The 144,179-nt window shown below is 32.0% G+C and overlaps 1 protein-coding gene across 4 annotated transcripts; it reads left to right on the forward strand.

Moving 5' to 3' along the window:
* The first annotated feature begins 17,214 nt into the window (after positions 1-17,214).
* Positions 17,215-119,180, forward strand: LOC118191000 (dipeptidyl peptidase 9). Of its 4 annotated transcripts, XM_085821035.1 has the most exons (23): positions 17,215-17,417; positions 32,403-32,555; positions 34,251-34,348; positions 35,787-35,947; positions 56,103-56,587; positions 66,468-66,639; positions 68,411-68,524; positions 69,676-69,792; positions 76,555-76,616; positions 77,720-77,820; positions 82,172-82,340; positions 83,182-83,341; positions 83,430-83,500; positions 85,133-85,203; positions 91,082-91,163; positions 91,296-91,431; positions 93,120-93,300; positions 97,857-97,968; positions 108,971-109,073; positions 115,777-115,826; positions 115,950-116,092; positions 116,666-116,777; positions 118,560-119,180. In XM_085821035.1, the coding sequence occupies exons 5-23, from the start codon at positions 56,105-56,107 to the stop codon at positions 118,650-118,652; spliced, it is 2,532 nt and encodes an 843-aa protein (XP_085677161.1). In that variant the 5' UTR covers positions 17,215-17,417; positions 32,403-32,555; positions 34,251-34,348; positions 35,787-35,947; positions 56,103-56,104; the 3' UTR covers positions 118,653-119,180. The 4 variants fall into 4 exon arrangements, with proteins under 4 accessions (XP_085677161.1, XP_085677153.1, XP_085677169.1 ...); XM_085821027.1 differs by lacking the exon at positions 32,403-32,555; XM_085821043.1 differs by lacking the exons at positions 32,403-32,555; positions 34,251-34,348.
* The last annotated feature ends 24,999 nt before the right edge of the window (positions 119,181-144,179 follow it).

A 144,179-nucleotide genomic window follows, 5' to 3' on the forward strand; every position in this document is an offset into this window, starting at 1 on the left:
ACCAACATTTCAATCTTCAGAAGAGTCAAATTTTTCACCATTACTGTATTTAACTTGAAGGAAGAGGGGTTTTCTTGACCTTCGGATTTCCGCACCCTCCCGTCAGCAGAAATCCGTTTTAGTTTAAATTATTTTTCATTTCCGTGCTTTCCTTCTTTTTCCACTGGCCTTGAGACTTTTTTCCTGGATTGCTATTGAACTGTCGACGTTCGCCGGCTGTTTTTGAATGCTCGGGTTTCCTTGCCCACTGATTCGCTTTGCTTCCGTAGCCGTGTGCTTGACTTTGGTCTTGGCGCACCAAATTGGTTTCGTTGTTGATATTGGCGTCTTCTTTCAATGTCCGCCGTTCTTCTACTTTCAAACTGGATTGCTAGCTCAAATAACTTTTCCAGTGTAGTCGGATTTCTTAATTCAATAAAGTCTTGCACTTGGGGCAGTAACCTCGGCAAAATGACTTGAATTATCTCAGGTTCCGGATGGTTTCCATACAAGAGCTTGAAAACGGGAATTTTTCTTAAAATAAAGCTCGAGAGGTTTTCCATTCTTTGTTGATATATACTGAAAAGTTCTGTTTCTAATTTCGCACGATCCCTTACAACAGGGAAGGCTTTTAGTAGGGCAGTCTTGAAATTTTCGTAAGTATAGGTGGGACTTCTTGCTTGACCCAAGAGACTTCTGCCGATACATTTGAACCAGTTAAGCGCTTGGCCCCTCAAAGCGCTGGTAGCTAAGGTAACTTTTTGAAACTCGTGCACGGGGTAGAGCATGAAGTGGTCATCCAATTTTTCCAAAAAACTGGTTACCTGTGAGTTTCAATTAAATGTTGCTTCTGGTTTCATCGAAGCGCGCATGGTCTGGACGATGTAACCAAATCCTTCCAGGGCGGCAGCTGGCATTTCTGGATTATGAGCCGCTTCTGCAGGCAGCACAGGTTCTTCTTGAAACTCGGCCATGGTTATTCTTCTTCGTTGGGCGCCACTATCAGGTTCAATGTTCCGTCTTACTTTCTTCGGGAACATGCAAGGACCTGACTCGGAACAGAGAGCTTACTAAAGCTATGTTCAATAACTGTGGGAAGTAGACAGGATACACAAGAAGGGTATACAAAACCCTTTATTTTTCTCTATTTACAATAACTTCCGTACTTCGGAATACAAAGACCCACTACTTGTGGTCTAAACGTAAAAATATAAAAATAAAACTAAACTCTAATTTAACTTTAAAATAGTAAACGTGGAAAATTGACCTTATATTAACAGGAAGCCGTATGTAGTACAGAGAACTGTGAACACTACAATACGTTTAAAAATTATCAAGAGGATTAAACCTCTGGTCTGGAAGGCAACCAGCAACTGAGTAAAACTTCTAAGGTAAGCGGCCTGCTTCGACTAACTGCTTCCTCTCTCTCGCTTGGCAAAAAGCCACAACTTAAATACTTGGCGCTCGCCAGACAAACTTTGCATAAATACGTTAACGCTTATAATTCTGGCCGGAAGTAGAAAATAAGAAGTGATAGTAAAGATTTAAAATAAAATAAACGTTAGTAAAACTTAAGATCCTTACAGTATAAATCGTAAATGATCTTTATTCCTTTCTGAACTAACCCACATAAATCGCCAGTCGTCCAAACAGTTCTCTAAAATCACACTATTCGCTCTTTTCTTTGAGCCAGGAATTTCTATATATTCGGAACTATTAGAAAGAGCTGCTTCCTTTGCCAACACGTCCGCCCTCTCGTTTCCTGCGTGCCCGACATGTACCTTAACCCAATGCAGTTTAATATCAATTTGATCAGAAATTTCACCATATAATTGCTTTATATTATAAACAGTAAAATTGGTAGATACAGGACAACACAATATTTGTAACAAAGATTGACAATCACTGTATACATTAACAATGGAAGGACGTGGGATTTTAAAACTAATGTACTGCAAGTCCTTCTCTAGAGCGCAACTTTCCGCTTGGAAAACCGAATTATAGGAGTTTAATCTGTATTGTTCATAAAGAATTTCAATGCCATAAAAGTACACTACAAAAGCAGCACCAATCCTTCCATCGAGGCCAGATCCATCAGTATAAATATCATACATGCTAATATTGGGAATATCTCTGTCAAAGCTACAAGCAATATTATATGCAGGGTGAATTAACAACCTATTAAATTTTTCATAAGCATATCTTGTTATCAAATTGTCTCCATATAGTTTAAAATCTAATTTACCAGCTCTTAACAAACATTTGTCATAATATGTTTTGTATAGTAAGGAGAGCGGCGGAGTGCCGGCCAGAACACATAGAACTTCTGTGGAGACCGTCCTAAAACAACGAGTCATTGCCAAACACCAGCTCCTCTGTATTGTATCTAGTTTCATGCGTATACGACAAAGTTCCCCTGCCCTGGGACCCCAACAGCCTATGCCATACATGATGATAGGAATAGCAACATTTTTGTAAATCTCACAGATTATTTTGCTCTTAAAACTTAGGGTGTGGGCTGTAAAGGAACGCTTGTAAAATAAAAGAATATCGTTGGTTCTCCTATTGATCTCCTTAAAGTGTTCAGCAAAAGTCAACTTGTTATCAATCGTAACTCCTAAATATTTCATTGAGTCTACAAACTTTATCCTTGTTCCATTGAACCTGAGTTGCGAGCTTCTACATTTTCTTCCACCCCTAGGAAAGAACATAGCATTCGTTTTTTCTAAACAATATTGAAGACCCTCTTCGGTTTGCCATTTTTCAAAATATGGAGTAATTTCCTGAAACAACATTTCCAATTTTCCCAAAGAGTCCTCTTTCATTAATACGATAATATCATCAGTGTTTTCGATTGCTGCCCAGCCCTGCACTATCTCCAGATCTGTCATCCACTGAAAACATCTGGTCATGGGTTTCTGACAGTCTGGCTCGCCACTCCGCTCCAGCTAATACGGTTGATGAAGTGTGGCATAGACTTGAAGCAGCATGGAATAAGTTGCCCGTTTCCTGTCATCCAAGCCTAACCGGGTAAGGGCCATTTTAGCTGCCAGGACTGGCATCTGTTTCTACTAATTTCGGCCCCATCTTTAAACATCAAACTGCTTACAAATTTAATGATTTTGTCTTCATGCTATACTGTTTAAGTACACTAAATATCTTTTTTGTATTTGATTTCTTTCATGGTGTTGCACTTTTAATGGCCAGCCAGTGTATTTAAACTCGTTATTGCTGTCTTCCTACTCACACAGTATGATTAGCAGTGGCGTAGCTAGGGTGGGGCAAGGGGGGACATCTGTCCCCGGGCGCAGCATACAAGGGGCGCCAAATTAATGCTACGAAATTTTCTAATGAAATGTTTTCCGTTCTTGGCACACAGAAAGGGGCGCAAATTCCTCAATTGTCCCCGGGCGCTGGAAACCCTAGCTACCCCCCTGATGATTAGCTGCTTAAATTTGCTCCTAGTATTTTTTTGCCACTATCGGAACTATTTATCTGAGTGAAAAAAACATTCACCAAACTGAAATGTGTAAAAAATATTTATAGATGCAACTTAACTGATAAACATTTGAAGTCCTGCTGATATTTTTCACAGTAAACTTGATCCACAACTACAAACAATTGTCATCAGAAAGTTATAACTACATAAATCTCATTGCAAGCTTTCAAGATAAATCTACAATTAAAATGCTAAATTTCAATATATATGTGAGTTACTGTGTTCCTTATGTGGCCATTAAACAGAACGTATAATATAATGTAATCAAAATAAAGTGTGACGAGCCGGATACTGGGCATGTCTGGGTCGGGCCGTAGTTTGGAGACCATTGACCTAAACTATTGCGGTCTTGTAATTATTTTGAATAAAATTACCTCCCCAGTGTATGATTCATATGGTTACGGATTTTGCATTTAGTACGCCGAAAAAGTAAAAATACAGAAGCACGTATTTTAGGATTTAATAAATAGGTATCTTGTAATTTATATTTAAACTGAATAAATGCAATTGATAGCTGTGACCATAATTCTACTCTTTTGCTTTCCAGAAATCTCGAGAAGACGGAAATTACCAGAACGTTCTCGTGCACGATTAAAAAGCTTTAAAATGCCGGAGAGAAACATCTCTGTTCAATTGTTTACTAAATTGTTTTTTACTGTAGCTGCTGTAATTTTGAGATCGGATTAGCTTTCTCTGCGCTTTGGATTGCGCTCGATTTAACGTTTTTAGTAGTTTAAAATATAACTACTGTGTGATATTGTACGAATATCTTTGAGGAAAAATCTAGGGTTTTATTACATTTCTTGTGATAAGAATAAATTTTATTAACTTTTTATCAGACTTGTGCATTCAATCTATTACGAATCCGTACCGTACGCAAGAATATTTTACCTTCTCATTATAGCCACTTTGACGGTATAGTAGTTAGGGAAGCCGACTGCGATACCGAAGGGCCCCAGTTCAAATTCCGGAGAAGGCATGGATGTAAATTGTCTGTTCCGTCATAGGTCCCCTGAGTTAGGTGCTTTTCAGCCTGTTGGATCCCGTCGATGGAATTAAAAAATAAATGCAAAAGTAAATATAAAGAGCTTATTATTGTATCCTCCTGCCATTGACCACGCTAAACGAGAAACATTGAAATAAGGACCATAATATGGAAAGAAGTTGCATGGTGGGGACTACTGAGACCAAGGGGAACACTTATTATGGTTACATGTTAGGCAGACAGTTATACAGTTATGGTACATGTTAGGCATACACTATTACGGTACATGTTAGGCATACAGTTATATTGAGGATATGCTATATAGTCAGGTACAGATGTAAAGAGGAACAAATACATTACAAATTGTGGAATACGTTAAAGGAGTTCTGGATTAATCATAAAATTAAATATAATTAAAAATAAATCAAGGCAAAACAAAAGGAAAAAACAAGACATTAAGTAAATTAATATATCTACAGAGCGGGCTGCTGATAACATGGTGTCCAAGGAAAGAAGTCACTCCAGGCTGTCAGCAATGCTTTTAGCAATGGTAATGCAGTCTCTAATGCGGCTGAGCGCATATTTATTCTTAATTGTATTCTTGAACCATGCCGGCATATTGATTGCAGTTGGTCTTTTTAAATGTGAATTCGCTGTGTGCGGGCAAACAAACAGATAGTGATCTGGATCACCAGTACTGCCACAAATACATTAGTCACTGTCTCTTAAGCGAAATCTGTGAAGATAGGACATATATGGGCCATGCCCTATCAGATACTGTGTGAGGTGCGAAGAGCTGCTATTTAAATTCTGGTTAACTTTTGGTTGGAAATTATATAGTATTCTTCTTGTAGTGCTTGTCTCCCAGTAGTTTTGCCATTGCTTCATTAGTTCACCTTTTAGAGTGGTTTTCAAATATGAGTGCGGAAGGGGCACACAAATGCTACTCATGTGGAGTTCATTGGCTGCGCCTTTTGCAATCACATCTGCTGCTTCATTTCCTTTAATCCCCGTACGGGATGGAACCCATTGAAGCTTGGACCTTAGACTTGCAGGAATCGAAATTAATAGTTTTTGTATGTCTCTGACAATAGAATGTCAGCTGCGGCCGCTCTGGATGGCCTGCAAACTTGACATTCAATGTGTAAATAACTTTATACCTACCATTGGTAGCAGTAAACTCCAAAGGTGCATTTAGGGCTGTAACTTTTGCCCGAAACATCGAGTTACTGGGATGAAACTTCTTAGCCCAGGAATGGATTATGTGGTCACCCTCCATTGCTCACCAGGCACTGCCAGCCCCGAGCTCTCCTCTGGAGCCATCAGTATAGACGGTTGAGGATTCACTTGGAATTGTAATTCACTTGGAGGATCACAGCTTGTTTCTGTGTCGAAGTCTGTAGGGTGGCAAGGAGAGTGGGCAATGTGATTCTCGTAGTCCGAAGATACATAAGTCTTAATACAAATAGTAGCGTCTTATTTTAGTCTGATCACTCTCGCCACAACACTCTCGCTCTGTACTATCAAGTGCAGGGGTGGAAGACCTGCCAATACATTTAATGCAGATGTTGGAGCGGTACGGAATCCTCTGCAGATTCCCAGAAGAAAAATGTCTTTGCGCGGAGTTCAATGCATGTTGCATGGGGATATACTATAATCACGCTTCGCAGGAATAGAATCTCTTTATGTTTACTTGGGGCTTCTCTAAGAGTTGCGGAATTTAACTGTGTTAAGCAGCCTTATACTAACCAGGTCTGGGTGCTGTTCCTTCTAGTGCACTGTCCCCTAGTAGAAGGCACATGCGGCCGCCTGTTTTGTGCCCCCATAATAAAATAACCACCATTTCTGGTCTTAGAAGTGGCGAAATCCTAAAAATGGCTCGTGCTCACCATTAAAGAAACCTTTTCATTACACTTATTTCAAATCTTGCATGTTGTATTATATACATCTAATGTACTGCATTATGTTCATTGAATTTCATGATCTGCATTTGTACTTTGTCTAATTTGAATTGTAGCTTAGAATTACTTGTATTCTCTACATGAAATTCCTCATTCTAACCAGGTGCGCCGTGATTTCATGTTATTTATAGGGTCTTCCTGATCCAATCTCTCTTTTCTTTGCTTTCCATTGGAACTGCGATGCCGGGTGGCAAAGACCACTCCCCTTTATATCTTTCCGTAGAATTTCTCAAGCGGGTAGCTTATGTTCAAGATTATTTGGTACTTATGTATTAACGCAACCATTTTGGCGGAATTTAGCTTTCTTTCACAAACAAAAAGGTAAAAAGTACTTATCGGGTGCAAGTTGGCATTTTCGTAACTTTTTTAAAAATATTATATAAAACACATTTTAAAATACAAATTTCATTATTAACTAAGGATCATATGATATATTAAAAAATGAAACACTATTTCTTTTTTTTTTTTTTTCAAAATCCTTCCCTAATTTTTTAATGTTATTCTTCTCCCCATGTACATACAACACCAGCGACGAACTCCTATTCTGGCATGATTGCGCCTCTCCCGATTTTACGTTCGACGCGCCAAAGACCATCCAAGCGGGAGCAGCCCCCGCGGACCTCACTGGGCTTTATACAAAGCCTTGGATAGAATAAAAAAGGAATAGAACTGAGCATACGAAGGCATCTTTGCTTCAGGATCACCACTTCGGTTGAAACGAATATATTCGATACACAAGGTGTTTCATCCGCTATGTCAGTTCCCTCATAAGGACCGAATGGAACTAACCCACAAGGATTGGTCAAAAGTATGACCATCTAGCTTTAGTTGAAGGAGCCAACAGAACAGTACCATAACGGTCCTCGTCGAGCCTGAACCCAATACCGAATAAAAGATGGTTCTAGTCCTTTGAAGACTGATTTTATACCACCGTGACCGAGACTGCCTAGGTACAGATCCGACCCAGTAGATTCCAAGGAATTCTCCTGAGTCGATTCCCGGGAAGATCGGCATGTACTAGTGCCTCCTAGATATATAATCTAGGAGGCACTGCATGTACACGGTGATCTGTTTTAGTTTAAATAGACGTCAAAGAATCGCACAAACTCTACACTGCGCATTCGCTATCTATCAAACTTCATTGTTCCTTTCAGCAATTTTTGTTGCAAAATAGCGTATTCCCGCAGGACTTTTATAGCAGTTTCTTCCACTACTGGCAAATTCCATAAGCAATATTTAAAACTGAGTTTAAAACAAAAATATTATTATTTGTTTATAAAAGCCTTTAGACCATGGAGTACAACAAAAAGAACGCATACGAAAACAGCGACGTTGCTTGACTGAAGGATTCTTCTGAGCAGTTGGCTGAAGAATGTTTATGCGCATGGTTGCCAGAGTTTGACATGTTCGGAAAATTTGTGACTTCTACTAAAATAATTGCGATAACACGTAGGTACCGATTTTTTTCCCCGCGGTCAGAAGCCCACAGTGGCGTTATTTTAGTTATCATAATGTAGCCTAATTCTACAGCCAAATGAACATTTCTATTAATGCATCATGTTTCCCTTCTTTGTGTATCTGAGATAACAGGAAAGAGCTAAAAGTAGCTGACGTCAGTATAATCACAAAGTATCCTTCTTTGCAAAATGTTCCTTTTGCTCCTAACGAAGGGGGATCTGTACTTGTCGCCTGAAATCGATAGAACGTTAATAATTTCAATTAAAATCTACGCAAAACACAAGACTGCTGTTTTGCTTAATGTTGAATTTTACTTTGGTGTGTTTCTGTTACTTCTTAGTAGTAAATAGTTCCGTTAAAATATCAGAACTCATCTAATTTGGAGACCCATCTAAAATTATGATTTCACTTAAAATTGAGAAGTACTGCAGTCGGGATCTAGCTAATTAAGCCCTTATTAGAAATCTTTTTGCTAAGTAAAATTCATATTTAAAAGCAATAATTTTAGACCCAGTAATCGAAAAAATCAGTCTCGCGTTAACAAAAATTTATAATAAGTATTCATATTGCTTATCTGAACTATCTATATGGAATAATAGTGGAGCATCACGGACGTACTCGGATTCGGAGATACAACCCTCATCAAAAAGTAATATATTAGGAGGCATATTTGATAAGTGCACATCTGTATCGCCATCCCTCCCGGGAGTGGCTTCTAAAATGGACCAATGGGCTTCCAATAATATTTCTGTTATTTCACATGATCTTTGCTGTGCCTTAAGCAAGGTCGTTGAAAATGTTTTGCCGCACAATTTCCTGTACAGAATAATTAAAGCATCTTGCATTTCGTGTGAAAACATTCCGCGCAAAGTTAGATCAGATATAAGCATAATTATATATGTAAGTAGTAGAAGTCTTAGCATTTTTTCTTGCAATTTAGGTATGAAAGAGACGTATTGTGTGAGAAAGATGTTCTATAATAATAACCAACGCACAGTTTTATTCAACGTGAACTTTCCTAATTTGCAAATCTACACATTAAGTGTGTTAAATTTCACACCAATAACTGTTCACTTTTAAATATATTATCTGCACAAAAAAATACGCTTTGAAGATAATCAGTTTATCTTATTATATTACAGAATATATTTAATCAATTCATATATAACGTTTAATATTAACTGCAGATATAATCAAATCATTTGCAATATATATTTCGAATCTTATACTTTAAAAATCAAAGGAATGCAAGTATTGTGATAAGAAAATATTAGATTCATTGTAATGCTTCCAGTTATTCTCAGCTCAATAAAAAGAATTATACACTTAAGCTCTCTTAATCCACAGGTGCTAGTAAATGCATAATATTCGAGGCTAATTGTAGCTCCAGTCATTTTATCGCTATAAAAAGCGATAACATGCCACGGACATTAATCTGAATATCCAATGCGTGATAAATTTAGCGAAAGTGAAATGTTAACGATTAAATAAATTTATCAAATGAAAGCACTATGAGATTTCGCTAATTAGATGCAAGCGCTCAAAATGCACAGTTTCAACGATTAAGCATCACAAGAGCAATAGAAGCTCATTGGTACATCTTTTAAATCCCTCCCTCAGTGGCGACTCTGGTATGCACTTAGGAATTATGCATCCGTGGGTGTCAGTAATAAGTGATGCTAAAAACATATTAAGATACATATTTTACGAAGATGTTATAATCACAAAGCAGCGCATTTCAGATCCTCCGTAACATAAATAGGCAACGTAAAAGGTTAGTATGAAACTTCAAGGGCACATTAATAAGTTACGTTACAAAATGCAATCGAAGAACAAAAGATACCAAGCAAAGAAACGTACACCAAAATACAAAATAAAAAAAGAAGCTAAATCGAAAATTATATTAAAAATTCAAAATAAATGTCACATCCACGATGCAAATGCAGAAATAGGAATTAATTTCTGGGTAGGCATGAATTTGTGCTAAAAATTTCTTCGAAGGTGGAGAACAATACGAATATCTTCTCAATGGGTGTCGGAGCTTCCTTAATCTCTGACATTCTACAGCTATTGTGCGAATGATACTTAGAATTAAAAAATCAGCGAACATATCATTTACGTCTTTGACTATTTTAAAGAAATCAGAGAAAATACCTGAGATACTTCTCGAAATTTTCTGTTGACCATGAGCGTGTTTTCCAGGCCTGTTCTTGGTTACTGAGGATGTTACAAAATTTATTTTAGGTTTTTCTGTATTTTTATTAATCAGGAATTTTTTTTTTTTTTTACTGGCTTATCTTTTTTTACTGGCTTTCAGAATTTTGTGCAGTATTTTCCTTAAAAAATGGAAGATATTGGATCAATTTCCTTATCCACCCTTACCACTTGGTGTAATTCAGATTTTGGAGAAGTCCTATTTTGCAGATTCATAGGGTATTGAGGGGAATTGCTTAAAACTGGTTGCATGCTCCAATTTACAATTATAACATTTAAGAATTTTTATTCACTTACTCTCACATTGTAAAGATTTATGGCTGCCAGCACATATCACACTCACAGCAAGAATTTGCACCCAGCCGAGGAGCGGAAGAAATGCTGGCAGTAATTACATTGGGAGACATTGGCCTGTAAACTAGTAACTTTGTACAGAGACATAAAATGAAACAGATTTTGAACGTTATAGATTTTGTTCCAGGTTCATTAACTAGCTCAATTTGGAATAGTGACATGTAATTTCTCTGTGACCTTTAGCGACAGTTCGAAAAATTTGAGGAAATTCACCTCTGATTCTGGCTGTAAAAATAACATTAAGTTCATTTTTAATTTTCTTAACAAATTGTTAAATTGTAGCAGTGGTATCCAACAGTTTCTACATCATTGTTTACAATATTCTTATCAGTAACATTTTCAGGATTGTTTACATTATCATTATCTAAAAAAGAAAATTTGTTTCCAGTCTTAATATAGTTATTATTTTTAAGATTTTGGCACGGAGTGCAGTTTTCCATAGTGAGACAAAGCTTTCACCCGTAAATTTCTTATCCGAATCACGTTATTTTGCCAGGGCACAGATTGCGCTTAGTATTATCTGAATTTTTAGGCAAACCTTTTTCGCAGTACTTTTAGATTTTTGAGTACAGCTAGATCCGACTTTTTACGAGAACTAGCAGCAGTTTTAATTATCAACATCAGAATTTTTACTATAGCATTCAGCACTTGAAATGTCAACAATATTAACATCAGAATTTTTCGTAGAACTAACATTAAAATTTTTACCACAGACTTACTTTACTTTACCATAGACTTTTACCACAGATTTTACTTAAGAATATTAACACATGAATTTACAATGGACTTATTAGTATATGCTCGAAAATATTCACACTACATTGCAATATTATAATCTTGTCTTCCGTGACAGTAACTTGAAAATCCAATATCATATCCTGTTGAGGGTTTTCTTTAGAAAGTCATCACACACATTCCGAATATAACCGATATAGTCATGCAGATTCCTTTGAAAGTTTAGGGCATTTATAAAACGCATTTGATCATAATGTCCCTTTTTCAATAAATCGGTTTGCTCCATTTCAGCGAGAATATAATCAGTATCACTGTCTGAGATATCAATATCGCATTTAAATTAACGTCCGACATCATGTCCGAAAATACACAGTCCTTTATCAGTCCTTTACCAGATTTTATTATATTTTTTGGCCATCTGAATAGCTTTTGCTGGATGGTATATATTATCAATAACACTGACTGTTTTTTAATAAATTCTTTTCCTTTAACAATGAATTCTTTCGAGTCTCCTGAAAAATATTTTCGAAAGAAATTAAAAGCTTACATAAGAATTGGTTAGGACAATACACAATAGAATATTCATATGGGATATTCAGAATTAAAATCATCCTTGAAAATGAAAACATACTGCGTACACTTTTGCATACCCTTTGCATCACATATTTCCTTTATACTCCTTTACTATTTGGATTGCCTCTACACTTCGTAGGTCTATATAGGAAAAGTTTGATTAGAATCTGTGAGAATATGGATCATGATAACAATTTAACTAGAGGAAATGTTTACTACCAATACTATTTTTTACGACAACAGCATATCTCCAAAGTTAATGCTACTATTAATATCTTCTTAAAAATCCCTGGTCCTTTGAAGTTTACATTCCTCGCCACACCCCTAAGTTGGTTTCCGATCATATCAGTTCCTTAAAACCAAAAAAGCTCCCGATATTCATTGTATATTGTTACGAAATGTCCAGGCGCGGTAAGATAGCTTCCCCGCAAAGCAGGTTTGGGGTTGCAAAAGAAGGCAAGTTTGCCACATTTGTCGAAAAATCGTCCATTTGGCAATATTTGGCGATAAAATTGGCGATATGCCATGGACGGATGTCTTCTGAAACGAATTCTTACCGGTTTAACCCATAATGTTCTCGAACACAAGCCGAAAGCTATATAAACCCTGCTGGTCCGCAGTTAGTGTGTCTCGAGTTAGTATCGAGTCAGTTAGTTAGTCCGGAGTCCATCGAGTTGACAGTCGGTCAGCAAGTGCCGAGCGGGTCATCGAGTGCATCGAAAGAGTCTCTCAGTGTATCGCTGTTAGTGCATCGTCGAGAGAGTGTGCTGAGCTCCGGGAACTACCGAACCGAAGAATCGGGAGCTGTGCTCTGTGTGTCGTCGAGTGCATCGCGAGTTGTAGCGTCGAGAGTCTCGAGAGTACATGGAGTTCCGAGAGAGACCAAGCAGAGTCGGGAGCTGTACTGTGGTGCTATGCAGTGAAGCTGTCTCCACCGTTATAGTCTGATAACCTAAAGGTCGTGTTGCTGATTGTTCCAGCGAGTTTATAGTAGGTCTTCGACGACTTTAAACGTAATATTCGAGATGTCTTGAATAATACTGGCCAATAAAGTGGGTTTCGATACTTCATCGCAAGTGTCATTATTCACTCCAAATCTGTACGAACGTGAAGTGAAGGAAGAAAATAATGCAACAATATCTACCAAAGCGCTGAAACATTTTTCTATCAATGCTATCACATGTCTTACCAAGCTAATCAACTCTATCATTAAGTTTTCATACTTTCCTAAAATATGGAAACATGCCATGATCGTCGTCCTCGGAAAACCGCATCAAAATTCCACGTTTCCACAGAACTACCATCCAATTAGCCTTCTCAGTCAACATCTAAATCAAATTATTCCACAGAGGTCCTACGTTCCAGAAGAACAGTCTGGCTTTCAACATTTTCATAGTACTAATCACCAGTTGCTTTGTGCCGTCAACCATATTACTAATGGTTTAAATTGTAAATTTCCCACCGAAGCCATATTCCTTGGCATCGCGAAAGCTTTTGATAGGATATGGCATCGGAGACTTATCTACAAACTTATCAAGTTTGTAGATAAGTCTCCGATGGTAATTCAAACTTATTAAGTTTGTAGATGATTGCATCAAGATCATTGCATAAGACTTATTGAACCTTATCTTAATAATAGAACATTCGCAGTGAAAATTGAAAACACTGTTTCTCCAACGCGACATATTTCTGCTGGAGTGACTCAGGACTCAGTCCTTTCGCCGTATCTATGCAACATTTGCATTTAAGATATTCCGAAAGACCCACAGATGACCGTAGCCCTCTTCGCAAATGAAAAAGTAATTATGACCCAAGCCTCAACAGTTACAGTTGTCCGGCTCCTTCTTCAACATTACCTCAACCTTTTGAATAATTGGCTCTCTCTTTGAAGGATTGTAATTAATACTGAAAAATTAAAATCAGTAATTTTTCTTAAGGGACACACAAATTGCACACCACCAAGACCTCGTCTGTTTGAAGAAGAAATTGATTGGCTTGACAAGTTAAATATTTAGGAGTCATTCTAGATAAAAAATTGACTTTTCAGAAACATCTCAGAGAAACTGTGCGTCCACTTCTTGGAAGAAGTGATATGACTACTTCAAATAAACTCATCTTATATCAATCTATACTTCGACCAGCATTACTCTATGCTAGTTCTGTCTGCGACTACGCCCCCAAAACTCACCTTCAACATATACAAGTTCTTCAAAACAAAGCATTCAGAGACAACGTGCCTTGATTCATTCCAAATTCTTATATCTACCGTGATCTTCACACAATTCAAAATTATATTTAAAAACTTCCTAGAAATTTCTTCTATTCAATTTTCACTCACTCTAGCAACTACAACAATTCTCTTAAATGTTCTCAATTTCCAAGAAATAAATACAAATATCCAGCTGATATTCTCGATCTGTAACATCTTTTACTCATTCTAGACTCTTCTATTCGTTGATTTGGACTTTCAACCAGAAACTCACCTTCTTCGTCAACTGATGGCGGCCACTTGATTTTATACTTTCGTCATATTTTGTCAACACTGCTCATTTTTTTTACCGATGGTCTTCATCTGATGGCTTCTTCGAGTGTTGCAAACACCACAGAACCTGGGGGTCTAGTCTGAACACCGGTCGAGATCGATATGTCTGGCCCCTTCAAATTTCGTCGGCGGAAAGTGAAGTGGAAGTTCCGTGCGGAAGTGACGTTTATTGCATAGCAACCAGTCTATCTCACCTCTACATTGCTCCAGGCTCAGGGAAAGGGGGTAGTTTGTTGTCGAAGGGGCTGTTTCGCATGTGCTTATTACTGAGGATGGCAGTATAAAAAAAATCGAGTTCGAGTAAATGCTGAAATTTTTCGAAAAAATACTCTGCTGGATTTAGTAGAGAGTATGGAAAAAAGAAATGGGGAACGTTAATGGATATTTTAGACGCAGAAAGAAATGGCCTTTTCAAAACTTCAGGTATGTGAAGAAACGTAAACATAATTTTACGTTTGACCTTTTGCAAAATGCAAATTTTCTAAAAGGTTACATGTTTGTAAACTATTTGTTAAAAGGAATTTTATGATTAAAATACATTATTTTGTCTGAAAAGGTTATGCAACAGCGTCATGAGTCAAATCATTGAAATATAGCTCCGCCTACGCGTATTTAATATTCCTAATGAATTTGAATCAAAAAAATAATTTTTAGCAACCCATGGTTATATCAATAATTTTATTTATTCAGGAATTATACCTATCACGTAGCTACAAATATACTATGTATCGTAGATACCAATAAGCAGTGAGTAAAATTATAACAAACTTTTAACAAAAGTAATAGGAAGAAAATTAAATAACTGTAGGTTAAATCATAAAACATATTATCTTGCGCGCACACACACACACACACACACACACACACACATATATATATATATATATATATATATATATATATTAACATATGCAGTGAAAGGAAATTGCAATACATATTCCTACTTATACCCTTTTTAAATCGATCCCACCAGTGACCGTATGGTAAAATCGCTGAACACTGGTAGTTCGGTCCGAGGTCCAAATACTGCGAACGGGTTTGTTTCATTACCAACATATCTCTGATAGCCAATATATCTGTCATTACCAACATATTTCTCGTAATTTCCAAAAGCATAAAAAATTAAGGCATACAAAACCTGTTTTAAATAAATAACTATATGTATATATAAATGTATTATAAATATATTAATATATGCAGTGAAAGGAAATTGCAGTACATATTCCTATTTATGCCCTTTTTAAATCGATCCCACTAGTGGCCGAGCGGTAAAATCTCCGAACACTGGTAGTGCGGTCCGAGGTTCGAATCCTGCGAACGGGCTGGACGCATGGGCGTCATTACCAATATATCTGTCATTACCAATGTTTGGTAATGACAGATATATCATTGGTAACTTCCGGAAGCATAGAAGTTTAAGGCACAGAAAATCTGTTTTAAATAGATATTTATACAGTTATATATATATTAACTGTAAAAATATATTAACAGATGCAGTATATATATATATATATTTATAGCCTTTTTAAATCGATCCCACCAGCGGTCGGTAAAATCGCTGAACACTAGAAGTTCGGTCCAAGGTTGGAATTTCGCGAACGGGCTGGTTGCATGGACGTTTACATGGTTTTCCCCCTGTGTTACGTGTATACGAGCTAGTTTTCCTTAGAATGTCCTCCACGAAGGCAAGCCTCACTTTAGGCAGATAGCCCTCGAGGCTTTGCCGTAATTACATAAAACCAAAACTAAGCCCTTTTTTGATCTGAATAAATATACACAAAACTGATGTAATATCTAAAAGTAGACCACATTAAAAAATCTGATAACTAATTATAAATCTTGCATTATAATATGAACAAGAATTTAACCGAAAATTATACAGGAATTTAACTTGTTTTATACAGGAGTTCAAAAAATTTTAAATTAAAAGTATGCACCCCTTCTTTATATGTGAAATAGGAAAACACCAAATATATTATTTTCACTAAAATTTAATTAAGGCTTTGGTAATGTAGAATAAATAAATAATGTAGAATCGTCAGCATCAAATGCGTCATTTCTATCGAAATTATTTCTTTCGAAATACTCGAGTTTTTCACAAATCTGAAGAAATTAAAATATCTATTACGTACACTTTCAAAAACAATCCGTGACCTCCGCCGTCCTCAGTTTAGCTCTAAAACGACAGTCAGAAACTTTTAAACGGCAGCTGTTCAGCTGACGGAAAAATTTCCGACGCGTCGATCTCTGTAATGATCGAGACGATGACACCAGACTCGCTCTCTGTCGAGTAGATCGCAAAAAAGCGACCCGTTCTTCTATCTCGACGGTGTCCAGACTAGGGCCCCTGGTCTGTAGAGACCTACCTGTATTGAGTAAATAATTGCTTTCGAATTTAGTACGAAGTAGCAGAAGTGCTTCTAAATGCTGAAGAATGACAAACGTTCTAAGCGTAAAAATACGGCCACATAGCAATTCTCTTACGAATGAAACATGTAAAGCTAGCCGTCGTGGTGGTGTTCACCTGGAAATGGTGGCGCAGAGTAAAGGGAAGCACTACTTTCTGAAACTTTCACTCTATGTTCTCACTCGACAGCAATTTCATTGTTCAATACATTTAACCTGGACCGAAGAAAGTCTATGTATATTCTTTGCCTGGACTAAAGTGTACTATCTTCTAGTACACTATACCTGGACATTGTTCGGCAAACAGCCATGACGCTAAATGAGGAAGAAACGGCTTATTATTACATTACACTTAACCTGAATAAAATTATTGCAATAATCATTCATCTTATTAACTTTTTCACATATAAAATAAATAAATTTCAGAATTGATTTTTTTTTTTTTTTTTTTTTTTTTTTTCATTTCTGCTTGGAGTGGTTTTATAATCAAACAAATCATGGATTGGCAACTAGGAGAGAAGTCGCAGCTAAGTTCGGCTGTGCCGCGGTCTGAGTTTGTTGTGGGTCGGAACTGAGATTAAATGAAGTGATTAAAATGATGATTATTTTTATTTTACGTAAAAAAGAAATAAAGCTTTATCTTATTATATCATTGTATATTTATGCAATTTTTAGACAGCTATGACGTGCTTTGATCGCATAATTATTGAGGTACATTGACCAGTTTTATGTTGTTTACAAATTGTTTTAAGCATTTATAATACGTAGAACTAGCTAAACCTCTGAATATTTGAAATGACAAGTTAAATATGACGCACGATATGATGAATTAATCATATATTGGGAAAGAAATAGGCTGTAAGAAATGCTAGGTTAGAATGACTCGTCGTCATTCAACTTGAAAGTAGTTTTTCTGCCTTATGCTGTAACAAATAACCAGCGTTTCTTACAATTTAAATAAGTAAATCTTATCTTCTATAGAATTACGATATTAGCAGTGTTTTATTAAAATGTCAGTATATTATAATAGAGGAAGTATTTTCATCCATCGATTTTTATAAAATTACCCAATTGCACTTTTGTGTATGCATGTTTCTTTTTATTAAGCAAAGGAATTGTAAAGGAAATTTTTCCTGAAATAAATTTGGTTTCCTCCTCAACTTCAACTATGTATAATGCATACAGATTTTTTTCCAAAAAATCAAAAAGAACTTTAATATAATAATTATAATTACATAAATAACTAATAATAATTTATTATCATATAATTGTTATAACTAATAATTAAGAATTTTTCAGTGTATGTCAATGTACATATAATTTAGTTCAGAGATTAAAAAAAGGTATATAATTATTATATTATTATTTATTATGAAATGAAATTATTATATTAGAATTCATTGTAATTAAAATTATACAATAAAATATATTATTTAAATGCTTATAATAACACTTGTTATACAATATTTATTATATATGTAAATAAACATATAAATGCACAAAATTAAACAGTTAATTACAAATGATAATCAGTATATTATCTTCATTTATTTTTTCATTACTTTACTAGTTTTTCTGATTTTTGAATTAATCTGTGCTCTTTGAATGTAGTGAAAATAAACAGGGAAATATAAGATTGGAGAAAATTCCTACTAAATGATTCGTGTTTTATCCACCCTATTTCGTCAATAAATTGGTGCAAGTAATGCATGCATGTTTGTGCTTATGGTCGCCGTAGTTATACTTTATTGCACATTTTTTGTGTCCTTTTAATCTGATAAAATTAGTGAAGCAGCAGCCTTGTGTTTGGCATAGATTTTAATCAAGACTATCAATTTCTGGGAGATTTCTTTATTCCTGATGAAGAGGGACCTGTACCTGTTTGCCTTCAAAATCAATAGTCTTGACTAAAATCTGTGCTAAACACAAGGCTGTTGCTTTACTAAGTTTATGTTTTGCTTTGGTGTGTTTCTGCTCTGTCTTGATCTGAAAGGACTTTTGTTTTCGGAAATAGCATTATGTGTATATTGTAATTATTAGACAAATTAGAAAGGAAATAATTCTTGAAATTATATTTTGCTATTTCGTGTTGATTATTAATGATGTTACGTATAAAATGATATTTGGTAAGTAAAAGCATTAATTTTATTGAACATTTTTTATGTACTTTGAAATAACAGAGATCTGAAATATAAAAGTTTATGTCTGAAATAATTTCATAATATTAATTTATAAATTTCTGGTAAATGCAGTTTTATAATTTATTCTATATCTTTTCATGTCAGTTTTAGTGTTGATGATTCTTGACTTGACTAAGAATCAGTTTTTCTGATTTTTGTTTTTCATTGCAGTTTTACTTTCTTTATTAACTAAGAGACTTAAAGATCTCTGAACTAGATCAAGACCTTAATGTATAGGACTAGAAATCTCTAAAAGATTTGACTTTTATGATACATGATGCAGAAATACATACTCTTATAAAAAATTCCAAACTTATTCTGCTGAAAGTTGCAAACCAATCTGTGTCATCTATCTCCAGATAGTTGAGATCTGCATTACATTCAGTTCTAAGCTCTCAGCATTTATATCATTTTTAAATGTCTTCTTAAAATGTTAATTTTTTAACTAAAGGGCAACTTAACATATGGGCATTGCTTGGGAGCAGTGTGCATTGGGGATTAGATTATGGCAAATTTATTGGTATTCTAGAGAGAAGTGGTATAGGCCAATGATCTCAGAACAATACAAAACTTCTCTGTGCATCTATAAAGATGTGCATATTTCCTTGTTATGCAGAAAAATCACTGTTAAATTAAATATGTCGAGGCTTGTTGTATACCAAAATATCTTGAAATGTGAAATTCCGTGGAATAAAAACTAATTTATCGTTTAGAAGAAATAACTGTTTACAATCAAAAATGAAATAACTGTTTACAATCAAAAAAACAATCATCTGCATAAATTAACGAACTGCACCCAGGCAGAAGCAGTGTAAACTCAAAGGTGATCTTGGGCTAATCTTTGGAATATGGTAACAGGTAGTTTGGCGACATTTTGGTAAGGCGATAAAGGTTACCAGCTAGGACTTTAGCAGTGCACATGAATAAAGTCAAAAGTGTGCGCAATGCCATTTTTGTGCAATTCTGGGATGTTTTTTCAAGTGAAAATAGGTCGACGTGTACATGGATGATACCGTGTATGTGCAATTCTTAAAAATGCGGCAAGCAGTGTGCGATTATGCACTTTGTCCCAATTTTGCATCTAATCTTTGTCATGATTAAGTATTTTTGTTACATAAAAGTTCTACCATAAAGCGTGATTCGGCTAGCAGATTGTTGGAAAAAAATGTTGAGTAAAAAAAAAAAAAAACATGCCTTTACTTCGTGAAAACAAAAGGGCGTCCAAACAAAAACTAGCAGGTTGCTGTAGCAGGGTTGGTCGCCAAAAAATCGCCAAGTTACCATAAACCAAAGATTAACCTGATCTTGTTTGTTGACCACTGGAGACACTGTTGAAACTTACGAGAATTTGATAAATAATGAGTGCAAGTTATTTCATTGGTATGTTAAACATGGACGAGGCGATGATTCTAAGACTCTTGAGCCATTGGAGACTAGTAATATTTTTTATGATAATGCTGCAATCTGTATGTTCAGTGAAGTACAGCAGCCTTTTATTAGAAATAACTTGGTTGTTGTTTCTATCCTGCTCCACATTCTCTTGACTGTATTTCTCATTTTCCTAGGTAGAAAATGTAAGAGCAAATATTTATGACAGGTGAAATGATAAAGGAAAATATTGTTTAATGTTAGGAATGTAAAATTGATGTTTAATGTTATGTTAGGAAATGTGTATTTTTGGTTATTTATTCCTTTCTGTTTGTATATTTTTGGTTATTTGTTTGTCTTTGTGTGTTAAGACAGTGGCGAATTTTTTCTGGTGATAGTTAAAACATGATAGTTTTATGATAGTTAACAAATAATTATGATGAAACATGATAGTTTTAACTTTGTTTTAGCTTCCTGATTTTGTTTAAGTGAAAACAAATTGATGTACATGGACAAAGTCAGTGCGCAATGCCTAATTTGTGCAAGCCTCTGATTTTTTTAAAGTGAAAATAGGTCGAAGTGTATGGGGGCACCGAGTTTTTGTAAGTCTTTGACTTATTGTTTTGGTTTTGTGTAGTGGGTGGAAGTATCGGCACCATCTTGAAATTGGTGCTGATCCTTCCTGGCTCTGATCATGGCATCAAAAAAGAAATCATTTGCTAAGGGGTGCCACAGAGTAAATTTTAACCCTTAATGTACAAGTTCAATCACTGGGTGCTGCATGAGCTGACTCAAGCAGATAAGGATAAACATGTTCGGGCCTGTCATGGTCTGCTCAAATATCAACACAAGGACAAAATTCTGGACCAGGATGTCACTTGTGATGAAAAGTGGATTTACTTCAACAACTCAGGCTAAAAAGGATGTTAGTTTACGCCTGGTGAGCCCTTCGGCAGTGTTGTGAAGTGCAGCTTGACTAACAAGGTCATACTTCGTATCTGGTGGGATTACTGTAGTATTATCCCCAAAGAATATCTGTTAAAAGGTAAAATCCTAAACAGTAAGGTTATACAGTGAGGTACTAGTGCTTGTTGATGCTACTATCAAGGAAAAGCACCAAACTGAGTTCTGGCGCAAAAAGGTAATGTTCCGTCATGGTAATACAAAAACCACATGGGAATTTTCATGTAAATAAAAAAAAAACCAAGGAATTTTCAACATTTTTTTAATGTATTTTTTATACAGTCAAAAGTCGTTAATTCGAACACCCATAATCCGGACCTGAAAGCTACAAACTTTCTGCGCATGCGCGTAAGACCTTTACGGCTGCGAATATGCGTGTGCACGTGTGAAAAATACATTTACGAGTGTGCGTTTAATGTATAACGGACGGTATAAGCTAAGCTAAAATTATCCAATTATCTATTTCAGTTACTGTTGCAGATTGCGTTGTTCTTTAATCTTCGAATTGGATCCGGCTTATTATTTTTTGCAGACTGTTAGAGCAATTTTATAAAAGTAAGCTTGAACTTTCAATTATGTCAACTAGAATTTCTGATATATATTTACTAATACGTAAAGGATCTACAAAGTGAAAGTATGTTTCGAAGTCCATTAAACAAAAAGTGGAATTGCTGCAAAAAATGGATAAAGGCTTATCCTTTGTTTATCTAAACTTTGTTTATCTTTAACGCCGCGGCGCCGCGCAATGAATTGGAAGTTGATCTGTCAACACTATCCTTATCTTCAGGGCAGATGTTTTTATTTTATTTGGCTTATAATTCCTTATTAAATCTAGTATTTCATCTCGATGTACTCCATCTTTGATATGATTTAAATCAAATTCCTCGTCATTATAATTCGCTTCCGATAGCGAAGAAAGTGACAGAGGTTATTGAAGACGAAAAAATTTCAATTGACGAATTAGTCGGTATTCTCGACACAGCAATTATAGGACTTGAACAGCGGAACTTTGTAACTGAACAAGAAATTATGTCTGTTTAAAGAATTAAAGAGAATGTATTATCACATAAAAAATGAAGCAACTTAAACAACTTACATTGAAAGAAATGTTTAATAAAGTAAACAAATAAATATTAAGCTTTTTTTTTTTTTTTTTTTTTTGTAAATTTTGATACCCTTTAGATCGTAATTGTTCTTTATTTCACAAATTACGGTTTCATATTTTTAATTTTATAATTTCTGCATGCCATCTTACCAGATTTAAACTGATGATCTATAATCCGGAAAAATCGATAATCCGGATTCGCCGAAGTATTAACGAGTCCGGATTAAGAAATTAAGATTAAAATAGTAACTAGTAAAAAACTAAATAGAAATTAAGATTAATTAAGAGTAAGCATATCTATCTATGTAATAATTTAGAAGGTGGTAATACAGCAGGAGAATTGGATTCCAGAGGGACAGAGTTTGGCATGTAGAGATGGAGCAATCATTGCTAGTCTAATATCTCTTTATTCTAATTGGTATAATAAGTGCACTTGTTCCTGAAGTACTGCATTGGTACCTTGTAGATTTTTGAAACATATTTGATAAAAGAAAGAGCAGTACACATGGGCAAGTTGGCAGTAGAAAAGCAAGAAAGAGAGTGCAAGGTGTCCAAGATGAAAATCTGAATCAGAAAGATTTAGCTTTGGTTAGCATTATTTTGATTGGTTAATTTTAAATTTCTGTTCTCAAATTTGAAATTGGCTAAAGCATTATATAAGTAAAACCCATCTGTCTGGCATTTATCTAACTGAAAAGCATATGCAAGTAACTGAATATTTTAGAATTTTTAAACCTATCCCAAAAGTAAACAAATGAAAGACTTGTGTTATTGTGTAGCATGTTTAGGATACGTTGTGACTTCTCAGCAAGAGATATATGTCACTTCACAGTATAATCACAAGATCTTGACCTTGAATTCATTAGACTTTTATGAGGAGGAGCTGCCGCATCACAATTTTTCAGCTACTGTTTGTTCCTTGCTTCGTGGAAGTTTTTGAATCAGACATGCCTTACTGTGACTTTTTTTATTGATCGTATCTCTTACTTAAAGGTATTACTTAGTAAATTAATAATTAAAGAACTGAACAGTTATATAATGTTAATTTAGAACAAAAGTTGATTTTAATTTTTTTATTAATTACAAGCCTTGAATTTTTGCAAAAACTTAATTTGCACTCTCAAAGAGGCTAGGACATCAAACTCTAGGTACCCTTCTTTTATTTCTAAATCCAATAATTTAACTGACATGAACTGCATTAGACATAGCATTTGTAACAGACAAATAAAAAATTGTGTAAAATTTCAATCTTGATGTTTAGATAAGAATGAAATCAAAGTAGTGTACTTCAGATAACTCGTATTTTGTTTAATTGTTAATTCTCTTCTGCTTGTTACAAGGCTGGTGATCCTAAACTAGCATTAAAAAAAGTTAAAAACATTCTGCCCTTCTGTAGTAATCTCCCTCACACACCATAACAATATATGCTACTTTTAGCGTATAAGCTTAAAACTGGTGGCATGCACTGCCTACTCTAATAGAGGCTTTATGTTTTATATAATTCCATTTTATTCTTAATAGGCTGGTTTAGTTTTTGTAAAGAAGGATGTAAGTTAATGGCTATTTAATCTCTTTACCCTCTACATTTTGAAAGTTTTGAAACAGTTTTTATATGTACCCAAAGATTGTACCAAATCGTAAAACATTAAGGGTGAACAGGCACAGCTAATTGTGAAAAATATAATTATTACTGAAAACAGGGCTGGGACAAGGGTGAGGTAAGTGAAGCACTTGCCTCAGGTGAACAAATAGAAGGGGTGCCAAATTAACTATTCGATCAAAAATTCAGAAATTTATGTTTAAAGATTATCATTTTTAACTTTTACTTTCGGAATACAAGAGTGAATATTAAAAGAATTTTGTGTTATAAACAATCCAGCTTAATAAAGAAAAAGAAAAACTAATAGCATTAATTTATTCTCAAAAGACATGAGCTTTCACAGTTGTGTATATAATATTTTTTAACATTAAAATTTGTTATTGAAAGTAGCTTTAAGTTTGACTTAAGATGTTTACTTAGTCACAACAAATTTGACAAAGTCCACTAACTGAATATAGACGACGACATAATTGCTGAATTTTGCAATTTCATAAAGGCCTTCTGGAATAGCATTCGATGAATAAACAAGGGTGATCGAAAATGAAATATACCATATCATTAGTTATTGCATTTTCTTTCTTTCCTATTTAACCCAAAGGGGCTTTATCCCTGAGGGACTATATAGTTTTCATTTTGTGTCAAATCACTCTGAATATCCGTTTCACTTTTCAAACTGTTGCCACCAAATATTATCGCCCTATATTATATTTGAAGAAATTAAATAATGAAGAATCTGCATGAATGTATGTATGTTTCTCGCATTGTGATAAAACAACGGTACCTAGAGCCATCAAATTTTGAGTGATGTAATCCTACTGGGCATCTGGAAGTCCAAATTTGAAATTTGGAATTTGTTTTATTATCAATTTCATATTTTGTAAAACTTTAACGTATTTTGATTAACAAACTCAAGAATTTCAAAGCATGCAATGGCAACGTTGTACAGAAAAAACATTTAATCTGCAGCCTGTGAGACTGTGTATCGGAAACTCCAAAGATATGCTCAATTTAAAATTATTTTGCGATATTGCTCATGAACTAAATTTTGTGGTTTAGGTGCGAAGAACATGATATTTAATAAATAAAGGCAACACACACAATGTTAACAAAATGCCCCTTTGGACATAATTTAAAATTTGAAACCTTTCAGATTTTCTTTTTTGCTATTTTTTCCTTGTTTTCAACAAATTGAAATATGTTAATATGTTTTGGCACTGTACAGAGGATTTATAATATTTTTGTATCTTCAACGAGTAGATGGGATGCACTTATGTCCGTTTTGAAAACAACATTAAAAGGTCATACAGATACATGATGGTCATCAAGAGCAAATGCTGTTGAAGAATTAGATCTACAAGTAACAGAAGTACATAGATTATTGAAAGATATGACGTTAAATCACAAATGGGCTGAAAATAACAGCATTTTGAAATAAATCGATTTAAAATTTTTATGTTTGTTATCTGCATGGAATTTAATATTGCAAGAAATCAAAAAAGTAAATAAAGCTTTGCAGTCAAAAAGTATAACTGTCTATAAAGCCGCACACTTAATAGAGGGACTATGTCTCTCATTACAGAAAATGAGAGAAAATATTTCTCAACGCATTTTTGAAAAATGTAAAACTGCAGCTTTGGAGATATATCATCAGAATTTGAAGAGAAACGAAAACGAAAAGTTAATAAATCAAATTGTGAGGAATCAATTAGTATAAATTGTAGTTTATCAAAAAAATATATTTTTATTGAAATTGAAGAAGTGTTCGACGTTTTAATATATCCCAATTAAAGTGGTGATGCTAAAGGTTAAATGAAATCTCTTCCGATTTTTAGTTTCTAACTGGTAAACAATTTATGTCATTAGATTAAAGTAATTTAAAGGCAGCAGCTTATAACTCAGCACTTAAATATCCAAATTGTATGAAATACAACCATGCTATTTCAATAATTCTGGACACAAAAGCAGCTACAAGCTTAGAACTTTTAAAAATGATTATAATTTAGTTCAGTCTTATCCAAATTTGGAAGCAGCATTAAGAATTTTTTTAACATTGCCAATTACTGTAGCTAGTGGCGAAAGTAGCTTTAGCAAACTTAAAATAATAAAGAACTATATGAGATCTTCACTAGGCTAAGAAAAACTTTCAAACATGGCCATTCTCTTCATAGAACATGAGTTAAGTAATCAAATAGATTTTGAAACAATTATTGATGATTTTGCTTTTTTACAAGCAAGAAATATTAAATTATAAGTATGCTTGAAAAGTTTATGCCATAAATTTTTGAGCAGATATTTTATTTATACTTAATATTATTTTCCATTTTTCAAAAAGCATACTTTTAATGTTTTTCATTTCAGAATTGTTAATCATTATATATGTTTCACTTTATGGAATATACAAAGTTATAATTAAATATTACTCTAAACAATATTGTATTTTCACTAGAAATAGTTAATATAGCTAATTTGTTCCATATGTATTAAAGACATAAACTAAGAAATTTAGAACTAATGTTTCACAAAGACGAGAATTTTCTAAAGTCATAATTAATAAATTTCAAATAATCTAATAAATGCAACAAAGAATTTAATAAATGTAAAAACCAAAACTTTTAAACAATCAATATTGTATAATGTTATGTTTTCAAACATCATTTAGTATTATTCATGTATTCTCCCCCCACCCCACAAATAGGTAAATAAATAATCTTGCATTGTATACAGGGGCACACATTTACCACTTTGCCTCAAGTGAAAAATATGTAGGCACGGCTCTGGCTGAAAATGCTTAATTCATTTGTTGTAAAAAGTATTTACATACTTTATACATATATACAGTTATACGCCATTTTAGCTCAGTTTAGTCTTGCTATTCTGGGTTTTCCGTTGGAGGTTGAAGATTGAGTTGTCCTTTTCTGTTTGCGCCGCTGAACTTTGTTTTATGGAAAACTCACATTTCAAAACGTTGTTTAGGATGTTTTTCCCACGTCTTTAGAGTAATTCTGAAGTAGTGTACGAATTCTCTTTTGTATCTGCATGTCATGACAACCGAAAATGTTCTTCATTAAAATGAATGATGAAAGCAACATGTTATTTGTAATGCAGGGACTGCATTCATTATGTGGAACATTTTTTGATCCATGCATGCATTTCTTATGTGAAATGTTCATTGTGCAGGAGTTTTGTTTCAAATGCATATATAATATTTATTTAACTGCAGAGCTTCTATTGACTTGTCTGTAAATTTAATCATAGTTTGTGCATTTAATTCAATTTTTTTATTGAAGAGTATGTCTGATTATCATGTCATTTCTAAGAAGAGAAATATAATGTAAAAATATATGACATTTAATGCATGATGAAATTTTTTCTCATAATTTTTTTTTAAACTTTCATCTTAGAAAATCTATTTTTAATTGTATATTCGTGTGATAGAGAGAATATTTTCATTTTTCATTAGAGAACATTTAAGAAAGAATACTAATATTTTGACTTTTCTTTTCTTTTCTTTCTTTCTTTCTTTTTTTTTTTTCTTTTTTTTTTTTTTTTTTTTTGTTCTTAGCTTATTCAAGAAATTTTTTGAAATTAAGACTTTTCCATTCTTTGTTTTAAAAATAAATAAATAAATATACTCTTTATTTTTATGTTGCCTATTTTGGTACATGAAGCTTATTTTTTGGTACAGAAATTGCTGTGCTTTGGCAAGAAAAATGAAAGCATAACATTCTTTAAAATTATTTAAAAGAAATTTTTTGAAATTAAGACTTTTCCATTCTTTGTTTTAAAAATAAATAAATAAATTTACCAGGGGTGTTGCTGCTCCGGGGATTTTGAACCTTGATCCTCCGGGGATCGTCGTTCAAAAGGAAGTAGGAATAATAATGAATTATTTATTTTGATCTGGGTAATTTTGTTTGCTTTGAAAGCAGAAAACTCAAGGTCAGTGTGTGTGGTGAAAACTTTTCCTTTCTTTCACCTAAGGCAGTGATAATGCGTGAAAAGGGAGAAAAAACTTATTTTTTGTTCTTTCCTTATTGCGAGTTATGACTCATTCCCCCGGTTCTCGGACATTCTCTTCTGGATTATTTTCGGCAAGTAGGCGCGGCAGAAAAAAAAAAGGGAGAGACTTCGTTCGACCAGATGTGCGATCACGTGACTCTGGGTTCAAAGGTGTTATCTCTCCTGGCGTGGCGCCAATAAGTAGAGAAGGGGGATTTTTCGCCGTATTAGCTATTTGTCATTGATCGCTTCTCAACTTTTTTTCTCCGCTGTGTAAAATTTTCGTTTCATTTATTGATGCACGTGTAAATTTTTCGTTTCGTTTATTGAAATACTTTTTTATTTATGTACGCAAAAGGATTTCACTATGAAATTTCTCGATATAAATAGTGATATTATACAATTAGAAGAAGGTGTCCGGAATGCATTTAGGTGGAATTGGATTGAACGGAGAGATGGTAATGGGGATACCATCGGCACATGGTGCAAGAAAATAAATGTTGCTGGACAAGCATATTGTGTTTTTTGTAACTCACTGCTGAAGTATGGTGGGGAAGGATTCAAGGCTTTCACAAATCATTCTAAAATATTCAAAGTGCATTAGACATACAATGACTTTAAGTAATTATGCTAATTCAAAAAATACTGATGACTTACTGGAGACTGATGCTCGGCCATTGGATATAGTGACAAGAAAAGCACGCCAAGAGGTATTAATAACTTCGTTCATCGCCGAGAATTCTCTTTCTTTCAATGTAGATCCTAATTTAATTGAACTCTGCAAACAGTTGAGCCGCGATCAGACGGCACTAAACTCGTTGGAAATGTCCAGGACTACTGCATGTTATAAGATGAAATATGGGCTCGCAAAAACTATTAAGGAAAATATCATTAAAACTTTAAAGGAGACTCCATTTTCTCTAAATTTGGATGAAAGTACTAGCAATGCTCAAGAAAGTATACTGGCAATATTGGTGCAGTGTTATGACAACAATCAAAATGAAGTTGTAGTTCATCATTTTGAATCTCTAAAGATGGAATCTTGCAATTCAGAAGCTGTTTTTAAAGCAGTTGTTAATACTATTGAAGATAATATTCCATGGGCAAACTTAATTAGTGTATTAATGGACTCATGTAACACCATGCGTGGAAAAAAAAAGGGTGTTGAAACCAGACTACGATCAAACAAAGCACCCCACTTATTAGACATTGATGGTGACACATGTCACACAGCTAATAACTGTGCAAAAAAATTTGCTTCATGTTTTGATAGATACTTAGAAGATTTGTTTGATGACATCTATTTTGATATGAAAAGCTGCAGTAAAAGAAAAATTTTTTCAAAATCTGTGAATCCCTTGCCATTAAAAAACTTAAGCCCTTGAAGAGACCAGACCATAGGTGGGTGTACATTTTATGTGTTTTAGAAAGAATCAAAGATCTGTGGGATGCTCTTATTGTATTTTATTTTCACTACTTGGATAATACTGATAAAGGGAATTATTTTTCTTATGTTGAAACTGTATACAATAAAAGAAATATTTCTGCAGCTGAGAAAAAAATTGTTGAAGGGGTGTATTCTTGCTTGTATTCCCAACAACTCACAAAGGATGCTTTAGCTCGGAAAAAAAGAATACTAAATGGGTTATTTGTTATGCAAAAGAAAACTTTATTGCATATGGCATTATATTCAGCAGTATTACCAGAGTTCAACACATATATTAAATTATTTGAAACAAAAAAACCAATGCTTCATTTAATACATTCCAGTATTTATAAATTGATGGCAAAATTTTTCTCTTTTTTTATGAAGCCAGAAAATATAGAGTGCACATCTTATAATGATTTATTAAAGGTTGATGTCACAAATCCAGAATTCCATCTACCTAGGAAAGTAATATTTACTGGTGCAGAAGCTTCTACTCTCCTGAAGAAATTATCAAAAAATCATCCAAAAGCAAAAGAATTCCAAATTTCTCTGATGAAAGCTTTTACTAATACAGCACAGCATATGAAACAGAAATTACCCCTTAAAAATTCATATCTAATTAGTTTTACAGCATTAGATCCAGAGCTAAGAGGTAAAACCAGTACAATATTAGTTTTTGAAAAATTATCATCTTTTATGTCCCATATTTTTAGTGATAATGAAAAGTCAAAAGTAGAAGCTGAAATAAGGTTATACCAGAGTGATATTGATATCACCAAAGAAATGCTCTACACATCTGATGAAAGTGGAAATCAAGTCAAGTGTACAATTGATAAATATTGGTCTAAAGTTTTTAATTCAAAAGATGATTTCACAAATGATTATAAGTATCCTACATTGACTAAATTGGTCAAAACCTGCCTTATCTGCTTCCATGGCCCATTAGTGGAAAGTGCATTCAACTTAATGGATACACTTGTCACTGACTATAGAACCTCTCTTAAGATTGATTCCCTAGATGCAGTGCAGACTATTAAATATGATTTAATGGCTTCTAAAGAAACCTTATGTGAAAAATATGGTTCAAAAAATCCAATGACTGATCCAATTCACAAAGATCTATTACTGAATATGAACAGAAGTTGGAAAACATATCAAGAGGACTTGTATTTCAGATGTATTTCAGATGAGTTACCTATAAAAGTCTCTGAAAAACCTTCTACATTAGCAGAAAAGCAAACTGCTTCTACCTCTGCATGTGCAGTTCTCGAGGAAATTTCTTAATTTCTTCAACTGTAAATGAGGAAAATAAAAGTCAACCTTCCTGTAATTATGAAGTTCACCACAAAAGAAAGACAAGCCCACAAACATCAGAAAATAAAAAAAAAGGCAGCAGAAATTAGATAACTTTTTTTAAATAATTAATTCAGGTAATTTAAAATATTTACATAAAATGTAGTAGTTTATATGTTTGAAAATTTATGGTTATTAATTTTGCAAAAAAAATAAATTCATTGAACTTTTATAATTAGGTCATTCAATACTTTATAATTGTAATTTTTCATTTCTCTCCCCCCCCCCTTTTCGAAACTCCAAAATGTCGGTAGTAAGTCCGTAAAAGTTTCAGGGGATTTTTTGGGGTCCCACAAACACCCCTGCAGAAACTAGTGGAAACATTGGTTTATGCAGTGAAACAAATGTCTAATTGTTAGAAAAAATGCTTAAAGAGAAGGAAATTTATATAAATTAGCCAAAATGTCTGGGAAGGTTTGAAATTAAAAAAGTGCATAAATATTTTGTTGAGTGTTGTTGCTACAGAACATAAATGTTTTATAGCTTTTAATGTGTAATTATCCTAATATTGTTTAAGAATGAATGTCATAAATTATGTGTATTCTAATATGGCTTTTTTAACAAATATGTTTTAAAATAAATATAATTTAATAGTGGCTATGTAAATCTATAATAACTAAGGGTATCTAACTGCTTACTTTAATTTGTAACTAACTGCTCATTTTAAGAGTTATCTCTGCATATTAAAGGGAGTTATTGCCTTTCATTAATCCTTAACGTGGTCGGAAGAGACAGCACAAAAGTGTAAAAATTAATGTAAAACTTTGCATTTAGTGAGACTTAAAATAATACAAAGCAGCTTATCACATCTGGTGCTTTAGTGGCTTACTGGAACCTTAAAGTATATTAACTGGGTTAAAACCCCAGGAACTCTACACGAAGCTACATGAAGAACTAACTTTCCAAACTTGCCAACCATGCGTACATGAGGCTTTCAGCTTTGTTCTGATCAGCAGATCTCTCTCTAGGCAAGAAGCAGCAGTGGTATCAGAATTTTTTAAAGAATTAATTCAGGTAATTTAAAGTATTTACATAAAATGTAGTAGTTTATATGTTTGAAAATTTATGGTTATTAATTTTGCAAAAAAAGTAATTCATTGAACTTTTATAATTAGGTCATTCAATACTTCATAATTGTAATTTTTCATTTCTCTCCCCCCCCTTCTCGAAACTCCAAAATGCCGGTAGTAAGTCCGTAAAAGTTTCAGGGGATTTTTTTGGGGTCCCACAAACACTTCTGATATACTCTTTACTTTTATGTTGCCTATTTTGTTGCATAAAGCTTGTTTTTTTGGTACAGAAATTGCTGTCTATTTTAATTGAATAATTTTGCTTTGGCAAGAAAAATGAAAGCATAACGTTCTTTAAAATGCTTAAAACCTAGCTTTTTTTTTTAACTGAAATTAATGCTGAAAAATATAATTTTTTTGAAGCTACAATAAATTTGAAATTCTTTCTGTGTCTACTAATAACTAATCATAATAGCATTATTCAAATTTTGAACAACTCACTGATATATTTTAAATGTTCTTTATTTTTATGCTGAACAGTTGCTCTTTCTTCTTCCATTTTTTTAGAGATAAGTTCAATTTTAATAGAAATTTCAATGTATATTTAAATCAAACCACAAAATACTGCATTGGGCTTATTTTTTATTATATTCCCATGATCATGCTTAGCATAATATTATTTATCAAAGTCTTCCAGAAATATTTTAGCATATGTATTACCAAGGCATATCAGAGTCCAGCTCCCATATACTGAAACAAGTTGGTATTTGATGCAAAACCATTTACTTACTTTGGAACCTCTTCAGTGATCTAAAATTACCAAGGAAACTGACATTTTGCAGGTATAGAAATATGTAACATTTCTTAAAAAAAAAAAAAAAAAAAAAAAAAAAATGTATGGTGCTGCAGTTTTTCTTTCTTTCCTTTTTTAATTAAAAAAAAAAAAATTAAACTTATACAATTGTTATGTAAATTAGAAAAACAAATGATTATTAAATCAGACCTTAAATCAGTATCAAATAGTATTTGTTCACAGAATGTTTTTTTAAAATTATAATTAGTTATAATTTATATATAAAACTTACTGTGTTTTAGAGGAACAGTAAACAGTTTGTTTAAAATTACAAGTTAACAGTTTAGTTATAATTACAAGTTCTTGACCACTTAGAATGAAAAAAAATTTAAAAGAAACTTTACTGTGTTTTAGAGGAACAGTAAACAGTTTGTTTAAAATTATAAGTTCAACAGTTTGGTTACACAGTCAAAAGTCGTTAATCCGGACTCGTCGGGACTTCGGCGATTCCGGATTATCGATTTTTCCGGATTATAGATCATCAGTTTAAATCTGGTAAAATGGCATGCAGAAATTATAAAATTAAAAATATGAAACCGTAATTTACGAAATAAAGAACAATTATGATCTAAAGGGTATCAAAATTTACAAAAAAAAGCTTAATATTTATTTGTTTACTTTATTAAACATTTCTTTCAATGTAAGTTGTTTAAGTTGCTTCGTTTTTTATGTGATAATACATTCTCTTTAATTCTATAAACAGACATAATTTCTTGTTCAGTTACAAAGTTCCGCTGTTCAAGTCCTATAATTGCTGTGTTGAGAATACCGACTAATTTGTCAATCGAAATTTATTCATTTTCAATAACCTCTGTCACTTTCTTCGCTATCGGAAGCGAATTATAATGATTATAATGACGAGGCATTTGATTTAAATCATATCAAAGACGGAGTACATCGAGATGAAATACTACATTGAGTAAGCAATTATAAGCCAAATAAAATAAAAACATCTGCCCTTAAGATAAGGATAGTGCTGACAGATCAACTTCCAATTCATTGCACGCCGCTGCGGCGTTAAAGATAAACAAAGTTTAGATAAACAAATGTTAAAGTTTAGATAAACAAAGGATATGCCTTTATCAATTTTTTGCAGCAATTCCACTTTTTGTTTAATGGACTCTGAAAGATATTTTTGCACTGTATATCCTTTACATATTAGTAAATATATATCGGAAATTCTATTTGACATAATCGAAAGTTTAAGCTTACTTTTATAAAATTGCTCTAACAGTCTGCAAAAAATAATAATCCGGATCCAATTCGAAGATTAAGGAACAACGCAATCTGCGACATTAACTGAAATAGATAATTAGATAATTTTAGCTTAGCTTATCCCGTCCGTTATACATTAAATGCGCATTCGTAAACGTATTTTGCTCACACGCAAATTCGCAGCGGTAAAGGTCTTACGCGCATGCGTCAACGCGACGCATGCACAGAAAGTTTGTAGCTTTAAGGTCCGGATTATAGATCATTCCGGATAAATGGGTGTCGAATTAACGACTTTTGACTGTAATTACAAGTTCTTGACCACTTTATTTTATGTTGGTATTCTAATAGTATTAAACATGCAATAGAAGGCGGTGAACTTTAAGCGAAATATTGCAATTATCATGCTATATATTTTAACTATGAATTATTTATATACTACATATAATAATTTCATATTTAAATTTTTTAGGCATTGGAGGAAAAACCTTTTATCTTTCTCTTACTTGGAACTAAAAAATTCCTGATGAAACCATAATGTCATTTTATAATTTATCTGCCATTTCCAAGGTTTGTAATTATTTCATTAGGTATTGTAGAATTTGTCCTCATTGATTGAATATTTTTAACATAGTTTTATTTTACTAAGCAATGTAGAATGTTTATTGAAGAAGCTATTTATTAAAATTTATGCTATTGTTTGCATTTTTGTAGTCTTTAAATCAGACTATGTAACTGAAAAATTTCCATCATTGAACAGAAATCCATTTTTAGAAAAAGTTTGGGCCGGAAGGTGGTTAGTTTAAAAACAAAGTTGCCATTATTGTAATAAATCTGCTCAGAAGGATCCTGTAATTCTGTATTTTTCCTCCACATTTCCAACTTTGACTCTATCTTTAAATGTGAAATGACAATATTTTGTACAGTGGTTTCTTGTACCTTATAAGAAGTGTTTAATAATGAAAAATTTTGTGCCGTGATCAGTTTTCTTCATTATCCTTATTATGCATGCCTCACTAGTGGCTGAGTAGTGAAGTCACTGAACATTGGTAGTTTGTTCCAAGCTATAAATCCTGCAAGTGTCCTGGTTGAATGGGTATTTCCTGGTTTTTCCCATGTGTAACCTGTATAGGAGCCAGTTTTCCTTAGAAAGTTCCCCACGAAGGTATCTCTCCCTTACACAGATAGCCTTCGAGTTCTTTGCCATAATCAAATAAACTAAGATCAAGTGCCAAACTGCATTTGCTTTTTATAAAATTTCATGACCTGAAAATTTAATTGAGAATGTAAAATGTATCTGGGTAATGAACATTGTGAAATAGGAGAAATAAAAAATTAAATTTAACATTTTATATAAATTTTCATAATTTTAAGCTTATGTAAAGAAGTATTTATGCAGAACAACCATATTTATTTATTTAGGTCTTAAAACTGAAGATTTATTTTCAGTCAATTACATATAATTTACCTCTTATCAGTAAACTAATGAGTTAATCTGTCACTTGTATATTTAAATCAGCTTTAAAACTAGATAATTTAAGTCTTCAGTTTTTTACAATTCTTGATATGAGTGGCTTTATCCCGTCAGGAAATTTTTTGTCAGTTAGTGTATATTAGCTTATAATTTAAAATACTTTTTTTCTTTAATGATGTAAATATCATCTTAAGTAATGGAAGTTTATGAAAACAGAGACTAAACTAAGTAATTCTACAAATTTAGCTAATAAATGGTGCTTAAATAGAAGTCTTCATTAACGGATCCAAAAAGCCATGCCACTCAGAGGGTAAAAGAATATATGAAGAAGGCTAACGTTGTTGAACTGAAAAGTGTATGTTTCTAATATTCAGTAAATTCACTAATATAAACAAGGGGAGGTTCTAAGAAATTTAGTTTTCAAACTATGCATAAGCATGTACTTTAGAAAAACTGTGTTTTGAAAGTGTGAAATAATGTATTATTCAAAGTTTAATATCTGATGTATTTATTAATTTTCCCCTTTTTTCCTAGGAGACTATTGTGCAGATTTTCTCATAAAAAGACAAGCATCAAATATTTATTACTGTGATTTACTCAAGAAAAAGTTGTAATTGTGGCTTCCATTAATTCAGATTCTGAAATAAAGTTTAGAAGAAACTTTGTCCCAAGTGCAGACTCAAAGCGTTTGAAAGGTGAAGTATTTTGCTACATGAAATTATACAGTTCCAATTACTTTCATTCAGTACATTTTGAAATAACTAATCTGTATCAGCAGACTAAGCAAATAGTAGATGCATCCAATACTTAAATTTTTCTATATTTTAAGTTATCACTTTTGAATTAGTCTTTTATTTATTGTGTGATATCAACGTCTGTTTGGAGTTTTATGGACTGTAGGACAGAATTGTGTTGTCCCTTAAATTCTAGTAATTTTTAATTCACATAAATTGATTTTTTAATTTGCTATTTAAGCAATTAAGATTTCACAATGTTAACTTCGTGTTTCATTGCTTTGATCTTATAAGGCATTTCTCCCACTTCCCTACCATGCCTTCGTGGTGTAGTGGTTCTGCATGCTGGGCCAGTATTCCAGAGGTCCGTGGTTCGATTCCTGGTGAAGGCGGTTGTTAATTTTTCATCTTTCCTGCTTCCAATTATAACCTAATGACTCTATGGCGCCCAAACTAAAAGGGTTGTGGATGATGATTCTCCGCATCCAGGATTTGGCGACTAGGTCCCCTAAAACCCTAGTCGCCCTTTAAAAAGGGGAGTATATAAGGTATTTTTCCTACTTCCCTAGCATATTTTCGTGGTGTAGTGGTTCTGCACGCTGGGTAGGTATTCCAGAGGTCCGTGGTTCGATTCCCAGCGAAGGCGGTTGTTAATTTTTCATCTTTCCTGCTTCCAATTAACCTAATGACTCTACAATCTGACCTGATAGAAATCACTTTTATTAAGGAGTTTGGCATTTTTGCATGTAATCTGGTATTTTGATTTTATGAAAAGATAGCATTAGATAAGTAAATAAATTAAAATGTGCATCTGTTTATGTATGTTATCTGGTTTTAAAAAGTGCATCTGTTATTTATGTTTATGATTTTCATAAATTCTGTGTTCTGCTATACATATAACTTTCTTTTCCTTTATGAACTGGAGTTTCTCTTTTTTAATTTTAAAATGGTAATTTTTTTTTTTAAATGTACAGTAGATGCTCGTTGATTTAAACTCAAAGATTTTCAGAAAAGAGTTTGAATTATCTGATGATAAGAGAAAATATAGCTTTAAAAGTATATCACTGAAGAAGAAAATTCTCCTAGTATGTATAACTCCAGAAAATATGTTATAATATGCTATCTAAAATTAAACCTGTTAAAAAAGCAATAAAGACTTATCTTAATCATAAAGTGAAGAAGATGTGCAGTAGAAAATAAACTTTAATTAAACATATGAATTACACTTTTGGGAAAAGCTGTAAAATAAATGTTTAGTTTTGTTTATTATGCCTACATTTTTCATTCAGTTTCTCAATTTGAAATAAATATTTCATTGGAACATTCGGCCCATCAGCGGCCGAACGGTAAGTCGCTGAACACAGGTAGTTCAGTCCAAGGTTCGAATCCCGCGAACAGGCTGGCCGCATGGGTGTTTTCGGGGTTTTCCCCATGTGTAATGTGTATACGAGCCAGTTTCCCCTAGAAAGTCCTCCACGAAGGCATCCCTTCCTTAGACAGATAGCCCTAGTGTGCTTTGCCATAATTAAATACACACATTGGAACATTCAGTCTGAATAAATGCTTTCAGTTTTTCTAGAGTCCATTATGGCTGAATTATTAGGACACTTAACAGTCTCTGCATTCTTTTCTGAATTTGAAAAGGTCTTTTCTTTTTCTTCTTCTTGGATAGTTTTTATTATGTCATCATTGCTGAGTTTTAAACAAACTTCCAAGTCTTTATCTACCCTTACCTAATCAGAAAAAGTAATTTTATCACATTTAAATTTTTTGAATTCAGGAAAAAGCTGTATCAGTATCGTCACATTCTTCAATATGATTGTTCTCTTTGGCATGCATGGATTTAGCATGATGAAAGCAATTACTAATTACACTTTCTTTAACAGCATCCTATGTGGTATATAGATAATTTGTTGCTGTCAGCAGAGTAATGTCGTAGTTTTAGCCACAATCTTAAGAAAAAATTATTTGTTGTAAGTCTTGTACGATAATTTGTTTTAAGATTCTGGATGATTCCTTGATCCATTAATTGTAGCTTCACAGTTGTGTTTGGCAGCAAATATTCAACCTGTATGGAATTCAGTTCTGGAAGGCTAATATGACAGGTTCCGTTTTCCACAAATAACAAAATGTTTTGGTTTTCCCCCCAAAACTGCTTTATCTGTTCCTTTTAACCAGTCACTGAAAATATATTATCCATACTTTTGTATTAGATACATAATCAACTGGCAGTGTTGAATTCCTTTAAAACACAGTAGATTCTTGGACTTTCCAATCGCTAAGAGTTTAACATTTTTGTTCCCATTCATATTAGCACAGACTAAAGCTGTAATCTTCTGTTCACTGCTTTTACCTCCTACGCAAGCATCCTTTTTTAAATGTAATGTCTTGTTTGGCAAGAGTTGATAAGAAAATGCAATTTCATCTGCATTAAAAATATCTTTCAGCAGGTAAGTAGAGAAAAGTCATGGCAGTTTCCTACTGAAATAAGTGCATATGACTTCACTTACATCAGAGCTTTGGCCACATACAGTTTGATAAGAAACATTATACCTTAACTTAAAATCGAGAAAGGTATCCATCACTCCATTTAAAATATTCAATACCCGTTTGACTTTCCATTTCAGCCTTTGTCTGCAGTAGGTATCCATTTATCGGAAAAGTTTGAAATCTAGCTTCCTGGAACCATAGCATTAGAGGCTTTTTCTAGGTCTTCTTGGGACGCATTTCTCATGCGTTTCCTTCCTCTAGCAAATTTAGATTTTTCTCGTGAATCTAAAATTGATTCCTTGTTTCTCAAAGAAATTGATGAAGTATTTTTTTTTTTTAAATTCCAGAGTCAGCTACTAAGTTTGTTTTATATTCGCCATTCCCAGTTTTCTTTAGCCCTTAAATATAGTTGCCATTTGGCAACTTACTCATATTTAGTCATGCAAATCAAATCAAAACACAAATTTTAGCTTGCTGCATACTGTAACCAATTGGATGCATACTGTTTACGTATATAGTTTCGAAAGTATCAATGTAACACTAATGGGGTAACTGTCATTTATTGTGAGTTATGTGTAGGGTGTGGACATTATTTGTATTTACGAAATTTTGATTTTATGTTTGTTGTTATTTTGATGTATTCAAGGTTCTAAAATTGTTTGAACAAGTTTATAAGGTATGTATTATTACATAAAATTGTTATTACACATTTGCCTACCAATTTTTTTTTTTTTTTTTTTTTTTTTTTTTTTTTTTCATAATGTAACCATTTGGCAACAATCATGTTTTTTCAAAAATTGGAATAAAAACTCTGAGATCTTTGTTTTATCATTAATATTACAAAATACTTGCCAGATTTGAATTTGAAAACACAAGAAAAAGATATAACATCGTGAGATAAAAACAAACTAACACAAATGATTGCTGTAGAAGACAGTTAAAAACAAAGACCTAATACCTTTCCTAACTTCTGCTAACCTGCTAATTACAAAACAAATTAAACATAGCCTGTTTTGTGCAAAGCATATGCCTAGAAGCCTCAGCAGTTGAATAGTAAAAAAGGCTCTGCAGTATTAGATCCATCAAAGATGAACACTCCTAATTTTCTGCTTCCTTTTCAACCAATGTTGAGAAATTGCCAGCCCTTTTAAAGATGAAATTAATAGGAATTCAGTATGAGTAAATTCAGAAAGGAAACAGGAAATTATATGCAGAAATTCAGAGAAGTGATTATCCTTGAATTTAAAAAATACTTAACTGTGCGGAAATTTGCTTCATACATAATTTCGATGTTTGGTAATATGTACCAAACGTGGCTTTTTTCAGTTTTGTAATGGAACAAATCACCTACAAGATCCAGCTTAAGATAATCATCTGACCTCTGTTCTGAAATTTGTTAGTTTAAATGGCATATCTTCAGACATTTGAATTTGATTGCAGTAAAAGATGCCATCTGTTGAGACACTAGATATCCACGTTTCCTAATGTTCCTACTATTTTTTTTTAAACTACAGTTTTATTGAATACTCTTTGCGCTGCTTTTTAAATACACCATTAAGTTTGAAAATAGTCTTCCCATCCAGGTGGCCCTCTCTATTGTACACTGATAACTATTTGGCCTACACTGAGATAGGTACTGAGATTGACATGCCTGTTGTAGCAAGATACAAGTAATTTTTCATAAGTTTAACTCAAAAATTCATGAATGTTTGACTCTAAAAATGTGGTTTTTGAAGTGAAAAGGGGTGCTACAAAAAGTGTTTATTTTATTATTTTCTGGCAATCGCTAAATTTGCATTTAAAATTTTTTATGTATTTCTATGGCTAAAAAGTTCAATTCATTAAATTCTTTTTACTATTCAATGCAATGCCTATTATATCTTCATATCTTAAAACAGAATTAATTTAAACTTTTGAGCACTCATTTGTCCTTAATATAGTATTTCTGATTTCCTACAACATCTTCTAAAGTATTTTTGATTGCGCTTCCAGAGCTTTTTGGCAATTGTGTTATCTAACCATGCCATTTATCATTCAGATGACTTGGCAGATGTTGACTTTGCACAAGATGTAAAATTTTTCATTTATCACTCAGCATCCTTCCAAATTCATGGACATGTTCACAGTACAAAATGACTATCATTGGAGCACTTGCACATATTTTAGCTCTTTCCCACTGATTCCTTAATCTTAATTGTGGGTATAAACTTAGTGACTTTTGGAAAATATTATTTGGTATCAAGTAAAAAAAGCAGTAATCAATAGAATGTGGAAATTGCTTTAATAATAAATAAAGAAACTGATACTCATATTTGCTTAATAATAAATAAAGAAACTGATAATTTGCAAATGTTGTTAAAAGCTATCAAAATCATCTATGTTTGAATGTTAGAAGATTTGGGCTATTGGGAAATTTTAAGTGAGCAGAATTTTCAGTCTTCTATTATGTATACATATATATAAAGTCAAAAGTCTTTAATCCGGACTCACCGAGAGTTCGGCGATTCCGGATTATCAATTTTTCCGGATTATAGATCATCAAATTAAATCTGGTTAGATGGCATGCAGAAATTATAAAATTAGAATTTGAAACCGTAATTTATGAAGTAAAGAACAATTATGATCTAAAGAGTATCAAAATTTACAAAAAAAAAAAAAAAAAAGCTTAATATTTATTTGTTAATTTTGTTAAACATTTCTTTCAACACGCGCATGCGTAAAGCATACATTACGCATAGTCGAAATTAGAAAATTGAACCAGAAAACTATGTTATATGTATTCGGGATATTTATAATGACGAGGAAATTGATTTAAATCATATTGGAGTACATTGAGATGAAACACTACATTTAGTAAGGAATTATAAGTCGAATAAAGTAAAAACATCTGCTCTGAAGATGAGGATAGTGCTGACAGATCAATTTCCAGTTCATTGCGCGCCGCGAAGTCCCCCCTCCCCCCGCAGAGCAGCGTGAAATTGATAAACTGATTTCGGAATGGTTAGAGAAACAAATGATATGCCTTCATCTATTTTTGCAGCAATTAAACTTTTTGTTTGATGGACATCGAAACATGCTTTAGTCATATATATATTAATATATATTAATATATATATATATATATTTGGCAGCTCCAGAATCGGAAATTCTTTTTGACATAATCGAAAGTTCAAGCTTACTTTTGTAAAATTGCTCTAACAGTCTGCAAAAAATAATAAGCCGGATCCAATTCGAAGATTAAGGAACAACGCAATCTGCAACATTAACTGAAATAGATAATTAGATAATTTTAGCTTAGCTTATACCGTCCGTTATACATTAAACGTGCATGTGTAAATGCATATGCGCATGCGTAAATGTATATGCGCATGCGTAAATGTATATGCGCATGCATAAAGGTATGCGCAGAAAGTTTGTAGCTTTGAGGTCCGGATTAACGACTTTTGACTGTATATATATGTATATATATAATTTATTTCCTAAACAGTATTGATTAATTGATTATATTATCTCCTAAGTTTAATTAAAGTAGAATTATTTAGTGGAATGACATTTAGTGATTTCAATATGAGTTAAACTAGCAAGATATAAAAGTAAGGAGGTTGCTAACCTTCAATACAGTAAAGTTTTTGTATAAGAACTTTAAAACTTAAAAAGGTTGGAGATAATATATAAAGCGGGTACATTAGGTAAGAGATAAATAGCGCTAATAGCTGCTATTTAGCATATCAAATGTTGTATGAACTTAAATCCATTTAGTGCGAATACAAGTTATTATTACTTGCGCAATTGCTGCAAAGTTAGTTAATAATAATTTATTTCCTAAGTTTAATTAAAGTAGAATTATTTAGTGGAATGACATTTAGTGATTTCAATATGAGTTAAACTAGCAAGATATAAAAGTAAGGAGGTTGCTAACCTTCAATACAGTAAAGTTTTTGTATAAGAACTTTAAAACTTAAAAAGGTTGGAGATAATATATAAAGCGGGTACATTAGGTAAGAGATAAATAGCGCTAATAGCTGCTATTTAGCATATCAAATGTTGTATGAACTTAAATCCATTTAGTGCGAATACAAGTTATTATTACTTGCGCAATTGCTGCAAAGTTAGTTAATAATAATTTATTTCCTAAACAGTATTGATTAATTGATTATATTATCTCCTAAGTTTAATTAAAGTAGAATTATTTAGTGGAATGACATTTAGTGATTTCAATATGAGTTAAACTAGCAAGATATAAAAGTAAGGAGGTTGCTAACCTTCAATACAGTAAAGTTTTTGTATAAGAACTTTAAAACTTAAAAAGGTTGGAGATAATAAATATATAAAGCGGGTACATTAGGTAAGAGATAAATAGCGCTAATAGCTGCTATTTAGCATATCAAATGTTGTATGAACTTAAATCCATTTAGTGCGAATACAAGTTATTATTACTTGCGCAATTGCTGCAAAGTTAGTTAATAATAATTTATTTCCTAAACAGTATTGATTAATTGATTATATTATCTCCTAAGTTTAATTAAAGTAGAATTATTTAGTGGAATGACATTTAGTGATTTCAATATGAGTTAAACTAGCAAGATATAAAAGTAAGGAGGTTGCTAACCTTCAATACAGTAAAGTTTTTGTATAAGAACTTTAAAACTTAAAAAGGTTGGAGATAATAAATATATAAAGCGGGTACATTAGGTAAGAGATAAATAGCGCTAATAGCTGCTATTTAGCATATCAAATGTTGTATGAACTTAAATCCATTTAGTGCGAATACAAGTTATTATTACTTGCGCAATTGCTGCAAAGTTAGTTAATAATAATTTATTTCCTAAACAGTATTGATTAATTGATTATATTATCTCCTAAGTTTAATTAAAGTAGAATTATTTAGTGGAATGACATTTAGTGATTTCAATATGAGTTAAACTAGCAAGATATAAAAGTAAGGAGGTTGCTAACCTTCAATACAGTAAAGTTTTTGTATAAGAACTTTAAAACTTAAAAAGGTTGGAGATAATATATAAAGCGGGTACATTAGGTAAGAGATAAATAGCGCTAATAGCTGCTATTTAGCATATCAAATGTTGTATGAACTTAAATCCATTTAGTGCGAATACAAGTTATTATTACTTGCGCAATTGCTGCAAAGTTAGTTAATAATAATTTATTTCCTAAACAGTATTGATTAATTGATTATATTATCTCCTAAGTTTAATTAAAGTAGAATTATTTAGTGGAATGACATTTAGTGATTTCAATATGAGTTAAACTAGCAAGATATAAAAGTAAGGAGGTTGCTAACCTTCAATACAGTAAAGTTTTTGTATAAGAACTTTAAAACTTAAAAAGGTTGGAGATAATATATAAAGCGGGTACATTAGGTAAGAGATAAATAGCGCTAATAGCTGCTATTTAGCATATCAAATGTTGTATGAACTTAAATCCATTTAGTGTGAATACAAGTTATTATTACTTGCGCAATTGCTGCAAAGTTAGTTAATAATAATTTATTTCCTAAACAGTATTGATTAATTGATTATATTATCTCCTAAGTTTAATTAAAGTAGAATTATTTAGTGGAATGACATTTAGTGATTTCAATATGAGTTAAACTAGCAAGATATAAAAGTAAGGAGGTTGCTAACCTTCAATACAGTAAAGTTTTTGTATAAGAACTTTAAAACTTAAAAAGGTTGGAGATAATATATAAAGCGGGTACATTAGGTAAGAGATAAATAGCGCTAATAGCTGCTATTTAGCATATCAAATGTTGTATGAACTTAAATCCATTTAGTGCGAATACAAGTTATTATTACTTGCGCAATTGCTGCAAAGTTAGTTAATAATAATTTATTTCCTAAACAGTATTGATTAATTGATTATATTATCTCCTAAGTTTAATTAAAGTAGAATTATTTAGTGGAATGACATTTAGTGATTTCAATATGAGTTAAAATAGCAAGATATAAAAGTAAGGAGGTTGCTAACCTTCAATACAGTAAAGTTTTTGTATAAGAACTTTAAAACTTAAAAAGGTTGGAGATAATATATAAAGCGGGTACATTAGGTAAGAGATAAATAGCGCTAATAGCTGCTATTTAGCATATCAAATGTTGTATGAACTTAAATCCATTTAGTGTGAATACAAGTTATTATTACTTGCGCAATTGCTGCAAAGTTAGTTAATAATAATTTATTTCCTAAACAGTATTGATTAATTGATTATATTATCTCCTAAGTTTAATTAAAGTAGAATTATTTAGTGGAATGACATTTAGTGATTTCAATATGAGTTGAACTAGCAAGATATAAAAGTAAGGAGGTTGCTAACCTTCAATACAGTAAAGTTTTTGTATAAGAACTTTTAAACTTAGGAGATAATATAATCAATTAATCAATACTGTTTAGGAAATAAATTATTATTAACTAACTTTGCAGCAATTGCGCAAGTAATAATAACTTGTATTCGCACTAAATGGATTTAAGTTCATACAACATTTGATATGCTAAATAGCAGCTATTAGCGCTATTTATCTCTTACCTAATGTACCCGCTTTATATATTATCTCCAACCTTTTTAAGTTTTAAAGTTCTTATACAAAAACTTTACTGTATTGAAGGTTAGCAACCTCCTTACTTTTATATCTTGCTATTTTAACTCATATTGAAATCACTAAATGTCATTCCACTAAATAATTCTACTTTAATTAAACTTAGGAGATAATATAATCAATTAATCAATACTGTTTAGGAAATAAATTATTATTAACTAACTTTGCAGCAATTGCGCAAGTAATAATAACTTGTATTCGCACTAAATGGATTTAAGTTCATACAACATTTGATATGCTAAATAGCAGCTATTAGCGCTATTTATCTCTTACCTAATGTACCCGCTTTATATATTATCTCCAACCTTTTTAAGTTTTAAAGTTCTTATACAAAAACTTTACTGTATTGAAGGTTAGCAACCTCCTTACTTTTATATCTTGCTAGTTTAACTCATATTGAAATCACTAAATGTCATTCCACTAAATAATTCTACTTTAATTAAACTTAGGAAATAAATTATTATTAACTAACTTTGCAGCAATTGCGCAAGTAATAATAACTTGTATTCGCACTAAATGGATTTAAGTTCATACAACATTTGATATGTATATATATATATATATATATATATATATATATAATATATATATGTATGTATATGTATATAAATTAATTGAAGTAGAATGCAGAAATTTAAGGATATGTTTCCATTTTGAAACTCACAAAAAATTCGGCAAAATTTTGAAATGAAATTCTCTTTGTATAAGCTGAAAATTATTTTCAATGAATATTTTTCCTGTTGGCAATTGTGAGTTTGGAGTTTCTTCTGGGAATCAGTCATAAGGGAATCAAAATTTGATATGCTTGATTGCAAGATTATGGAACTCATATGCTCTTAATTTTCAATATATTAACCTTCATTATCTAATTGTTATGTTTTTATTATAATTTTCCCTTAATAATAAGTAAGAAGATTTCAGCTATCCATTCTTGACTAAAATAATGTTTGATAAGTAAGAATAAAAAGTATGATACATAATGTTTTATTTCCTGTCTGAAAAAATATCTCTTGGTTATAATACTAATTTTTTTTATTCTGTTATAACTTTTAAGTAATAAGAAAAATGTAATTATTAATCATTAAATTACTTTCTTGCTTTACATTGAAAATCATTGTTGACTCCCTAAGCAAGCTTTTAATAGATTAATCTGTAAAATGTTTTATTATTGAACGCTGTTTTACAATAAAATTAACACAATAAATATATTGTATAAAATAATTTAGGACATAATAGTGCATACTAGCATAATACAAAACAAACAGCATAATGTTTTACAGCTTATATTCTTATCTAGAGAAAAAATAACAGTGCGTAGTTTGAGGAGACTTATTATAAATTATGTTTTTGCTGTAAATCTGTACTTTTAATTAGCCATGATTTACAGGCTACATGATTTACAACTCAAACACACTTGATGCTATTTTCACTAGAAAATAACAGTCATGACCATCTACGTGCATATTTTGGAATGATGTAAGTGGGGTTAAAATAGTCTGTCAGAATGAATGTATATGTTCTCTGGTTACAAGTAATCCCTCTGATGCATGCTTTTCTTAATTTGTATTCATACCTGGATAGGTATAAAACTTCTTGACAAGGGTTGTAACTTTCCTTGATCAGATTGATCCGTCTCATCTTCCTGAAATTCCATGCACTCGTCTATTGTTAAAAAAATATTTTTTGTTTCCATTATCCGGTAAAACAGTGTGTTATACTGTGTATTACAGATATTATATTTTTCCACAATTATATCATCTTTTAAAGATTAGATAAGAATAATTTCTTTTATGCACATGAGGCAGGAAGAGAGAATTTGTATGCTTTTGCGTATTCATACCTGCCAACTTTTATGAATTTTTCGTAATTTTTACGAAAATGCGTTTGTCTTTACGATTTTTAGATCGTAATCCATTTATTACGATTTTTTTCCTTTTTCAAGTGTTTTTAGTGATTTTTGTCGAAATTTGGAATTTTTCGCCAATTGCATCGTGTTTTACTGCCAACTACCGACTACTTCAAATCCAGTAACTTGCGGTTTCTCCCAACTCGACGCTTAATTAGCCAATCCAATGCGCTGAACTTGTTTCTCCCACTCTTTTCTTTGTGGGTGCCAAATTATTTTTTTCGCGTTCGCTTCAGCAGCAAGGGAATTACTCAGCTCAGACTCAGCAAGCGTGGATTGTCGCATTCTGTTTTTTTTTTTTTTTTTTTTTTTTTTTTTTGTTTTTGTTTGTTTGTTTGCACGTGCGACGAATTTTCTTATTACGTCATTGTTACGAAATAAGTTAAAAAAAAACCATATTCTCAATATTTTCGGCCTGCCTACAAAGCCGAATTTCCAACAATTAAAGAATCCTTCAAAGGAAATAACTATGCATTTTGCAACGTGTGCGTGTGTGACTTCATAATAAGTCACAGTGGAAGAAGCGACATTGTGAAGCATGTTAAGTCTAAAAAGCATGAAGTTAATGCTTCGGCTTTGACAACGTCAAAGAAAGTGGATGATTTTTTTTTCAAATTCGGCTATGAATTCGGATGCCGATGTCATTTTGGCAGAGTGTTTGTTTACTGCATTCCTCATGGAACACAACGTGCCGTTAAGTGCTGCCGATCACGCCGGTCAATTTTTCAGACAGATGTTTCCCGACTCAGAGATTGCTCAGAAATATGCTTGTGCTCGCACGAAAACGTCTTCTATTGTGAACGACATTGCTTGTGATGCACAAAGTAAAACGATAGCTGCACTCCAGAATTCAGCATTTTCAGTGTCAATCGATGGCAGCAACGACAGCGATTGGAAGCTTTACCCCATCATTGTCACATATTTCTGTGATGTTTCTAATGAAATGAAAACTCATCTTTTGCTGGAGATGCTACGGGGGATAATATTGCCTCCTTGGTAATTAATGAGTTGATAAAATTCATTTTTTTATTGATAAATTTCCATTTTTGTTAACAATTAAAGAAAATGAATGTCATAATGATGCTTTAGATGAACTACAGAACCAGTTTTCTGCTGCACAGTTTGAAGACTTTGCCAGTTCTGGAGAAGATAGACTTGATGTCCTCGTTGGTACCTTAAAAAGAATAAAAATAGCTGATGAAACACCAAAATATTGTTGCATGTGTACGGATTCGTTATGAAATGAATGCACAAGTCCGATGAAAAATGAACAAAAATTTATTATTATCACAACAAAAATGCTTAAATTTTCTCAAATTATCATGCAATATTACAGTATCTCACAGTAGTTATCTTTTAACTACTCAAACGTTCAAAAGAACTTAATTCAACACAGCTAAAGAAAGCTAATTCGCAAATTCGCTACAATCAACAAGAGCAGTTTTCTAAACAACAACAAACTAAGCAACTATTATGAACTGAGAGGTTTTCCTTCTTTTATAAGATTTTTAAATCGCGTGCGAGAATTTTCTGGTACTTTCTCGAAATCAAAAAGACATATTTATTTATTTAATGTTAAATGCACGTACTCTTGTATTTTTAATTTTCCGGCTTAGCTTTCTTCTTGTAATATTCGTCACGCGCTGCACTGCGCGGGAAATGAAACTATTTAATTTATAATTGAACTAACATTAGCTTTTTAAATACCAAATTCGTAACACTGCCCCCTTCCCAAGGACTGCCCGACCCGGGCAGTACAATCCCCGGACAGGAAGTCAAACTTATAACTGAGGCATAAACATTACATTACAATATCAAACAACATGAACAGTAAATGCAATAACTAACTTAAACAAATCAAATGCTATCAAATACTAAATACAAAACAAATACTAAATACAAATCAAATCAATTACACATTTAAAAACAAAAAAGGACCATGGTCTTATACTATTTACAATTAATACAATTAATTACATTACATACTATGGCCATAGTAATGAGCTAACCTGTTGTAATGAACAACTTTAGGCTTAGAGTTCGAAGACTTACGGATCCGAACCATGACGTCATTCAGTCTGTTCAGGACTGTGTACGGACCATCCCAAGGTGACTGTAATTTCGAACAGAGTCCTTTCAAACAGAGTCCGTTGAGTCGGATTCCACAACCACACCTTGTCTCCTTCGTGGAATTGATGTTCAGTAGCTCTTGTGTTGTAGCGGGTCTTCATCTTCTCTGTAGCCAAGTTGACTCGCTCTCGTGCAAAGTTGTGCATTACTTTAAACTGGGCCTGGAGATCTTGAATATATTCCTCAGATGATGAAGGAGCATCCGGAGGGTGGCCAAATAAGAGATCACAAGGCAGACGAAGGTCACAACCGAAGAGCATCTGTGATGGGGAATAGCTGGTAGTCTCGTGGACAACACTGTGGTAAGCCAGTAAAAACAGTGGTAATTTCTTGTCCCAATCCTGTTGGTTTCTGGAAACCAATAATGAGAGGTTATTAAGGATGGTTTGATTGAACCTTTCTACCATGCTGTCCGACTGGGGATGTAATGGCGTCTTTTGGGTTTTGTCAATGCCAAGTAATTTGCAGAGTTCTTTGATTACTGCCGACATAAAATTCCTTCCCTGATCGGAATGTAACTGAAGAGGCACTCCGAACCTGGAAATCCAGTGCTGTATCATCACCTCAGCTACTGTAACAGCCTCTTGATCAGGAATAGGATACACTTCAGGCCACTTGGTGAAGTAATCAATGACAACGAGTATGTATTTGTTGCCATCAGCAGTTCGTGGCAGAGGTCCCAAGATGTCAAAGGAGATACGTTCAAATGGCGCCCCTACGTTGTAACGTTGCAGCTTGCCTCGGCTGCGTTTCCTCGGTCCTTTCCAACCTGCACAGGCATTACAAGATCAGCACCACTTTTGCACGTCATGCTTTGCATTATTCCAGTAAAAGCGCTCACGAACTCTCTGTAAGATCTTCAGAATTCTAAAGTGACCTCCTGTAGGGCTGTTATGTAGCTCTTTAAGGACATCAGGAATCCAGGATCTTGGAAGTATCAGTTGCCATCGGAACGTCTTCCCATCATCCGATTCGAATTTCCGGTATATATACGCCATTTCGAATGTGAAGTGAATCCCAGAGTGCCCAGTATTGTTTTGTTGTAGGACTACAGATAGAAATGTCCTGCAAGTAGGTTTTCTGTTTGATGACTCCGTTAAATCAATTATGGGTTTAAGGTCGCGGTCTTTCAGTTGGTGTTTCCTGACTTCATCATCACTCCACGGGTCTCGATCAGCCGATGTTGATGTTGTAATTTGTCTTGTGACTGGAGTCAGCAGTTCGTATTTCGCTTCCACCCTGGAACAATATCGGCAGCTTTCTGGGCAAGGTTGTCTAGACAGGGCGTCGGCATTCCCGTGTAATGATCCCTTACGATGACGGATAGTGATGTCATATTCTTGGACTTCTTCATATATATTGGAGTCTCTGTATCCACCTGGCTATTTGACCCTCAGGATTCTTGAAATTTAAAAGCCAGGCCAATGAGGCATGGTCCGTGCGGAGGAGGAATTTTCTGCCGTATAGATAATGATGGAAATGTTCTACAGCTTTGACTATGGCGAGCAACTCTTTCCTGGTGACACAGTAATTCCTCTTTGGTTTAGACAGGCACTTGCTCCAGTACACCACTACACATTCCTGGCCGTTTATTTCTTGGGACAAAACAGCACCGACACTTTCATTGCTCGCGTCGGTGTCGAGAATAAATGGTATGTCGAGCTGAGGATACGTCAGGATTGGAGCAGATGTTAAAGCCTCTTTTAAGTTGTTAAATGCATCCTCGCATTCTTTTGTCCACAAGAACTTTTGGTTGCTCTCTGTCAGCTTGTGAAGGGGTCTTGTGATGGAAGAAAAGTCTTTCATGAATCTCCTATAGTAGGTGCAAAGCCCTAGGAAGCTTCTCAGCTGATGGACATTTCCAGGATTTAACCGCTAATACCTTTTCAGGATCCGCGCACACACCTTCTGGAGAGATGACATGTCCCAGGTAAGTCACTTCTTTTCGGAACAATTTGCATTTAGCGGGACTCAGCTTCAGATTGGCTTTTTTCAGTTTCTGAAGCACCTTCCTAAGATTTTTCTAAATGTTCTTCAAAACTCTTTCCGATGATGATGATGTTGTCCAGGTATATCAGGCAGGCTTCGTAGGAAAGGCCTTTCAAAACAGTCTCCATAAGTCGTTCGAATGTTGCCGGCGCATTACACAGTCCAAACGGCATCACCTTGAATTGCCAAAGCCCTTGTCCCATAGTAAATGCCATCTTTTCTCGGTCTTCAGGCTGTATTTCTACCTGCCAATACCCACTCTTTAAATCAAGTGTTGAGAACCACTTGCTTCCAGAAAGAGTGTCTAAAATGACGTCAATTCTAGGTAGTGATGGGCAACTTCGGTACATTCCTGTACCCGGTACAAAATACTCGTTACTCAAGTAACCGTTACTTTGAAAAGTATCGAAAACCGATTTCAAGTACCGAGTACCCAAGTAACGATTTGGAGTACCGAAGTAACGAAATGCCGGAGTAATGGTTTGCTGTATCGGAGTACCCTAGTAACGGTTTACTGTACCGGAGTACCCTAGTAACGATTTGGAGTACCGAAGTACCCTAGTAACAATTTGGAGTACCAAAGTACCCTCACTTTGGAGTACCGAAATACACAGCTAACGATTTTGCACACTGAAGGAACTCTGCCACGTCACCACGTGTTTGATTTTATCTGTACGGAGTAAGATTTTGAATATCAGAAAACATGTCAACTACGGAAGTGTCTGAGGAGCAGACCATTCATGGACACAAGAAGTGCATATCACCATTTCGCAAATACAACCAGATACTACTGTCCTCCTACCAAAACCGAAATGAGCTGAACCCTCATCAATCCTCCAGTAACGAATACCGAAATACCGAGAAAAGATGCATATTTCTGTTACAAAGTAACAAATACCAAAAAGCACCCGTTTCGGTACAGAAGTAACGAATACCAAAAAGTACCCATTTCGGTACAGAAGTAACGAATACCGAAAAGTATCCGTTTCGGTACAGAAGTAACGAATACCGAAAAGTGCCCGTTTCGGTACAGAAGTAACAAATACTGAAAAGTACCCGTTTCGGTACAGGAGTACCGAATACCAAAAAGTACCGATTTCGGTACTGAAGTAACGGGTAATTGGATGTACCAATTTTCAGTACCCATTACAAAATACCCGGTTCGGTAGTACCTACTCATCACTAATTCTAGGAAGAGGGTTACTGTCTTTCTTCGTAACCTCATTCAACCGGCGATAGTCGACGCAAAATCTTGTTGAGCCGTCCTTCTTTCTGACTAGGACGATGGGAGATGCTCATGGACTTGCTGAAGGCTCGATGACATTGCCTTCTTCCATATCCTTTAAAAGTGTTCGTACCTCTTCCTGTTTAGCAAACGGTAGACGTCTCGGATGTTGCTTGATCGGGGAATGATCACCGGTATCGATTCTATGTTGTGTCAAACTAGTTCGACCCACATCAGAAGACGAGCGGGAGAAAACAACTTGAAGATCTTTAATGACGTGATCGGCAGCATTCTTCTCTTCGTTTAATTGCGCATTCTGCAATAACTCCAATGTAATGCTTTCTGAAGACACGGATTCTTGGATGTTACTCTTTCTTTCAACGCTGGTTACTGGAGTACATGCAGCAACCACTTCACCTTTCTTAACAACTCTCGCCTTCTCAGTTACATTCACGACTCTCACTGGAATAACCGTTTTGGATAGGTCAACGAGTGTTGAGGCTACTAGTACTCCTTTCGAGCTATTACAGCTATTGGGATATTCCTGAAGCGGAAATTTCTATTTCGGCTATGGATCCAAGAAGCTAAAACTCGGTTCTTGCGGGTATTGTGATATTGTCTTGTGCTATGATTTTATGGACAGATTTAACTTCTTCATCATTAACTCCAAATAACGCTATGTCCTCAGATGTAGAATGCAATTCGTTATTTTTAAAGTCCAAGGAAAAATTGTATTTCCTTAGAAAGTCCAATCCGAGTATGCAAGAATCAGCGATCTCTGCTACATATGCCATATGATGGTAAGCGGCACTTCCAAACGTGATGTTAATGTTTACTTTTCCATCGATGTCGATCTTCTCACCGGACACAGTCTGTAGGGTAACGCAGGGCAGCGTCCAGGTAAGTTTGCTTTCCAGTTGCTGAGCCAAATCTTTCCGGATGATGGTAACGTTGGCTCCTGTATTTTGCAGGGAACTCCATTAATATGTCCTATTATGAAAAGTCCATTACTGCTGCCTCTCACTGCAGAAATCTGATGCGCTTTAAACTGGGGCTTTTCATTATCTGGAAACCTCCGCCCCGCGAGATGGCCACTAATTAGTTTCCCTGCTGTTTGTTAGGAGCCGTCTTAACATCCGTACCCTGGGGTATTCTGCAGTTTCGTCGTATGTGCCCTTCAGCACCGCAGTTCCAGCACTTAACGGTCGGTTTCTTCTCACCAATATTCCGTCTCAAGGCGTTCAGTTGTCTAGTTAAATCATCTAGACGAGCGGTGACTTGATCCCCTGGCTCCTGGACTTGAGCAGCTCTGACTGGGTGGCGGTCTCGACGAGTGGCTTGCTGGGCTGCCTCGAATTTCATGGCATACACTAAAGTGCTTTTCAAATCTTTAACGTTCGCCATTCGTAAAGCCTTCTGTATTTCGGTATCCCGGATGCCATCGATGAAATATTGCAGCGACAGGATTTCTCTTGTTTCTGTCGGGCATTCCAAAAAGGCGTAATGTGACAGCCTTTCAACATCCGTGGCGAGCTCCTGAAGTGTTTCGATGGGCTTCTGCTGACGGGATTTTAGTTGAAGCCTGCTGTAGTCTTTTAAACACTTCTCTCCAAAGTGCAGCTCCAATGTGCCGGATAGAGCTTCAAAGTCTAGTCTCTGGTTCTCAGGAAGAGTCTGCAGGATATCTGCTGCGTAAAGAAGCTGCAAAATGACAGGCCTTAGCTTGGGAAACCCATCCATTCGCTTCCGCCACTATAGAAAATTGTGTCCTATACACTTGCTAGGAGGTCTTCCCATCATATGTAGATAGTTTCAGAGAGGAACGAGCAGGCATTGGTAAAAATTTAAAACCATCCAAGTTGCTCCCTGTTGTCGCTACGAATTTCTTTAAAGTATCCACTTCCTTGGCGACTGCAGAAACCCGGTCATCAATTTGTTGTTCGATTTGTTTTTGAACGGAACAAACTCTTCCTTCTATTTCTTCTTTGACCGAATCAACTCTGTAACCTATTTGTTGTTCCATGGCCGAAACTCTGTCTTCTATTTGCTCTTTCACAGAAGAATCTCTATAATCGATTTGTTGTTCTATGGCCAAAACTCTCTGTTCTATTTGTTGTTTGATAGAAGAAATGTTTTCTTCAATTTGCCCAATTTTGTTTTTAATCGCATCCATTCTGCCTTCCATAGCCTCAAATTTATTTTCTATTATGCAGGTAATTTCCTTTTTCATCTATTCCTGTCCTGCTTCAATCTTCTCTTTACCTGCTTCAATTTTCTCTTGACCCGCTTTCATCTCGCCTTTAACAGATTTCATCTCTTCCTTAACGGATTCTTGGCCCCTGATGAAAAATGAACAAAAATTTATTATTATCACAACAAAAATGCTTAAATTTTCTCAAATTATCATGCAGTATTACAGTATCTCACAGTAGTTATCTTTTAACTACTCAAACGTTCAAAAGAACTTAATTCAACACAGCTAAAGAAAGCTAATCCATGAATTTGCTACATTCAACAAGAGCAGTTTTCTAAACAACAACAAACTAAGCAACTACTACGAACTGAGAGGTTTTCCTCCTTTTATAAGATTTTTAAATCGCGTGCGAGAATTTTCTGATACGTTCTCGAAATAAAAAAGACATATTTATTTATTTAATGTTAAATGCCGTGCTCTTGCATTTTTAATTTTCCGGCTTAGCTTTCTTCTTGTAATATTCGTCACGCGCTGCACTGCGCGGGAAATGAAACCATTTAATTTATAATTGAACTAACGTTAGCTTTTTAAATACCAAATTCGTAACAATATGATAGACTAGCAAGAGTTTTATGTGGTATTCTCGTAATTCCACACAGGAATGCTGAGTGCGAGAGAGTCTTCAGTGTTGTGAAGAAAAACAAAACTATATTTCGTTCTTCAATGTCACCAAAAACTCTAGAAAACATTTTAATTGCTAAATGTTATGAGGAAACTAATTGTTATGACAGGAAATTTTCCAAAGAATTTTTAGCTAAAGCCAGAAAATGCACTCTAAATTCACTGCAATATTTTTTTTGTGTAACATTAAGTTCTTGTTTTATGTTTCCTAATAAATTTTTTAGTTACTACTTAATTGAGATTTACTAATGTAAGTACAATTTTCTTTTTTCTATTTGTATAAATTGTTATTTTTTTTAATATCAAAGCATGATATTAATTCTTCGTGATCTTCTGAATTTTTATCTTTAGAGGTTGGCAGGTATGCATATTTATACTTTGTGTTTATCGTACATCACAGCTATTGCCGAGATATATATGAAAATATATTCAGTGCAAAGTCTGAAATCTAGACATCCAACATTCAGAATGATTTAATAACCAAATCTCTGAACTACTGGATGAAAAAACATTTTTTTTAAATCCTATGTGAGACCTAGGCATGAGCGCCATTAGTCTGTGACAGGCAGCTCAACACTATTCAGAAACATTAAAATACTACTATAATTTTTGACATCATTAACTGTTGCAGTGTCATTAAGTCCAGAATAAGTGTCCAAATAACCACACTTATCATCAATATCACATAATGGGCAAGTGTGAGAGTGCTAAACAAATTTGTGTAGTTGTTTCATGAGGTAGTCATATCCACTTTTAATGTCATTATATGTAAATATTCTGCCTAAAATATCTATATTATATGGTTTTTTTGTAGTATTTGTATTTTTTTATTATCTGTCGTATTTATGGTTTGTAAAATGTATATCTTTCATTGACACTTTTTTTTTTGACAGTAATGGAATCGGAATCAGTTTCAGAAGATATCACCAATCATCGCAGGAGTAATGGACGGAAGAAAACATGGTTAGAATTGCGGCAAGAAGTTCGAAATGTACGAAGGCAGTTGTCGAACATATCTGCTAAAATACCCAATTGTTTTGAATTCAAAGAAATGTTTTCGGAAAATGAGTCTCGTTTCTATCGAATATATTTCCTAAGTACTGTTTCTTCTGGACGTGAAACAACTCTTTTATACTGTGATGTGCCAGTGGATTGTATTAAAAGCAAAGTAGAAACATTTCAGTGGCAGCCTTTGCTCGAATCCTCATTTCAAACGTACCACCCTCAAGGACGATTTTCAAGGGAAGAACAACTTCAGTGGGAGAGAAAACGGTTAGTTATGTGGGGCATAACTTCCTTTGACTTTCAACCTTCTATCGGGAGATTTGTATTTCCAGCCTGTGGTGCTGTGTTTTATTGTGATGATGATTATTTACAGGTAAGCCTTTTTTACTTCCTTGTACGAAGTAAAAAGGAAGTATTGTAATCGCGAAAAGTTTTAGGCAGCATATTTCAACGAAAATTTCCATTTTGACCGCTATTGAATGCAATTTAATGATGTTTTTGCGTGATATCTGTACGTAAGGACAGAATAAAATACTCTTTTCCTTCAAAAAAATTATAAAACTGCTTTAAAATTAATTCTGTAGAGAATTTTTTGTGGCGTCTGTATGAACGTATGTACGTACGTATCTCGCATAACTCAAAAACGAGTAGCCTCAGAACGTTGAAATTTTGTATATAGGACTGCTATAACATGTAGATGTGCACCTCATATTTTGGTTGCAATCGGCCGCACCAAACATATATAAATATATTTATATATATATCCACTCTGTTACCCGGCTCAGTGATCTCAGTTTCTTTACTTTACTTCAGTTATTTTTTGCTTTAAAAATGATTGTATTATGTTGTTTTTAATCTTCCGGTTAAGGTTTTTATGCCTTTAGTAAATCTGAGTGCAATATTTTTAGAATTATCAACAATTTTAAAGTTGTCTAAGTGCCGCTAAGCCTTTTTTTATGGCAGCCATTGATGTTTACATTTGAAACAGCAGACTAGTGGATTTATTGCCAATCTAGAGAAACTTAGCTTCGCAACAACAAAGATAACGCATTCATTTATTATTGCCAATTAAATCATGCTTAATTCTTTCTGGAATTTTTTCGAGGAAATAAGTGTTTAAGATTTACTTCGTAATTTTTAATATAGATATTTTGAGCTTTTATGTATTTTTGCCTTCTTGCGAAGTGAGAACTGAATTAATTAAATGAGAAATACTGAATTGTCTGTGAAAACTGTTTCTTTTTTGTTTTGTTTGCTTAATTTGTTTTTTATACATCATTCTAGCTTTATTATAGTATTTGAATAGAACATGTGGCAACGATTAGATAATTCTATTCTTTAAATGATATAAATTGTGCATTATGAGTTATAATATGAACGAAATATATAAGTCAACTGTTATATAATTATTGGATTATATAACAGTTAACTTAGTTTTCATTATATTATTATTATATAAGTTAACTGTTATATAATTATTAATACTGTTAAGTGAATCTAGCACAAGAGTTGCTATGGTAAACAAGTACTAGAGTGAATTTTAAAGAATGCATTTATTCTATTGTGGTTTATGCACTGTCGGCAAAGTATATTTAATTCAATCCAATAAGTTTAAATGAAATGCAAGAAAAAATGCATATAATTTAATATTCCGTACAAGGAAGTCGTGGTGTACACATCAGATTTTTTTAGTATAACATTGTGACAGTATACTTAAGGTTTTTCGTTTCTCTTATATTGTATTAAACTAAACATATTAAGTTTTAAAATTTGAGGTTTTGGTGTGATTAAGCAGGAATGGTATTTAACAGCTGCTGGAGAAGTTAAGGAATCATTCTTGCACTTGCTTTTACGAGTGATAGGAAAGGTTGCTGATCTAAGCAAGTTTGATAGAAGGCAGATTGTAATGGCTCATAGACTTGGAACGATTATCTGTGAAACTGTATGACTGGTAGGTTGTTCACAATCTGCCGCTGTTAGTATTTATGCAAAGTAAATAAATCATGGTGAAAGCAGCAGTAGATGCCAAGGTGTTGGACGTCCACTTATCATCCAAAAAAAAAAAAAAAGAACGTTTGGGGACTGTCCTGTTTTGTGCAGCAAAATCGGCATCAGGTAGTGGCTCAGCTGACAGCCCAATACAGTGTAGGTCCAAGTGCAAGTGTTACGGAACACAGTTTTAGTGAACACTGTTAGATATGGGACTGTGTAGCAGACGTCCCACTTGTGTGCCTCTGTTGACCAAGTGTCATTAACAACTATGCCTGCAGTGGAAGCGGGAACATCAAGACTGGACCATGGATAAGTGGAAGATAGTTGCATTATCATATGAATCATGATTTCTCATTCATCACATCAATGGTCGTGTCAGGGTATGTCGTTTTCCAGGCAAACTGTTGCCCCCCTCCTGCCTGTACAGCAGGTCATACACAGGCTTCTGGTGGTGATATTATGCTTTGGGAGATGTTCTCATGGGTGACTGTGGGACCCTTAGCTGTGGTAGAACAGGCTATGAAAGCTGCAGGCTATCTGAACATAATTATGAATCAGTTGTACCCTTACATGGCATTTGTTTTACCGACCGGAAATGGAATCTTGCAGCAGTGCCCCATATCAGAGCTCGAATTGTGTTGGAGTGGTTCAAGGAGCATAAGGATGAATTTCAGTTAATATCCTGACCACCTAACATGCTTAATCTTAACCAGATAAAGCACATTTGGAATATCCTTTAGCTGCAGCTCGAACACCACCATGTCGGAATATTTTGACTTCACTTAACTGCTGCTGAGACATTTGGTACAACCTGTCTTCTTGCCAAGAACTTGTGGCATCCATGCCAAGATGAGTTGCTGCTGTTTTGTAGGTCAAAGGTCATGCAGTGCGTTATTGAGTAGGTGATCATAATGTTTTGGCTCTTGAGTCTATTTAAATATTGATTGTAATAATAAATTTTTGCAGTTATTCTGTTTAAAATAATTAGATATAATTTTAGTTAGCATTTCTTCATGTTACTATATTATCTCATTGAGGCTTGGAGTGGGATCCTTTTTTTTTCTTCCTTTTATGTATATTAATAAAAGAATTTTCTATTTAGATATAGTTATTAATCTTAAATCAAAGACTGGTGTAGTTTTATGATGTGATCAAATTTTTTAAAGCCAGTGTAAGATAAAACGACACTCTTCTCTTATTGAGACTGGATTCAGAAATTAAATGTACACACACATACATAGGTATGTACATATTCATGTACATACACGAACACATGCAATACATACATACATTTCTGAATTTGGTCCTAACAACAGAAGAATACTGATAAAACATTTTCAGTAATTAAAAAAAAAAAAGAGCTCTTTGAATTTTATTAGTTCAAATATTTAATATATTTAGTTTTCAGTTACAAACATGTTACAATGAAACAACCCAAACAGACGTCATAGTTTCAAACTATTTTGGTGTTTTGTTAAAGTGATTATGATGTTTATATACATCCACAAGAATACTGCTCACTTTTAGTGGTGGGTGTTATGAAATTTTTTAGTGTATTAATTATTGTACCATATGCTGTGTTTCTGCAATAACCACCAAACTGTGTTCATAGGGACGGATTAAGACTTTAAGAGATTTAACTGCTGAAAGAATTTGATTGGCCTCACACCTGTTTTTCCCCAATTTTTCTTCCCCTGTTTTAGTTTAGCTGTACCATTCCGTGATAAAGCCAGAAGCAGAATTTTTTTTGTGGTGCCCCCTTTCTTTGATGCTCTAAGTATGAGCTTATTTTTATTAATTGTTAATCCAGTTCTGGGTTTTCAGTTAATAACATTAGAAATTTTAAAGAAACATGATTATTTTAATTTTGGAAGAATCATGCTGCATTTCACTCAGTTTGAGTTCTATACTTAGATATTTATTTTTATTATTCAACAATTTTATATCTTTCTAAATATGGTATTTCATTAAATAATTTACAGGGGCCAGAGTTGTCTGAAAGTTTATAAGGTATTTTCTCGCCCCCTTTTAGCATGCTTTAGTGTAATGGTTAGCACACTCAGAGTGTATTCGGGAGGTCCAGATTCGAGTCCTGGTGAGGGCATTGCCCATTTTTCATGTCTTCTGCTTCAAAATAGCCTTATAAATCTACAGTGGTGCTTGAACGAAAAGGCGGTGGATGGTTATTCTTCACCACCAGTATTTGGCGATTGGGTCCCCTAATCCCCTAGTCGCTCTTTCAAAGGAGGAGTATATAAGGTATTTTCTCCCTCCTTCCAGCATGCCTTCTTGATGTTATGGTATTTTATATCTTTTTGAGTCCCGGCAAGGGCATTGCTCATTTTCCACATCTCCTGCTTCTAAAAATTTTAATAACTCTTACAAGTTTTTAAAATTTTTTAAAATATTCATGAAAAATTTTCTTTTATTTCACCAACATTGAATGTTTGTAGATCTACACAAAATAATTTCATGATGCTTTGATCACAACATGTGATAAATCACCACATATGGCTTTTAACCCTTTAACTGCCTCGGAAAACGTTCAAGATTCATTTCCCAGTGCCACGGTTTTTCACACAGGCACACATACTTATGCAATGTATTAGGGAGAAAATAAGTGCAAGTTTTACTTTCTAAAAACTGTTTACTTTCACAAAATAAAGAATAAAAGAAAAAAAAATGAATGCACAAAATTTAATGTTTTGAGTAAAAGTATAATAAAAATGATGTTTTAATAATAAAAAAGATCCCTAAAATGGTGTTTCAATCAATTCATTTTTAGACCAGTAAAGTGTAATATCAGGTTTCTGTGTTATACCTTGTGAAATCAGTATGCTTAAAAAAACATATATTTCTTCTGAACTGGTTGAATGCCACGATTTTGTTCTTGATTTTTGTTTTGCAAGGTGTTGGTTCATGTACTCGTCTACAAAACTGTTAGTTTTAGTAACAATATGAAGCATGAGCAGATCATCAAAAAATATTTCAAAAAAGATAAATGGGTTTGAAACATCAGTTATACCTTTCTTTATTTCTGGAACCTACTACAAAAAGTAAACGAAAACGGAGGACGCAGAATAAAAAAAATACGCTTTACTCAAACAACACCAGCCAATACAGCGCAGCCATTACTTTCACCGCTTTAGACACACCCCTCTCTCCAATTTCTCCCACACTTCTCTGAAATAGTATCCTCCTTCGCATACTTTGGCAAGGTCGTTGTGGTGTTGCATTCCAAAGCTTTGTGAATAATTTTACGGGTAGCAGCGCAAAGCAAATGATAGTATTTTGGAAGGGCGTATATATACGCCCGGCACAGTTAACGCATCGGCTGAGCAAGTATATATACGCCCGCGGCAGTTAAGGGGTTAATTAAATAAGAAACTATAGCATCATATTTGACCAACAGTCAAGTTCTGAATGTATGAAATTGCACTGTAATTGATTTTGCAGTTCTCAAAGCTGAGTATTTCTTTGTTGTGGAGATTTTCAAAAATCTATACATGAATTCTTATTTTGAACAGTTAGGTAGTTAAGGAAGAAAGCATTTGCTAGTCTCACAGTGGATACTACTGAGGGTGTTCACACATTTTCATAACAAGTTTGCAAAGATTTATCTATAAAAAAACTTAAGAATTTTATTTTCTAATATGTTCAGACCGATAGCCCTTTTGTTGAAATATGATATCTTATTTTCCAAGATAAAATTCCTTTCCTTTAAACAGCAAGGTTGATTTTATTCCACTCCTCCTTTACAATCTTCCAGAGTCCATCCAATGTTTTGAGATGCCGCTTATAAAGAGCTTGTTTTTAAAGTCCAAATGCACAGTAATCCATAGGAGACACATCAGGGTACTTGGGTAGGATGCATTTAAAGGGAATGGTTTCAATTCTGTATTTAAGGGTGCCATTGGCAAAAATTACCAATTGGACAGCAAGGCAGAATTTCAAGATGGCCGCTACACAAAACCAAAATAACAAGGTCAAAGAATTGCACAATTCGCGGTGTGCAGTGAACTGGAAATTGATCTGTCAGCACTATCCTTATCTTTAGAGCAGATGTTTTTATTTTATTCGACTTATAATTCCTTACTAAATGTAGTGTTTCATCTCAATGTACTCCAATATGATTTAAATCAATTTCCTCGTCATTATAAATATCCCGAATACATATAACATAGTTTTCCGGTTCAATTTTCTAATTTCGACTATGCGTAACGTATGCTTTACGCAAGCGCGCATTGAAGGAAATGTTTAATAAAGTAAACAAATAAATATTAAACTTTTTTTTAAATTTTATAATTTTTTCATGTCATCCTACCAGATTTAAATTGATGATCTAAAAACCGATAATCCGGAATCGCCGAAGTCCCGATGAGTCCGGATTAAAGACTTTTGACTGTATATTAAGTTCTGTTTGTTCTTGCTGTTTGACAAGCTGTTTTTCATTTCAGTTATTATTAAGTTTTCCATTTTAAACATAAGGTTGTCGATTTTTGACCTTTCTCTAGTATTGGTAGCATCAAACACATAAATCAATTTATCCTGGTTAATGTGCAAACAAAAAACACACTTAAATTTATTTGTTCTAAATCTTTGAGTTTGTTAAGACCTTTGACAGTAATCAGTATTTCTGAGAATATAATTAAATAATAGAACTGATTATTACTAATCTAAGACAACGATGTCCATTAAGACAAAAATTGTGTTGAATCATAGAGGATCATTTTATGAAGATTGTACCATAATTAAAAAGGAGGAAAAAATAAAAAGAAATATTGCTGAATATCTTAATTTGGCAAGTCATGAACACTTGCTTTAAAATTAAACAAAATTCAGTCTTAGGTTGAAACTGATTTTAAACAAATGCTGTTTGTGTTTTGAAAGATCTAATACTGCTTTTTACTAAAACTAAAGTGTGATTTATCATTAAAAGAGCAAGCCTATAACTGAGTTCTGGCAAGAATGTTCTAAAGTTTATTGACAATCTGGTTACTCACACCCTTCTTTATAATTTTCATTATTTTTGGTAAGTTACACAGAAAATTTTATGATGCTTTCTGATATCTGCATCCCACAAAAAGTTGTCAGTTCATTGCAACTTGTGAACGGGGGGGGGGGGGGATTTGTTTTTCTCTCTTTGGCAGCTTTTAAATTTGTCCTTAAAGGTACTGACAACTTGTGCTTGTTCTCCTTTATAAAATAATTAATTTTTAATTTTCAGAATTTTGAATTGTTTAAATTTTATGCACCCCTTTTCCTCGAGAAAACAAGTATAAATTTTTCATCCAACATTAAAAGATTATTTTCGTTGCTGCACTAAATGAAATGTGTCTGTGTGAATTAATTTTTAGTATCATAGTTAATCTCTTCTATAAAGAAAATAGAGATGATTTTGTAAATGAAAATTTAAAACAAAATTGTTTTTTTTTTTTTTTTTTTTTTTTTTTCTGAAAGATGCAGTTTGATGGGAACAAATGGGAATGTGATCTTTTAGGTTATACTTTCTCTTATTTTTTAAAAATTAAAAGTAAAATTTATGTTAATTTGCTAAAAGGTAGTTTATGTAGCTTTAATAAGTTTACATAATATTTTTATTAATTTTGCTTCATCTTGAATTAAATGGTATATGCAGAATTACTTTGAATGAAATAATTTTGCTATATATCATGGTTCTTTGTTAGAAGTTTAAATATGGAATCTTAATCAAAAAAGTGCTGTGTATGAATATGGCATACAAAATTGATGTATGTCAATATTCCAGGCATTTAGTTTTGGTGTATTAGTAATGAAAATGTGTAGATTAAATTATACTGTAATCAACATCTGTAATTTGCTTTTATTTAATGTAAAATGCCAATATTTAAACTTATCTAATAAATTAAAGATGTGAAAAATATATAGTAGCATTTTAAGCAAAGGTGTATTTTTCATAGTAGCATCTTTCTACATGAAACAAAAAGATGCTTAATGTTATGTTTACTTATTTATTAAGAAATAATTAAATTTTCTAGGACTTGTTTTTGTTACTCTGTAATACTGATTTAAGAGCAGTCTGTGTAATGATGAAGATTAATATATATATATATATATATATATATATATATATATCACATTAAACATTTTTGAAAGTGGTTACAAAATTTATATTTATACTGATATGTTTGAAATGAAATGGGACAAGTGGAAAGCGATTTTAAATCTTTTTAATGTAAGATTATACTCATTATGTTTGAAATTAAAAAATAAATAAATTCTTTTCAATGTGAATTTTATAATTTGAGTATATGCTTTGTGAAGATTTCTTTATAATTAATTTTTAGAAGTGAATGGTACCTAAAAGCAAATTTATTATTTTAATTAGATGTAAAAAAGATTTAAAATAAACTAAACCTACTTTTATTTTTGTGCTTTTAAGGAAATTTATATTTTATTGGTTTTATATATATGTAAACTTGGTTATTTATTAATATACTCTGAAATTTGGACTTACAGATCCAACAAATGCCCATATTTCAGAGCATTCAAATATTTTTTTAGTCTGAAAAAAAAAAAAAGCTACATTGTTTACATACTCATAATCAACAAAATTAATACTTATCTGAGAAACCATGCCACATCAATGAAAATGGTGCATATTGGTATGGAAACAATTAGAATACATATTGGTATGTAAATTTGGTGCAATCAGACAATGGTCACACTCCCTGTAGTCCCTGCAATCCTGAACTAGCAGATTTTGATAACACTATCTTGTCAATTCCATTTAAAAACATTGGCTGATACAGTCATATGTACAAAAGCAGAAAGATGTTATTGATGTACAAAACAGCGATTTTTGCTCTTGACAGATTTCCAGAAAATTTTATCATTGGAATGAAAATTAGGTGGTTGTTTGGTGTTTCGTATAGCCCATCACATGGATTATTCAGGCATGCCATCTGACAGTGATGGCAACATTAGTCAGATCAAGGAAGCCACACTCTACAGATCTGCTCAGGAAGAACTAGACAGACAGCTTGTAGAAAAGGTCAAAGAATCATTCACCAAGCATATTCAGTGGTGACCTGATCCGCTTTACTGGTAGCTGCAAGCAACTCATGGGTATGAAAAACCATTGAGAGATTCACCCATAAAGCAAATCTGCTAAACCAGTACCTTTTGCATACGCTGGCTTTATGCTGGAACATTGTTGGTTCTGATGATGGCAGGTTAAAGCAACATAGAAAGGTATGTAATAACGGCATTGAGCCACTTTTCATTTTGGGATTGGATGACCATTGTATAAAAATTAGTATTACTGTAAAATAGTGGAAATATCCTAACCAGTGATACTGTTCCATCCTTTCTGTTGAGTGGCCTAGATATGCAGCACTATGGCATGGGAAAGTATATTCTGCAACAGCCAGATTGCCATAATAGTGCTTTGTGGCACATTAACGGCCTAGCAGCATGCAGATGAGCATATATGACCACATGTGCTCACATTCTTTCTGGTAGTCTTGGAGGGGTCATTTCTAGCTGGCCACATTTGGCAGTTGTGTTCCAGGCTTATACATTTTCCGAATCTATACGTAATCAAGCATGTGTAGGAGTAAATGAAACATGACCTACTGGAATTCCTTAATAAGTATGATTTAGAATATGCCATACAACAGACATGTGCTCCATCTGCCATAAGACATAATATAAGGTGTTTCTTGGACACTTACAGCCCAAGAGACAATATAAAGGTCTTTCTTGGACTTACAGTGTCTTTAGGAAAATTGTGTGTCTCCTAATTTTCATAAAAGAAGGGTTATTTATTTTTGTCTCAAGCTCATTTATTTATTTTTTGAATTGCACAAATATGACATTTTTGAAATATTTAGTTAGTGTATGAGGAATTTTCTCCTTCCTTATCCTGTGCTTTCATAGTGTTATTGGAAGCACATACAAGTAGCAGTGGGGATATCCTGAGTTCACATTCTGGCGAGAGCATTGCTGATTTATCATGTTCTGTGACTTGAAAAAATTCTAATGCCTCTACAACATAAGTCTCTCAAAATTTAAAGTTTAACTGACATTATTATATTAAAAATTATAGTAAAAGAATGTAGTTTTTTGCTTGGAAAATCTTGGTAGTTGATGCGATAACTGAATTAAATTGTTGTTTGTATGCAAAAGAAATCGCTGCATTTTGAAATGCGGCTATTATGTTAAAATATTAAACTAATTTTTAATCTTTTATGTATTCATATTTCAAATATTTTTTGCAGCATCCACCATTATTTCCCCGAGAATTAAAAAACTCAGTTCCACCTAGTGCAAGGTTAAACCCTCAGATGTGCCCTTGGAATCCAGATCTTATTGCTTACATCAACAACTTTGATTTGTGGGTTCACAATGTGGTCTCATCATGTGATGTTAGGCTCACTTTTGCAAGAAGAGGTTGGAGAAAGTTTTATTTTATTATTACTATTATTTTTTCTAATTTTCTTAACTGCTGGATGAACAAATTCTGTCTTTATCCCTTATTTTCAGTGTTAGGGTTTAAATATGTTATTATTAGTGAAAATGTTAGTATTTAAATGAAATGAATGTTATTATTTATATCAGTTAATGCTATTATTTAAATGTTAAAACTGCTTAGTGTATCTTTGAAGTTAAAGTTTTAACATATTGAGTAATACTGTAATTTCCAGTGTCTATTTCCTAATAATCATGTTTATTAATTTTGTAATGTTAAACAACTGTTGTTTATATTAATCACATAAATGGTGTATACTTTTCTTGCTGTTAGTTACATACATATACTTAATATTTAATTAATGTACGACAGCTGTTATTTTTAATGACAATGATTTGTCTTGTGTATTAACATAACAGTTTCCAAAAAGAAAAAAATATATATATTATGATTTTTAATGAAATAAGTTCAACTAGTGTATGGGCCCAGCTAGTAAGCATCTATGATTGAATGAATATGAATTTATTATTCAACTCTTCTATGGGCCCAGCTAGTAAGGATCTATAATTGAATCAATATGAATTTGTTATTCAACTAGTGTATGGGCCCAGCTAGTAAGTATCTATAATTGAATGAATGTGAATTTATTATCCAACTAGTGTATGAGCCCAGCTAGTAAGTATCTATAATTGAATGAATATGTATTTATTTCTTTTAAATAGCTCAGTTTGTTAATTAATAACAGAGTGAATGTGAAAAGAAATTAAATATCTTAGCCTTGCTGAACAAGAACCACTGCAGCATGGAAGATAAAATATTTGAATTCGGGTAACGGCAAAACATATCTTTTAAATCTCGGAATTTGTTGAGTAAATTCAAAAGACAAATATATTGCATTTTATTAGTTTCAATGTACTTCTGTAATATTACTGAATTTTCTGATTAAATTTGAACTTACGCTTTGCCAAGCAGCAAAAAGTTAATTAAATTCGCAGAAAATGTGAAATTATTATTATTATTATTATTATTATTTTTTTTTTTTTAAATTACAAATTTGGGCTTTGAGGTGCACATGTGCAGGTGGAAAACTATATATGTTCAAAATTTGGTGGCTGTAGTCACTGTTATTTCTCCATCATGTGATTAAAATCGAAAGATAAAATGATTTTGCCGAGTAGTAACACATTTTTTAAAAAATATTTTTGAATTTTTCTGATTAAATTTGAAACATAAATATTTTATGCTTCCCAGAGTAGCAACTTAAAGCTTTTAAATCACTGAGCTATGAATCAAAAGTGCATTTAATTCATGCAAAATATGAAATAAATAATAAAAACCAATTAAAAACTCAAAATTTGGGCTTTAAGGTGTATATATGTTCAGGTAGATGACTTCCATAAAGTGAGAAGGATACATACATGCAAATTCTTCATCATTTAATAGTAGAGATTTAAGCGCATTTAATTTTAATAATAATAATAATAATAAAATTTTTTTCTATGTTGGTTGAATTTTTTCGACAGTAGTTTGTCATGTTTTGGTATTTAAGAAGACTGCATTGTTTCATTTTTTATAAATATCTCAAAATTTTCTTTCCCTTAAGAAAGTAAGAAGTATGCAGAGTGTGTATATATATATATATATGAGTAAATTTTTGAAGAATGAGAATTTGATTAAAGTATGCATAAAAGTTAATATATAAAATTCTAAATTCTTCATTCGGTTTTGAAGAGCCTTTAATTTTGGTTTCAGGTAATACAGATATAGCTGATGATCCAGTAAGTGCTGGTATTCCATCCTATGTCACTCAAGAGGAGTTTAACAGATACACTGGATATTGGTGGCAGCCTGTGCCTGTTCCTGCAGGTTTGTAGAAAGTGATTCTTATTCTTACTTTATTTTATTAATTTAATCAAGTTTTTAATAAACATGATATGCATAAAATTATAGAATAATAATAATATTAATATTATTATTTTGTGACTTTTTCTATATATTACAATAAGAGTTATATATTACTGCTATAGTTATATATTACAATAATAGAATAGTATTGATAAGAATTAGGCAGAAATAGTTAGATCAAGCAGTATGATTTATTATTATTACAATTTAAATCTTTCCTATGTGTGGTTTATACCTAAATACACAGAAGTATTATTGAAAGACCTTAAAGATGATTTTATTTAGTTTCAGCATATTTTAATGTTAGAAAAATTATAGATGAAAAGTGGTTTATGAATATTAACTTACATAGAATTGCTAGACTGATCTCTTTAAATTAGTTATAAATGAAGTTTGTTTTAAAAAAATATGGAAAAAATTATTCGTAATTCATAACTTCATATAAAAAATAAATAAAGGGTATTTTTTTATTAGTGGTCTTATGCTGGTAATACTGGCATTTTATCAGTTATTAGTAGTTGCAATTTTATTTTGATATTTAAAAAAATGATTACGTTATTGAGTATTAGCATAAAGTGAACAACAAAATCATAAATGTAGGAGCTAAAATGTTATTTTTATGTTATAAAAATATGATAGACTATTTTGATTTTGAGCATCATGATAAAATGAACAACAAAATCATAAATGTTTTTTGTAGGTTTGAGCAGCCATTAGTATAGTCATTAAATAAAGTAGCAGTCATTGATTACATGGATGTAAATCCATGTAATCAATGACTGCTACTGTATTTTGATGATATAAAAGTGTTAAAATACAATGCTATGTAAGTTATTGTGTTTATTGAGCATTATTATAAAAGGAAATAACAAAATCACAAAATGAAATAAAATTTATTTTTTATTCTTAAGAATTTTTTATTTGGCACTCTTGCTATTGAGCATTAGTTCAAAAATATAAAACAAAATCTTTTCATCAATGGAATTACATTAATGAATATAAGCCTTCTTTTGGCTGTCGTGTATCTTCTGTTTTATTTTAACATTTAAAAAATTATTCTGATTACTAAGCAGTAACACAAACAAAATGAAATTTTCATTATTGTGTGATAGGTGGCAATGTGTATCGAATTATGTATGAAGAAGTTGATGAATGTGATGTAGAAATACTTCATCTGCCTTGCTTTGGAGATGAAAAAGAATTAGAAGTTTTCAGGTTTCCTCGAGCAGGTACTGTAATTTATAAATTTTACTTTTACTTTTTACCATTGTCTTTCTTATATGTTTTTCTCCATGAGTTAATCTTCTTTTTGAATGAATGTGTTTCTTTTAATGATAATAAATAAAAATGACATGTAATAATAAATATAATTTTAGTAATGAGTATAATTTTCTGACACGTTTTTTCTTTCTTTTGTGGCTTATGAGTTATTTCTGTACTTTTCCGTTTCGCTGGCGCAAATCTCGCCAAGCAGACTTTACTGGCGGCAACATACAGTATACACATAAAAAATGTTAACAAATGTTAGTTCTTAAGAATTTTTTATTTTGAACGCATAAACATTTTAATATACCGTAATTTCGGGTAGATAAGCTGCCCTGGTATATGCCTCACACAGGATAATTGACTGAAAAAAATAAAAGGTCATCCGATAAGCCACACCGCCGTATACGCTGCAGCCAAACATTCGGGAGCATGGCAATTAATATTCATTCATTCAGTAATTCCCTGCCATATTGGTGTAATCATCATTGATAACATTTACAACATAAATATAATCAGTAGAATATAAATAAATAAGGAAGAAATATCTTATCTTGAACTTGCCGAAAACGAACTCTGATGATTTCTAATATATTATTTTTACGTTTTCAGTAAACTCCGTTTATCAGCATAAATTACCACATTATGAAAAAGAATACGTAAATTAGATAAACAAACAGAATTTTCTACTACATAGAAACTACATTTATTTATACAAAACCTTCAAAATCCGACTCATCGATGTCTGATTTAAATAAATTTAACAAATGACCATCAAGGTAAGTTTCATCATTCTGTTCTAAATCACTTCTTTCAACGTCACTGTCTTCACTTTCAGTTTCTTTTTCAATGATTTCCGATTTAATGAAAGCTGATGCGATTGTATCAGCTCGGACTGATTGCATCATCAACAGAATTCGATTTAATGAAAGCTGATACGACATGCCTATCATAAGGCAGCCTAATCATACGAAGCTTTTCTGATTCGTCCGGAATTCGTGAAGGAATGGAGTCTGCTTTACATCCATTCCTCTCACTGCTTTCGCAGTTCGTGCTTGAAAGCTCTGTTGATAGTGAGATCTAGCGGCTGTAAAATTTTTGTAAGCTCACCTAGTATCACTGAGACATTGGTGCTAAGTTTTTTGCTTCAGATCCTACCCTATCCGCTAAATGGGATCGCATTGAATCCAGAACATTTAGTCCTCGGGGTTGGAAAAAAGCACCTTTCCTTTTCCGATAAATTTCTCTCAGCCAAAACAACATCACTTCTTCGCACATCCATCCTTTTTCATTGGCGCAAATAATAACTCCTTTTGGAAAGTTTCCTTTCGGAATTTTTTTTTTTTTTTTTTTTTTTTTTTTTTTTTTTTTAAATTATCAAAGGGTTTAACTTTTCTCCATTGGCGGCACAAACCAAAACACAAGTAAAAGAAGTCTTTTCATTCCTGTTTGTTAACACTGAAATAGTTTTTTCTCCTATCAAATGAACAGTTCTGCTCGGAGGACAGTCAAAAGTAATGGGCACTTCGTCCATATTAATTATTTGCCCTCTTTTCAAATTTTGTTCTTTTAATTTTCTTAGCTGTGTACTCCAAAAAAGCTATCTTTTTTTCAAGCCAGTCCACTAAAAGCTTTTGTTCAACTGTTGTTTTGGTCCGGATGAATAATTTCTTTTGCTTTATGAACCTGAAACACCAATTAGGTACTCCAACAAAATTTTTAATGCCCATTGAGCAATTACCTTCTTGAAGGCAAATTCTAACTGTTGGTACTGATAATCCACTTTCTCTCTGCTCTATTGTCCATTTCTCTAATTTGTCTTCCAAAACAGGCCAGGCTATGACAAAAGTTCGACGAGAACTTTTATTCTTAGGCATTTTCTCTAATTCGTCTTGTTCGGACTTCCACCGCCAAATGCATCGCTCGTCAACTTGAAATTCTTTAGCCGCAGCACGATTTCCAATTTTGATGGCTTTCTTTACTGCCGAAAGCTGAAAAGCAGCTGTATAACTTTTTCTTCGAGTAGGAGCCATAACAATATAATACAGTCAAAAGTCGTTAATTCGGACACCCATAATTCAGAATGATCTATAATCCGGACCTCAAAGCTAAAAACTTTCTGCGCATGCTCCGCGTTGACACATGCGCATAGGCGTTTACGCATGCGCGTAAGACCTCTTACGACTGTGCATTTGCGTGTGCGCAAGCGCAGAATACGATTTCACGTGCGCGTTTTATGTATAACGGACGGTGTAAGCTAAAATTATCTAATTATCTATTTCAGTTAATGTTGATGATTGCGTTGTTCCTTAATTTTCGAATTGGATCCGGCTTATTATTTTTTGCAGACTGTAAGAGCAATACTAAAAAAGTAAACTTGAACTTTCGATTATGTCAAATAGAATTTTTGATTCTGGAGCTCCCAAAGGATCGTACAAAACGAAAGTATGTTTCGATGTCCAACAAACAAAAAGTGAAATTGCTGCAAAAAATGGATAAAGACATGAAGAAGGTGACAGAGAGGCTAGTGAAAACGAAAAAATTTCGATTGACAAGTTAGTCGGTATTCTCGGCACAGCAATTAACGGGACTTGAACAGCGGAACTTAGTAACTGAACAAGAAATTATGTCTGTTTATAGAATTAAAGAGAAAGTATTATCACATAAAATGAAGCAACTTAAACAACTTACATTGAAAGAAATGTTTAATAAAGTAAACAAATAAATATTAAGCTTTTTTTTTTTTTTATATAAATTTTGATACCCTTTAGATCATAATTGTTCTTTATTTCTTAAATTACAGTTTCATATTTTTAATTTTAAAATTTCTGCATGCCATCTTACGAGATTTAAACTGATGATCTATAATCCGGAAAAATCGATAATCCGGAATCGCCGAAGTCCCGACGAGTCTGGATTAACGACTTTTGACTGTATTTTTAAAGCACAAATGATAAGGCAAACAAAATGCAAGCTACAAAGCAGTAAAAACGTGTATGAATGAACACAGCACTTGTCAAGTAAACGTAGCTGTTGCCAGTAAAACAAAAAGTCATAGGAAAACATGGGGAAAACCATGGAGTTTAGGAAGAAGTACATGCATTACAGTATCTTTACAGAGAGCGCCACCTACCTTAAGGGAGTTTGGACTCATTGCACTGCCTTAGCGCAATCTGGGGTTAGAATTATTGCAGCGAATTCTTATCGCCTTACTTCCGCGTTACTTACGATCTGAATTAGTGAAGTTTTAAGGACAGAAAAAAAATAAAATTCCCTCAGATACGCTGCTCCGGCAGATGTGCTGCCAACCTAAATTTTCAGCTTTTAAACACTTATAAGCCGCAGCTTATCTACCCGAAATTACAGTACTTTAAAATTTTTTAAAAAGCCAATAAATAAAGACAATAAATTTTTCAAAAGACATTAATTTAAGAATTTACTATGCTATTTACTATGTTATTAATAGGTTTTACTATTTACTAGGTTCAACATCCTTATTCTCCGGTTCATATCACGTAACCCCAAGTGATCTCATCTCACGTAAACTATGCTACAAAAATCTAATTATCCTAGTAATTATCTACATTAATTTCAAGTTATATCTTAATTTGGAATACAAGTTTAAATGAAAGAATTATTTCAATTCGTACGAATAGCTTACTCAGAAATTATGTAAAACCTCAGTGCTTTACTTCGCTAGTGCATTCTCGTTAGAATTGATGAATTTAAACCTTGACTTTGCCTTTTCTATATTTTCGCCTTCGGGGGTAGGGTGTGATTGCATTCTAATTGACTTAGTTACCGTGAAGGGCCAGGACCTTGGGGCATAAAATTGAACTATCTGGTAAAAATTCTATGTAATTGTAAGCCAGTATTGAAAGAAACAACCAATCTGATAAGAAATAGCTGTGACTTATTTTGAGAATGAGGCACAAAAGGTTACCAGCGAGGATATTCTGTTTGGCATCAGTTGTACCATTATTGGCGACTTCATCACCTTTGCTGGAAAAACGGAAAAGTACTGTTATTTCTTTATCTTTTAAGTAATTTTTTCTGCACTAAACACATATTTTAAAAATTGGATGCTTAAAAAATATGAAAGGGATACTTAATATATTGTTTCTTAAGTCACATTTTACTATATGCTACTATTGTATTACATTCTGCTGTGATTATCTTGTTTAATATATAGCAGCATTTGCATCAACTCATTTAATAAAATGTAATTAACATTGGAGAACTATGTTTGAAAAACGCACCTGAAACAAGTACTAAAAGAAAATAAATGTATAAAAAATTCAGTTTTTAAAAATAATGCTATAATTTTTAAATGCAGTCTAAGTACATTAATGCAACTCTTGTTTTAACAATCTGTTCTCATATAATAAATCATAAGGAAGTTTAGACCGATTTTTCATTTGCATAATATAGTTTTTCTGTTGATATAAAGAGAGTTTGAATGCCAATATTGCATCATAATGACCTCATTCACTACTTGAAAGAAGTAAAATGTGATTTTTCTTCTGGTGATAGGTATATCCTGAAAGAAGTAAGCACACAAATTTAGAAAAAAATATATCCAGCTAATTTCTGTGTAGTTTTCTTAATTCCCAAAATTCCTCTTACCTGGAAGAGAGAATGATTTTATAGAGTATTATTTTGATTATAATATTACACTTGTATTTATGTAAAAAGAATTTTATTTATCAATAAAATTTGACATTATTTATGTCAATTAAAAAGAAATTTTTTTTATTGTTTTTCTGATTTTTAAGTTTAATATAAGGAGAAATTTTTAAGTGAAAATTTTCTAGTTAACAAAATTTTAATAATTTGAAAATTTATTTAAACTATGGGTTAAAATTAAAAAGTGAATTCATTGTTTGGTTATTTCAAATTTTAATGAATAGCTTGTACCTATATCATTTTTTGTTTTCATTCAAGCTGCACTCTATAGAACAATCATTTGATATAATATCTTTTGTTTTTTCCCTATCCCTAAAAGGACTGCTATAAATTATTTGAGTATACTGTATTTATATGATTATTCTCTCTCTCTTTTTTTTTTTCTGATTTTAACTCTTGAAATTTTAGAGGCTAAAAATTATGCTATGTACCATTTTTCTGAGTGGAGTACTTAAATAAAGAATATGGGCATTTTAAAAAGTGCATACAAATAGATGCAAAAACCTTATTGCCTTCTGTATTTTTAAGACATTCTTAGTTTCAATAATATTGTTATGTAATTTTAGTAAAATTATATGTAAATTGTAGTATCTTTTGTATAGTGTAACATGAAAGGCCTCAAGAAACCAAAACTTTGCCAGAAAAGGGTACAGGGGCAAGCCTATTTAACATTCAGGTAAATGGCTATCTTGCCAAATTTGCTAAATAGCTCCAGGCTGGCAATGGTTTTATCGCCAAATTTGGTGAGAAATCATGAAACTTCGCATTAATTTGGCAATATTTTGGTCCTATACCTGTGTAACTGTATATGCCTTCTAGCAGTTTTGAGAAATCGAAGGTACTGGAAATTTTTTAGTCGATGGAGGAAATTACATAAAACTGGAGCTAGCATCATTTTAGAGTTGATTTCAGAATACTGAGAGATCACTGTGCGAATTTATGCATTTGAGGCTTTTTTACTGTCTTGTATTTAACGTTCTTAGCAGTTTGAAGTATATACTACTGATTGTGCTCTGTCATACTGAAAAGAGCTGTGCAAATACTTTTATGAAAAGTTCTAGAGCTGTAAAGTGTTTCGTTCTGGAAAATAAATCTTATTAAGCTGTCATTGGTTCCATGTGCATTCAGTTCATTATGAAACCATATATAGATAATAATATACATTTTACATGCATAGTGTCTTTTACTATCTGTGCATATTTTATTATTATAAATCAGAAATTTTAAATGATATTTTGCAAAAGCTGAAGGGAAAAACATGTAAGAGGAAGAAATATACTATTGCATTTTTAATACCTGTTTCAGGTGCATTTCTCTGAATACAATGGAACCTCAGTCTATCATTTTTCAATGAAACATGATGGTCAAGAAAAACAAAGATGCGGGAAAATAAAAAAGACGGGTAAATGTCACGTTGTAAATTAGTAATGTATAGTAATTAGATTTTGTTTTAATGACCCATGTCACTTCTTTGTGCGCAGAATTTTCTGTGGTTACTTTAAAATTAGAAAAAAATAAATAATAGAGAATTATAATTTCATATTGATTTTTTTTTTCCTTTTCACATATTCTATACAAGTTCAATTTGAAAGCTAACTTTGAAATGCCTAAAAATTAATGAAAAGTAAAATAATGTAAACTAACAGAAAGGAACTTAATGCTTGCTATAAAATAACATTTGGAAATAACACTAAAAATGTGGATGCAAAGCTGGGTGCCATTTTTAAAATGTACTTGTTGAATGCAATGTACAAATATAAATGCAGTGAATAATTTGAGGAATGATAGATGTGGGAATAAATAATGTTATTCATGTAGAATTTCATTTAAGGCAAGAATTGTTGAATGATATTTTAGGGAAAGCAGTCATTGTAAGAAATGATAGATCAAGGTTCTGCTGTATTTAAAAGTTAGGATTGCAATAATTTAGCATCATTACATTATTTTTATTATTTTATACCTGAAATGTAATATAATATGTAATAGAATGAAATTTTTATGTTTTAGTTTAATTACTAACTACTAAAATGTTTGTATTTTAGGAACAAATAATGCTAAGTCATCAGTCAAAATAGTGCAATTTACTGTTACCCCAACAAACCAGGTCTGAAATTATATTTAATTTGTATTGTATAGAATTTATATTCTTCAAATTTAAATAAGTTGAACATTTTGAGCAGTAGCGAAAATCAAAGCATAGAATTGGAAATAAATATTACCTTTTTTTTTAATATGCTTTTGATTAATATAATTTTAGTTGGCATATTGAAGAGTAATTGTAATTGCATATTTCAAAATATCCTTTTTGAAATAATTTCTTTATATTATAATTGTATGTAGATAGTTATGTTCTGTAAAAATTTGCCAATGATACTATCTCTTCTTATTTATATTTATAATAATATACTATCTCTTCTTATTTCTTCAAATGTATACTATCTCTTCTTAAGGCTTCTTATTTTTTAAAACCACAAAATGAATTTTGCTTTTGCCAAAAATCACTTAAAAAACTTCCTGAATTGGTTCGATTCCTTAAGGCTTTCCATATTCATAATAATCACTCTTCCTTTGTGAAGGATTCAAACTCTAACTTTTTTTCCCTCCCACCCTTCTGTAAACAAATTATTTCTGATTTCATTTTTCCTTTCTCAGATGACACTACTTGCTGTGTTTCCTTTTGTTATTTTTCTTTCTCCCATTATTTTAGAGGGCACTGTGGTTAAGCTACTAGTAAATTCTTGAAAATCCGTCAATCTTTGTGACACTTATCTTTGATTTAGTTGCAACTGAAAATGATAATTATATTGAAGCTGAAAATGCTTCTGCTAAAATAAAAACTACATTAAATGGTATTGATTTTTTTTTACAGCATTGTTGTTAACCAACTAGTAAATTTTTAAAAATTAATCAATCTTTGTTTCTGTTTGTGGTAATTGTCTTTCATTTAATTGCAACTGAAGAAGATGCTGTATTGAATTACTGAAAATACTTCTGCTAAAATAAAACTATATTGAATGGCATTGGATTTTTTACATTTAGCATTTTTTTTGGAATGAACAAACACAAGACAGGTTTTGATTTATTGAAATGTATTGACTCAATGTAAACTAAAGTTAATTTTTTGAAGCATCAAGGATATTTTCTGTTACATAAGGAGCAATATTTATGTATTTTAATATCTAAATAATAAACTTAAGTATTTCTTAGATAGAAGTTTTGTCAGAACTACATCCGAGTGAAAGTCTGCAAACCATTTGCCCTAATGCGGAATATCTTGTCCGAGCTGGGTGGACGCCGGATGGTAGGCAGTAAGTTATTTCAATAATTTGAAAAAAATTCTATTCTGTTATTATATTTCTTTAGGATGCTTTTATTGCATAATTTGTGCTAAATGCAAAATAATAAGAATTAAAAATTATTCTGATTTAAATGTATTTTGTAGAACACACTCTTCTAAATTAAAACATATGCTTTAACTGCTTATAAATGGTTTTTGAGGAAAACAAATTTTCAAGCAGAGCAAGGTAATAAGTATTAAGTTGGGTATGTAAGTATTTGAGTTCATTTGTGGTTAACTGCTTCACCCATAAAAAGTACTTTAAAAATGATTCTATGGCAATTACATTGTTATATATTGGATAGTGATCCATGGAATGAAGGAAATTATGTAAATTTATAACACTAAATTGTCAAACAAAAGGAACCAAGTTAATGAACAAACAAATTTATTTTGTTATTCCTACTTATCATGCATACCAGCATTAAGCTGCATTGATTTTGGTAATGACTAATGAATAATGGTGAGGGACTTCATTTTTCATTTGTAATTAGTTGTAAATTTATCACCAGGGATAACATTCAACTTACAGACCTATCTCCATGGCTGCAACTGTACATTTCATTTTTGCACAATTGTATCTAGTATGAGAAGCCTAATAAAGAATACCTTCGGGTACAAAATTCGTGACCATCTTCCCCTTCTCAGTAAATATATGTAATAAAATTTTAGATTAGCTCATTTGAAACATGTTTACATTAAAAAATTATTACTTTAAGACACAATAACACGCCGGATAAATACTGATTCAGAAGTCAAACAACAAAAATCAGCGTTAATTCACAAAATTTTCACAGGACTAGTTTCGATGGTTTTACCGAACCATCATCTTCAGCTGCAAAACCGCAAATGAACAAGATAGGAAATAATGTTTAGATGAGATAAGAAAGCCTGGACAAGAATAAGCAAGTGGCGCCATCTGTTGGCGAAACCAGAACTAAAACATAATTTCTCTAAAAGCCGAAGGCAAATTTGGATTGGAATTAGGATCGTTAACTAGAACAGAAAGATTTTTATGAATGTGAAATGCCTCTAGAAAATCCAGTTCTCCAATGGAAGATGTTTTTTGAATAATTTTGGCAGCAGAAAAATTGAAAGTGTGATTTTCGGACCAACAATGTTGAGCAACAGAAGACCTCTGTGTTTCCTTTTTTCTAACATATGCCTCATGTTCTTTGACGCGAAATTTTAAGGCTCTCTTAGTTTGGCCAATGTAAATTAAACCGCACTGGCAAGGAATCCTATAAATACCCCAGGAATTCATATCCGGAATGGGGTCCTTGAGTATAGAAGTTGGAATTTTATTGATGGGAGAGTAAACAACCCGAAAGTTAAATTTCTGCAAAATATGTGCAACTTTATAGCTAATTGATGGAAAGAAGGGAATGACAACAGAATTTTTATAATCTCCTAAAATAAGAGTGTGGCTTTTAGTGTGTTGAGATGAGAATTTTTTAACTGCTTGATTAATAATGTTGGGTGAAAAGCCCCTGTCAATAGCTATTGCTTTTAAATAATTTAGTTCTTCATCAAGGGCTAGTTTGGAGGAGCAAACTTGAAGAGCACGGAAAACATAGGAATAAAATGAAGCTAACTTTTGTTTAGTCGGATGACATGATTTAAAGTGTGGTGGAAGGCAAACCGATGAAGGTTTACGGTAAACTGTAGTACTGAAGTTGGATGTGTTACGTGTGACCAGAATGTCGAGAAACGGAAGAGAATTGCAAGTCTCAAGTTCAAAAGTGAACTGAATAGCAGGATCAATAGAATTCATTGTTGAAAGAACTCTATTTAAATCATCTTTATTACCTTCAAACAGGGTAAAAGTATCGTCTACGTAGCGGAACCATGCCGGGAAGTTTAAAGTTTCAAACAATTTTGATTCATAATAATGCATGTAGATATCAGCCAGGATGGGACTGAGGGGGCTTCCCATGGCTATTCCCTCAGTTTGCTTGTAATATTTATTTTGGAAAACAAAATGTGTTTGTTCTAAACATTATTTCCTATCTTGTTCATTTGCGGTTTTGCAGCTGAAGATGATGGTTCGGTAAAACCATCGAAACTAGTCCTGTGAAAATTTTGTGAATTAACGCTGATTTTTGTTGTTTGACTTCTGAATCAATTATTACTTTGTCAAATGCCCATGCCAACAACCCAGAAGCTATTTCAGGCATCTAGCACATCAATCAAAGAATTTTATGAAGCATAGATCTGCAACAGAAGTAACATTCAAAACAAGCAACAATGATATGAGATGGTACCAAAACGTTTTAAGACTATTTCTGCAGTATGCCAAGCGGTAGTGCCACAAGGTCATATGCATAGTCATGGGGAGCACCGACTTTCATAAATCAGTATGCCAAGAGCATTGTATTGTGGAGCTTGTACTGTTGTGCATTACATTTTTCGTGATACAACATTAAGTTTCTACAAAGAGTGAACATGAAATTTGTATGGAACTCAGATCTGCCACTGAGACAAAATAGTTTCTTGTCTGCAGAGCTAGTATTGAAACTTTTTGTAACCCCCTCATATTGACAGAAAATTTTTGAAGTAAGTAGCAGCAATATATATTAATGCTGTACTTTTGACTCACCAGTTGTTGAGCAGTAAAATCACTGAACAATGTTAATTCTGACCTGATTCTAGGTGAATGGACTGGTTGCATGGGCTTTTCATGGTTTTCTCATGTGTAATATGTATAGAAGCCAGTTTTCTTCAGAAAGTCCTCCAGAAAGGTACCTCTCCCCTTAGGCAGATAGCCCTAATATGCTTTGCCATAATCAACTAAACCAAACCAAACCAGCTGGTACTTTTGAATTATCATCTATAATCTGTTATCAATTAAATATTAATGAATAGTTTGCAGATAACAATTCTTCCTTTTGTTGCAGATCTGAAATGACGATTAAAAAAGGGGGGATATAAAAATTTTTATATGTAAACCAAACATATAATATTTTTGAATTTGATGTTTTGTCATGAAATAATAATCAGATTTTATACTTGTGGAAAATTCAAAAGGCTGTAATTAAATAAACAAATTTGGGGGGGGGGACCATTAAATGTGATACTTTAGCTCTTATCATAGTTTTCTCATTCTTTATATAGGTAAACCTTTTTCAAGATTTTCATAATATAGTCAAAAGTCGTTAATTCGGACACCCATAATCCGGAATGATCTATAATCCGGACCTCAAAGCTAAAAACTTTCTGCGTATGTGCCGCGTTGGCACATGCGCACAGGCGTTTTACGCGTGCGCGTAAGACCTTGACTACTGCGCATATGCGTGTGCGCAAGTGCAGAATACGTTTTCGCCTGCGCATTTAATGTATAACGGACGGTGTAAGCTAAAATTATCTAATTATCTATTTCAGTTAATGTTAATGATTGCGTTGTTCCTTAATCTTCGAATTGGATCCCGCTTATCATTTTTTGCAGACTGTAAGAACAATTTTATAAAAGTAAACTCTAACTTTCGACTATGTCAAATAGAATTTCCGATGCTGGAACTTCCAAAGGATCTACAAAACGAAAGTATGTTTCGATGTCCAACAAACAAAAAGTGAAATTGCTGCAAAAAATGGATAAAGACATGAAGAATGTCACAGAGAGGTTAGTGGAAATGAAAAAATTTCAATTGACAAGTTAGTCGGTATTCTCGGCACAGCAATTAACGGGACTTGAACAGCGGAACTTTGTAACTGAACAAGAAATTATGTCTGTTTATAGAATTAAAGAGAAAGTATTATCACATAAAACGAAGCAACTTAAACAACTTACATTGAAAGAAATGTTTAGTAAAGTAAACAAATAAATATTAAGCTTTTTTTTTTGATACCCTTTAGATCATAATTGTTCTTTATTTCATAAATTATGGTTTCATATTTTTAATTTTAGAATTTCTGCATGCCATCATACGAGATTTAAACTGATGATCTATAATCCAGAATCGCCGAAGTCCCAACGAGTCCGGATTAACGACTTTTGACTGTATCAACTATATATTTTTGAATGTTTCTTTTAAAATCTTTGTCTAAAGAGATTTATCTTTCATAATGTCTGTCTTGGGAGAGACTTTGGTTTTCAATAAGTTTTTATTATTCCTCATTAATCTATTTTTTCAATAATATCAATTCTGATAACGTTTGAGGTTAAAAATTTTTTCTGTTAGGAGTTGCAAAAATTAAAAAATTCCTTGCTTCTTTTTTAATTTAATTTAAATCTTCATATAGTAATTATATCCTTTTTGTATAAAGCATTAATAAATATTTAATTTTAGAGTTGGCTATAAAATCTGATTGTAATTTTTGCTTAGTGTTTGGGCTCAAGTCTTAGATCGCCAACAGTGCCATCAACAGTTAGTTCTTTTACCACTGTCTTCATTTGTGTCAAGTGACCCCTCTTTAGATTTCTTAACAAATCATGTTGAAAACAATCCTGTTGTACAAATTATTTATGAAGAAAAGTCTACTGTTTGGATTAATGTAAGTATAATATTATTCAGAGAAATGAGATTATATTATTGTATTATTATTATCATCATTCTTTTTTCTCCCTTTTTCCTTTTTTGGTAACTGATGCTTATAATGATATGCAAAATTTGTGTCTTGAGATTTTCTTTCAAAAATTCTTGTTATTCTCAAGATTCTAAACAGTGTATTTAGTTCAAATATCCTTTTAGTTTAAGGGGAGAAGGGTGGTAGAATATTTTACTTTGTGTGAGTTGTTTTATTAAATTTTATTTAAATTACTGAAATTTCAGAAAAGAGAGAGAGAGAGGTAGAAAGAGGGCATTGCAGAATACAACAAATTTATTTTGTGAGAAACTGTAGAATAACACCTTTTGCTTTGATTTTGGTCATATAATTGTTCTTTAAAAGTGTATAAAAATACAGAGTTCTGTGTGTTAATTAATTTGATGCTATACTGGCTAAAACTGAAGCAAAAATACTGATAATCTAAATGTATATTTCTTTATTATGTTATATAATTTATTGTATCCTTCTATTGTATCCTTCTGCAACATTAAATTGCATTTATTATTTTTCATTCATTGTTGGTTTATGTCTTTGCTGTGCCATAAGTTTTTGCATTGTATCTGAAAAGCACTTACCCTTTAAAATAAGCTACTCTTAAGCTCAAGTGTAGTTTTATTTATTATTGTTATTTGTTATAGTTTCTATGCTAAAATAGTTTATGTGGCATTTTTATGATGTAAATTAAAAGAATAAATCTTATAATATATTATTGGTTTTATAATTTATTTGAAACTGCTCAACTTTTATAAAATGAAAACTGACATGCAGTTTTCAAATTTTTATGTAGGTTCATGATATCTTATATTTTTTCACACAAGACAATAGTCGAGAAATCACATTTCTTTGGGCTAGTGAAGAAACTGGCTATAGGCATCTGTATGTTATAGCTATAGAACTTATTTTTGGAGGTGACTGTGAAGTTACAGATACTGCATTTATTCAGGAAGGTAAAGTATTTGTTTTGAAAGATAGTATAGTATAATTTATACTTTTGTTTATATTATTTTACAAACAGACTAATATTTTTATTTTTAGTGGATTTATCTAAAAGACTAAAGAAAAAAGTACCGCTCACTAGTGGAGACTGGGAAGTTTCTGAAGTTGATGTAAGCGTAATATCATTTCAGTTTTGCTGTTCCCCCCCCAAAGAGAATTGCAGTCTTATTATTTTTTATGTACAAAATTACATATATTTAACTATGTAATATTCTATACAAAATCCTTCATGTGCAAGATTATATAACTTTATAATATTCTATAAAAAGGTCCTTTATGTGCAGAATTATATAACTTTAAAACTCTGTAATGTTCTAAAAAATATATATATTTTGAGACTTATTCGGCTATTGTGCTGACTTTTTATGCATTAGATAACCTTGCCATTTAACAGTATACTTTATTTGTAAATTTTATTCTCCTTCAAAGTGTTTTCAGTGAACATTAATAAATTTTCCAATGTTTTGATTAGTGCTTGGAGCTTGGAAATAGTTTTGGAACTCTTCATATGAAATATTAAAGACATGCAATGCACTTTTTGTTCTTTCTTTTCTTTTTGGGGAAGGGAAAGTCTCATCCACACCACTGAATTGCTTTTCATATCTTTCTTTATCCATGGAAGTAGAAAAGATCACACTTAGCCAGAAAAAGTATTAAAGAGTAGCATGAATGTGACACAAGCAGCATGTTCTTCCTGAATCTTCAGAGAAAAGTTTCTTCAGAAATCTTGTGAACGAGCTTTCAGTGCTAATATTGATCTCCATTAGCAGCTTGCCATACTTTCTCCATTTTTTCTCGTTTCTTTGCACTGTGTATCAGTAGATGTCCAAGTCATAATAGATTTTGTCTTACATGTTGCCAGTTTTGAATCTGAAAAATCATTCTTCTACTTACAATTTACTCACAGAATAATCTTTAAAAGGCTGTGGAAGCTTAATAATAGTCTCAATGCACTTTTTTTCAATGAAAAACAAAATTTTATATATATTCTTTGTGTTTTGCCTTTGCACACACACACACACACACACACATATATATCTATATATATATTTAAAAAAAAAAAAAAAAAAGCTGAACACTGTTAGTTTGCTAATACACAAATCAGCAGCAAGCATCAACTTCTATATGCAGAGTGATGCTGCTTTGAAAACATGCATAAGAGATTCTAAGCTTACAAGATGTACCAGCTTAATCTGAAACTACAAAATGCTTGCTTGCAATGTTGTGTGATTCCTTTATTATTGAGTGCTTCTACATGTTATGTCTTTGTTGTTCTTGAGTATGCACTGGCAACTGTACATGTATAAAAATAGAATTTTAACTTAGTTACTTCTGTATTTAAATTATATAATGAAATGTCCCTGTTTATGCTTTTATCTTCTAGTTATTCATAATAAGGAACATCATTTATGTTTGTGATATTAAAAAATGTATTAATTTTTTTGTTAGTTAACATGCTTGTAATACTGTATTCTTAAATTTATTGAATAATTTAAAATATCTGTTTTTATATATAAATCATTCTTATGCTTTTTGGAGGAGCTAAGGCAACAAGAATTAGCATAATCATAAATTTGCAGGACTAGTTTATTGCTAGTTTAATTGTCACAGTACTTTATTAGTTGCAGGACATAAATTTACACATTTGTCAATATTACCCCGATTCTTGTTACGTTAACTTCTCCAATCATCACTATTTGGCATGTTATTTTAAATCAGATATCATTCTGATGCTTTTAAAGGTGTGGGTGAATGAGAAGAAAAGATTAGTTTATTTCATTGCTTTAAAAGACACGCCGTTAGAGAGACATCTGTAAGTATGCACTATTGAAATGTAATTGCATGGAATTTTTTATTTTACTTTATTACTTTATGTTACTACTTTGTTAAGACACTTTTTAATTTATAAAGTTCAATCTTTGTTTAAAGTTAGTCTGAGAGATGAAAAATTTTCCAGTTGTTAATTTTCATGTTGAATGTAGCCATTCGCATTTGTTGCTTAAAATTCTGCGAGTTTCTTTGTAAGATGTAATATTTTCTCCTGGTAGAAAAAGTTTTGCTTTCTAGCTGATGTTGTTCATAGCTATTTGCAAGGGCATAATATTATTAAAGTAATTATGGTATTTAATGATATAATTTCAAAAAAGGTAGCTAATATCTCTGTTATGTATAAACCTGTATATCTGATTAAAAATCTACCACTTAAAAGCTCTCCTCAATTCATGTAACATTATCCCAAATGCCTGAAAATGGTCATCACTTTCTTTCTTTTCCTTTTTAATTTATGGAGGGGATGCAAATGGGAATGCTAAGTTTTGATCTCAGACACACTTTCTAAAATGCTGTTATCAAATACATGATTTAACTTTTTCTTAAAAAGTCTAATATATTCTACTATTAAAAAGTGTCTAGGGATTATTATTATTGGGCCAGTAATTACTTTGTTGGGGGGGGAACTACAAAATCCATGCAGAGATTGCAAATAAGTAGTTAAATTTTGCAAAAATGTATTGGAGGTTGGAAATATATGCTAGAAATGATACAGTAACACAAATGACTAATACATAACAAAATAAAAGCTACAATAATAACATTATGTGCATTTTTATTGAAATTGACAGTTATTAACCAATCACATTCTAGAAATTTATTTAACATTGTTATTGTGGTTCAAGATTATTATTTAACTAGCCTTCATCTGGCTTTTAAATGAACAGGAAAAATGCCTGAAGCGAACACTAAACATTAAATTTAAAAACTGCGCAGAATTTTACTCTGCAAAACAACTTCATAAAAAAAAAGTGTATTACATATAACAAAATTACAATGAAATAAGCAATATCTCTTAATACAAATATTAATTATCCTAATAAATAAATTAATTAACTTCCTGTTGCCTTCTCTGAATGAACGTCCAATATCCAAGAGAAACATTAAATTTAAAAACTGCATGGCATTATCGCCCTCAATTTTCCAAGTGGCAACAGTTCTATTTTTAAACAGTCAGCAGTCCAGTATACAATTGAATGAAAAACTGTTGTCAAAACCACATTTATAAAATAATGAAACTATTCAAAATGATGCAATAAAATCGAAAAGATAAAATTTTAAAATATCTGATTCAAATTTTGAAAAAAATTGCTTCGAGGTGCACTGGCTGTTGTCTAGATGCACATATATACCAAATTGCATAGCTCTGGGTCTATTAGCTTACATGCAGCATGAACGAAAGACACACAGACTCTTTTATTATATGTGGAGATTGAATGGTGCTTTCATACATTATTTGTTATACCTACATATGTAAAAGAAAGTAGTATAGTATAATGTATAAAAACATCATACAGTGTTATAATATTTAATGTTTTCGTATGTTGTACTGTAACACTATGCACACAGATTTTCTTCATAAAAAAAACAAACTTTTGAAAAAGGTTGTTTGGCATTGAAATTGTTTGTTGGTATAAGGGTTGCTATTTTTATATCTGGCTTAATAACGAAAAAAAAATGCTTATCATCAAAACTGGTTTTATTGTTTTTTAAAATATTCTCCATGAAGATTAACACACTTTTGCATGTGTTTGAACTAATTTTCGAAGCATTTTTCCCACTCCGATTGAGGTAGCTCCAAAACATGCATTTTGAATGGATGAACCACTTCTTCAGGTGTTGCAAATCACTGGCCACGTAATTTATTTTGATGTGAAGGAATAAAAAAAAAAAATGTCAGTGGGTTCAAAATCAGGGCTGTATGGCAGATGACCCATCAACTCTATGTTTTGACCCGTCAAAAATTACCTTTGTTTGAGGCGATGTGTAAGAGCTGGCATTGACATGACGAAGGATGATTTAACCTCTTCTGCCTTTTTTGAATGTCTTCGATAACTTCTGGCAAAAAAGTGGTCATGTACCACTCAGAATTGACTTGCATTGCTGTCCTGCATTGTTCTAATGCCACTATCACAACGTGACTGGTCATGCCAAAGAAACTGGGAACCATTTACTTCGATGTGCTTCTTCTGCAAACAACTTTTGCAGTGTGCATGGCCTTACTGCAATTTTGTGAACAATAGCTTCCATTCCAGAATTATTTGTAATACTTTTTAAAATAATAAAGCTGTGTCATTCATGACATCATAATTTTTTACACAATTAATGGTGGGAAAATTCAATGTTTAAAAATTTATACATTGCATTGAAAACTCAATTTCATTTCTGATTTTGTTCATAACTTAAACGGAATGTATTATAAATATTTCATATCTGTCATAAATGTGTCTTTTTATGCATGCAAAATTAATTCTTAAGCTAGGCTTTTAATTAATTATATTTGTGATATCTTTTTATAAATGCCTTTCAGTGTTAGTGACTGCAAATATTTCAGAAGCTCAAACAATTACTCCTGGTATTATGTAATCTTTTCGTGTAGTTAAAAAGGGAATTTACTTGGAGTTATTTAATTTTGTTATACAATTGACTGTTGAAAAGAATGATGGTTTAGTGTTCAAATATTGTTGTAAGTTTTTTTAGTTTTGCAAAAAACGTAATTTGAAAGTTATTAAGGAGAAAAACTCCTATTATAGTTCTAATAGTAATGCATTGGAGATTCAAAAGTAAAGTTTTTTTTATTTTACTTTATTTAATCAAATTCATTTGTAATTTACCTTTTTTCCCCCAAGTGGTACTGTAATTCATTTACCCTTAGCACAGTCAATGCATATTATTTAGCTAGACTGGAATTTTCGTAAAACATACCTAGAAAACCTGGGAAAGTTGGATAATTTTGTTTTCCTGTTTGAGTGGCAACCCTGGTGCTTATATTTGCTTAGTAACATGAATTTATAGTTATATAATATTTTGATATTAATATAGTATAGGACATCTGGGAAAAGTGTGGTGAAAAAAAGAGCAGTGCATGTATCCAAAATCAAAGTTAAATTGTGGTTTACGGAGCTGAGAAGAATTACTCAAATAGTTTGAGTACGTTTCTATTTGAGTGTGATTTGTAGCTTGGGTTATGTCATGGTGATAATTGAACTCATTCCACTACTAATTTGGTAAGCAGCCTTATTGCCTTTGTATTTTAGGAATGGGAATTTGCAAGTTTGGTTACAGACATTCGATGTAATTTTGCTTTCACAAACCTCACTGAAAGAAATCTAAAGTCATCAAGCCCAGTGAAGGCCATGGAAAGAAATCTAAAGCAGTCAAGTCCTTTTCATGCCAGTCTTCCCAAGGAACCCAGCTATGCAAAAAACAGATTCATTTTGGATATGTGTTTTATTTTTTCCCATCTCCATTTTTTCTAGTCAGATATCCTGTGTATTTTTATAATATAGCATATATTTGAGTTGTAAAAATTTTTGATGCATAAAGTTTTGCTGCACGGAATTAATTATATGCAATATCACCACCAGGTTCTCAGTGGTGATCCATCCAGCCTTTTTCTTTAGTTTTAAAAGGGAAACCATTCCAAGCTGCATGAGCATGTGAATCATGTTTTCAAGGGTTGGCAACCTTCAACAAACAGATAGCTGAGCCCTGTATTGTCATACAAAATATTAATGGCAATTTCTATATTATTGTAACCTAAATGTTAAACAAGGAATTTTATTGTATGCTGAAAGAATTTATGATCTGTATATGATGAAACAGTTTATGTGCCTTTCTGTGTTTAGAGATGAAAAATTAGTAACTTGCATTTTTCATATGCAGAAAGATTTCTATGCTGAATTCAAATTACTTGATATAAATGTAGGAAATCATAAAAGAATATTATTATATATTTAATTCGAACACTTCTCCTTTTGCATAATATTCTGAATTTTATGGTCTTGACACTTTTGGGTGGTCTGTTTAGCCATTTGAGATAATAAAGCCTTTTGTATTTTCATACTTTCTTTTTCCCAATTGATAAAAATTTTTACCCTTGTTACAATGGGAACAGAATACACTGCTTCAAAAAATAAAAGGTTACTGTTTTGTGGGTGGAAAATGAGGAGCATCTGTTGAATACAATCAAGTGATGATTAACTGGAGCCCCCCCCCCAAAAAAAAGAACAAGTTTGCTTATTGTAGAAGGGTAAAAATATTACTGTTACAGATAACAGAGTTAAGAAACAATTTTTTATGGGAAATACAAAAATGAGAATAAAATGCATCGGATAAAGCAAAAGAGCTTACAATACAAACTGCCAAATCATAAAAATAAATTGAGCATACAACCATTTATCTTCTGTTTCCCCACTGATTCCTGTTGAAATATGAAAGTAATATATACAAAAACATTATTCATTCTGTTCTGAAATTTCTTGTTTTAAATGCTGATTTAATTTATATAACTAAGCAAACTTATTCTCCAGATTAAGCTGCTTGAAAATACAAGTAAATTGTTAATTGTATTTTCTGTTAATTACAGATTATTCCTCATTATGGGTTATTCTCAATGGTACTTCCAGCAGGGAATGCTTACTTTTTTAGGGGGGATTAGAATTTATTGTAGGAAGTGGAACAAATATTAGATAAAATTAGATTAAAATATAAAAATGCCATTTATAATTCATTGATTTATTCAGGAAATATTAAGGTTCTTTATTGTACAAAGAACAGATAATAAATTAATGACTCCTTTGTTTTCATGTGCTTTCTTTAAAAAAATTATATTTAAAGTCAGATAGTTCTAGTTTCATTTCAAAAAGAAATTAATTGCGTAAGTAAACGGTTAGGTTGCAAAAATTTTCTCATAAAGTTCCATATTAAAATTAAATGTACCATTTGAACCACTTAATTGTTATGAATGGAATGCAGTTGAATGAATTGTAGCATGTTTTCACTAGTTTAATATAATAAGTAGTTATTTCTGAAGTACATTGCTTTCATCACAGCTGTCTTCCTTTCTTGGGTACTTTTTAAAGTATTATTTATTTTATATCCCACGTTATGTTATAAATATGTTTGTAGTTTAAACAAAAGGTTTTTATTTGTATTCTGATAAAATTTGAGGTGCAAGTTAAACAGGCAATACTTAAGGAAGAGCACTTTAAAGAAAGCGGTAACTTCCTGATTTCTAGTTAGTAGGATTATATATATATATATATAAATCATGAGTATATATATATTTCTAGCTGGTAAGCTTATATATATTATTTCAAATGTATGGGGTCTCTGAGGATAAGGTTTAAATATTTGTAGTTATTAGACAACCTGTTGCTATTAGTTCTAAAACTTGGGATTCTACTTTGTCTAAAGTTACAATATGTTATACCCTGCTGATTGTATTCAATTTATGTGTAGAATTTATTTTTAATGTATTATCTTCAAACAATTTTGACTTTATCAAAACTTTCAATCCGTTTAAGTGGATAGGTAATCCATGAATTTTATTTTAGATTTAATTTCTTTAAAAATTTATTCTGTGGAGGATATTCTGGATAGATTTTAATTTTGGACACTCGCACATTAAGAATATTCCTAGTTTTTGTTGGACTTCAGCTTGTTTATTTGATTCTTTTATTAAGTGTCATTAATAAGATTTTTGAAATTATATGAAAAATTTTTATATATTTTTATTGAAAGTATCCTTTGGATGAAAATAATGAATCATTTTTAAAAGCATTTTGCAATAATCATGCAGTTATATTTACTTTTTATTAAATTTCTCTGTCTCTCTATACATTTTAATTCAATTACAGCTATGTTGTAGACATTGATAATCCTCAAGAACCAATTCGACTGACTACTCCAGGATATTCACACAATGTTGCTATGAATGATGTAAGCATTATATATAAAACTGATATAATATTATTGATAAAAGATTTTAATACCCTGCAAAATTTTATATATATATATATATATATATTTCTTTTTTTATATAATGTTTGATTTTTCTCTCCTTTCTTTTAGGATTGTACTCTTTTTGTGTCCATTCAGAGTAATGTAAGTCAGACACCATTTGGCCAAGTGTATCAAATATTTTATTCTGTAAATTATCCTTTCAAAGTAAGCTTACAAGCTCTTGGGTACTTTCTAGAACCATCGGGTAAGTAAAAGTATATCTTCTCATTATTAAGGTAATTTATTGGTTTTAAAAAAATCTAATTCTATTGTAAAATTCAGTTTAACATATGAAAGAGTTTATCGGGGGGGGGAGGAACACTATGGTCACAATTCATTATTTATAGGTAATTATGTAATTCATAATTACCAATGATTAATGAATACCTAATGATCACTTTTCTGAATTCATAATGTAGTTAATGCCTAATAATGAATGCATAATGCTTAGTTTTCTGAGAGGAAAGCAAAATGCAACACAAGAGTTTTCAGCACTGTTAAATAAAATAATTTGAGGTATAAAAAATTATTATCTAGATAAAAAAACAAAACAAAAGGAAGGTTGTCTCCATTAAAAGCTATTATAATGTTATTAAAAAGTACATATTTTTCCCAAATTAAAGTAGTCAGCAGTTTATAACATAGAAAATAAATAAAACATCTTTCAATGCTATATCTGATGGAAGAAATGGCCGTGATTTAATGGAGACACTCATAGATTTTTTTTCTTGATTATCATCACAAGACATTTGCAACATATGTTTTTGAGATGGGTACTGAATTCAACTGTTCAAATAGTTAATTACAATAACCAAAATATATGAATGAAGATTTTGTATTCTCTTATTGCAAAAAGCATAAATTATATAGGTAAAGTGGCTACAACTTCTGTTTTCCCTGTATGCAGGTTTTTATGTACTGGTGGATTTGGGTTTGTGAACACAATAACGCCTACTTTCAGGAGTTAGAAACTTTGAAATTTGTAGATGATTTGATATAATGAATTATTACCATGAGAATGGTGGTCTAGTTTCAGATTTTGCAAGAATAAAAAGGAAAAATTTCCAGATTTTTTTTATAGTAAAAAAAAAATAATCATTACAGCAATTTTGGATATTTCCAGATTTAAATCATCAGTGTAAATCTAGTAAGATAGCATGTAAACATGCCAACATTGCAGTTCCATTTATTGTTTAGGTCAGATAGAAGAATACTAACCCTCTTCCTCAACAGTGCCTGCACTAGAGAATTTAGGGGCGCCAAAAATTGTAGATTTTAGAGCAGCACTAAGCACCAAAAATTAGGGTGGGCAAATTGAGGACAAACAAAATTTTAATAATTTAGGGAAGTATTGAGCAGTAGAATTTAGGAATGTGTAGTGGCAACCCTGTCCTCCTCCACATTAAGTGACATGGAAGAATCAGAATTAGTCAGAGGAAGTTCAAATTTATGGCATGCTTGTGTCCTTCTGTTGATATTATTAAGCATTCCTAGATTTCATAAGAAGAGGTTTTTTTTTTAAATTATTATTTTGTTTTATTTTATTTATTTATTAGCTGATGGTCAGGAGATGTGGATATTAGATCAATCGGAATATCGGGGTTGGACTTTGTACTGTATATATATTTCTTTGTCTGGTTATATAATCTATGGAATGTTATATTTAATTGCCTATATGTATGCATTTTCATTAGAATAAGAATTAAGGATTTTCAACATATATGCACACATACATATCTGTGGAGATTTATTTTGAAATTTGAAAAATATATTTATTATAATTTTTTTTAATTAACATCTAAATTTATTCATTTTTAAAAAAAAATCATTACTATTAGATATTTTATATGGAATATATTGGTTGCAATGGCTGTATTATCTTTAAATTTGTAGCGGTGCCATCTAATTATCGTCAGCCTGAGTTATTCCACCACAGGCTTCAGTCTGGTCATTTAATCTATGGAATGTTATTTAAACCTCCCAATATGAAAACAGGAGATAAGTATCCAACAGTTCTAACTATTTATGGTGGGCCAGAAGTGCAATTAGTGACTAACAACTTTAAAGGAATGAGGTGAGAAATTATTATTTCTCTCTGCACTTTTTTCCCTGCACATACTGGAAATTATGTATACATATGCAAATATACGTGCTTGCATAAAAAGCCATTTGAATTCTTTTTAATTTAAATATGGCATTATTGTGATAATTAAAAATCTATTGAAATAATCTTTCTCTTTGTAGATTGTATGCACATATTATATGTATGCATATTTATAGTGGTCAATTTAAAAGGGATAAGTTATTTGAATATAGCGAAACAAGCAAGAGCTGTCTGCCTAAGGGAAGAGATGACTGTGTGAAGAACTTTCTAAGGGAAACAAACTGGCTTGTATTCCCATTGCACATAGGAAAAACCACGAAAACCAACCATGCAGTCAGCCTGTTGGCTTGGGGTGAAACCAGGTCAAACTTCTAGTATTCAGCAGGTTTAAAAATTCGGCCACTGGTGAGGCCAATTTAAAAGGAAACTTCTTATTTAAGCATTACACTAATTCTTATATGCATGGATTTACTGTTTCTAGGATGTGTAATCCTTTATACACATTACATAAACCATTTAAATATTGAATATCGTGTATTTATATTTGTAAGAATCATTTGAATTTACTCTAATTTAATGACTTTTTTTCAGTAATTTGAAAGAGATTTATATTAGATATTGCTGACCTTTTTTTTTTTTTTTTTTTTTTTCTATAGTAATTACTGGCATTTTATATTAAATATTACTACTGTAATGTTAAATTATTTGTCTTATATTTTAATTTAATTCATTCTTCTGTATTATTAATTTCACTTAAAGAATCATTAACCCTTTCGTACCGGTGCACCTTTGTTTAAGATGCTCATGCGGAATGGAAGGGAATCAAAGGCAGTCACCGTACAGGACAGAGATTTTGCATCGCTAAGCCTAATTTTATAACAAAAAATCAAGGGGGGAAAAGTTACGCTTCTAGCATCATAATTTTTGGTATCATTTTAGAATATTACTTGAGCTCTTATATATGTTAAAATTAGTACTTAATAACGTTTTTTTTTTTTTTTTTTTTTTTTTTTTTTCTTTACTTTACATGAAAATATACTTAAAAAATTGCTTATCTTGTAAAATAATTTTCGGAAGCGCTATTCAAATTATTCCAAAATTTTAATTGATAAAATCCCTCAATAAAGTTTAAAGTTAATAAAACAACACAATAAAGACTATTTACAGTAAGAAGTAACAAAATTTAAAATGAAGACTGTGGTAAAACTTCAAGCACGGAGAAGTAGCACTTTCTAACTCTTTAGAAAATGAATAATCACTCTCATCTGCATTAGTAAATGGTTCATTAACCATACGAGGGTATTCTTCCTCTGATAAATAGCGCCTTCTGGCCTTAATAGGCTGGAGGTCAGGCTTTCCGAAATAAAAAGAGAAGAAATGGAAATATATCTGAATGCAATGCAAAACATAACTCTACATAAGTTATCAGGTTCAATGTTCCTTCTTACCTTCTTCGGGAACATGCAAGGACCTGACTCGGAACAGAGAGCTTACTAAAGCTATGTTCAAAACTGTGGGAAGTAAACAGGATGCACAAGAAGGGTATACAAAACCCTTTATTTTTCTCTATTTACAATGACTTCCGTACTTCGGAATACACCGACCCGCTACTTCGGGTCAAAACGTAAAAGTATAAAAATAAAACTAAACTCTAATTTAACTTTAGAATAAGAAACGTGGAAGATTGGCCTTATATTAACAGGAAGGCGTATGTAGTACAGAGAACTGTGAACACTACAATACGTTTAAATTTATCTAGAGGATTAAAACCTCTGGCCTGGAAGGCAACAAGCAACTGCGTAAAACTTCTAAGGTAAGCGGCCTGCTTCGACTCACTGCTTCCTCTCTCTCGCTTGGCAAAAAGCCACAACTTAAATACTTGGCGTTTGCCAGACAAACTTTGCATAAAAACCTTAACGCTTATAATTCTGGCCGGAAGTAGAAAATAAGAAGTGATAGTAAAGATTTAAAATAAAATAAACGTTAGTAAAACTTAAGATCCTTACAAAGTAACCCTAAAAGATAGTACATAGTAAGGGGAAAAAATAGAATAAAAAAAGGGAATTGGATATAAATCAGACACGCAAATGCTTATATTAGCATGCCGGGATTTAAAGAGCCCACCTCTGTTTATGCTTCCCCCCTCGCAACAGTTGATGAGTAAAATACCAACATCAGGCAGAATATGTTAAACTCAAGGTCAAGAACTTAAAACGGTGTTCATTTCAAAAGTTATAGACATAGGATGCCATCTAGTGGCCTTCAAAAAAAACATTCCAGCATAAAATGCGTGTATGCATCACCCATCCTCTGAGTGCAATCTCTAGTGATGCTTGGATGGGACGCCTGGCTGTAAGAGATGTTCTTAGGGAATGTGTATACGGGGCGCCCATCCTGAAAGGGTTAAAGAATCAAAGTTTTTTTTTTTTTTTTTTTTCTTTCTTTTCGAAATTTAGAATATTTATACTTAATTTCTTTGATATACTTTTTTCTACGATAAATATACTTATTGTGAGTGAAATTGAATTATATTTGAAGTAAATTTAAATCTGCTTGTAGTAGTTACATTATTTACTTTTTCAGTTTACTTTGTTATTTTTATATTATTTCTTACTCTGACTTCGAAATTAAAAAGTGGATTTTATTTGAAAATGACAATTAAATAAAGTGGAATTATAATAAAGCAGAACCACATTTATTTTGCATTCAACAATCAAACTTCTAACATAAATTTTCACTTGTTCACAGTGGCTTTTTCATTAAGATAAGTTGTTTACCTTTCTTTTTCTGATGACTGTTAGATCGATGTCAAAGTGATACCTTGATGCCACTAACCAATAATTACATTGGTGTGCAAAACTTTAGCAACATTGTAAGTTTTAATTAGATAGCCATGAAATTGCAGAAAAAGGGCTCTTGCGATCGGTACAATGAACACGCAATTCAGTCAAAAAGTCGTATGTATGCAAATGTCAAGAACAAAACGTCACAGGCGACGTGAGGGTACACAAAACGTGTGCGGTCAAGGCGCTCAACTCAAGAAAACAATAAAAGGAAGAATGGAGATGCAATTAAAGACATTCGCTGCAAGTAAGTTCTTTCATGAAATATGGCTAGAAGAAATCACCTGGATGACTTCACACGTGGAAGAAGGATCGGAAAGCTGGAGGAGGTGTGCAATGTTGCCAGTGTAGCTGAAGAGTTTGGAATCAGCAAAAGTGTCATTTCACATGTTTAGAAAGCTTTCCAAACTATAGGTACAGCTGTTAAAAAGGTTGGTGGTGGCCGCCCCAGGAAAACAACTGCAGTGGATGACCTGTATATCGTCCTTCAGGCGAAAATAGCCCGAAACTGGTCAGCAAGCGCCATAGCTCAGCAATTGTGTACAGCAACAGGGCGACAAGCGTCGCAGTTTACTGTGTCCAGATGGCTTAACGAAGGTGGCCTGTTCGCCTGCCACCCTGAATGCTGCATCCCTTTGAAAGTTGGCCATCGGCACCACCATTTAGAGTGGTGCAAGGAACACAAAAACTGGACATCTCATCAATGGAGTCGTGCACTCTTTACGAATCAAAGTTGTTTTAGTGACACAAGCGATTTTCAATGCCAGTTGATTTGGAGAGAGGTTGGGACGCGCTTTCATCCTAGTAATATCATGAAAAAAGATCATTATGGTGGTCCTAGAGTTCTCGTCTGGAGAGGTGTTATGCTGAACAAGCGGACAGAGCTTCATGTTTTCGACGGAGGTTCTGAAACTGGAGATCACTATTGTCAGGAGGTGATCCTTCCCCATATGCATCTGTTCCGAGGTGGCATTGGAGAAGACTTCGTTTTCATGGATGACAATGCACAGGCACACCAGACTATTGCTGTTCAGAAGCTACAGGGAAGTGAAGATATCACTGGAATGGATTGGCCAGCGTACTCCCCTGATTTAAATCTCGTAGAACATGTGTGGGATGCCTTGCGGCATGATTACATCTTCCAGGGAATACCCAAAAACTGAAACAGATGCTGATTGACGAATGGGCACTCTTACATCAAGATCTGTGTGACAATCTGGTGCTGATTATGGAGAGATGGTTTGAAGCAACCATTGCAGTAAGGGGAGGTCGTATCTCATACTAAGGAACATCTCCTTGTTGTTCTTCCTTTTGTACAGAGAATCATGTGTAATGATACTATGAGTTTAAGACTTTTTTTGTTTGATACCATACTGTATGCATTGTATTCATTTTTGCACAACCATGCTTCCGTCACCGTTTAAATACAAAATGGTGTCTCTCATTTCATGTCTCTCAGATGATTTCTCATGGAGTTATGGGAAAAAGAACACATGTTGCTTAAGTTTTGCACACCAGTGTAGTATAAATAATAAGCAAAATATGGTGTGGCAAGATTAAATATTTTTGGTGTTTGCAGTATTAATCAAAAATGTTTAATTTTAATTATAGCTTAACTTGTATATAAATAAATTATAAACAGGGTATATGCATTATAAGTACTGTGATATTTTCATTTGGCAGATATTTAAGGCAATACCTGTTGGCAACAGAAGGCTATGTTGTGATAGCAATAGACTGTAGAGGTTCCAGGCATAGAGGTGTAGCATTTGAAAGTCACATTAAAGGAAGAATGGTAATTTTATTTACCTGATATCTTTAATTCATATCTTTTGTAGATTTTAAAGGAAGTTAGAATTAAATAATGTTCTTTGCATTTTATCAGCTTTGTTTTCAAATTAGGATATTAAGCAAGTAAAATATAATTGTTCTTGAAAATTGTAAATATTTATCTGTTGTTAAGGTTGATATGAAAAGATAGGTAATTTGTGATTAGAATAGTCTTACTGAAAGCTCATATAGACCTTAAGAGTACTTAGATTTTTGGTCCTTAAAAGTCCTTAATTTTAGACAAAATCAGCAGAACGTACTTAATTTCAGTCGTCTGAAATTTCTGTCTGTTTTTACAACTGACATTTTGAGCATGAATTGGCATTTGGGAGGAATATGTTTGGCGATTTACTGACAAATATGGTTATCTTTTGAATGGGTTTATGGGCTGTAATTTGTTCCTCTTTCTAATATAAGCAGAAAGATACTCGAGTTTCTGGGCAAGAAGTGAAACATAAGCATTTCAATTCCCCCCCCCCTAATGCAGAGCTCTTGCACAGTTTTCACTTTGGGGGATGTTTATTCTTTTATTAAATGGTTCTAAATTTGGTGACTTACCAACATTTTGATAATTTTAAGATCAGTTTCTATACAAAATTTGTTATATTGAAATTGTATGTAAGAAATAACATTAAAATGAAACATTTTTATTTTTTGCTGTCATGTTATAAAGTGACACTGCTTTCCATTTTGGCAACTTGTTATACAATATTTTGAATCTGAAAAATAAACGAGGTAATAAATGCTATTGTTGTAAATATAGTAAATCAATTTCTTTAAGAAGATGAAATGAAGCTTTAACTAAAACTGAACAGGAAACAGAACATCAAAGACTACATATGAGAACAACATTTAAACAAAGAATAACTGGTCATTCCATGTAGTATAATTTTAGTGCTGCCAATAATAATAAGTATTATACCACAGATATAAAACACAGTTTACAAAACAATTCTTAGCAAAAGCAAAATAGTTATGTAAATGTCTTCTTTTTAATTTTTTCATGGTAAGAGTTTTTCCCAAGTAATTATCTCAGAATTTTCAGAATGTGCATTAGTTTTCTCTATAAAATTAATTTTACACTCCCCCTGATTTTCCCCCCAAAATATTTGTGGCTTTTGGCTGGTACAAAATTGGCAGGATTTGAAGGCAAGATTTATAAAACCATGATTTTAGAAGATTCCAGAAAATGTGACAAAATTAAAATTGTATTCATGGTATTGACACGCAATAGATGTATTTCACTGAAAATGTGTGGTGAATTTCTTTCTTTTTGGAGAATTTTTAGAAGAACAATATAATATTTGAATGCTTTACTTCTGGTACTAAAAGGCTTTTCCTTAACATACTTATGTTTCATTTATTTTTTCTACCTTTCACTAGACACAAGCATGGAAAATGTCAAAATTGCTTGTAATCTTATCACACGGACAGGCATTTATAGAGGGGAATTTTTCTATTACAGTCAAAAGTCTTTAATTTGGACTCGTCTTGACTTCGGCAATTCCGAATTATCGGTTTTTCTGGATTATAGATCATAAGTTTAAATCTGGTAAGATGGGCATGCAGAAATATAAAATTTAAAATATGAAACTGTAATTTATGAAATAAAGAGCAATTATGATCTAAAGGGTATCAAAATTTACAAAAAAAAACTTAATATTTATTTGTTTACTTTATTAAACTTTTCTTTCAACGTGTGCATGTGTAAAACATACATTACGCATAGTCGAAATTAGAAAATGGCAACCAGAAAACAATTTAATGTGTATTCGTGATATTTATAATGACTAGGAATTTGATTTAAATCATATCAAAGACGGAGTACATCGAGATGAAATACTACATTTAGTAAAATAATGCCAAATAAAATAAAAACATCTGCCATGAAGATAAGGATAGTGCTGACAGATCAACTTCCAGTTCATTGCGGGCCTCGATGTCCCCCCACCCGCAGAGCAGCATGAAATTGATAAACAGATTTCGGAATGGTTAGAGAAACAAAGGATATGCCTTTATCCATTTTTTGCAGCAATTCCACTTTTTGTTTGATGAACATTGAAACATGCTTTCGCTTTGTAGATCCTTTGGCAGCTGCAGAATCAGAAATTCTTTTTGACATAATCGAAAGTTCAAGCTTACTTTTATAAAATTGCGCTAACAGTATGCAAAAAATAATAAGCCAGATCCAATTAGAAGATTAAGGAACAAAGCAATCTGCAACATTAACTGAAATAGATAATTAGATAATTTTAGCTTAGCTTGTTCGTCCGTTATACATTAAACACACATGCGCAGAAAGTTTGTAGCTTTGAGGTCTGGATTATAGATCATTCCTGATTACAGATGTCCAGATTAAAGACTTTTGACTAATAAAGAAAAAAAGAAAAAAAAAAAAAAATGAGAACTCTGAATTTCAAATTTTATGCGAATCATCATATTCAGGGCTGGAGCTAGGCATTTTCCCACCTGATGCAATCTCTGTGGATCCTAAAATCTGCTGCCTAGTGCCTTCCTAAATTCTGCTCACCATGCCTGTCCTGAATTCTGGATTTTGTTGCTCAATGTGTCACTAAATTCTAAAAATTCTCCCACACTGGTTCTGTAATACCTTATCATATATCATTTCATATTTATTCAGAATGTTCATATTATTTAAAAAATGAAATTCGCAGCTTTTCTGTGCATTCTAAATGCATTTAGTATTTTAGAATAACAGAAATCTTTACTTAAATCCAAAAATTTTTTAATGAAGAGGTGTGGTGTGTATTTAATTATGGCAAAGCACACTAGGGCTATCTGCCTAAGGGGAGGGATGCCTTTCGTGGAGGACTTTCTAAGGGAAACTGGCTCGTATACACGTTACACATGGGGAAAACCACGAAAACGCTCATGCAGCCAGCCCGTTCGCGGGATTCGAACCTAGGACCGAACTACCAGTGTTCAGCGACTTTACCGCTCGGCCGCTGGTGGGCTTTTAATGAAGAGGAAACGTAATAAAAAAAAGAAACTGAATTCATAAAGAAAATTATTCTTCATAAATATGTATAGTTACTATTATGTAAATTAACCAGTTGTTTATAATTTCAGCCTTTAGTACAACTTCTTCCTCTCTGTTTCCTTACTAGAATGCAAATCACTTAGACAGTTTTTAAACTGAGGTTTTTGGATTCTAAGATGGAGCATATTTCTGCTTCTTCTTGCACGCTGCTATAGTTCCTACCAGCTCTGATAATTTGTAATTATTCATTTTGCATTATTGCTGCTGACATTTAAATTTATTATGATGATAGCGTTACTGAGCCAGCATAAATTAAAGTTGAATTATGCAGTCTGACTTAAGTTTGAATTTGACAGTGCCTGTTTAATTACATCATCATGAGCTGTAGTTGATTTTGCTAGCATAAGAACATGCCTTTATGTTCTGAGTTCTTTTTAAATAAGAGGTTTATTTAAATCTTTACCTGTCTTTGCAGTTACTTTCAGACATAATGATAATTTGCTTCACGTCTGTCAGGTGTTTGGGGCTAACTTTTACAAAATAAGTAAATTGTTGAGAGATTGATAAGTTAGGAAGTAAAGCACACAGAAACAGGGGTGTTTGTGCTCCGGGGAAACCCCGGAATTCCGGGGATTTTGAACTTTGATCCCCGGAATGCGAGGATCGTGTTCAAAAGGAAGTAGGAATAATAATTAATTATTTATTTTGATCTGGGTAATTTTGTTTGCTTTGAAAGCAGAAAACTCAAGGTCAGTGTGTGTGGTGAAAACTTTTCCTTTCTTTCTCCAAAGGCAGTGATAATGCGTGAAGAGGGGGAAAAAACTTCTTTTTTGTTCTTTCCTTATTGCGAGTTATGACTCATTCCCCCGGTTCTCGGACATTCTCTTCTGGATTATTTTCGGCAAGTAGGCGTGGCAGAAAAAAAAGGGAGAGACTTCGTTCGACCAGATGTGCGATCACGTGACTCTGGGTTCAAATGTCTTATCTCTCCTGGCGTGGCACCAATAAGTAGAGAAGGGGGATTTTTCGCCGTATTAGCTATTTGTCATTGACCGCTTCTCAACTTTTTTTTCTCCGCTGTGTAAAATTTTTGCTTCATTTATTGATGCACGTGTAAATTTTTCGTTTCGTTTATTGAAATACTTTTTTATTTATGTACGCAAGAAGATTTCACTATGAAATTTCTCGATATAAATAGTGATATTATACAATTAGAAGAAGGTGTCCGGAATGCATTTAGGTGGAATTGGATTGAACGGAGAGATGGTAATGGGGATACCATCGGCACATGGTGCAAGAAAATAAATGTTGCTGGACAAGCATATTGTGTTTTTTGTAACTCACTGCTGAAGTATGGTGGGGAAGGATTCAAGGCTTTCACAAATCATTCTAAAATATTCAAAGTGCATTAGACATACAATGACTTTAAGTAATTATGCTAATTCAAAAAATACTGATGACTTACTGGAGACTGATGCTCGGCCATTGGATATAGTGACAAGAAAAGCACGCCAAGAGGTATTAATAACTTCGTTTATTGCCGAGAATTCTCTTTCTTTCAATGTAGCTCCTAATTTAATTGAACTCTGCAAACAGTTGAGCCGCGATCAGACGGCACTAAACTCGTTGGAAATGTCCAGGACTACTGCATGTTATAAGATGAAATATGGGCTCGCAAAAACTATTAAGGAAAATATCATTAAAACTTTAAAGGAGACTCCATTTTCTCTAAATTTGGATGAAAGTACTAGCAATGCTCAAGAAAGTATACTGACAATATTGGTGCAGTTTTTTGACAACAATCAAAATGAAGTTGTAGTTCATCATTTTGCATCTCTAAAGATGGAATCTTGCAATTCAGAAGCTGTTTTTAAAGCAGTTGTTAATACTATTGAAGATAATATTCCATGGGCAAACTTAATTAGTGTATTAATGGACTCATGTAACACCATGCGTGGAAAAAAAAAGGGTGTTGAAACCAGACTACGATCAAACAAAGCACCCCACTTATTAGATATTGATGGTGACACATGTCACACAGCTAATAACTGTGCAAAAAAATTTGCTTCATGTTTTGATAGATACTTAGAAGATTTGTTTGATGACATCTATTTTGATATGAAAAGCTGCAGTAAAAGAAAAATTTTTTCAAAATCTGTGAATCCCTTGCCATTAAAAAACTTAAGCCCTTGAAGAGACCAAACCATAGGTGGGTGTACATTTTATGTGTTTTAGAAAGAATCAAAGATCTGTGGGATGCTCTTATTGTATTTTATTTTCACTACTTGGATAATACTGATAAAGGGAATTATTTTTCTTATGTTGAAACTGTATACAATAAAAGAAATATTTCTGCAGCAGAGAAAAAAATTGTTGAAGGGGTGTATTCTTGCTTGTATTCCCAACAACTCACAAAGGATGCTTTAGCTCGGAAAAAAAGAATACTAAATGGGTTATTTGTTATGCAAAACAAAACTTTATTGCATATGGCATTATATTCAGCAGTATTACCAGAGTTCAACACATATATTAAATTATTTGAAACAAAAAAACCAATGCTTCATTTAATACATTCCAGTATTTATAAATTGATGGCAAAATTTTTCTCTTTTTTTATGAAGCCAGAAAATATAGAGTGCACATCTTATAATGTTTTATTAAAGGTTGATGTCACAAATCCAGAATTCCATCTACCTAGGAAAGTAATATTTACTGGTGCAGAAGCTTCTACTCTCCTGAAGAAATTATCAAAAAATCGTCCAAAAGCAAAAGAATTCCAAATTTCTCTGATGAAAGCTTTTACTAATACAGCACAGCATGTGAAACAGAAATTACCCCTTAAAAATTCATATCTAATTAGTTTTACAGCATTAGATCCAGAGCTAAGAGGTAAAACCAGTACAATATTAGCTTTTGAAAAATTATCATCTTTTATGTCCCATATTTTTAGTGATAATGAAAAGTCAAAAGTAGAAGCTGAAATAAGGTTATACCAGAGTGATATTGATATCACCAAAGAAATGCTCTACATATCTGATGAAAGTGGAAATCAAGTCAAGTGTACAATTGATAAATATTGGTCTAAAGTTTTTAATTTAAAAGATGATTTCACAAATGATTATAAGTATCCTACATTGACTAAATTGGGCAAAGCCTGCCTTAGCTGCTTCCATGGCCCATTAGTGGAAAGTGCATTCAACTTAATGGATACACTTGTCACTGACTATAGAACCTCTCTTAAGATTGATTCCCTAGATGCAGTGCAGACTATTAAATATGATTTAATGGCTTCTAAAGAAACCTCATGTGAAAAATATGGCTCAAAAAATCCAATGACTGATCCAATTCACAAAGATCTCTTACTGAATATGAACAGAAGTTGGAAAACATATCAAGAGGACTTAAAAACATGTATTTCAGATGAGTTACCTATAAAAGTCTCTGAAAAACCTTCTATATTAGCAGAAAAGCGAACTGCTTCTACCTCTGCATGTGCAGTTCTCGAGGAAATTTCTTCAACTGTAAATGAGGAAAATAAAAGTCAACCTTCCTGCAATTATGAAGTTCACCACAAAAGAAAGACAAGCCCACAAACATCAGAAAATTTAAAAAAAGGCAGCAGAAATTAGATAACTTTTTTTAAATAATTTTTAAATAATAATAAAATATTTACATAAAATGTAGTAGTTTATATGTTTGAAAATTTATGGTTATTAATTTTGCAAAAAAATAAATTCATTGAACTTTTATAATTAGGTCATTCAATACTTCATAATTGTAATTTTTCATTTCTCCCCCCCCCTTCTCGAAACTCCAAAATGTCGGTAGTAAGTCCGTAAAAGTTTCAGGGGATTTTTTGGGGTCCCACAAACACCCCTGCAGAAACTAGTGGAAACATTGGTTTATGCAGTGAAACAAATGTCTAATTGTTAGAAAAAATGCTTAAAGAGAAGGAAATTTATATAAATTAGCCAAAATGTCTGGGAAGGTTTGAAATTAAAAAAGTGCATAAATATTTTGTTGAGTGTTGTTGCTACAGAACATAAATGTTTTGTAGCTTTTAATGTGTAATTATCCTAATATCGTTTAAGAATGAATGTCATAAATTATGTGTATTCTAATATGGCTTTTTTAACAAATATGTTTTAAAATAAATATAATTTAATAGTGGCTATGTAAATCTATAATAACTAAGGGTATCTAACTGCTTACTTTAATTTGTAACTAACTGCTCATTCTTAAGAGTGATCTCTGCATATTAAAGGGAGTTATTGCCTTTCATTAATCCTTATCATGGTCGGAAGAGACAGCACAAAAGTGTAAAAATTAATGTAAAAAAACTTTGCATTTAGTGAGACTTAAAATAATACAAAGCAGCTTATCACATCTGGTGCTTTAGTGGCTTACTGGAACCTTAAAGTATATTAACTGGGTTAAAACCCCAGGAACTCTACACGAAGCTACATGAAGAACTAACTTGCCAACCATGCGTACATGAGGCTTTCAGCTTTGTTCTGATCAGCAGATCTCTCTCTAGGCAAGAAGCAGCAGTGGTATCAGCATGATTTTACTTCTCATTTTAACTTGTGGCATTTGACATAAAATCTACCTGCTATTACTAAACCTGTAGACTGAGCAACTAAGTGACAAAATGAGACATAATAGAAAAAATGGACATAAAGCTAACAGTTAGTAAAATGTAAATAAAAATACAACTAATCTCCTTTCAAATATGTCCAATTATTATAATTTGATAAAGTTGATTTTATTCTAAAATTTGTTTTATAATTATGTTTATTAAATTATGTTTAATAATAATGTGTCCTATTTACGGATCTATTTTATTCTTAGGATGGTATTACAGAAATGAAGTTCAGGTATAGATATCTTTAATTAACTGAATTTATTCAGTTCCTATTTGCTGATATTTGCAGGCCTTAATTCTTTTCATTAATGGTTCTTAAAAGTACTTAATTTGCATGAGTAGAAATGTGAATGAACCCTGTTATTTAAAAGACCACGAATCTTAAGTGCTGTGGTGCATTCATTGAAAATGTTTCATTTGCAATATTTATTCCATAAAATATTTCATTGAAAGCAGTTACTCAGATTAAATTTCCATTCAGATATTAGTTTTTGATATTTACTGTATGAGATTTCCTTTTTCCATGTTAAACCTCTGATTTCTGTCTATGAATTACTTTTATTTATTTATATTTTAACTTTTGAAACATATTAAAGCATTAATCACTCTAAATATACATATCAATTTCAACTTTAAAAGTATAATTTGGCTTTTATGTGGTAGCAATTTTAAATAGAAGTCGTTATGTTTAGGGAAACTCTTCTGTATGTCTTTTGAAATATGAATATTTTCCTCAGAAATATGAACTAATTAAATGATTGCATGTGCCTTCTCTGCATAAATAAATTTAAATTAATTATCAATCACTGTAATGCAGTGTTTCTTGAGTGAGGTTTTTCAAAACTGTAGTGTTCTAGAAGAAATTGTTAGGATTTCCAATGCAAATTGCAGTGAGTAAAATAATCAGTACTGCTTATCAAATCAAAAGTTACACAAGGGTTCTTTGATGTAAATGTGATTTCAAAGCTTCTGCAAGGATAAAGGTGTATTATTCAAGTGTTAATGTTACTGTTAACACTTTGCGGGCCGCGCATTTATCGAAGCAGCGTTACGCTGCCGCCAGTTCACGCAGGTTCTACTGCTCACCAACAGTGATATTTATGCAATTTTTCGTTGGTATATAATTATTATTAAAGAAAGCACTAAAATAACTGTTACAGTAATTTTATTCCAATTATATTTTTTAATTAGTACTAAAACGTTTTATTTAAAAAATTTAACTCCTTGGATCCATAGTTCATTTTAGTATGATAATTCTGAAAACATTTTCCAACATGCTGAGAAACGTTGCAGGAAGAACACATGTATGCAGTGGAACTTCTTTTCTAGGCGGCAGTGCAGACTTTACAGGCCCTTTGTGGGTTTTGAATTCTCCCATTACCATTAATACGTGTTATTCTATGTTTTTTCATATCCGTAGTAAGTCTGCCTGGTGGATCAAATCTCGGCGATCTTTTATCACATTGAGCAGCCGATCTTGATTGTTGCTCCTCTTCATTCCCATTAATCCAAGCTAGTGCAAGGTTTAGTAAAAATTGTTTGAATCTAATAGATTTTCAGAATTTTTTATGTATATCTGGAATGTGTTGAGTAATGCACAGTTTATGAGATATAAAACCTTTTTTTTTTGTCCATTTTTTTGTTTTGCGAAGTATGGAATAACATGATAGGTATTGATTGGCGTGATCAACACCTTTCATAAATTTATTATACTCTTGTATGCAAATTGGTTTAATGCACTTCTTTTTGGTTCTTTTACTCACACATTCGACCATGTCTGCTGAATGTATCGTAGGAATCATCAGTATCAATTTTTTGGCCGAATTCCATTTTTGTACCATAATTTTCCCTTTTCTATGAAATTCCATTGACTTATTTTTTAATATAGCAGATTTTAAACAATTTGGCACTCCTCTGTTTACTCTAATTGTGCCACAGATGTTTGTTTTATGCTTTAGTAACTCCTCTGCAACCTTTACACTATTGTAATAGTTGTCCATATATACATCGGGCCATAAATTTAAATATGGCGATAGCACGGACAATATTCTCGCAATTAGCGATTATCCTTGCGCACAATATATTTCTAAATTGCATATGTAACCAGATGTCACCTCACACACCATATGGACTAAAATTCCATATTTTATAATTTTCGCAGGATTATATGTACGAAAAGATAGCCTGCCCCTCCATGGAATGATACCTTCATCCAGCGATAATTCTTTCTCGGATTTATAAATGGTTTGAAACTTCTCTACCAGGTACGAGTAAACTGGTTTTATTTTATCAAGTCTTTCTTGGCAATGCTCATTATTACTAAAGTGCCAATACTTCCATAACTGCCGAAATCGGTTCCTCGGCATAGTATTCCCAAAAATAGGTGTATATAATCCTTGGTAAGTAGACCAATAACCGTCTTGTTCTGGTTTTCTTACTATTCCTATTAGGATAACAAGTCCCAAAAGTTTTTTCATTTCTACAGCATTTGTATCAATCCAAGCTTTATTCTTTGTTGATGCATTGTTGTTATCATTATTCTGCTGATTATGATATAAGTTTGTTTGTGTGGCAAACAAATTAAATAAATCGTCCCCAATGAACAATTCCACAGTTGATAATATATCTGGCGTGTATGGTACCTGTAACCCAAACCGTTCCAGCAAGCATGAAAGTTAGGTTTAAAATCAACTTCTGATCAATGATTTGCCACAGAATTCTCTTCATCACTTTCAGATTCACTAATTATTGGTTTTCCCTTATTTTTGAATCATCTCACAATTATATCGCTCCCACTGACCGAATCACTTTCACTATCATAGCAATTATCCTCTTCTGATAACAGATCAGCATATATTTCCTCATCGAAGAGCATTTTGAAGGATATCTTTAAATCTAACATAAGTTTCCAATATTTGAAGGCAGCGAAAGACAGTCTCAAACTAACAAAACAAACGTCCACGAAAAAAGATTTCAATAATAGACAGTCTGGTGAATTCGGAGAGGAAAACAGTTGAAACCAATGTTTCCTGATCATCAAATGTTTTGCTATAGTATGTCTATCTATACAAACGTCGATGTGAAGCATCGTCGTTGGCGAAAATAGGTCACGCGTACGTGACAGCGGCTGATAACTGTTGGCGAGCAAAAGTAACGCCAGCGTGACAGCGGCACATAAAGTGTTAAATTACAGTTGATAGTTGATGGAAATTTGATTAAATGATAACTATTTTAATTTACTGTACTTTATCAGTGCTTTAATTCTTCGGGGGTGGGCATATCTCTTTAATGCAAAATAATCAAATTTTTGTTACTTTACAGGGAACAGTTGAAATAGCTGATCAAGTTGAAGTTTTATTGTGGCTTTCTGAAAGCACTGGATTCATAGATATTGGGAGAATTGCTGTGCATGGATGGTCATATGGTACAATGCTATTTTAAAATTATTCAAAATTTCCACTAATATTTTTTAATCAGTGTGCGATGTCTGCTTTTCTTTTATATCGATCGTTAATGAAGTATGATATGAATTTTAATAGTATTTTATTTAATTGATGTCTTTTTAGTTCTTAAGCTGTAATAATTGAATTACATGTAAAATATCACATCATCTAGTTCAGTACTAAATTTTTTTTTCAATCATGTCCACTTTTTATCATCAAGATTTTTTAACCCCATAATACTAAATATAAAATAAAGATATGAAAATTAATATTTTTCGATAAATAATTTTTCTTTGATAAATAATATATGTACGAAAAGAAGTAGTTTTAGATTTGTTTCAGATATATAAAAATTAATGAAACAAAATCACATTTTAAAGCGACTGGTGTGCTTGTTATTTGCAGTACAAAAAATTAAATCTTAGTGTAATATTTCACACTGTTGAGTGTACAGCATCTTCAACATTTTCACTGTTAACCGGTATATGGATTAATCTGTCTAAAGTCAGTCAAAATCTATTTGTGATTCCAATATACCTTTTTATATCAAAAATCACATTTTAAAGAGACTGGTGTGCTCTTTATTTGTATCACAACAAATTAAATCATTGTGTAATATTTTACACTTCCGAGTGATTATTACACACTGTGTAGTTAACAGTGTGTAATAATTTTTCAAGTTGTATCTTTATTTTTCATGATATTAAATTGCCAGTATTTGAAAACATTTCAAGTTAATAATTCTCTACCCTTTCTACGAAACATTGAGCTTTTTAATAAAACATTTTTTTTTCCTTGAAGTGACGAGTTGAGATGATTTAGTTCCTCAAAAATATCTGATAAATAGCACAGCTTTGATAATCTTAACTGATGTTTAATTTAGTTTGTTTGATAATGACAAAACAAAGGGCTATCTCTCTGAGGGGAGGGATGCCTCTGTAGAGAACTTTCTAGAGGAAATTGGTCTTATCCACGTTCTACATGGTAAAAAATCATGAAAAAACTCCATGCAGACAGCCTATTAGCCAAATTTTAACCTGGGTCGAACTAGTGCTCAGTGATATTACTGCTCGGCCGCTATTGTCTCCTTCATAATTTTGGATAAAGAGCAGAAATATCAGACTTTATTTTGTTAAAAATGTAATAATTTCATAATTTAATAACAATTAAACTTCTACTACTTGACATCCGTCCTACTTCTGCATGTAATAATACATTTTTTTTATTCAGAGTCCATGTCTTTACAGAGATTTGAAAATAAATAGCTGTTAAAGGCATGCTTTGACAATTTTTAGGGTCCTGAAGCATAACAATCAAATTTGTTGCTTATATTTTTTGTTGCAACAGCGCTCTGCTACCCAGCTGGTGTAGTGATTAGTGATGCTGACTGCCGTACCAATAGGTTCAGGTTCTAATCCTGAATAAAGCATAAATTTAGTAAGCATAATAGTTTCTGTACAGCAAAGGAGCATTCACACAGGGAAAAAGGAGCAATACACAGGGAACCAAAAACTCTCTTAATAAGTTATGGTAAGGAAAGAGATGTGGGAAACCCTAAGACCAACTCTTCAGAGGCCAAAAGCCTTCAAAACTGGGTTGGAATTGCACATTTAATGCAGTGGGACTATACCTGCACTACCAATAGTGAATTTCTAGTATCCCTTCCACTTCTACCTGTGCCTGCAAAGGTCTGTTGATGGATCAAGTATGTAAAAGTTGCGTAATCGTCACTTTAATGCTTTAACAAATAATTTAAAACCAATATTTTCACAACGTTATTGCATTTCATCATCTATGTATACTCTAATGCAATTTCTCCACTTTAAATAGTTAAAAAAACCTGTCCATTTTACTATTCTATGTACATCTTTAAGTTAATGATCTTATAACTTTGCTATATATTATTGTATTTTCTTCCAAAGGACAACAAAATAACACTTCTTCGTCAATGTTTTTCTTTATAAATAAATGTATCTGATATATACTAATCACTGAGCTAAATATAAGTTGTTTTTGTATGACTGAATTGTCAATTTTTGGCTTTCTTTAACTTGAATATAAGGTGGTGATAATTATTCTTTAACTTGGTGATAAGTTGCTGAAACTAATCCTTGTTAATATTAGAAATTCTGTTAGTGAGAGTGTCATTTGACAAGTGAATTTTCTGAATTTCATCACCATTTACTTCTATGTATTTCTACCTAGGAGTAGGAAATGCAAGATGCAATGGTGCATGGCTTTTTACTTTTAGCAATCAGATATGAATCTTTGCATGACAAAAATAAATATCTTTTATTAACAGTATAAATTTCTCAAAGTATTGTTTCTCTTTATTTGAAGATTTTAACTGTCATTCAAAATATTTTTTTCATTTATTGACATGTGGAAGATGCTTGGATTTAAAATGAATTTTTAATTTTGATGGCTTCATATTCTTCATAGCCAAAATGTTATTGCAAAATCTAACAAAGACGTAGTTTAGTACCACGACAACTATTGAAAGTAATGCCAAACTGGACATATTCTCTTCTTTGCATCTTAGGTGCCTCTTTCCCGATTACTAGATCCTTAAATGACTATCTAACATTGCTATTTGCATCACTGCCTTTATTACTAAAGTTAATAAAAAAAAATTTATCATAAATAAATCTGGGTGAAAAATATTTTTATCGTAAAATATAAATAATTTCTGTTACATTACTTATTCAAATAATTACCAATCTTAATTAAATAAAACATTAAAATACGATATTATATTGTTCTTTCAATGTACACAGGTGCAGGTTGGAAGAATACCATAAATTCAGCATTGGTTGTACAGGTGTAGTTTTGCTGCACTAATTGTCAGCTCCACCCCAGTTTTGATGGAGAGCAGTGCTGGGGAAGATCTAAAGGTCTCCCACCTCCCCTTTCCTACCACCAAACCTCTCAAGAGGCCTTTTTGCTCACCAGTATTTTAAATCACCCATGTTACATAAACACAGTATGCTTACAAATATCCATGCCTTCCCCGGAATTAAATCCTAGCCTGTCGATATGGTAACCAGCAAGCCAGCATTGGTAAACCACTATATTGATCACAGCGACTTGTAATGAAACACAAACTGACTATACTGGAAAAGCATTAACACTACATTGGTCACAGTGGGACAGACCTTATTCTTTGTACACATTTGCAGCATAGGTTGTGTGTTTGTGGTATGCTTTGATTCTGAAATAGCTTTAGTACTGAAATTGCAATGCGACATCACTATTATGATGCACTTAGTGGTATTTTTTAATGTGTAAACATAATTTACAGCTCAATTTGGCCGGTATTACAATTTTATAAGTGCACTAAATAAAAAAATGTAATATATGAATTGGTAATGAAAAGATTGCAATTAATGTTTCTTTAAATTCTTGTATCAAAATTTGATTTTTTCGATCCTAGCATTTCACCTTGTAAATCCAATTTGGGTTGTGACTCACAGTTTGAGAAATGCTGATATAGATCAAACTTGACTGAAAGTTCTGAAAGGATGGGAATATATTTATCATTATAATTTTAGTTATGGCTGCAATTCAATAAGTCTTGAACAGTTAGATATTGGAGGTATTAGTTCCTGTTTTGAATTTCCTTATCTAAGACCACGCAGCACATCAGTATACAGTACCTACCATTAGCCTCTTTTAACTGATATGAAAAACAAAATACCTGAAGCTTGAATATGGAAAATATAACTAAAATTCAACATGAAGTTTTTAAAGATGTGTAATTCCAATGTTGCCATAAAGCAGTCACACAATATGTTTCTGTTTGTGAGGCTACTTTATCAGGAATTTCTACAGAAACTAGAAACACTATTCATAATTGATGGTTTTTGTATCTTCAAAAATTTCTTTTAACATATGTTATTATAATGCATCACAAATATAAGCGTGATCATGGATCCAAATTTATAAGGTTGGGACATTTTTGGCTGTTCCATGCCTTATACCTTGATTCTTTCACTTGATCGTTTACAGGTGCCCAAATCGATCAGTTTCTTAATAAGGTTTGTACATGTTCAGATGGCTTCCTTATTACTTATAGACATAGAGATTTACTCTGCTCACATCCGTATATACCCACCAGCGACGAGCGGTAAAGACGCTGAACACTGGTAGTTCGGTCCGAGGTTCGAATCCCGCGAACGAACGGGCTGGCTGCATGGGCGTTTTCGTGGTTTCCCCCATATGTAACGTGTATACGAGCCAATTTCCCTTAGAAAGTCCTCCACGAAGGTATCCCTCCCCTTAGGCAGATAGCCCTCGTGTGCTTTGCCATAATTGAATAATCCCAATCCCATCCGTAAATAAAATCAGTTGCTATAGATTCACTTAACTGCGATTCATTTTCTCTCAAACAACTTGTCACTTATTAATTATGTTGAATTTGTCATTCAGTATTGTTAAGTGTGATGTACTGCTTCCAGTACTGAAAATCCTTGCCTTTCCTTTGGATACCATTCAGCAGCAGCATTCACCGTATTTTGTGATTAGCTCTTGTATGCGGATGGACAGTTATAAAAGGAATGTAATATGTTGGCAGCCTACCTTCATAAAATCATCTGGCTGCAGTAAAACTGGTGCTCACTGCTCATATGTATGCACTTTTTGTCTGTAAAACTATATGAGTCATCATGAATGTTGTATGTATGTGGTTATGAAACAAATAAACCCAGAAATGATTACTTCAAACGGCTGTATGCATCATTCTGAATTTTGTCAAAGTCCAGGATATTGTTGCATACTATTGATTCATGTCTTTGGAGTGATTGATGACAATGAAGAATCAAAACACAATTTATTCACTAGTATTACGCAGGAGAGTCTCAATGACACATTTGCAGTCATCAAAAACTACTACAGTCAAAAGTCGTTAATTCGGACACCCATAATCTGGACCTCAAACCTACAAACTTTCTGTTCATGCGTCGCGTTGATGCCTTCACGGCTGCAAATAGGCGTGTGCGCATGCTCAAAATATGTTTACGAATGTGCGTTTAATGTATAACGGACGGTATAAGCTAAGCTAAAATTATCTAATTCAGTTAATGTTGCAGATTGCGTTTTTCCTTAATCTTCGAATTGGATCCGGCTTATTATTTTTTGCAGACTGTTAGAGCAATTTTATAAAAGTAAGCTTGAACTTTCGATTATGTCAAATAGAATTTCTGATATATATTTACTAATATGTAAAGGATCTACAAATCAAAAGTATGTTTCGAAGTCCATTAAACAAAAAGTGGAATTGCTGTAAAAATGGATTTGTTTATCTAACCATTCCGAAATCTGTTTATCAATTTCATGCTGCTCTGCGTGTTTGTGGGGGGGGGAACGTCGCGGCGTGCAATGAACTGGAAGTTGATCTGTCAGCACTATCCTTATCTTCACGGCAGATGTTTTTATTTTATTTGGCTTATAATTCCTTACTAAATGAAGTATTTCATCTCGATGTACTCCGTCTTTGCTATGATTTAAATCAAATTCCTCGTCATTATAATTCGCTTCTGATAGCAAATCGAAAACGAAAGAATTTCGATTGACAAATTAGTCGGTATTCTCGACACAGCAATTATAGGACTTGAACAGCGGAACTTTGTAACTGAACAAGAAATTATGTCTGTTTATAGAATTAAAGAGAATGTATTATCACATAAAAAACGAAGCAACTTAAACAACTTACATTGAAAGAAATGTTTAATAAAGTAAACAAATAAATATTAAACTTTTTTTTTGTAAATTTTGATACCCTTTTGATCATAAATTACGGTTTCATATTTTTAATTTTACTATTTCTGCATGCCATCTTACCAGATTTAAACTAATGATCTATAATCCGGAATCGCCGAAGTCCCGACGAGTCCAGATTAACGACTTTTGACTGTATAAGTATGCTAAAACAATCAGCAACACAGCCTTCAGGCTACAATGTTGAAGACAGCGTCACGGCAAAGCACTAAAATACAGCTCCCAAATCGGTCAATCGCTCTCAAGCTAATTTCTGAAGTCGAGACACTGCTACTGAACTCAACATGCTCTAAAGACTCTCCTGCTGCATGTACAAGCAGGGTTCATATAGCTTTTGACCTGTCTTCGAGAACATTCCCGGAAAACCATTAAGAATTCATTCTAGAATGTTCTCACTGTGTCTGTGGCATGTCATCAAATGGGGCGGTTTCGGACCAAATCTGGCAACCCTACCTTTCCTTGACACTTCCTGGCAATCCTAAACCCGCTTTCTGGGTTATATCTGGGCTAAGCTATCTTACGGCAGCTGGCCATTTCAAAACAATATGATGTTACAGGTAATGTTAAAACATGAAGAAATTTCTCAGACAGAAATGTTTTCTACTATTGCTTTACACCAAGAATTGAAGTATGGTATTTTGAATTGTACAAAATTTAAGTAATCTAAGCTAATTAAATGATTTTTAATTAATATGTTAATTTGTTTTTGTGCTCAGAAAAATCTGCATGTGTAAAATAATTGCTGAAATAATACTAACTGTGAAATAATGATTAGGTAAATAAAGTGAATAGATTACTTAATGATAAATAAAAGATTGTTATATTTTTGGATTTTTATTACATATAGTTATTTTAATTTGTGCTAATTTTATGCTTTGATGCATTAAATAAAAAATAATGTTTTTGTAGGTGGCTATCTTTCTCTCATGGGCTTAGCTCAGAGGCCTGATATTTTTAAGGTGAGAATATTTAATGACTTACTGTGTCATAAATTATTATTTCAAGATAATTTATGTAATCAAAGATCCATATAATTTTTTTAGATTTTAACTTATCGTTAAAAAAAAAAAAAAAAATTTCAGGTTGCAATAGCTGGTGCCCCTGTAACAACATGGATGCTTTATGACACTGGTTATACAGAAAGGTATATGGATACACCAGCAAAAAATGCTACTGGCTACACAACAGGATCAGTTTTATCTTATGTGCACCAGTTTCCTGATGAGTTAGTACATTTTCATGCTTTTCCATGAGCTTTTATTCATACTGTATGATGAACACTTAGTGATTGCCATTTTATTAGTTTCATTGATTTCTTCTTTTCAGTATGATGTAGTGAACTTCATATCATTATCGATAATTCTTGCAGCTAATGGAGATTACTTGAGCAATCATATTTCCAGTGTCAAAATAATGTATAATTAATTAATTATTTCAACAACAACCAAAAAAATTAATTCTCCTTTTTTGGGGGTGAATGATTAAAAATGCTTTTATAATTGTGAAAAACATGTTTTTCATCAAGTCTTTAGATGTTTCTAAATGTATTAATCTAATTTATATCAGCATTTGATGTTTCATATTATTAAAAAATGAAACCGCAATAAACTTTTGGGTGACTAACTTCTTACACTATGGTTTTAAGGAAATACTATAAGTACATGTTCTTAAAATGAATTCTCAACTTTCATGATCTCATTTGTGACATTATAATTTTTATTGCACTTTGTATGCACACTTTATTGCACTTTCTGTGCTTTATGTAATTTTTTTTTTTTTTTTTTAACTTTTATTTTAGAGAGAACAGGTTACTGATAATACATGGTTTAAGGGATGAAAATGTCCATTTTGCACATACAAGTCAGTTGATAAATGCTTTGATAAAAGCAGGAAAACCTTATCAGTTACAAGTAAGTTTTGTTCTTGTTGTTCTTTTGTATAGCAGACGTAAATGTCCAAAGCTTCATGTTATTTTGAATACATAAGCAATTAGATTAAATACATTGAGTATAAAACATAACATTGTATTAATGAGGCATCTGTTATAAACATACCAGTTCACAAATATGGGCTTTTATTCAGTATTTGATGAAACATCTTTTGTTATAGAAATTAAAATATTCTTTAGTGTATTTTTTCTGCAAGCATTTAATTTAATTTTTTACTTTTCTTTTAAGTTATTATTTCTGATATAAAATATTACACATGTATGCCCAAAGGTAAAAAGACAGCATTTGTATTTACCTATTCTTTATTTTATTTTGAGCATATGTTCCAGTATTTAATATGGTTGTACAGATGATGCTATATATAGTTATACAAGCTATTTTAGAAATATATAAGCTAAAATTCTAGAATGTTTGCCACGATTTTTCAACTTTTTCTTTTCTGAAATAAAGCTAAAAACATAAAATGAAAAAGATCCAATAATGTAATGTGTTTTCAAAATTCAATTTCTCATTGTAAATATCAACTGCAGTTTTCATTTGAACCTAGACTTTTATGTCATTTTATGCATATTCCTCATCATATATATATATCAGAATTACTAAAATGATTTCTTGAATCAGTGCTATGTAAAGATGTTTTTAAATTCCTTTTCGTTTTAAAGATCATTAGTTCGGATATTAGTTTTAAACATTTCTACTTTATCATTTTGTTGTTCTTTATTGCTGTATTCAGTTTTATATTTTTGATTAGTTATATCCATTCTTTCGCGGATGAGAAATTCCTTTTCATTTAAAAGATTGTTTTAGCATTAATTTGAATATTTATATTAAATGGTTTTACTTTATCATTTTGTTTTCTCCTTTATTGTTCTATCTAGTCATATTTTTGATTATTTATATTCTTTCTTTCCCAGATGAGAAATTTTTATTATGCTTTATGAATTTTTGTAAATTTAATGCACATAGTCTTTCTTACATGCAGTTTATGTATGGTGATTATAAAAATTAAAATTTTTAACTAGATTTTAATTAATTCTTTTCAATTCATTCTTTCGCGGATGAGAAATTCCTTTTCATTTAAAAGATTGTTTTAGCATTAATTTGAATATTTATATTAAATGGTTTTACTTTATCATTTTGTTTTCTCCTTTATTGTTCTATCTAGTCATATTTTTGATTATTTATATTCTTTCTTTCCCAGATGAGAAATTTTTATTATGCTTTATGAATTTTTGTAAATTTAATGCACATAGTCTTTCTTACATGCAGTTTATGTATGGTGATTATAAAAATTAAAATTTTTAACTAGATTTTAATTAATTCTTTTCAATTCTAACTGTTTGCAAGTCATTGAATTCTTGTGAATTGTTTAAAACATACTGCAGTTTTATTCAAGCAATGCAACATTTCCATTAACTACTTGTGTGATTTGTTATTTTGAATGAGAAATACACAGACTACAGTTCATAATGCCAAAAGCATGTAATAAAGAATGAAATGAAAAAGTAATAAACATTTTCAGTTTTGCTATTATGGAAATTATCTCAGATTTGTAATCACGTTATCGATATATGAATTGCCTTAACATTTTAGATCATAATATTAATAAAAAATCTAGCAATTGAAGAGTGATTCTTCTTATAAGAGTATAGTTATTAATTAATTATCATTAATTGAGATCATTTTATATAATATTTGAAATTTTTTTCCATCATGTGATATAATTATCTGCTTGCTTTTCAGATTTACCCAACAGAAAGGCATAGCTTACGGCACTTAGATGCTAGTGAACATTATGAGACAACACTACTAAGTTTCCTACAGCAGCACCTCTGATTTTTGGAAATTATAGGCTATTTTTTAATTGTTTAAATCATGTTGCATGTTCTCTCATGACTTCAGTTTTTAATGTCTCTGAGCAATAGATGTATGAGTTGAAGTCTTGTTGAAGGCATTTGACCATAGCTTTTTTACCAAGCCCAATTTCAGTCATTACATTTAACAAACTTTACGTGAAGCCTACTTTTTTAGTTTCCCTCTTTGTAAAAATTCAGAAGAAATGGTTAGTTTTCTAATTGTATTATATAATAAAGTATATTGTTATAAATTTGGCTGAAACTTGAATTTTAAACTTGTATTTCCATTGCTCTCAATTATCCATTCTTGCTACATATACATTAATGGAAATAATAGCTGATGTATAATTAACAACATGTAAAATAATATATTGGGCTTGATTTGAAGATATGCCTGTGCCAATTCTGAGGGTCTCCTTTCACTGCTCAGGCTATAAGGAAGCTTGAAACTTCTCATTCTAAATGTAATGTTTATAAGGCTATTTATTAAATAGAGTGTTATTTAAAAGTGTAAATTTTATTTCACACTTTCTTACATGATAACACTATTCATTAAAAAATTTTTAAGGTTCTATTTTTATTCTGAATTGTGTGTATTAAATAAATTGTGGCTTAACTTTAGTTTTTGGCCCAAAAGGGGCTATTAGTCTCAAAATAGGATTTTGTGTTAGTTAATTATAAATGATTTATCATTTTTCAAATTGTTGCCATCAAATATTACCGCTGTTATTTTTAAAGAAATTAAATAAGGAAGAATCTGCTTGTACGTATGCATGTTCCTTGCATTCTGATAAAAACAACAGTATTTAAAGCCATCAGATTTTGGATAACATAGTCCTCCGCCCGAACATGTGCACCTGGAAGTCCAAATTTTGAATTTGTTTTATTATATTTTTCAAATTTTGTAAAACTTCAATAGTTTTTTAATCAACAAACATAATGCAACAGGGGCAATACTGTTTAATTATTATTATTTATTTATCTTAACAAATTCACCTTTATGAAAGCAGTGTGTTTCCATTCAGTAAAGCCTAAGTAAGACACTTTGAAATTTAATCTGGAAGGTTGTTGAATAATGAGGATGAGTGGTATATACTGAGTAAGTGATTTTAATGCACTAAATACAGTTCTTAAAACTTTTTCTGCTTTTTAATGTTATTAACTTAAATAAACATGTATTAAAATAATGAGATGTCTAATTAGAAATATTCAATATTTTTAAGAAATTACAATAGCTGGACTCGCTAAAAGCATTATACAATTTTCTTTTTTTATGATAATTATTTTAGGTGGTTAGCGACGTGAGTAGGTAGTTTTTAAAGAAATAATATAGGGAATGTAAAAACATGGCAACCTTTAATGTTGAACTGAATTTTATGTGATGTGAGTGCAAAGAATATGGTATTTAATGAGTAAAGTTAGCACATAAAATGTTAATCAAAAGACAAAAAAAAAATTGTTACCCACGTTACAAGGAAAACTGAATATTGATTTGATGAACTGAGAAAAGACTGGAGAAAATGGGAAACTATATGCCATTACTTTTACGCCGCATTGGAAGTTCTAAACATATGCTGCTATGCAGCTGTGGTGTTTTTTTTTTTTTTTTTGTTTTTTTTTTTTTTTTTTTTTTTCCCCTGCTGAACATTAAATGTTATATAGCATAAGTGTGAAGAAAATGGTGCGTAATAATGAAGCTTTAAAAAAAAAAAAAAAAAAAAAAAAAAAACAGGTTTATCAGGACTGAGTACAAGAGCAAACTGTGAGCCCAGCGAGAACATAATAAAACTTAATAAACCCTTTTGGGTGTTTGTTTTAAAATTTGAAACTTTCAGATTTCAGACCTTTCAGATTTTTTTCTTTTTCTTTTTTTCTTTTTTTTTAAATATCATAATTGGGCCAGAAATTATTTAATCATTAAAAAATGTTGGAAACATTTTTCATGTATTTCTGATAATTAATGCATTTTGTTTTCATTAAAAGACAAAATATGCATAAATAAAATAAATTTCATACCTTTTGTTACTTTTATAAAATGATGTATGTGTGCGTGTCTTTGGAGGGGATATAAAGTGCATGAGAGGTTTCAGGAATTAGTGACTTCATACTCCTTCGTGACATTCTCCATGTTTCTTGAAGAGTTGAGTGAATTTGATAAAGTATCAGGTAAAATAAGAAGCCATGAATGTATGGATGACAGAATGAAACAGAGAACCGTCAGTAGACTAGATGAAGGCCAATTACAAGCGCAGTTGGTTACAGAGCTCAATGTAACGTTCTGCAATTTGTGAAAACAGTTTCAGGACACTGGATCTATATTGAGAAGACCAGGACAAGGTCGACCAAGCTCATGACAATCTGAAGATAGACTGTATTTTATTTCAGACTACTTACATAAATGTAATCATAAATTCTTCAGACAAGGACTGAACTATGCCAAAGGTAATTTCAGTGACTCGCTTGGATACAGTGCAACCCCTGGAAATGTTAGGATTCATCTGGTCGCTTGTCATGGTGTTCAAATCCACGAATTCAACATGTCGACGACGGAGAGCTTTTGATTTCATACTTCAATTCAAACTTGAATCACGGTTCAAAACAAATCTCTGTGACTACTTATTTGTGTAACCTACTATATTGCACTATTTATATGGTTCAAGATTAATTTTAAATCAAAAGTTGCCAGTGGCAGAAGCGAAATTTTTGCTCATTTCGCATTCGAGTTGTAACATATACGACGAAGGACCACAGTTTCACGACCTAAGTCTCTTCTTGTTCATTCCAGTGTTCTGTTTTGCTTCCTACCTTTATTTTATATTTTTATGTCTTCTATGTACTGTATTTCAAATTGCAGCTTGCACTAGTTGTTTTACATCTGCTTTGTTAGTCTTATTCATTTTACTTATTTACTGTATGATTATACTTAATCCTAGTTTCACTCACAGGGACATCATTTTACTCTTCTCTGAGATTAGCTTTTTCTGTTTGACTATGAGACCATGGTCTCTCCCTTTACCAACTTTACCACTTAATGTCTTTTTAACAGCTAGCAAATATGTAAGTTAATTAATTCATCTTCTGGATATTAATGTGTATTATCTAAATTTCTCTTTCATACATTTTTAATATTTCCTTTTAGTCTTATGTAAATATATTTTTATTCACCTTTTCTTCTTTGTTTAATTGTTTTTACAAAGATTACGTTGTGTTAATTATTTTTAGAAAGTTTGCATTGAGTTAATATGATTAAAGGTGAAAGTGTTGAAAGACAATTTTCTCAAGTGAGAAAATAAAACTCGCTCTTTTAAGAATATATCTCAATTTTAAGATTGATTTTAAAACTTGACTGTACAGTCAATTTCTTACTGAATTCTGATTACAAATCTAATTTTAATTAGTATTTTTTTCTTTATCTAACTATTTATTTTTAATTAAAGTTTCAATAGAAGTTTTAAAAAGTTTTTCCTGTTGGTTTCAGAATCCTATCTTTTGTACCAATTTTGCACCTTTTAGGACTTACTTTCTCGGCACTATATTTTAGTTTTGCTAATGAAGTCAAATTGGCAAACCTAAATGTCAATATAGTAATGATCTTGTACTACGTATTTATGGTTGTGTTCTAATTGAAAGTGCTTGAAGTTTTTAATTATTTTTTGCGAGTTTTATTTTCACTTAAGATTTTGTAATTTTACTTAGGTTTTCAATTCTTTGGATAATGTTCTCTTTGTTTAAAGGTAAAATTTTGCCCTAAAGTATTTCATTATTTCACTTACGTTTTCAATTCTTTGAATAGAGTTCTATTTACAGGGTCTCACAAAAGTGTTCGGACACTTTAAGAATTTGGAGAAAAAGCACTGTAATCCGGATTTGAATTTGAATATAAAGCCCAATATCTTTTCATATTATCTCCATGTGATTTTGAATAAAACCAAACTTTTTAATTCTTAATACTGACTTTTTTTTTTTTTTTTTTCTAAAATTGAAAATATAAGGAGGCATAGATAAAACACGTCACAAAAGTGATCGTACACCGAAACATTTTCGTAAAATTTCATAAATAAAATTTTCCTCTACCACTTTTTTTAAATTTTTGCATTTTGGTGACATTTAAAAATTGTTTAGCTTAATTTCTTGCTCATTTGCTTTGTTATATTTCATTTAATATTTAAAAATGTTTCATAGTCTTAAGGAAGCAAAGAACAGCATTCGAAAATTGATCATATTTTTATCACAAGGATGGAAATGCGATTCAGGATATCACTAAATTAGTAAATTTATCCTATTCTACCGTGCAGTATGTGATAAAATGCTATAAAGAAGAAAATCAGATCCAAAATAAAGTAAGAAGAGGTTGTTCGGCAAAGAGGATTCGACGTGACTCTGCGTGGTAAAGAGTAATTGTTAGAAAAATCTGTGAAAAATCCACGTTTGAGAGTTGTAAAGATTTCTACAGAATTTACTGAAAATTTTTCTACTTCAGTTTCACTTAAAATTGTTCGAAGAGTGCTCAGATCAGTTGGATTAAATGGGCACTCTGCGCGAAGAAAACTTTTTGGAAGTGAAAAAATAGAAAGCTTGGGCATTTCTCCTCAAAATTGATGGTAAATAAGCTTTAAGCGTATTGGAATCATGTTTTATTTGCAGCTGAAAGCAAATTTAACATTTTTGGTTCCTATAGGCACATACATAATTGTATGGAGAAGGAAAAAAAAAAAAAAAAAGGAGGAGTTTAATCCCAAGATCTTGGTTGGAATAGTGAAACATGCCAATGGAGGTGTTCTAGTATGAGTGCGCATGTCAACATCAGTTTTAAATAATTTAGTATTTATCAATGGCACAATGAACCATGCTCTTTATTTAAATATTTTAAAAGATAATTTTAAATTACCCGCCCAAAATTTGGATACTGGAATCAACTTTATTTTTTATTAGTGTATTGATCCTAAGCACACGGCTCTCAACGTTCGCCTTTTGGGTGTGTATAAATGTCCGCAAGTTCTGAAAACACCACCTCAGTAACCAGATTTAAACCCAACAGAATATATTTGGAGAGAATTAAGAGTATGAAGACACAACAATAAAACAAAAATGGAACTAAAAACAGTAATGATTGAAGAAATGGAAGAATATTGATGCAGATATTAGCAAAAACAAATGTTTAACTCTATGTCCTGTCGTAAATACTGCAGGATATACCACAAAATACTAGCTGACAGAAATACTACAATATTTACTAATATGTGCATATTTCTTTAAAGCATACGAAGCCTTTTGTGAGGAAACTTTTCTGTTACTTTATTATTATTGATTTTCCAAAAAAAAGTTTTAATATGTTCATAAAATAATTAATGTGGTTATTAAGAGCAATTTATAGATATTATAAAAAATTTCCATTCTAAAATATTAATTTTTATTAATAAATAAAGCAATATTTTACTGAAACTTGTAAGTGTCCGAACACTTTTGTGAGTGACTGTATTTAAAGATGAAAAAATTTAATTAAAATTTACTTTGTTTTTTCCCTTCGTTTGGGGAAAGGCCAGAAATTTTGGGTTAACTATTATAATTAAAATACAATGAAATGGTTCATCGGCTAATTCTGGATACAGAAAAACAAGGATTTTTGTGGAAGAGAGATTTCACTTGATTTCAGTGTTCCTCCTCCTGACAACGTGGCATTGAGGTTAATTGAATTCCTCTTCTATTTTGTTCTTTTCCCTTTGGATTTCTTTTTTTTTTTTTTTTTTTTTTTTTTTTTTTTTTTTTGGGTTATTGCGTGTTTGAAGTGTTTTGTTTTTAACATTTTTTAAACTATTTTTTGCATTTATAGGATTATTTGAAATTTATTACTTATGAATTTCAGTTTTTGGTCTTTGTGAAAAATTGGTTCTAAATTTCTTACTTTATAGGTAAGCTTAATGTGGGAAAATATTAGGCATGATTATATTATATTTCAAAAAATTGTTTTGCAATTATATATATATATATGCATACATACATATGCACATATACAGGGTATTTCACAGGTTGCGGAGAAAAGAAAATATTTGAATTATCCTTCCTTTTGAACTCTCTGACATGGCGTTGTTTCAAAATTAATTTGTTACGGCTTTTTAAAATGCCGTACATCATTTTCAACAACCCTGAATAAATGCTAATGATGTCATGAGAAAGGCTATGAAATTAATTAATAAATAGAAGAATGAGATAAAAATGTATAGAATATACATTTGCTAAAAGTGGCAATGTATCTAACCGGATGGAGAAAATTAAAAACAATATAAAGCAGAAAGTTGGAAATCAAACTTGATACAAAAGCAAAGTAATAAAATAAATAACAATTGATTATTCCATGGTCTTTGCCAAGGTGCAGAAGAAGAAGGATTATCAACAGAGATAAGTTACCAAATTCAGAAACGTAAAAGTGTGTCATAATTTTTACAGAATTTTTCTTTTTTTGTGTGTCGTGGATGATCTATTACTAGTTCAAAGGGGCATTTTGCCCAGTAAGACTATGGTTTCGTTTTGGATTTTGCGCTGATTCACTATGAATGTTAGTTCACTTTTCGAATTGTTGCCACCAAATATCAGAGCTCTGCATTGTATTTAAAGAAATTAAATAATGAAGAATCTGCATGAATCTATGTTTCTTGCACTGTAAAAAAAACAATGTTACCTAGAGACATCAAATTTTGAATAACGTAATCCTCCACCGAATATGAGCATCTGGAAGCCCTAATTTGGAATTTGTTTTATTACCTATTTCATATTTCGTAACACTAACGAATGTTTGATTAACAAACTGAAGGATAACACTGTACGGGGGGAAATTGAAAGGTTTCAGATTTTAAACTACGTCCAAAGGGACGCTTTTTAAATATTTTGTGCATTATTTTTATTTATAAAATAACATGTTCTTTGCACTTAAACCATAAAATTCAGTTCAAGAGCAATATGGCAAAATAATTTTGAAATGAGCATATCTTTAGAATTTCCGACACGCAGTGTCGCGTGCTGGAGATAATTTTTTTTTTTTTTTTTTTTTTTTTTTTTTTTTTTTTTTTTTCTGTACAACGTTGTTATTGCTAGCTTTGAAATCCTTGAAGTTTGTTAATCAAAAATTTGTTTAAGTTTTACAAAATAGTCCCTTTGGGCATAATGTAAAATCTGGCTTTCAGAATTTTTTTATTTATTTATATTTTATTTTAAAGGTTTTTTTAATAAAAAAATTACCACATCCATTGCGCATGCTGTCGTATTGTAAGTGATTAATATGTTTTATTTTACAACTGGAGGAACCGCAGTTTGAATAACAGTGAGGACACAGTTAATTTTTCACATTTCCTGCATGGAAGAAACCAAATTGCTTCTTCAATGTAGATATTTTTGAGTCAAGATTCAAAGTCTGAATTTTGGATTTCTTACAATTCTGGCTCGTTTTCGCTATTTTGTTGTTCCTGTTCGAAGCAGAAGTATTTTTCCTTAGAAAAAAGTGCTTTCTGCATTCTCATCTCCCAATGATTTGATTCAAAAAGCAAGAGTTTTCGTATTGTGGATATGTCTCTGGAGTTAGTGACTTTTAACCAGGGATAGTATTACATTCGAATCCTCGAGTTTTACGACTTCTGCGAGATTCGAAAATTTGAATCTTTAGATGTTTTTCGTCATTCGAATCTTTCGATTCCGAATTTTAAAAATCGATAATCCTTCTAACTTAAAATTTTGGTAAGGTTTATTTTACATAAAACATTAATTAAAAAAAGGGGGGAAGCAGTTGTTGCAACTTTTGTGGACATATTGTTTTTTAACTGATTGCAGTGATGAACACAATGGTATCTGCCAAAAGGAGGAATGACCTGTGGAAGACTTTTAAGGGAAACTGGCTCATATCTACGTTACACATAGGATACAACAAGAAAACTCCCGTTTGCTTGGATTCGAATCACCAACTGAACAATTACTGCTTAGTCACTTTATCGCTCGGCCATTGGAGGCTAACTTCCATGGACTTTGCACCACCAATACCACTGTTGGGTGTCCTGCCTACTACACTCTTAATTTTTTAATTTTTAGAATTTGATGTCTGTTGTTTATCTACATTAATGCCTGTAATAATCTTCCTGTCATCTGAAATGCTTTGATTAAAAAATATTGCAGAAAGAGCTGCGAATTTTTACTTAAATATATCTTCCATTTTATTTTATTTTTATCAAATTGTATCGAGAAACGAATCACAAAATTCAAGAGTTTTGATTGTATTCTTCATTTAGTAAATTTTTTTCATATCTTCTTCATAAATATCACTGCATTTTTTAAAATCTGTATTCTTAACTTTGTTGTTCATTAAATGTAGATTTCGAATTTTACCTAATTAATGTATTTAATTAATATATTTTAATTTGAAACACAAGTTTTCTTCTTTTTTTATTGTTTCGCTTTTTAATTTTTATATCAAAGTTTCGGGAAATTTACTATTCGAAAGATTCAAGAGCATTTTAGAATTTTGATTCGGTCCATATTTATTTTAATGTTTGAGTTAAAATGAGATACATGTGAATCTTCCTTTCATTACATTTAGAGATGACTGTATAAGAGTTCATAATTCTAATTTCATGTAATATTAATAAACAAAAAAAAATGTATCAGTGAGAGAAACACAATATTACTGAATTAGTATATTATAAAGAAATAAAAAATAATTATATAAAGATACAACAGATATTATAAAGATATAGTAGTAGATAATAAGGTATAGAAGAAATACTGCAGAATATTAGTGAATAATAAAGAATAAGTATTAAACATTTTCTATTAAGTACGAGTAAGAAACGGTTAAAACTCGTACCCATTTCTTTCGTACAGATTTTATCTATGGAATAAACCAATAAACTTCATTCCAAAATTGAATTTTCTCATATTTTAAATTAATTCTGTAAATATGTCATCAAAGGTAAGGTTCATAATTTTAATTCATGAACTCTTCTTATAATTTTGTAAATATTTTTAAAGGTATCTAATGAATGTAATAACTACGATAATAAAATATACTCGTATACATACATTTGATGCCATTAGAATGCAATACTGATATTTATTCTCTAAGACTGAAATAAAACCAGTTTGTCACTCACTTAAAAGAAATTATGATTCAAAAATATCATAGATTTCTCGTAGTATTGCAAGTACTTGACTTGGATATTGTGCTAACATTATCTATTTTTAAATTCAGGAATACTGAAACAGTTTTCAGATTAATTTCATGTATTTTTAAATAAGTTATTATTGTTATTATCAAAAGAATCTAACACCATAGTTTGAGTGAGTTTAAATTTAGATCATCTACTTCAAGAATTAAGATATACATATGAACTTGCCAGGATTTATATATTTTTAGCTATTGAGTAATTTTATGTTAAACAGCTTTACTGTCGTTCTCTTTTTCAGTTTTCCTGCCAGAATACAAATTTCACGCGTATTCAAATGAAGTAGGGAAACTGGCTTGTATACACATTACACATGGGGGAAATCACGAAAATGCCCATGCAGCCAGCCCGTTCGCAGGATTCAAACCTCGGACCGAACTACCAGTGTTCAGCGATTTTGCCGCTCAGCCGCGCTTCAAATGAAGTAGAAAGAGATAGTATTTAAAGAAAGGTTTTAGATTGTTTAATCAAAACGTGTTCCGCTTGCTGAAGGCTATGTTACTAACTGAATCTTTAAATAGTAGCATGTTTCCGGCATTGCATTATTCTTGCAGTGCTCATTATGCTGGCTTAGGTTTGAGCCATCTTGCGCGTTATTGACTTTGTGTAAGCTTTGGCTAACTGACGAAATACTTAGCTTTGATTTAAATTCATTATTTTGCTGGTTTTCTAAGCACAAGGAGTGCCGTATAGTATTAAATTTCTGAAAAGGGTCTTTTACACCTTTCTAAAGTATCTCTGTTTTCGTACTGAACATAGCAATAAAGCACTTAGCTTTCAGATTGAGTCTCGAATTAGTTTACACTTCCAGAGAAGGTCAGACACTACAAACTCTTACTTGCCAAGCTTTCAAATTTTATATTATGCCCAAATGGGCATTTTTTTAACGTTTTGTGTGTAACTTTTATTTATTAATGTTCGTGTTCATTATCATGTTCTTTGTACATAAACCATAAAATTAAATTCAACAGCAATATCACAAAATATTTAAAAAGAGCATACGTTTAGAATTTCTGATACACAGTCTCGTGCGCTGGAGATTCCCCCCCCCCCCCGTACAGTGTTGACGTTGCTCGCTTTGAAATCTCGAGCTTGTTAATCAAAAATCCGTTGAAGTTTTGCAAAATATGCTATCGATAATAAAACAAATTCCAAATTGCAAATTAGGGCTTCCAGATGCTCATATTCGAGTGGAAGACTACGTTACTCAAAATCTGATGTCTCTAGGTACTGTTGTTTTATCACAATGCGAGAAACATACATACATTTATGCAGATTCTTCATTATTTAATTTCTTTAAATATTATGCAGGCTTCTAATATTTGGTGGCAACAATTTGATTGACTTTGAAAAGTGAAATGCCATTTTGTAGTGGATGACGCAAAATGCCAAAAGAAAATTGATAGCCATTCTGGGCAAATTACCCTTTTGTGCTAAAAGCTTAATAAGAAAGAATGAAATATGCTGTGAATTTTAAGGAATTTCAAAGAATTAAATTTCTTAGATTTCACAGCTGCTTTAAAATGCAGTAAATGCTAAATATAAAATACTGATAAGTAACATAATGCCATAAATTATGTATTTATATAAAATATTTTATCACTTACATACGTTAACAAGTTTGCAAAGGTAATTTATTTACAAAATACATAAGCCATGTGTGTTACCCTTTTTAATGAGAAATATTTATATTGATGAATATACGTAGCTAAAATCAGTGAATAAAAATGAAAAAAAAAAAGAAAAAAAAAATCTGTTTAATCACAATTTCTAATAAATAGGTTGATTAACTGCGACAATACATTAGAAATAAGTGGCTGCAATAAAGTTTGACTTATAAAGCTTCATTTCTAATGTTATCTAAAAGAACAACGTAAGTGATAATTGTTCCAATAGTACCTAGAATGAAGTTTCTCTTAATGGGCACTATTTTCCAAACTGTCAATACAATTTCCTTTTTTATGGTTGCGGACAGTCTATGCTGATAGATTGTCAGACATTTCCTATCCTTGGGAAGCATCTCAGTAGTTTCAATAACTTTCACAGAAGCTTCGTAAACCAAAGATGCTGAAATGGTCATGATTAAGAATGTCAAAAAGCTGGTTGCGAACAGAGTTAGTACCGAAAGACGAGTTGACAGAAAGGGGTAAATTTCAGGACGGATGGCAACAGTCAAGGTAAAATACATTAGAGAAGCATTGTAAAGCGTGATTAAGAAAGCAAAAAAAGACAATTCTTCGTCAATATCGCGAATTGTGCATTTGAGGGAACTGTAGAATTGAAGATGTCTCTTGCAAGAGAAACTGAATCCTCTTTTCAACCGCTTTGCAAACTTGACAATTAGAAGTTTTAGCCTACGACACATTATAGTATAGAATATTCCTAAGTTGGTTACGGGCATAAGTATGTAGAGAATCAGCGTGATCACATAAAACATTGTCACTGTCATGGCAATATCGCGAGGAGTAGAATTTGGCAGCATGAAACTTGTAGTAAATTCTGACATTACACTTATTAAACTGAAAACGATAACACCTACATGTGCAAGAAAAGTAAATGATATCCAGATAACTACTGGTAGATCTCCATTGGGCTCATTTCGAAACTGAATTTGACAGAGATGTCGACTTATGCTTTTTAACTTGTTCATTTTTTGTGATAAAGAAAATCGAAGAATGACGGCAATAACTGACATAACAATATTTGCAAATGCCAACGTAGTATTGGGCTGAAACATAGCTTGTGATACCACACAAAAAATATGAAATACAGAAATCAAATGACAGAACATGTAAAAAGCACATTTAAAAAATTTTAAACACTTACAATCTTTAGGCTTTGCTTTAAAACTGACAATTGTGCTAAAATGGAAAAGTATAAATAAGTATTTATCTGCCGATGGTATTTTAACGTTGTTTTTCCTGGCATTCATTTTCAGCGTCATATTGTTTACAGTATATATTCTTTCTTAATTTCTTGGTAATTATTACATGGGGTTTGAGATCTGTATAAAATATAAAATCCTATACTTATTGGTTTACGATTTGAAGGAATAATAAATCAAAACAAACGGTATAAATTTATTCCTTGTTATATTCATATTTTAGAATATATCATAAGTTTTTACCATCATTAATTAGGATTTCTTGTCAATTATTGCACTAAAATTTAAGAATACAGTAAAAGCAAAATAATCTTGAAAATTTTCTTCTACTATTACCTGATGTTTGAAATTATCGAGGTATTTGTTGCTTGTTAACTATTTGCTGGTGTTTCTCTTTACAATTTGTCTATGCGAATAAGGCGAATTATTTTTCACTTATCTTATTTTCATATCTGCTTTAAAGAATATTCATTTCCAGATGCTCTACACAACTTGATTCCTTTGATACACTGTTATACCTTCACTTCAGTAGCAAGTGCACAATATTTTTCGTTTGTAGTACATTTCTGTATTTTGCATTAAATGTAAAATTATCTCATAACGAACGACCGGTGATAATAAATCTTTTTTTTTTTTTTTTTTTTTTTTTCCCAGAGACTACTAACACCTTAGCAGAAATTAAACCCGCATTTAGAAGAATTCACGAAAAGTAGTATTATCACTGTAAGCAAAATTACAAGCGCTCTTTTCACCATTCATCGATCTCATACTCTTATGAGGATGGAAAGTTAATTTTGATCGCTTTGAAGCCTCTCCCATTTAGTAAACAGTGAAGCCTATTATTCTCATTAAGATCAGGAATATTTCATGACAAGAAAAATATTTATACGCTTCAAAGACTAAATTTGTACATATATTTTTTGCATGTATTATTTACCTTACATAAGCTTGATATGCTGTCAGGTTTGATCCCTAAATTAAAGCTCTTTCTGTAAGAAGGATTTCATTTCGAAGTTCTTCGTGAATTATATGAATTTAGGCAATTGCTTTTTCTTTTCATAATAAAGGCGACGTATGTGTTTAAATATTCAATTTAGATCTATTTTACTCATTTTTATTTCCAAAAATCTGATTCTTTTCATTGTATAGACGTGTTTCCCTATAAAAGAAAAAAAAAAAAAATTTTTTTTTAAAGATTTTAGCCCATTATTGGGAAAACAGTAGAAAATTTTAAAAAGTTTATGACGTATTAATGGGATATATTATATTTCAGGCTCTTACGTTTTTTCCTAATTTGCTATGCTAAGGTAATAATCCACTGGGACTGAAAGTGTTTGATATTCCACGATGCACAAGACATTTTTTTCATCCGAATGGCATAGCAAATTACCAGTTCTCTGTTGTCATCAAATTTAATATTTTTGAACTAACTAATAAATTTTTGCCGGAAAAGTAGGTGGGAAATGTAATTATTCAGAAACTGAAAATTTTGTATATATTGAAATTATGAATATTATTTAGCTGGCATGTTTCATTATAACTAACAAATCGACATTTAGACGAATAACTACACGCTGTACATGAAAATGTTAATATCACTAAGAAGATGAATAAATTGAAACAAAACAAGATTTAAGTACCATCAAAACAATTTAAGACTTGCGAAGATGAATATAAAACATTTTACAGCTTGATAATTAATTAAGCAATTTTAATCGAGGTAACCTCATGTTCCTTTTACTAACTTTTTTTAGACTATATTTTTCATGAAAAATTATCAAAAAATCTTTAAAAAAGAGATTAATTAATGAATGACCTTTATTAGTTAAATATGTAACTTATTATGTATGCTGTGTAGCATTAATTTCTTCTCATTTTCAGTTTTTGAATACTTCAGTTTCTTCCGTACTCAGCAAAAATTTATTAGTTAGTTCAAAAACATGAAATATAAAAGTAAGAATATTTTTCATTCCTTCGTCCGCTCACAAAACTCTATTAAAATAGGTTATCTCTATTAAAATTGTTTAAATAATTATCAAACTATAAAATGATTTTCAAACAAAGCAAGATTTACGTTAATTAAATTTTGCTTTGTTTCAGTTTCTACTTTTTAAAATGTTAACATTTTCATGTTCAATGTGCAATTCATCGTTTAAATGTCGATTTGTTAGTTATGACGAAATATGTAAGCTAAATATCATAATTTCAATATTTTCAAAAATTTCAGTTTTCGAACTTTTAAGCTTCTTTCCCGTATTTAAGAAAAAAAATATTAATTAATTAATTCAGTTGATAATATGAGATGTAATTAATTCAGTTGATAATATGAGATATGGGAGTTTTATTTAAAAACACCTGCTAGTTTAAATTTAAAATTAAAATATCTCCACAAAAAAGAGCCGATAACATAACGTTAGTTAAGAAAAGCGTAAGTTAATTTGCCTTATTGGGTGAGAATTTCAGTAAAAGTTTAACTTCAAAGGTGTCCGCCGAAAACATCGAGGACGGAAACGTCGCGGGGAAAACGCATGGAGGTAAGAAAGCCTCCATGGGCCTACTTCCTACCTCCATGGGTACAAAACATCATGGGAGAAAAGAAAGCAAGCAGAAAACGTCGCTGTTCTAAAACATCGTGGTCGAAAATAAAGCGGTTCAAAAACTTCGCAGTTGCCATCGAATATATCATGGTAAAAGATAAAGTACTTACAATTCACCGCATGACGATAACATCGCACACATGCGTTTTCAGGTTTTAAAAGTTGTAAATACATGTTCGTATAATGATTTGGGAGCACAAGAAGGAAAGAGGGATTCTTTTACTTCTATATTTCATATTTTTGAAAGAACTAATAAATGTTTGCTGAAAAAAATAAGAAGGAAACTTAAGCATTTAAAAATTGAAAATGAGTAGAAAATTAATGCAACTTATAGAACTTAATAGAATTTTAAATTTACTTAGTTAATTAACAAAGGTCATTAATAAACTAACCTTTTTTATAAAGTTCTGCTGATAATTTTTTATAAAAAAATAGAGTCTAAAAATGCTTAGATAAAGGAATATAAATAACTATATGAGGTTACTGTTTGGTATAAAATGCGATGAGTTACGAGAGATAATTGGCGCTGGTTCCAAAATAAAACTAACTAAGTTAGGCCACACAAATATTTAATTGTTTACATAATGTACAAGGTTACAAGTTAAATGCTCCATTAGCACAGACAAAGTGGAACGAACGAACGCACCATAGGTCCGCTGCGTACCTTCTTCAACAACCAATTCCACTAAATTTTGCTCCTCTCACAAGAGGGCGCTATATTAAACCGAACATTCCGGTCCCCATTGAAACAAGTTTCAATAATGCCATAAAAGTTTTACAATCAAATTCAAATTTAGACATACATATGAAATGCAATTTAACACTAATTATTTCAATTACAATTAACTTCAATATCATATAATAAGAAATAAAAATATTATACTTGCAATACAAATACATACAAATTATACACATACAAATATTATACTTGCACTAAATGAATAATGTAATAATGTCCATTCATAATATAAAAATTTTATATCTGATAATTGTCTGGTATGGGCAAAATACTTAATTTTGTGATAGGCCTTTTAAAGAGACCCCCTTTGCCGTGCGTACACTAACTACTCTAACGCTTTTATTCAATCCGGGTATAACTTCTTCAATTCGACCTGAAATCCAGTGACAAATAGGCAAATTGTCTTCCTTCACGAGCACCATAGTTCCGGATTTAACGTTATCTTTTTTAAACTGCCATTTCGTTCGCTCATGAAGTTGCGATAAATAATCCCGTTGCCACATTTTCCAAATATTTTGAGTCATTTTGGTGACTCTTTCCCATCTAGATAATCTGTTGTCAGACTTAGTTATAATTTCTGGTTCTACAGGGGCTGTTATAGAACGGCCAATTAAAAAATGTCCAGGCATTAACGCATTAAAATCCCTTGCATCTGAAGAGAGGGTGAAATTGGTCTGGAGTTTAACCCTTTAACTGCTTAAGACGTGTTTAAACGTTTTTGGAATTTCTTTAAAAATGCTTAATACGTCTTTACACGAATTTCAAATCGCACGAAAAATGCTTAAGACGTGTATACACGAAGCCCGAATTTCGCGAAGATTGCTTAAGACGTGTTTAGACGACGCGATCTGGTCTTCCCCTACCTTTCTGCAGGCGGCTGTCAGTTGACACAAAGGTCTTAATAGGGTGTGAAGTCTCTTTGAAAAGAGCACTTTAGGAAAGAGTCCTTAGAGTGAAGTATCTTTGTCAGACAGCAGGTATGTATTATCTGTGTGCCAACTAAAAGTTTGCGAAAGAAGATAAATCGTTTTACAACTGTTTGCCTTGTGGTACTTTATACAAATGAAAGTCAAACAGGATCCGACGTTGTTATAGTACATTGCCGAATTATAGTAGAAACAAGAAAAAATAAGAATTGTAACGGAGGACGCCTTTATGCCTATATGTTATAGAATCAAATATTTTATTTTTATTATTTGTATTGAAAATTTTATTTTTATTATTTGTATTGAAAAATGATTACAATTTCTAATTCGTCAGGAAAAAATATAAAATGTTGCAACCAGTTTTCTTGTTTGCCTTCGTATTTCAAATGCGCGTTATTATAATGGTATATTCTTCTTTTTACATTCTTAAATGTTAAAACTGTGCTTTCAGCATGCCTGAGTTTTGTACTCGTATGTGTGGCTCTATGCTCCGTAGAAATGGCGAACTGACATATAAAAATTATATGAATGTCGAAAGGAAGATATTCTAGTCGAAACTTCAACTAAATGGAATAAATAAATACGTCGAAGGAATTTCTAGAAATATTTGTTTTGAAAATTTTATTATTAAGATTTTAAATCCAAAATGTTTTGAAATCTAAAGAAAAAATATGTAATCCTTGAAACATTTTTGGAAAGAAATCTATTGATATAAAATCTCTTAAAATTAATGGAGTGTAAATGAATTAAAACAGTTAGTGTACGGAAGGGTTAGATATACTCCGCACAAAAAATTACAATCAGAAGAACAATTATTTAAAGATATGAATTAATTACATTAAAAGAATTTAAAATAAATTAACATCTGTCCAAATGTCAATGCTAACAGCAATAGCACGAATTAAAGTTATTCTTTAAATTCCGAACTTAATTCATCCGTCGGTACGCAATGATTGTGTCTTTGCGATTACTTTTCTTATAGATACTACAAAAGGCCGCCAACGAAGTAGCGGTAAAATCGTTGAATACTAATAGTTTGAAGCGGGTTCAAATCCTGACGATTGGATTGCCTGCATACCAGTTTTAGCGAATTTTTGCTGCCCATGTTTAATGTGAATATGAGCCAATTTTAGTTACCTTTTCATGATGACGTGCCTTGACTACGAGTCCTCGCTCGGGTTGTGTTTGGTTTGCCTTGTTAGATTATTAAGCACGTGAAGGCGATCTGTCTAAGGGAAGGTATGCTTTCGTGACAGGATTTCTAAGGGAAACAATCTCGCACTACAAAAAGTTAAAACCATAAAAACGCCCATGCAATCAGCTTGTTCACGGGGGTTTGAATGCAGATCAAACTACCAGTATGTTAAGAGAAGCGATTTCAAGAATGTTTAATTATTTTATTTAGTTTGTCATAAGCTAAATAAAATAATTAAACATTCTTGAAATCTCTTCACATTACTGAAATGGCAATAACTTCGAATTATACTATGCTACTACTTTTCCTCTAATATGAAATTTTGAACTTTTCCGTTATCGGACAGCCCACCAGCGACTGAGCGGAGTCTAACGGAACAACTGGTGGTTCTGTCCGGGGTTCGAATCCCGGCAAACGGGCTGGTTGCCAGGATGATATTCTTAGTTTTCCATATGTGAAACATGTATGCAAGCCAATTTCCGTTAGGCAGTCGTCGAACGAAGGCGTCCTTCACCTTAGGCAAATAACCATCGAGTACTTTGCCATAATCAAATAAACCTTTATCCATAACATGCTTCAAATATTTTTATGTTGAAAAGTTTATGCGCCAAAGTTGGGCCCCGTTAAATGAAGTATGTTATTTATTTTTTCTTTGTTTTTTATAACAACAATGTTCTTGTTTTCAGAATCTAAAATATCAATAAAATTCTTTTAATAATATGCGATTCTATTTTTTTTTTTTTTTTTTTTTTGTTTAATGAAAAATTAATTTAAGCGACAAATCTCTTACATTTAGAAAAATTTTCGATTTTCGAAACGAGTTGCTGTCAAAAGCGCATCTTCTCGTTGCTGCATACATTTATTTAAAGCAAACTGCTTGGCGCGTGTGCTTTTATATTTGAAAAGATTCAGAGAATTTTCAACAGGGAAATAAAGTTATTAATTTTACTGAATTTTGTGGATTCTTTGTGTTTTGAGGTAAAAGTCAAACCATCAGATATGTGACAACCTTAAAATAAGGGTATATATATAATCAGGATTTTGCGGCCAGACTTTCGAAGCGAAATAGATTACAAAAAATTATCTATGTAGAATTAATGTATATTCCGTTTAGTATTTTAATTTATCAGTGTTATTACACATTAGTTTATCAGTGTAAGTTATATCGAGTTTTAGTTGTGTTCGATATAAGAATTTTATTTGGTTTATATAAATCCGATTCGTTTAATAATATTATATTTATTAAATACTATTTATTAGGTTTCCAAATCTGTCAAACCCAATCAATGGCCTCCTGGCTAAGATATCTGATTATCGCTATTTCGACTCATATTCGAACCCAAACAAACGAACTGGTTGAATTTTGTGATTTCCCCTATGTGTAACATGAACATGAGTACGTTTTACTTAGAAAGTCGTCCATGGAGACATTCATTGCCTTCGGCTGATAGGTCTCGTTTCCTTTGCCATACTCAAAAAATCTAAAAATTTTTCAAAAAGACTAACAGATGCATATAACAAAATAAAATTAAGTAAATGCATATAAGAAAATAAAATTAAATAAATGCATATAAAAAAACTGAAGTAAATGTATATAACGAAAAAAAAAATGAGGTAAAAACAAATTTTCAATAATTTTTCAATACAGTAGTTTTTAAATTGCTTGTTTTCAAATTTTATTTCATTTTTATGTATGTACTAATATACAGTGTATGTGTGCAAAAGTGTGCTTTTTCGGCATATCCATATATATTAATTAAATAAATCTGATTTGAAAATGCATGCACTAACGCACTATTCTCGTAATTTGAAAAACACTTAAGTATTGTCTGAGAAAAATATTTATAAAGAAAATTAAATTTCGTCTCCTTACTCGGTGCTGTGTAAAAAATTTAAATAAGCTTATTAATTTTTTTTCTTCTTTATTAAAAACAAATTAGTTTCTTTTCATCTATATATGAAAAATAACAAAATCTTGCTGTCAGAACGGAAATTCTTAAAAATATAAAACTCGTTTTTCTCGAACAAAAGTTTCTGAGAAATTTCTCTAGGTCAGCAGGTAGTAACAGGACCACTGCCTGCTTTCTTTGAAAAACCCGATGAAGTGGATGATTTTACCCCCAAAACGTTTGCTTTAACAAAGCAGATGCGGTCCAAATGGCTTTACTGAGAAGCGTTCGTATCTTAACAGCTTGAAGCTTGAAAGCTTGAGTTGGAAGACGTTTCCGAAGCAATCAGTCAGACAGCAATAAAATTTGTTATAGATATTTCTCTCTCTCTCTCTCTGTGAGTTCTTGAAATCTTGGAATGGGTGAAAGTTTATTTTGTTTTACATATATAAGGAAACTGCATGTAAAGCAAAATAATTCAAGGCACCCATTGTATGTTAATCATTGTACGTCCCCTCAGCTCTTCGGTTGGGTATTAAGAAAAGAAATTCCTATACTGCTTTTGTATTACTTGTATAGTGAAAGATTTGAAAAAAAATAGCTTCATATGAAAAGTTTTTCTCCGATGAATGAATACAGCTGAAACATGTTTCTGTCTTCAAGTATATCCACAAAACATGAAAATAGTATTGTACTCTTTTGTATTCTACTGCATTTTTATATTACTTCGTGGTAAATTTTTTGATTCTTAAATTTCTCTCTCTCTTTTCTTATAATAACAAGTACTCTTTCAAATATGGCTGACCTATGAACCTAAATTTTTATACTATAAAATTTTATATAAAAATTAGCCGTAATCATTAGACACAGCTTTGTGTATATTATATTCTTGAATACATGCCTGCAATTAATACTAAGAATACTATTGATAAAATTCGTGATATAATTAATAATGAAAATACTGTTTAAGCTAAAAACAGATTTGAATCTTTTTTTCATTATAGGGTAACATGAGCCAAACAATTTTCGTTAGAAATATACAATTATGCTAACTTGACAAATCAGATAGAAAATATTTTATCGTCATCATCGGCTATGATAAAAGATTTATATCCTTAAGATTTAGGATTATAATAAAGCACATAGGACCTATTTGTCTAAGGGAAAGGAAGTCTTCAGGGTAGATTTTTTTTTTTTGTTTTGTTTTGTTTTGGGAAACAAACTGTTAATTCACAATCAATTGTACTTATGAAAAACCCCTAAGCCTCCCATGCAGCCGCTAGAATTTACCGGTGCTCAGCTATCTTTACCGCTTGGAGACTAGTTGGCTTTCTGAACTTACGCAATATCTATCTGAATTTGAATATTTGCATAAAAAACGAGCAAAATAAAATGACACATTGTAAATAGTACATTTTACTGAAATCAAACGTTCTTTGAAAAACGAAAATTAATTGTAAGGAATAAGATGGATGCATTTAATTAAACGGCGCGCAATAACAGCGCTGATCATATGTTTCGTATAGGAAATAATTTTCTTCGTGTTATCGTATAACGGAAAATATCCACAGATTATATTTTACAGTTTTTAAGAAGTCATGGGTTATCTGCTTTAAGAGAACACCTTCGTGGGCAATTTTCTAAATAAAATTAGCTTGAATTCACGTTACGCATCGGGAAAATCATAAAGACCACAAGCAACTAAACTGTTCGGTTGCCAACAACAAACTACCAACATCCAACAATCTTATTCACTGAACTATAGTGAACTTAACCTAATGTTTGTATATTATTAGTAGTATTAAAATAACGAAAATATTTATTCTAATAAAAATTTTGTTTGAATATCCTCCCTAGTAAGGTATTTCCTTTGGTTGGAGATTTGTCAACAATAAATGCTATGTTCAAACAAGACATTTATTTAGAGAATAATGCTTCAAAAATGTATGCTGGGATCCCTAGAAAAAAAATAACCCCGGAAAATATATCTCCGAAAAAATATTTAATTATTCATATTCTTATGATTAATTATTAAATAATTAATAACTTTTATAATTATTAAATGAAATGCTTATTTTTACTTTACCAAATGTACAGCAACACTCTTTCTTTACAAAAATACCATATTGAATAAATTATATTGTAAGCTAATAAATAACAACATTGCTTTGTTTAATTAAGATACAATAACAAGCCGAACAAACATTAAATTGGAAGTCAAACAACAAAAATCAGCGTTATATTTTCAAATTTTCACAATCTAATTTTCATTATATATTATCTCGTTCATTTGCGCTTTTGCAGCTGAAGATGATGGTTCGGTAAAACCATCGAAACTAGTCCTGTTAAAATTTGAAAATATAACGCTGATTTTTGTTCTTTGACTTCCGAATTAATTGCTTTGTTTGTTATTAATATGTCTCATCTTTCCTATTTCAGATAAAATTTACTAGTGTTTCTTGGACAGGAAAGCAAGAATTTTTATTTTGAATCAATAAATTTATGATACACTGAAAACGGTTTCAAGTTATAATTCCCTTTCTGAATATCTTGAATGTATATGAAAAAGTAAAATGCAAATTTAATATTAATATTATCACCCTTAAAAAACACCCAAATGTTTCGCTTATTACTCTCTTAAAACTACGTAATAATTAAGGAAAAAAGAAATTATTTAAAATAATTATTAGTTGCATGCAGTTGAAGAATTTAGGAAAATGCTGAAGATTTTAAAGATTTTTAATTAATGACAAAAATACAGAAAATCGGAAATAATACGAAATGTTTCAACAATATCTCAGAAGGAATGAAAGTTGCACCAGATATTTGTCAGAATATAATTTTAGTGATAGCAGTTTAATCAGTCTGCATTGAAATTCCTGTGATAATCAGTGACATACAGATTTAGGTTACTTAGGTTAAAAATGCGTAATAATTTAAAATATAACCGGGTAAATTTTAAAACCAATTTATTTGAAAACTAGCAGCTTCGCTGCGAGCCTTCGTCTGGCTTTTAAATGTACCGGAAAAATGGCTGAAGGGAACTCCAAACGTTAAATTTAAAAACTGCGTAGGATTTTACTCTGCAGAACAACATCATAAAAAAAGTTATTACGTATAACAAAATTACAATGAAATAAGCAATATCCCTTAATACAAATATTAATTATCCTAATAAATAAATTAACCAAATACCCTTTGCAAAATCTTAAGAACTCAAATGGTATAAAGGAGGTTAAGAACTTTTGTTTCCTAAAAAAATGTCAAAACTTTTCAATATCTTAAAAACAGTGAAATGAGCAATAAATAAAATAAAGGAATGCAAAAAACAAAAAATTCTGAAAAGCAAAGTATAATTAATGATATTTTATCTTATGTTTTCAAGGGAAAAAATTACAATGAAATAAGCTATATCTCTTAATACAAATATTAATTATCCTAATTAAAAAATTAACCAACTTTCCGTAGAACAAAAATCATGCAAAACTTTTCAATATCTTATAAACAGGGAAGTAAGCAAAAAATAACATGAAAGCAACTCAAAAAACATAAAATTCCGCGCAGAATTTTACTCCACAGAACAACTTTATCAGAAAAAAAAAAAAAAAAAAAAATCCAATAAAAATATATTATATTTATATAAAAATGAAAATGAAATATACCAAGATCTTAAAAACAGTGACATAAGAAATATGATGAAAAATTGTTGCCAAACCCATATTTCTAAAAGAATGAAACTATTCAAAATGATGCGATTTCATCAAAAATCTATCAACAACAATAAGACAGGAAAATTGTTGCCAAAATCACATTTTTAAAGATGTGAGATGTGAGAAGTGTACTCGGAAGCTTCATTTAAAAAATCTTTTAAAAATACAAAATATTATCATTTTTCCAAAATTCTTTTTGTAAAAGCATTCACAAGGATGAAAGTTTAACGTGTCCAAAAATCAAAGAAAAATAAACTGTACATATTTAAAAATAAACTTTTTTAGAAAAAATCCCATTGAAAAAGTGTTAAGCTCCCTTTGTTAAATAAATTCGTATTTAATCGATTTATTGAAACACGAAATTTATTTTAAGTTCGTAATATAGCTAAGTGCCTACGTTTCATGACGATGTAAAAATGGAGTGTGTAGGGTAAAATCTCGCTTTCCTATAGCCCATTAGGTTTCAAAATGACACGATTTCGTCACAAAACATGAAATAAAAAAAATTCGAATTCGAATTTCGAAAAAATCGCTTCGAAGTGCACTGGCTCTTGTGTAGATGTACCTATGTACCAAATTTCGTAGCCGTGGGTCTATTAGCTTACGCGCAGCGCGAACGAAAGGCACACACACAGACAGACTCTTTCTTTTATTATATGTAGAGAAGATATGTAGAGATAAGATTGTTTAAGGGAAGGAAACTTTTAAGTTTCGCAGCTGTACCCTGACCCTTAAGACGGTCATCACGGAGAGTCTAGCCTTTTGCAATTCTCTTGAGAGCTCACATCTACCGAACAATATCTAGTGTAATCAATCTCACTTAGCGGAATCATTGAAATAAAATTCTGGGAGGGATGGGAAATAACAAAAGAACTGCTTGACAATTTTCAGAGGTTTAGGGTTATTTTCGCGACATTTTACGGGAAGTTCGGTCCAAAACTCGCGACAGTTTTAAAGGGATTCGCAGAAAATCACTCGGCAGGCTAAGGGTTAATATTCCCTCTATTTGTGTTACTAAAGTTAAAAATTCTTCCATAGTTAATTTTGAATTCCCAACCGTTTTTTTAAAATGCGTTTTGAACGATTTAACGCCCTCCTCCCAAAGCCCACCAAAATGAGGTGCTCTAGGAGGTATAAATTTCCACTCAATCTCCTCTGACAACAAAAAGTCGGATAATCCTTGTTCTGGTACTTTGGCTAATTTAAACAGTTTGCTTAATTCATTTCTAGCTCCACGAAAGTTTGTAGCATTATCGAAAAATATGGTTGAGCTTTTCCCTCTCCTAGCGAAAAATCTCTTTAGGGTAGCAATTAATGCTTCCGAAGATAAGTCTAAGACAATTTCTAAGTGAATTGCTTTTGTAGCAAGGCACACAAATACTGCAACATACATTTTTTGAAAAACTCCTTTTCTTTGATTTTTTGCCTTTATAAGAAACGGACCACAAAAATCGAGTCCACATTTGCTAAAGGTTGATTCAACTGATCTCGTTCAGCAGGTAGATCACCCATTATCTGATCTATTGGTACAGGTCTGTGTTTGAAACACTGTACGCATTCATGTACTATTTTTCTAGCAAGATTCCTGCCGCTGATGGGCCAAAACTTTTGTCTAACAGTACTCAATAGAGCTTCTGGTCCAAGATGCAAATATTTTAGATGATAATAGTACATGATCAAATAAGTCAACCTATGTCTAGCTGGCAAAATGATTGGATATTTACAATCATAACTTACCTAAGATTGCGGAAGTCTGCTACCGACACGTAAGATCCCATCATTATCGATGAATGGATTTAACTATTTAAGCTTGCTCCTACGAGGTACCTGGCTATCCCTTTTAAGTGACTCAATATCAGAATAAAACTCACCTTTCTGCACTTCCCGAATCAATGTTAACTCGGCCCATTTCCGTTCCTCTAAGGATATAGACCCTGAAACCCTTTCCTTATTCTTAATGATTCTAAAGAACCTAAAAATAAAACTACAAATTTTGATTAAATTCATATAATTATTTGTTCGTTTAAAGAGAGAGGTTAAACTAGAATTATTTTCTAATATTGCAAAATTAGAGTCTGATAAACATTTCAGTTCCTTGACATAGTCATTATCAGTGGTAGGCTCAAGAGGTTGTTCTGGATAATGCATGTCCTCACGGAGAAGGTCTGGTCCATTCCACCAGATATCACAAGTAAGAATGTCGTTTGCATCCAGTCCACGCGATATGACATGAGCTGGGTTACATTCAGGGGGCACATATTTCCATTGGTATGACCCGTAAGCTCTTGTATTAAAGCGACTCTGTTACTCACGAAAGTTTTTAGTAAGTGTGGTGATTTTCTAATCCAAGCAAGAGAAATCGTA

Source organism: Stegodyphus dumicola, chromosome 1, assembly GCF_044657685.1.
Source record: "Stegodyphus dumicola isolate Sdum_Otavi_A_Nest chromosome 1, ASM4465768v1".
NCBI lineage: Eukaryota > Metazoa > Arthropoda > Arachnida > Araneae > Eresidae > Stegodyphus > Stegodyphus dumicola.

Excerpts from the sequence above, each read along its gene's own strand:
- LOC118191000 (XM_085821035.1), top strand. The coding sequence starts at position 56,105 with ATGGAATCGGAATCAGTTTCAGAAGATATCACCAATCATCGCAGGAGT. Across the intron at positions 83,342-83,429 it reads TACTGCATTTATTCAGGAAG|TGGATTTATCTAAAAGACTA; the intron begins GTAAAGTATTTG and ends TTTTATTTTTAG. Across the intron at positions 85,204-91,081 it reads ACGCCGTTAGAGAGACATCT|CTATGTTGTAGACATTGATA; the intron begins GTAAGTATGCAC and ends ATTCAATTACAG.